The 142,394-nt window shown below is 39.2% G+C and overlaps 9 protein-coding genes and 1 long non-coding RNA gene across 17 annotated transcripts in view; 4 read left to right on the forward strand and 6 right to left on the reverse strand.

The window, feature by feature from the left end:
• Positions 1 to 989: 989 nt before the first annotated feature.
• Positions 990 to 75,378, forward strand: camkk1 (calcium/calmodulin dependent protein kinase kinase 1). 2 transcript variants are annotated; one of them, XM_004076707.4, is made up of 17 exons: positions 992 to 1,444; positions 33,247 to 33,668; positions 37,622 to 37,669; positions 42,640 to 42,693; positions 47,895 to 47,946; positions 48,610 to 48,743; positions 56,760 to 56,796; positions 57,065 to 57,086; positions 59,722 to 59,810; positions 62,147 to 62,346; positions 64,112 to 64,165; positions 64,944 to 65,017; positions 66,879 to 66,966; positions 68,371 to 68,499; positions 69,617 to 69,720; positions 72,194 to 72,241; positions 72,713 to 75,378. In XM_004076707.4, the coding sequence occupies exons 2-17, from the start codon at positions 33,348 to 33,350 to the stop codon at positions 72,783 to 72,785; spliced, it is 1,527 nt and encodes a 508-aa protein (XP_004076755.2). In that variant the 5' UTR covers positions 992 to 1,444; positions 33,247 to 33,347; the 3' UTR covers positions 72,786 to 75,378. The 2 variants fall into 2 exon arrangements, with proteins under 2 accessions (XP_020564703.1, XP_004076755.2); XM_020709044.2 differs by lacking the exon at positions 72,194 to 72,241 and having other exon boundaries at positions 990 to 1,444.
• Positions 75,379 to 78,135: 2,757 nt separating this feature from the next.
• p2rx1 (purinergic receptor P2X 1) lies at positions 78,136 to 95,464 on the reverse strand. 4 transcript variants are annotated; one of them, XM_004076615.4, is made up of 14 exons: positions 95,362 to 95,464; positions 91,261 to 91,436; positions 87,193 to 87,337; positions 84,862 to 84,933; positions 84,494 to 84,563; positions 83,532 to 83,619; positions 82,008 to 82,088; positions 81,670 to 81,811; positions 81,444 to 81,589; positions 80,540 to 80,630; positions 80,386 to 80,451; positions 80,212 to 80,307; positions 78,790 to 78,873; positions 78,136 to 78,634 (listed from the first exon to the last, which is right to left on the reverse strand). In XM_004076615.4, the coding sequence occupies exons 1-14, from the start codon at positions 95,389 to 95,391 to the stop codon at positions 78,593 to 78,595; spliced, it is 1,329 nt and encodes a 442-aa protein (XP_004076663.2). In that variant the 5' UTR covers positions 95,392 to 95,464; the 3' UTR covers positions 78,136 to 78,592. The 4 variants fall into 4 exon arrangements, with proteins under 4 accessions (XP_004076663.2, XP_020564705.2, XP_020564704.2 ...); XM_020709046.2 differs by lacking the exon at positions 95,362 to 95,464 and adding an exon at positions 95,103 to 95,319 and having other exon boundaries at positions 78,790 to 78,870; XM_020709045.2 differs by lacking the exon at positions 95,362 to 95,464 and adding an exon at positions 95,103 to 95,319.
• Positions 95,465 to 101,082: 5,618 nt separating this feature from the next.
• On the reverse strand, positions 101,083 to 102,517 carry LOC105355654 (histone H1-like). 2 transcript variants are annotated; one of them, XM_023962288.1, is made up of 2 exons: positions 101,782 to 102,517; positions 101,083 to 101,307 (listed from the first exon to the last, which is right to left on the reverse strand). In XM_023962288.1, the coding sequence occupies exon 1, from the start codon at positions 102,472 to 102,474 to the stop codon at positions 101,881 to 101,883; it is 594 nt and encodes a 197-aa protein (XP_023818056.1). In that variant the 5' UTR covers positions 102,475 to 102,517; the 3' UTR covers positions 101,083 to 101,307; positions 101,782 to 101,880. The 2 variants fall into 2 exon arrangements, with proteins under 2 accessions (XP_023818056.1, XP_023818055.1); XM_023962287.1 differs by having other exon boundaries at positions 101,083 to 101,312.
• Positions 102,518 to 104,334: 1,817 nt separating this feature from the next.
• LOC101170117 lies at positions 104,335 to 108,772 on the reverse strand. Its single transcript, XM_023962791.1, has 3 exons — positions 108,421 to 108,772; positions 106,410 to 106,632; positions 104,335 to 105,293 (listed from the first exon to the last, which is right to left on the reverse strand). The coding sequence occupies exons 1-3, from the start codon at positions 108,727 to 108,729 to the stop codon at positions 104,836 to 104,838; spliced, it is 990 nt and encodes a 329-aa protein (XP_023818559.1). The 5' UTR covers positions 108,730 to 108,772; the 3' UTR covers positions 104,335 to 104,835.
• On the reverse strand, positions 105,730 to 106,747 carry LOC101170364 (histone H4). Its single transcript, XM_004076617.4, has one exon. The coding sequence runs from the start codon at positions 106,714 to 106,716 to the stop codon at positions 106,405 to 106,407; it is 312 nt and encodes a 103-aa protein (XP_004076665.1). The 5' UTR covers positions 106,717 to 106,747; the 3' UTR covers positions 105,730 to 106,404.
• Positions 108,773 to 109,321: 549 nt separating the features above from the next.
• LOC101171516 (histone H2B 1/2) lies at positions 109,322 to 109,739 on the reverse strand. The gene has a single exon (XM_011483755.3). The coding sequence runs from the start codon at positions 109,713 to 109,715 to the stop codon at positions 109,341 to 109,343; it is 375 nt and encodes a 124-aa protein (XP_011482057.1). The 5' UTR covers positions 109,716 to 109,739; the 3' UTR covers positions 109,322 to 109,340.
• Positions 109,740 to 113,661: 3,922 nt separating this feature from the next.
• dhx33 (DEAH-box helicase 33) lies at positions 113,662 to 126,042 on the forward strand. Its single transcript, XM_004076619.4, has 12 exons — positions 113,662 to 114,023; positions 114,174 to 114,334; positions 116,303 to 116,530; positions 117,471 to 117,641; positions 117,762 to 117,947; positions 118,602 to 118,713; positions 120,274 to 120,433; positions 120,533 to 120,621; positions 120,702 to 120,829; positions 121,977 to 122,180; positions 122,249 to 122,335; positions 123,538 to 126,042. Exons 1-12 carry the CDS (start codon positions 113,813 to 113,815, stop codon positions 123,844 to 123,846), a joined length of 2,046 nt encoding a protein of 681 aa, XP_004076667.1. The 5' UTR covers positions 113,662 to 113,812; the 3' UTR covers positions 123,847 to 126,042.
• On the reverse strand, positions 125,527 to 128,937 carry LOC110016407. The gene is made up of 4 exons (XR_002291704.2): positions 128,729 to 128,937; positions 127,750 to 127,843; positions 127,487 to 127,619; positions 125,527 to 125,774 (listed from the first exon to the last, which is right to left on the reverse strand). It is a non-coding gene; the product is annotated as an uncharacterized LOC110016407 (long non-coding RNA).
• Positions 128,938 to 129,570: 633 nt separating this feature from the next.
• Positions 129,571 to 132,039, forward strand: c1qbp (complement C1q binding protein). Its single transcript, XM_004076620.4, has 6 exons — positions 129,571 to 129,954; positions 130,859 to 131,009; positions 131,090 to 131,183; positions 131,262 to 131,357; positions 131,439 to 131,564; positions 131,643 to 132,039. The coding sequence occupies exons 1-6, from the start codon at positions 129,702 to 129,704 to the stop codon at positions 131,790 to 131,792; spliced, it is 870 nt and encodes a 289-aa protein (XP_004076668.1). The 5' UTR covers positions 129,571 to 129,701; the 3' UTR covers positions 131,793 to 132,039.
• Positions 132,040 to 133,669: 1,630 nt separating this feature from the next.
• Positions 133,670 to 142,394, forward strand: part of LOC101171768 (carbohydrate-responsive element-binding protein) — a 22,348-nt gene continuing 13,623 nt past the window's right edge. The window contains exons 1-6 of one of the 3 annotated variants that reach the window (XM_023962282.1): positions 133,670 to 133,743; positions 134,004 to 134,475; positions 137,691 to 137,797; positions 137,908 to 137,990; positions 138,069 to 138,158; positions 141,074 to 141,115. In XM_023962282.1, coding sequence (XP_023818050.1) covers positions 134,129 to 134,475; positions 137,691 to 137,797; positions 137,908 to 137,990; positions 138,069 to 138,158; positions 141,074 to 141,115 — 669 coding nt within the window. In that variant the 5' untranslated portion in view covers positions 133,670 to 133,743; positions 134,004 to 134,128. Of the gene's footprint in view, positions 133,744 to 133,813; positions 134,476 to 137,690; positions 137,798 to 137,907; positions 137,991 to 138,068; positions 138,159 to 141,073; positions 141,116 to 142,394 lie in introns of those variants that run through there. The other 2 variants (XM_023962283.1, XM_011483757.3) reach the window with 2 other exon arrangements.

A 142,394-nucleotide genomic window follows, 5' to 3' on the forward strand; every position in this document is an offset into this window, starting at 1 on the left:
CAGTCTGTGTTTCAAGGGATTTTTCAGATTCATTTTGGATGAAACTCAACCATCGAGACAACGATCCTGGTCTGATAAAAATATTTCCCGAAGAAAACACTTAAAAGTTTAATTACCTTTGAGGACACTGTAAATAGAAAAAGGAGAAAGGTCAGCCACCTTGGTGGCTGATGAACTGTTTGAGGTTGTAAAGTTCCATTCCAATCCTCTTCTGATCTGTTCTAAAATTGTCTTTTAATTATGATTATGCAGTCTTTAGCCCAAATCAAAAACCCCAAGTCGTCTTAGGACATAGCAGCAGCAGTTCATCAGAAAATCCCCTCTTTGATGGAGGGGGCGGGGCGTTGTCACTGAGTAAACTTGCTCCCTTCTCATCAGTCATCTGTTTACATGCCCTCCTGCTAGCTTACAGCCCCTCACACCCCCAACCTAACATTACTGGGGCATAAAAATAAAAAGTAGCAAGCAATATTGGATCTATTTGTGTGCAGTGCAAAACAACACAATTTTTGTGGAGGTGGGTCTTTCAGGGATTTTCTGGAATAGGTTTTTCTAATCTATAATTGTATGCTTAGCATGAAGATAAACATGTGTGAACACACATGGGGGAGGCTGGTTTCTCTTGAATGAGGGAGAGGTTCATATGTTTTTGAAACGCACATAGAATAAAACAGCCATCGGTTGTTCATTCTGTCGATGAAATCTAAATAATAAACAGGAAATTTGGATAAAACAGAATAAAAATGCACTTTGTAAATTTCAATTAAGAGATTGCATTAATCTGATGTGCTGTAACATCAATAAAGCATCAAAAGTTCATGTTATGCTGCTTGATGGTTTTAAGGAGAGATTTTAAGGACGACCAGCAGAGGCGCCAGCTGCACTGAACACACGAGAGTCTTTCGCTGGAGGCGAAACTTAAAAGATCCCACTTGTGGCACGTGTGATTCTTAAACCCAGATTGGAGCCATGATATCTATAAAACCTTCCCTGAAAAAATGCGCGGTGCGCTCTGACGAACCAAGCCCCAGAGGTACCACTGCGTAAAACGGGCGGATCTTAGGACCCGTGGATGCATCCGCGGCAGAATAATAAAAGTTGGGATGTGTGAGCTGTCGACAAAGCAGTCTGTGTCAAAGTGTGTGTGCAGCCGGTTCCTCCTCCGCGGCTGTGAGCAGACTGCGGCAGCAGCCAGCTGCGCAGCTGGGCTGCGTTCACGTGCAGGAGGAGGAGTGTGCACTCTGTCCGCGGTTTCCGGAAGAGAGGGTGTGAAACATGGGACGTGTCTCGGGTCAGCAGCTGATCCTCCCTCACACCTAAACAAGCAGCTGCCTCCCGGACTGTACGGCTGAACGGCCCGCTGGAGAGGGGGTAGCAGAGGAGCGACGCGCATCCAAACGGGACATCCCTCCCCGGGAGTGGAACACTGAAGGGGCTCGATTGGGTGAGTGAAACTTTTAAAAATAATCCAAACCCCGCTGTTGGCGTTTTTCCTGGTGGTGGTGTTTGGGAAGTGAAGCTGGAAATGTGGCTGCGCGCAGCGGATGGATCTGTGCGCGCGGGCATGCTGGCCGTGTTTTATTGATGCTCGCTCGCGGCTGCAAAGGGGGATGCTCTGCAGTTTGTTGCGCTGCGCCACGGAGCTGCAGGCTGCACGGACGAGGAGCACGCGCACACGACGAGCCGTGGATCCTGAGCGGATGCTGCAAAGCTTTGCTGACATGTGGGAATTCTGGGCCCGGCAGGTGGCTCCTGATCCGGAATACAGGAGTGAGATCTCCACACACCTGATCTACTGACCAAACACATTTATATGGTTTCTGCGTGAAGTTTGGGAAAAGATCTGCTCGGTCTCTTTTTGTGAAACCACTAAACCAGAACACTTGTCCTCCACATAGCTGACTTTGCTGTTAAAGTCCTCACTTATTTAGTTCCTGTTTTTGTCATTGTTCCGTTTTTTCTCCCTCCTCGTTGTAGACTGAACTTGGTGAAAAGAATTACGGTGCATTTTTGGAATATTTCCTCCCAGACTGACGGGCGGACCAACCGGCTCACTGTAGCGTGCGTTGTGGCTCGAAGCCAAGGCAACCAGGTTGGCACAAGGACTGCTTGAGTGCCCTCAAGTCAGTTTGTAAAAGGAGTTCTGCAGAATTGGCTGCAGAATGTGTCGCAACAGCGCGCATGTTTTTTAGACTTTAGCTGCTCATGGGGGCTTTTTTTTTTATTTTTGTTTTATATGCAGACAAGTTACCATAAATGGGCAGACAGAGAGAGATGGAAAAAAGAAAACGTTTGGTGACGTGACTTGTGCATATTTTGTCATGCTGGCTGTTTATTTATGTATTTAAAATTATTTTTGGGTTTCTTTATGCAAGAAGTGCAACAATCTAATTTTTTGTGTGCCATATGTGACCTTTGGTGACCCACAGTAAAAGAGGATTATGAAAAACTCAAATTTTTTTTTACTCTGGGAAAACTATAAATTTTTTTAACCCACTATGTTACCATTTGGGGTCACTAGGTCACTGGTGCCTATCTGATTGCTGAAAGGTGAGGGTGGTAAATTGTCTATATTTATATAGCAATTTGCTTCCTTCATCAAAGGCCTAAAGTGCTTTCCAGTCACAGTCCCATTCCCCCATGCACACACACATTGACACACTGTTCAGTGTCTTGCATTGGCGGCAGTGGCTCTGGCGGTTGAGCATGTCGGCCAATGATCGAAGGGTAGACTGTTGTGTCCTTGGGCAACATACCCCACCCTCCCTGCCTCCAGTGTGGCTCCACTGGCTTGTGAATGTGTATGAACATCCCGGTGACGGTTAGATGGGCAGTTGGCGCAAACTGGCAGCCACGCCTCAGTCAGTCTGCCTCAGGGTTATGTTTAAATACCTTACATGTTTCGAGTCATCCAAATTATTATTATTATTATTATTATTGGTCAAGGACACAGGCAGAGCGGGAATTGAATCTGTGATCTTCTGATCAGAGGTTGACCGCTCTACCTCTGCACCATGGCCGGCATATTTCCCAGAGGGCAATAGGTGGCTCAAAAGTGATGAGGGCAGAGGCAACAGTGCAACTGTTTTTCTGGTTTGGCTGTATTATGCTCTTCATGTTTACAGAGCGTGAACATCTGTTCTATTTGTTTTATGAAACACAGCTTCACTTTTGGCCTCCTGTCACTTTCCATTTTATCCACTAACTGGTGGATAAAATGGAAACTAGCTACATGGAATTGCAAGGAATTGGGATAAATCCTATTTTCTTTTCTGTTCTTTGTTTTAGATTCAGCAAATTCTCATGTTTGTTGCATACATTCTGCAGAATTGTGCCTGGTGTATTTGTTCTCATGATGTGCAAGGCAGGTTGAATCATAATGCTTTCAGATCAGCCTAAAAAAAACCTTCGTGGCTGACCTTTGTACACAGAAGTGATTTTATTCTTTGGATGAAGCTTTTATTCTGAAAGGAAAAGTTCAGGCATAATGAATCTTTGCAAAGACGTTTTTTTTCTTGTGGGCTAGCATGGACTTGTATCACAACTCTGCAGAAAAAGGAAAAAACAAACAAAAAACAGCTGGATCTGCAGCCCTGGTTGTTCTGCATCTGCCTCCTCTGTGGAGCCGACTGCCAGTTCCTGGAATCCTCACAGTGTTTGCAGAACACAACTGCCATGGAATCACTCCAGGTTTGCAGGATGAGCGACAAAGCAAACTCAAAATAACAGAGAAGCTTTCGTCTGAATAAGGAAGCGCAGAGAAAAATGGCGTGAGGTACTTTTATCTGCTGTCCTTTTTACGTTCACTGCAATCCCTTCAGGGTCTATTGGCATTGAAATACTCAAATTCTGTTGTTCTTTGCACCAAACTCTGCTCCTTCTGAGCCTTCGTTTAAAAATAAACTAGTTTTTTTGTCAGGATGTGCACAGAGGTTTGCTTTGGCTACAGTTGAATAAAAACTTGATGTTGCCAGAACATTTAACATCAAAGTGGGGGGAAAAAGCAGTTTTTACTGAAGTTTCCTAATATAATAAATAATGTTTTTTATTTTTAGGGAACCTTTCAGTCAAGGTCACATACATTAAAACACTTAAACACATGAAAAAAAAATTAGCTGGTGCATTTCTATAAAAATCTTAACTATTTAGTCGATTTACTGTCAGTCGTTTTTTTTTTTTAATCCTGCCTGTTTTAAATTCTAAAATGTTTTTCACAACTTGCTAATGGCTTCAGAGCTTTGTAAAAATCCACGAAGGCTTCTTTTTTTAACCACTTAACTGTCGAAAAGTAATAAATCAAAGAAAACAAAGGAGATAAACAAAATGAAAAGGTGTCAATATGCATTATGATGGTTGGTCTGTGTGTTTCATGCATATCTTTTTTCATTCAGACTGATGCAAAGTATCTCAAATTGTGTTAGTACTCTGTTAAAATTCATGGAAGTGTTATTTCTTTAATGTCAAACATGTATATACCGTTAATGATGGAAATGATTTGGAAACAAAAGCATAAACCCAAACGCATAAAGAAGAAAAACACAAGTTTATGTTGACAATATATGTTCTGTGTTTTCTAAAGCTTGAAATCATAATTTTAATGTTCTATATAACCATCAGAACATCTGTTTTTCCGTGGAGTTAAAATATATATTTTTCCATAATCCATGTTTGTTGGAATCCCTTATTATTCAGTCACTCGTCTAATCCATGCAACAACATGTCTGCTGCCACTGAATACTTTGCAATCTAATTTCTAGACTCAACTACAAGTCAAGTACTTTCTGCAAAAAAAATCAGGTCACTCTATCTCTGTGTAATTCTCTAATCCTTCTGAATAAAATGCTAAAGCACATATGGTTACACTGTAAATTTACACTGTAAATCACTCTCTATGACCTGTGTCCTTTCTACATGTAAATTCTAAATCCTGTTTTGAAGGACTTTTGCCATCAGAATCAGAAGATGTGCCTTCATGGATCAGTTCCTTGATGGGAATACAGAAACTCTTGTTTGACCTTTTTATGCCTCCTTAAGGTCAAGTCCTTTTAGGACAACACTACCTTATCTGAGGCTTGCAGAAGATGCTTATTTTACCCTAAATGCAGGTCTCATACAGCGGAATGAAGACGAGGCAGATCTGTTAGAAGAACTAAAGTCCTACAGATTCTTTTTTTGCCTTCAAGACTTAATTCAGGGTTAGAAATAATTAGGTCTGACCTTTATTACATACAGTTAATGTGGAAGCATGTGTGATGGTGAATGTGGACTGACTCGACTTGATTTAGTCCACTGCCATTGTTACAAAAGAAAAAAAAAATCCTTATAAAAAAAAATGAAAATCAGTCCAAAAGGAACACGCTAAAGCAAGTTTTATTGGTTGCCATGTAGAAAAATTATCCCCCCTGAAAAAAAAACAAAAATTAAAAATTTCTTTGCAAAAATAACTCAAACACATAATTATATTCACTAAATGCACAGTAGTAGTTTATTATTTTTCTGAATCAAATGGAACCTCCCTTTGTTTTATTGTCTGTAGATGGAACTCCTATAGATCATTTAGCAATTTTTTTCTTTTGTATTTTTAGGAGAGGGATTGTGAAACTATAAGTAAAAACTAAAAATAATAAAAAGTAACATTTTCCTTTCTTATGCAAAATCTGAGAGTATCAAAAGGTTATGTTGATAAAAGTCAAGCACAATTGCTGTGTATATTTGATATATTTTTTTACCTCCTGCTGTTGTTTTCATGTGTTCTCACATTCTATCTGGAGGACTGGAGAAACACATATCCAACCAATATTAATTCATAGAGTTGCTGGAGCCTATCTTGGGTACTGTTGGGTGAAGGGAGGGTAAACCCAGAACAGGTGGCCAGTCTGTTGCAGGGCCAATATCAATTCCTTCTGTGAAAAAACAGGCCATAAGAGTTATACTTAGTAGAAAACACAAAGGGATCTTTCATAAAACCAGGATTTATTTAACAAAAAAGTTAAGACCCTTCTAGAAGAGACTCGAAAACGAATCCTATATATTTCTCACGGGTTTTGTTTTTACTTCAGTGGATTCAAATCTCAAAAAGAGGTTCAGTTTGAAATGCCTGTTTGCTAAGACTTTGTCAGCTCATAAAAAGGTTTAAGGACATATATTTTTTTATTTACAAACCACAAAACTGTGTTGACGTGGTGGTGCAGCAGTTAGCATGATCTCCTCACAGCAAGTTTAAGCCCCCGTGGGAACCCTTGTGTGTTGAGTTTGTATGTTCTCTCTGGGCATCTGATAATTTCATTCAAGTAGACTTGAAATTGTTCAGAGGTGTAAAATAAAGAATTGTGCATCTCTGTCTGGTGTTGCATTGATCTAAGAGTTCATTCAATGTGAATCCGGCCTTGGCTACAAACACCTGCAAGAGCGGTTCTAATTAACGTACCGTATTTTCCGGACTATAAGTCGCCCTTTTTTTCATAGTTTGGCAAGGGGTGCGACTTATACTCCGCAGCGACTTATATTAGAAATAAATTGAAATAAATACATTGTTAACCCGCCTGTTATGTTCATTTGTGAGGAACAGAGATGATGTTCCTGGGTCAATTTGATGTATGAGGTATGTTAAGTGTTAAAAGTATGTTAAGTGACTCAGAGAATCAGCACACTTTTTTTACAGTAAGATCTTGAAGGCTAACAACATAATGTTCTATTTTCCAATGATTTCATAGATTCAGAAATGCAATAAAAATGACAACTGTTTCTACAAAAACAGGATGAAAGCAGAGTATTAGTTGGCCAATGATGCTTCATGAATGGAATAAATAAATAAGTTTGCGAAAAAATTACTGTGAAATTATTAGATAAACAGTCTGCTATGATTGTGTCATATAAGGTTGTGAAAGTTAAAATGCGACTTATAGTCCAGTGCGACTTATCTGTGTTTTTTTCTACTTTATAATGCATTTTTGGGCTGGTGCGACTTATACTCCGGTGCGACTTATAGTCCGGAAAATACGGTAAGTGAAAAGGTGAAAATTAACTCAAAACACCTGGAGAAGTCGTCTCAAGAGAACCAGAACCAGTTTTTACTTACCATGTTTTTTTACAGTAAATAAACTGAAAATGAAAATACAGGTATATTATTGTAAAAGGCAGCACAGTATAACTACTGTTGGAACATTTATGGCAACTACTGACAGCTGGATGCTTGTACCTATTGTAAAGCATTTTTTACAGCTCTATTACTGTAAAATGAAATGCAGTAGAATTTCTTTGTACTGTACTCTATTTTACAGTAGTACAACTGTAAAACAAAATACAAGGTGTCTGCGTACTGTATTACATTTTACAGTAATAAAGCTGTAAAATGCTTTGCAGGAATCACTGGCATCCAGCTGCCAGTAATTCTTACAGTAATTGTATTGTAATGTATTTCATTTTACAGTTGTACAACTGTAAAATGAAATACAATAGTTACTGGCATCCAGCTGCCAGTAACTTACTGTAAAATCTACAGCAACTATTTAACAGTGATTGTATAGCACTAAGGGCTAAAAGAGGAAGCTGAGCTGAAGTTTTATGTGTTTGCAATATCATTTAGGCTGCTATTTTTGCTGGTTTAGAAAAGAAAAGTAAAAGAAAGACAGATAAGGTTAGCTGTTCTTCTTTTCACTCTTTTCCTTTCCTTTCAGATGTTTATAATATTGAGATTGTTTGCAATGAATTATTTTTTGAGAATTTTTATGAAATAAAATGCATTCACAGTAAATTTAACTTAAATGTTTTTAAAATAAAATAAAGAACAATTGAAGCTCATCATTTAGTTCATTGCACAGTTTTACACCAAATTAAACATTCTTAACTGCACATAAACAAATTTCCTAAACTAAACTCTATTCTAAACGTAATCCATTTAGCAGGAAAACCTGGAAAAATCAGGAAAAAAGTAGAATATTGGTATTATTTTATACAAATAAAAAAAACACACGTTTTCATTATTTATTTGAATAAGATTATTCATTTATTTTTGAATTTGACTAATTTCCGGTCTGTCTAACCTAAAGAGCATAAGATTTTCTTATTCCCGATTTTTCAGTTCCCCCTTAAAATAAAGCTGCTGAGCTTCAGGCTACATGTCAAAGATGCTGAAATCTGAAAATCCTTAGAATCAAGCTGAGAATCCATACATTTTTTACACCGTGCAGCAAGCCAGTAAAACAAGAACGAAAATAGTTGAGACAATAGTGTTTGAGAACAAAGTGAAAAGTAGAAAAGTCGATTTTTGTGTCAGTATCTGTCTGGATTTTTACAAAAACCTTATCTTTTATACAATTTCCTTAACCTTTTACTTAAAGCTTTGTTTCACAAATCAGAATGTCTCAATTGTGTTACTGTGAATAAACAGATAAAAATGAATTAAAGTGTCAGAGAGGAATCAGGTAAAATATCCTCTTTTAGCAGTTTGACATCTTTGTGATGCAGATGTTGACTATAAATCCAAAAAGGTCTTGCAAGTGTAAGTGTAAGTGTTGAGGTTCTGCTCTTTTATCATGTTGTCCAATTTTGTTGTGCCACTGCCTCTGAAAGAACTCAGAGATGTGTAAGCTTCACCGCAGACATGCAGGGGTTACGCAACATGGTGAAGAAATAAAGATCCAGCTTCCTCAAGAAGACGAGCCTCTTGTGTTCCTCCTTATAGACCAGCTATCGGTGCTTGTCCCTTCAAAGAGTTTTAATTTCAAACAGTTAATTGATTCTGCTGGCGGACGTCTGGATACACGGTTATAATGAAAAGGATCAACCTTTTTCTTTTCATTGTACTTAACACATTTATGCAGTCATGCAACCTGCAAGAATTGTTTTTTGTAGGAAGCTTACCATCAGCGTTTTCCAATTTCATGACAGTAAATCTCACAATTCCAGTTCTTCCAGTTCTTCCAGTGAACTGACACCCTTTTGTTTTATTAAATTTCTAAAAGGCTAATCATTTTGTTCATATGGATATAATGACCCAAGTCTTTATAATGGTGAAAATTTAAATAAGGAATCTCTTCAGGGCCTTTATAGTCTGATAATTATTAACTGAGGCATGACTTAACAAGAATGCCAGGATTAGAACATGACTCAGGGTTTTCACAGTTTGCCTGATATCAGCCTTTGCAGAACCCAAGTCTCAGAGAGCGCAGCCTCCTGTTTCTCTTTCACTCAAAAAACGTTCACTTTGAATGAACATAAAAAAATTATGGAAAGGATTTCCACATGATTAGATTGCGTTACTTGAACAAAAATGAATCATGTTGGTCCTACTTAATTTATTTAGGTTGGCTCAACTTAATGTATTTAGGTTCAAACTAATAAATTTAAGTTGATTCAATTTAAATAGAGCAGTTGCACCCAACTTTAAATTGATATTGTTGCTCACTCTAAAAAGAAAAAAGTTGAACCAATTTAATTGAACCACTTCAATTGGTCACACCTAAGTAAATTAAGGTTATTTAACTTGAATTTCTATTTATTTCTATAATTTTATTTATTCATCTGTAATTGATATGTTGTTCCAAAGTTACAACCAATGGGTCTTTTAATTTTCACATCAAAGACATGAATTACCCAGCAAGGTCCCACATCACAAGACAGGAGCTCAATTACCGCAAACTCTGTGTTAAGTATTGGAACATTAACATTTTACCACACAAGGGGGTTGGTCATCATCCTCTACCAAACTTTAACTCATGGTGCAAAAAAAAAAATAAACATAACAGTTTAAATCACTAGTTAAAACAGAGTAAAACAGCTAGACAATAAAACCCATGGACAAAAACTCACACTTAGACCCCAATCTGCCCAGATAGACAAAGAAAATGGTATCCCACAATTCCTTGCGATTACTAATGCATCCAATTTAATGGTATCATGTTGGATCAACATGATTGAAATTAGTAACTTTTAAATGGATTATTTTTATGTACAATCGACATGATTCATTCACGTAAGATTTACAAACATAAAATTTTCTGGTTGAAATGACAAGTTACTTTTTCGTTAACTTAATTGGCTGGTAATTTCCTTTTTTTGAGTGTTGTTTGTGACCTGCAGTCGGTTTCAAGTGAAAGAAGCGTGGCGGTGGTGAGTGTTTTTTCTGGTGTTTGGGAATAAAGGACTGCATGAATACATTTACAGGTGCTCATTAGTTCAATTTGTACAAAACGCAGCGCCTCGTCTTCATGTTACACTTCATTATGCAAAGCATGACCGGTAAGCACTCTGGGAGTTCTTAGATCTCTCAGTTAACCTCAACCCAGTGCTCAACTGCACTCCACCCCACTTGCACTTCTCCCCTGTTTTCATTAGTCTGTTTGGGAGACCAGCATGAATAGGAAGCCCACTGGGAGCCTGCACCAGCTAATGTGCCGTATCAGAGCATGTTCAATTGGAACATCATGTCCAAATTGTGGCACGATGAAAGCACAAATGAAGAAAATCGTTTCTTGATTAACATGTTTTTTTTGGCATTTTGGCACATTTTTAGGGTTTTGGTCTGCCCCTTTTAAAGTACATCAGTTTTTCAAAGCATTTTTTATGACCAGATAATTCAAACTGCCAATTGTCAGTTGGTTGTGTTACTGTTGGCTTCTCTGTGTGTCAGCTTGAACAGGAGGTCTTAAAAACATGCAGAAAAGTAACACTAAGCTCAAACACGTGTGGTTAAAAATGGAATATGCATATTGCTGCAATTTTCAACAAAAGCCCACACAGTCGCAGGCACATTTATCACGCAGTTGGTTTGTAACAGCTTTTCTTTGCACAGACATAATGTCATGTGCATTATCAGATGCTATTTCCTTTGTTTACATCTCCTTCCAGAGGTGTGTGTGTGTGTGGGCCTAAGAAAGCATTATGTGCAGATGCATAAATGGAAAAATAAAGATCCACAATGTAGCAGAAATGCTATTAGCTTTGTTTGCTACAGACACTGTGCTTCTAACAGGACGCGGAATAGTGTTTTGCAAGTGAAACAATCTTATTTGCAAGGGTTTTATTTGTGTTTGCGCTTGTGTGCATGGCTGTTGGTGACTATTTGTTTAGCTGCAGTATCAGATGTAGATGTATTGATTACATTTTCCTGGCAGTTTATGCCTCCTCGTGTGTTTGGATTAAAATTAATTTGTTAATGAGTTCTCAGTATATTTAGCTTTGAATTATTTTATTTTAGCCAAACAGGCAGGGGACATTTTCTTTTCAGTCTTCATTCTTATCTAAAAATGAAAACTGAAGTTTTAGAGTCCTTTTTAAACATGTTCTGTGGTGATGCAGAAAGCTCAGGCTGATTGTTTTCTGCTGCTCGACAGTGACCACGTTGCTGGGCGACGAATTGGATCTCACAGCTCCAAAGACGAGCTTGTGGTTTCAAAGAGTCCTGGCAGTAGAAAAGAAAGAGTTTAAAGCCCGGCTCACAGTCAGCCCCTCTTCAGTGTCTCTGCATGACTCTCGTCTCTGTCTACTTTGGTGGCCTTGCTTAAGCCCTGATATCTTTGGGTGGAGAAGCTTGACTTTTTTGTTTTTTTAATAAAGTCCCAAAGGAGGAAGAATCAGAACGCAAAGTTTCTCTGCTTGTGTGCTCCCCTCACAAAAACACACAAGGTTTTTTTTTTCTATTTTGGAGGGAAAACTATTCCTGAAATGCATTGCAGCTTCAGATGATGCCCAGCTTTAGTCTTTTGGGGGCACCTGTGCCTGTAGATCCGAGTGTTTCGCCTCAAGAATCAGTACAATACTGACGGAATCTTGGCTGAAAGCGAGAAAAGTGAAGCCTGACTGCAACATGTGCTTCAATATTAAAGAAAGTGTTGCGTCACGAATAATGGCCGACATTCGTCAACAACTCAAAGCAATCAGGTTTACTATGAGCTGTTACAATAAATATGAAGCTACTTAAAAGCGTGGTTCTGAAATGTTTCGTATAAATCTGCTATAATAAGACCAGTAATAATAATATTGACCTGTATAAAATCAGGAAAAACACCTTTTAAGGTTAAAAATCTTTATCAGAGAAGTGTTCTGGCCAAGAGCAGCACAATTTAGCCGCTGTTTTATTTCTTTATTTAAAAATCAATATTTAAATCAAGAAAAATCTTTACCAAAGTCTTAGTTTGATGATGCTACAAAATACTTTCTTTATCAATTTTGAATGCCGGATATAAAAAAGAAAAAAAGAATGTGATCCATCAATCCAGATTACATAGCTAGTGACTAACTTGGTGATGATTCACATCAGTTTTTTTCATTTTACAAAACAAAACTAAATTCAGCATATCATCTCAAGGTTACCTTTGACAGTTATAAGATGAATGGGCTGTGATGGTACACCTACTTTATGAAAATGAAGGCTACTTTGTAAGGTCACAACAAGTGTTTCTTTTTTTCTTTCATCTTCTTTCTCTTTCGGCTTTTCCCATCAGGGGTCGCCACAGCGAATCATCCTTTTCCACCTCACTCTATCATGGACATCTTCTACCCTAACATTAGCCAACTTCATGTCCTCTGTTAAGACATCCATGTATCTCCTCTTTGGCCGTCCTCTTGCCCTCCTGCCAGGCAGCTCCATCTCCAACATCCTTCTACCAATATATCCACTATCCCTCCTCTGAACATGTCCAAACCATCTCAGTCTGGCTTCTCTGACTTTGTCGCTAACACAGGCAACATGAGCCGTCCCTCTGATGTACTCGTTCCTTATCCTGTCTAACCTGGTCACTCCTAAGGAGAACCTCAACATCTTCATCTCCGCTACCTCCATCTCAGCCTCTTGTCTCTGTCTCACTGCTACCGTCTCTAACCCATAGAGCAGAGCTGGTCTCACCACTGTCTTGTACACCTTTCCTTTGAGTCTTGCTGGCACTCTTCTGTCACACAACACTCCTGACACTTTCCTCCACCCGCTCCAACCTGCCTGCACTCGCCTCTTCACCTCTTTTCCACACTCCCCATCACACTGAACTGTTGACCCCAAGTACTTAAACTCCTGCACCTTCTTCACATCAGCCCCCTGTAACCTAACGCTTCTACCTTGATCCCTCTCGTTCAGACACATGTATTCTGTCTTACTACGACTGACCTTCATGCCTCTTCTTTCCAGAGCAAACCTCCACCTCTCTAGCTGTTCCTCCACCTGCTCTCTACTCTCACTGCAAATTACAATGTCATCCGCAAACATCATTGTCCAGGGAGATTCCTGTCTTACCTCGTCTGTCAGCATGTCCATCAGCATAGCAAACAAAAAAGGACTCAAAGCTGATCCTTGGTGTAGTCCCACCTCCACCTTGAACTCCTCTGTCTTACCTACGGCACATCTCACCACCGTCATACTTCTCTCATACATGTCCTGAACTACTCTGACATACTTCTCTGCCACTCCAGACGACCTCATACAGTACCACAGCTCCTCCCTCGGCACCCTGTCATACGCCTTCTCTAAATCTACGAACACACAATGCAGCTCCTTCTGACCTTCTCTGTACTTTTCCATCAACATTCTCAAAGCAAAAATGGCATCAGTGGTGCTCTTACGGGGCATGAAACCATACTGCTGCTCACAAATCCCCACCTTCTTCCTAAGCCTGGCTTCCACTACTCTTTCCCACAGCTTCATTGTGTGGCTCATCAACTTTATTCCTCTATAGTTGCTGCAGTTCTGCGTGTCACCCTTGTTCTTAAAGATCGGAACCAGAACGCTTCTCCTCCATTCCTCAGGCATCTTCTCACTCTCTAGAATCCTATTGAACAAACTCGTCAGAAATTCCACTGCTGTCTCTCCTAAGCACTTCCATACCTCCACAGGTACGTCATCAGGACCAACGGCCTTTCCGCTCTTCATCCTTTTCAGAGCCTTCCTAACCTCATCCTTTCCAATCTCTGCTACTTCCTGCTCCACAACAACCACATCTTCCTCCCTTCTTTCCCTGTCATTTTCCACGTTCATCAGCTCCTCAAAATACTCCTTCCATCTTTTCTGTACACTCTCCTGGGTTGTTAGCACCTTTCCATCTCTGTCCTTAATCACCCTTATCTGTTGCACGTCCTTCCCATCTCTGTCTCTCTGTCTGGCTAGCCTGTACAAGTCCTTCTCTCCTTCCTTTGTGTCTAACCTGTCATATAGCTCATCGTAAGCTTTCTGTTTGGCCTTTGCCACCTCTCTCTTCACTCTACGCTGCGCTTCCTTGTACTCCTGTCTATCTTCCTCAGTCCTTTCTACATCCCACTTCCTTTTAGCCAACCTCTTCCTCTGGACGCATTCCTGTACTTCCTCATTCCACCACCAAGTCTCTTTACCGTCTTTCCTCTTTCCAGATGACACACCTAGCACCTTCCTACCTGTTTCCCTGATAATCTCTGCTGTAGTTTCCCAGTCATCTGGAAGCTCATCCTGACCACCCAGGACCTGCCTCAACTTCTGCCTAAATTTCTCACAAGTTTCTTCATTCTGTAGCTTCCACCACTTGGTCTTCTTTTCTGTTTTCCCTCTCTTCTTCCTCCTGACCTCCAGAGTCATCTTACACACCACCATGCGGTGCTGTCTGGCTACACTCTCTCCTACCACCACTTTGCAGTCATTAATCTCTCTCAAATGACCTCGTCTACATAGGATGTAGTCCACCTGGGTACTCCTACCTCCACTTCTGTATGTCACTCTATGTTCCTCTCTCTTCTGGAAGTAAGTGTTGACTATAGCCATTTCTATCCTCTTTGCAAAGTCCACCACCATCTGTCCCTCCAGATTCCTTTCCTTCACACCAAACCTGCCCATCACCTCCTCATCACCTCTGTTGCCCTCACCAACATGCCCATTAAAGTCTGCTCCAATAACAACTCTCTCTCCTCTGGGGAAACTCTCTATGACCTCATCCAGCTCACTCCAGAATCTCTCCTTCACTTCTAACTCACAGCCAACCTGTGGCGCATACCCACTGACTACATTCACCATCACCCCTTCAATTTCTAACTTTAGGCTCATCATCCTGTCTGAGACTCTTTTCACCTCTAGAACACTGTTTACAAACTCCCCCTTCAGGATCACTCCTACCCCGTTTCTCTTCCTATCAACACCATGATAGAACAGTTTGTATCCTCCTCCAATATTACGTGCCTTGCTGCCCTTCCACCTTGTCTCCTGCACACACAGTACATCTACCTTCCTTCTCTCCATCATGTCTGCCAGCTCTCTGCCTTTCCCTGTCATTGTGCCAACGTTAAGAGTCCTTATTCTCAAACCTATGTTCCTGCCTTTTCCCTTCTCTCTCTGGCCACGGACCCTTCTGCCTCCCCTCTTTCTTCGACCAACAGTAGTCAAATTTCCACCGACACCCTGTAGGTTAACAGCATCTGTGGCGGTCGTTGTTAACCCGGGCCTCGACCGATCCGGTATGTCCAAAGTGTTGTGGATGATTCGCATGGTTATTTTGGCAATTTTTACGCCGGATGCCCTTCCTGACGCAACCCTCTCTATTTATCCGGGCTTGGGACCGGCACAGAGGCAACTGGCTTGCAACCCCTGTGGCAACCTTTTTTTCTTTTATAATATTATAAAAAATTTCTTGGACTGATCCTTCTTGTCCCCCTTTGTGAACATGCAATGTTTTTCTGTTGCAAATCTATCTGCCAAAACATACTAACCCTGGTCTGAGTTAAAAATTAAAAGAAATACAAACAACCTATTGCAGGAGCTTGTCAACAGGCTGCTGGTATTAAGTCTATGTTCAAGTTTTAAACCATGATCTGTTGTGTTGTTTTTAAAGGAACTAATCTATCATTTTTTACTCTGCCAATTTTAATACTGGTAGTTTCTAATTCTCAAAAGTAATTTACATTAAATAAAGAGCATTTTTAAAAATGAAAAGCTCTCTGAAATCTTCAAAAATGTGAAAGTGTTTGTTTTATCAAACGCCCACTCTGATAAAATGGGGTTTTTAACATGCTACAAGAACATGTTATTGACATTGAACATGCTTCTGAGTGTTTCTTTATTCAAATTGTTGTAAATCAGGAGCAGAAGCAAAAAAACAGTTTGAAATTAGAATGTATTTGTTTAATGGAAAATACGCTGGGGGGGCCACAAGCCTCCTGCTCCGCTCCATCATGGTGCTGTAGACAACTAGATTCACATACGTCTAAACAGCATGATGTTGAAAACTTTACGGCTGGATGGCTACAATATTGCCATTTTTGTTGGGGGTGTGAGGGGCTGTTAGCTAGCGGGAAGCGTGTAAACAGAAAGGTGATGGGAAGTGGGGCAGGCTCACTGTAACGATCCCGCCCATAACTCACAGGTGAATTTCTGATGAACTCCTGCTGCTCTGCAGAAACTATGTCCTAGAAAACGATACAGGTTTTGCAATTTTGCCTAAAACAACATAATCATAATTTAAAAAGCACTGGGAACACTTTTACAATAGATCAACAGATGAACAGAGTGGGACCTGAAAAAGACAAAATTGTTTTTCACTGGTAGACATGTGAAAATCATGTGTGGCTAATGTAAGGGTCAAACCAGGTCACAGGAGAAAATGGCTTTAAGTGGCCGTGAAAAAGCCCTGATTGATATGCAGGTAATTGCATTCATTAGGGTATTATCCTCAGTCATTAGCATGCTGCTGTTTAAAACACCCTTCTGTATACAGTAAATTACACTAGCATGGTCTCACACATATGTGCAGAGAGCCAGGTTATGTTACTACAAATGGGAGAAGGGCTGAGGGTAAAACACCTGTGGTTATGTGAGAGACTCTTCCTGCTCACAGTGTCTGCATTTTTAATTCAGTCTGTGATGAATGAAGGGGAAAGGTGGATATGTTTGCTGGCAGCTGCTTTGTTGGCGACTTACCAGTCTCATAAAACATTAAGATGCATTCAGCACCGTCCCCGTCTGCACCAGGACTCACGGGGAAACCTGGAGCAGCCTGAGGAGGAAAAGAGATCAACGGGATGTTCATGCTCTGGGAGGGATTTAAAGTATCACTCTCAGGGGAAAGGATTAATGGCTTCTCATTTTCCGCTGCGATAGATTAATCCTCTGAAAGTTCACATCAGCAACAGTTTGCAGCATATAGTTCCAGTTCTGGAGAAAAATTTCCTCCTAAAAGAGAGGAAAAAAGACTTCAAGCTGGTTCTGAAATCCTCTGAACAGCATAACAATAGTTTATAGGCAGAGGGGCCATGAAGACCTGTTTGTATTCTAGTACACTGATCTGTTCATAACCTTTATCTGTTAGATAAGTCCGTGGGAAGAAGAGATTAATGATAAAACAGGTTTCTTTCCAGCAAAACCCCTCATCAGGTGACATTCCTTGAACTCCTGGAAGGCTGACTGTCAGTGTGAGTCCAGCAGGAATAATTGGCTCATTCACCTTGTCCGCTCGCACTTCTACATCCTATGTAATCCTGGGCTTATTATTGTCTCAGGCAGCCAAGCTCATAGAGGGTGGCCCTGGATTTGTTTGGGATTGTTCCAGAGTACATTTCTGTCCAGTCAGGCTGATCGTGGATTCTGACCAGAGTCTTGTTAGAGAAGCAGGACTGCCGAGATCAGACCACTATAGGTCCATTCACTCAGTCTGTTTCTTTCTTCTCTGTAACCCTAGTTTTTCCTATGAGTGAATTGTACGATCAGAAAGAGAACAAAAGGCTTCTGTCCTACTCTGTTGAACTTTTGTACCATCTAGTGAGGGTGAACTAGAACAGAAAATATCCTGTTTAGCACAGACGACTGTTGACAGTCAGCTTTTTAGATTGCGATGCTATATTGTTTCGAAAAGCCATAAAAAGAACATGCAGTGCGATGGATATGTGGAGCTGGCTAATGCCAAACTGCAGTAGGATGTGTTTAACAGGTTTACTGAGACACCCATTTGAGTTTCGTACACTTGCCTACTAATCCTGTGGGTTAAATTAGAGTTCCAGAGATTAGTTAGCGACAGATAAACATTTGAAGTTTGGACTCTTGTCAAAGGTGCAGGTTGTAAGACCCGATTGGCACAGTCAATATTTTTGTGCTTCATAAATCCCGCTGCCTTAATACAAAGCAGTCTCTTTAATCTGCACCTGAGGATTTTTTGTAATACTCTGGATCAGGAGTAAAAAGAAAAGTTAGACAGTGGAGCAAAAACAGAATTTGGTAGTCACAGACACTGCAAGTTGTCCTGCTTAACAAAATGAGAGAGGTCTGTAATGTTCACCAATATTATGGTGCAAAAAAATAATATTGGGTCAATAGCCGAACTTCATCTCAGTCTTTGTAATGGTTGTCAATGACAGTGGTCAAATGTTTCTTTTAGGTCTGCATCAGGTCTGCACACACTAGCTGTTATTTTTAAATGCAGATCTTCTCAACAACAGTGATGTTTTTGAACTTTTTCTGGCCTTTACAAGCTTTCAACTCTCTCTACTGATTTTCCATTGGATTGAGGTCCAGGGACTGGCTAGGTCACTCCAGAACTTTGAAATGAATCTTACGTAGTTAGCCATTTGTTGCTCGGGTGATATTTTGGGGTTCATTGTCATGCTGAAAGACCCAGCCACGTTTCATCCTCAATTCTCTGATGGAGCCCCCCCCCCCAAAATCTCACCATACATGGCTCCATTCATCTTTTTCTTAATACAGATCAGTCATCCTGTCCCCTTTGGAGAAAGATGGTCCCAAACCATAATGTTTCCACCTCTGTGCTTCACAGTGGGTTAGCTATTCTTGGCATACATATCATACATTCTTCCCCTCCCAAAACAATGGCATTTATATAAAATATTTCCATTTTGCTCTCATCTAACCACATGACTTTCTCCCCATCCTCATTTGGATCATCCAGAGTTTCTGGAGACCTTTAGATGGGCTTGGACATGTGTTGGTTTCAGCAGGAGGACCTTTGGAGAAACAATGTGATTTTCCGGATTCTTTTTTTTTTTACATTTCGTCTCCCACAGTTTAAGTGTATTGCTGATGAATATTACAACCAGTTATGCTTTTAAAAGGGACAACCTACAGTGTTGTTTAGTCTTATTTTGTTAATGTGCTGCACTCTGTTGTGCAACCTCAGCAAGCTTGGCACTAAACTGCATCTGCGACAGCCAATGATGCCAAACATGCCTGCTGAGATCAGTCATCTATAGCTTAATACGGTTACAAAAATCAGTCAATTAAAGCATTGTGGCACAACTGATTGTTCACAAAGTGTACTTCAGATAAATAAAAGAAGGAAACATTTGGTTTAATCTATTTTCTCAAAATAAAAGTGGCTACAGCACATTCATGCTGTAACTGGTATCTTTTATTTTTTTCATTCACAAACATTAAATAAGTGATTATGATTACAAACAATATATAAAAACAATCCTAGATTTTGATATTCAAGGATTTATCTGTTGATGAATTATTTTTTGTATCAATCCACAAGTCTTGAAAGATAAAGTAGCAGAGCTGCATCTGACTTTTTTTGTATTTTTAATTTATTTTATTTTTGCAACCGCTTACAGCAACCTGTAATCTAAGGTTTTTCTGCGATCCAGAGACCGCATGTTCTGACTGGATTCATATTTGGTTAAGCAGCACATCAACATTTGTTTTGGGGCAATGCTAAATCATAGTTCTTCTGTACTGAGATGCACAGCATGTCTGTAAACATACTAATGTTGTTTGTGTGTGCTACAGCATGAACTCACAAATATGCAGCTCATAACTGCCAGAGCTAAACCATTATACGCAATCATTATGAGCTGTAACCAGCTGACTACAAGTAAAAGGATTTTCACTAATTTTACAAACCAAGAAGAAACATCTTGAGTCCTTTAAATAGCACATTTGCACTATAGCTAATCCCCATGTTAATCTAATAAACTGAACAAGTTCCGTTTTAGCAGGAAAGCCCTGGAGAAAAAGATGAGTGCACTTGTATGTGTACAGCAGGATCAAATGCTTAATCCCTTTGCAAAAAAAAAAGAAGAAGGAAAATCCAGTGTTTGTGGGTGTTTGTGAGTGGGCAGGTGTGTACATCAACACAAGAGCTGCTCAGATCCACATGGTTCCCTGCTTTTGCTCCGCCATCCTCCCAGGACAGGAGGAGGCTTTTACAGAGCCCACAGTGCTCACTCTTCATGCGCTTATTTTATTCAACAGCTAATGCAACCCATCCTCTAGCTGAGGAAGATTAAATGTGACAGGTAGAAGGAATGCGAGGAAGACCTAATCAACCCGTAGGCCCGGAGAGACTAGAAGAGAAAAAACAGGGCTGTAATTTAATATAGAACAATCATAGATGGTTTGGATTTCATTTTTGGGTCATTAGGCTTTTGAGTTTGGACTAGGGTGGAGGGCAGAGTGATTCTTAATTCGCGCGTAAACCCTGATGTGCAAATGTGATGTGCCTTTCTCTTATTTTTCAACTCACTCAACGGCATCGACATTATTTCCAACCTAGTGACTCGTCAGATCAAATACTTTGAGCAGATGACAAATGTTGACAGGAAAATGCTGAAATACGAGAACACAATGAATATTAATTTAATTATGGTCATTTTCAATTGTACCATGTATCATCACATATTAAGGATTAAAACCCTTTAATGATGTCCACTGCAGTGCAGTTTAATGATGAAACATGGAGTTCGGAAAACGATCAGCATGGGCTTTTTCCAAGATAAATTTGGAATAGAATTTAGGAATAAAACTTTATTTGATCCCTCAGTGGGGAAATTGGTTGGTTTTTCATAGTTTAAAAAGCAGCAGATAATAATGAAAACAACAGATAATAATAGATAATAAACAAAATTAAAAAACAATAAGTACCTTGCAGTAAAACCCAAGGAAATGTCCAGTGTCAATGAGACGTTGTAGAGTTGAACATATTTAGAGCTTACATCATTTTAAAAAATCTGCAGAAAAAAATCTAACCTTACCGTTTCAGCTCCTACTTTTATCTACAAAATAAACACATCTCTGCTATTGACCATGTACGTGTTTTGTCACCTCCTGGCCCCAATAAACTGTAATTTATTTGATTGTTTTTCCTTCTTTACCAACAAAAAACTTAATAAAGCTTTGAAATGATAGTTTGTTCTTGTGTGTTTACTGTATTTCTTGTTTTACTTCCTACAATGTTTTTCTTTGTTTTCTTTGCTGGCTGGGACTCAGCCATTTTTACCATTCACACTTCTGCATTTTTGTTTGTCTCTGTAATAACAATACTAATCAATAGGTGGGAGTACAGTCACGGATGCCGACATCGCAAACTTACAAGCAATTGGCTTTTAAAATTTACATCTTTTTTTAAGCCCATGTAAACTTAGTACTTTTAGAAAAAAAACACGTACAGTACAGACCAAAAGTTCAGACACACCTTCTTATTGAAATGAATGTGAAGGTGTGTCCAAACCTTTGGTCTCTACTGTATAACTGATGTTAGTGTCGCATTTTAAACTTTTGTTGTACATTTAATGAGGACGAAATTCCATCTAACATTACCCTGAAACAATAATGTCTAGAACTGATTGATTTGACTTTTTTAGCTAGAATTTAGCGCGACTCAAGGTAGTGACAAAGAAGGAAGGGCATGCTATGTTTGACTGAGCTGCAGTGTTTTTGTTAAATTGGTCAAGATGACATTGAGAACTGGAGCGAGTGAGTGTGACATCACCCCTAGAAAATGGCTGTATCCGAATTCCTTCACTACTCACTATTTAGAGCACTATAGTGCGTTCGCCATGTCCAAGTGCTGTCCGAATCTACAATTCCAAAATCAAGTGCATTAGAAGTTTCCCAGAAGTCTCTGCGAAAAACCAGCCGTGTTGGGTAAATTACTTCTGAAAAATAATTGATGACTTTATTAGTTACTGGATCAAAATTGAAATATTACTTTACTCATTACCTAATTTAAAATGTAATTCACTACCCGTTACTTTAGTTTCAAAGCAATGACCCCCTCATGCAAAGTAGGAACCTGGTTCAAGACATAACATGGTTTTATTTGAATTCAAACAGTGTGAAAAATAACACAAAAATAAGTTACAACACATGTGGTCTATGCCACTGCTCAAAGTGAGATGATCCTGTTACAGCTATATTTATATCTATCAAATCTGAAATCAAGCAACTCCTTTGAAAAAAACAATAACAATTTAATGCCTCCATGTTCATTTTTGTTGACTTTAGGTTTTCCATTACAATCAGTTGCACCGTTCTTTTTCTCTCTACGTCTGTCGTTTGTGCACAGTTCTGCTGGAAGCCCACACCCCTTCCACTTGAAAGTGGGCTCGGGAGAATCTGTCAAACGTTTTCAAACACTAACGACCACATACTTTTATTGAGGCATCTGATTGGTCAACTTGAACTACAGAAAAAAATATCATGAAAAAAAAAAAAAAATCCCAAGAACATGTTAAAAAAAGGGATCAGAGCTAGAATGGTCATCCTTACAAATAGAATGACTGAGTAAAAGCTGTTAAGTTCTCAATTGAAGTCTATGGGGTATTGGCCTTTATGGAGCCAGTGGATACTTCCTGTTTGGAATGTCAGGGGGGAGGAGTCATTTAGTTCAGTTCTCTTATACAATCATGATTGTGGGTCAGAGCCCAAATTTGTATCCTCCCTCAGGGTCCTGAAAGGGAAAAAACTGAAACAACACAAAAGACTACAAGGATGCAGCATAGAAGCCCAGCTTTGGGCTGTCACGCTAATGCTAAATAGATTATGAATAAGTCTAAACATGGTCACAGAGAAGGACCAGAGAATAAGAATGTCTAGAGGAAATACAGTAGATTTGTATACCAGATCCTTGTTATATTTGTTTTGTTGTTGTTTCATTTTGTCAAATTGAATCTTGCTGCTCTTTTTCTGTTATTTTTCATCTGAAATGGAATGACATATTTGTCTAGCATGTGTTGTGTTTTTGTCCTCAATCTGCTGCCACCATTAGACCAACGATTACTGCCACTGACCTCTGACTTCCCATGATAAATGCCATGAATGGTCCCTGTCATTTCATATGACTGTGAATTAGCTGCTTTTACACTGGGAACCATAAAAATGTTAGGAAGACAGAACAAAATGCAGTTAACAGCCGCTTAATACGACAATAAGAAATACATTTTGCACTTTTGATTAATAGATCAGCGGTGTTATTGTTAAAAGGGGCATGTTTTGGCTCTGACAGAACTTTTCACATCTCCTTCACCTTTGACACCATCGTGAGTAGATGTTGAAACTGTTTTCCATACAATGACAGTTACCGGTAATGTTTATTCAGGGAGGATTTTGGGGGTCAATAAGTGATGCAATTAAAAGGTCATGACAGAATTTAGCATTCTTCACTTTTTGAATCTCGTTATTTAAACAACAAATGTTGTTCATATTGATTGAAGACAGGATATTTTTTTTTAGTTTTATTTGATAAAAGCTAATACATAGTTTGTCTTAGTTCAATCAATTAATTTTTGTTCTACTTTTAACAGTTTTTAAGGTAAATTCAGTATGATCTTTTTAATGCAACTTCATGTGATCTAAAGCACCGCCTGCATGCAGTCAGCTTTTTGTCTATCAATTTCCTCTGGTTCACTTCTGATGCTCAATTTTTCAATTGAGCCCATGGCTTGCATTTTAGCATGATGCAAAAAAACAACAACAGAAAAACTTTTAGTTGAGCTCAGTTCCAGTTTAGCCTGCAGTCAGAAAGTCAATGATGGAGATTGACTTCAGTTACATCTTGGAAATCAAATATCAGTGACTAAGATGATTTTCCCACCAATCCCAAATTAGCTCATATCCTAAATGAAACCGCCCAGTATGCTTAGATAGAAAAAAAACATTAGTTAATGAAGAAACAAGATTATTGATAATGGAATTCTGTTAGCAACTTCAGACCGTACTGAAGGTTTACTTTCTTGATGTCCTGTCAGGAGATTCCTGAATGGACATAAACAGAAAATAATCAGTTTCTCTGAGTTGTGGACTTTGATGTTCTTTTTCTTCTCTCAGAACAGGTGATATATTACCGTTAACTATTTTGTATGTCATTCGGGCATTTAAATAGAGGAAATGCATGTGATGTCATTGGCTTACCAAAAAGTGGTGGCATACTGCCATTTCGAATAGAAACATACTGAATTAAATTCTGATATAGAAATATATTTCCTGTTTGGCTGCAGATGGTTGAATCATTATTTATTTTTTAACAGTTCATCATATTTGTAACTTTTGGTTTCCATCTAATATTCCATAAAACATATAAAAATAATGGGATTAGACTATGTCAGTGCTGTGCGTATAGCACTACTTCACTGAGTTGAGATTATATAGAGACCTCTGTGATTTTAATGTGTCTTATTAGTCTGAGACCAGCAGATGATGCAGTAGGTCATGTGGGGCAAGATGGTTACATATATTAGCTAATTGTTATAAAGTTCAATCTGTTAGTTTTCCAATAGGAGTATGGAGGATGGATATTTAACAGTCACTAGTTACAGTATGTCCGTTGTAAAGGTCAGATCTTGCAGCAGTTTAAACTAGTTCCCTTCCCAGTATCTAAGACAGCCTCATCTGCATACATGAGGATTCTTGTGCCTTTGAAAACAAAAGAAAAATCAATTTTTTATAGGGTGAAGGATGATTTTTAGAAAATAAGTATCTCTTCACCGAGTTGAGAATCCAGCATTTCAAGGGACAAGAGTGTGTGTAAAGGTATAAGAGTAGAAACAAAAACACGTAGAAACTCTTGCATACATTTATTGAGGATTTTTTGTAAACTATTTAGTGCAACAAGCTCTCCTTCAGCCTTAATTGGATGGTTTTCACATGCTTTCACATTTTCCTCATGCTATTTTAATTAAAACATTTATCTTAAAAGGTCATCTTGCTGTGACACTTGTTTGAGGTGAAACACAAAGCTTCTAGCCGTCTTCTTTACCAGTTCGGTAAATACTGAATCCGCTCCCTGCACTTAATCAGGGTTTCAAATTGCAAGCAAGCATGCTTTGACAAATTCTAATTTTCCTGCCTTCAACTGAAGACATTCTAACTGGATTTTGTCCTTGAATTGTCCTGCTTGCTATCAACACACATCTGATAAAAAGGGAAGGCAAAGGGAAAAGTGGTTCCTAATGGAGACCAGATGGATTCATTTGTTCACAATAATAGCTCATCTTGTCTGTCCGGTGTTTGTCCCGGTTGAGGCTTCTTTTTGTACAGCATGTCTTTGCACTTTTCAGAATAAAAGATGATTTAATTGGTCTGTTTTCTGTTCCTTCTGTTTATTTGCTAATTAAATAAAAACTGTGCAATTATACAAGTTTGAAATTTGTATCAGGAATCAGGAATTGGAGCCCCGTGAATGACCAGTACCCAAGGACGTCAGCACTTAAAAATGACTGCTGCTACGGTGGGGATCTTGGTGTGGGGATGACTGGACACTCTCCCTCCTTCTTTTTACATTCCATCATCCATTTTAGAAGAACATAAACAATCACTCGAGCACAGGTGTTAGCTCACCTTTGCACAAAAACTTTGCGTGATCGAATGAAATATTTCACACTAGTTGGTTTGAAGGCACAGGTATGCGTGTGTGAACATTATCTGTATTGTGTACATGTTGACATGTGAACATTTTTGGAGCCAACAGGTATGTTTGTGTGGACAGGCCCCGCCCTTATAGACCTGTATTACATCCAAACCTAACTGTAATGATTATAACCATCCAGTTTAATGCTGCTTCATGGTTCTACCCCCCCCCCCCCCCTAATCACCCTCCTATCCCCCCCTCTCTAACATCCCTCTCTCTTCTTCCCTCCTTTCCTTTTCCGTCCGGTCCAACACAAAAGATTTTCAAACAGGATTAAAATGAATAAAGTTTGGCCTAGATTACAAAAGGTGTTTAATCAGACATACCTCTGGTTTGTCAGAAGATTCACAACCCCTGTTGTTAAAGTAAAATATGTCCAACACAAGAGGCCTTCAGCTCTCATCTGTTTGCCCAGCTGTTGGACAGGACAAGTTAGAAAAAAAACCCACAACAACAAAGAAATGGCTTAGCAAATGCCACATAGCTGCAGGCAGGTTTACCAGATGTGAGGTGTACTAAGGTTTACAGACAAGCCATTCACAACCCATTCCACCGCTTTGACTAGAACTCTTTGACACCGCCATGAACATTTGCAGTGGGCACATGACCATGTGACCTGGACAATGCAGCAATGGTCTACCATGCTGTTCACTAATGATGTTGGGTCACCTGCATGTTCTTACCTCTAAAAACCTTTCAGAGACCTCTCACAGAGGTTGTTCTACTTCTGCCTAAAGACTGATTTTACGATTTTTCAACAGTCATAGTGACCTCACAGAGGCCAGGTGAGGAGTGTAAAGTTTTAAAGCATATCTTTATATTTGTCTAGAAAATCATATTTTTAAGTATTTTTTATTATTAAGCATTTTAGTTAAAATTAGGTTATTTTAACTGAGGTTGAAGTTTTTCCAAATAAAACGTTTATTTTGACAGAGCCATTAGTTTACATCTCGTCCTGTTAAAAATCATCCAGGCTTTTCTTGACTCTTCCTCCAAGCATGACATACCTGTTGTTAGAGTTCTGGATTTAATCCATGGTCATCCACTATCATCACCATAGAGGCAATGCTGTAAGTTTATCCAGTTAAATTTAAGAGTGCCAAGGAATTATAAAATGTGTTTTTGTTGTTAGATTGTTGTGGTTTGGAGTAGTTGTTGTATTTCAAATTATATTTTGGTTTTAAAGATATACTTACAATAAGATAAAGCTTTATTGATAACTTGATTGATAAATGTTTGTAAAAGTTTTTACTGAACATAAATGAAAAATTGTAAAAAAGTAAATGGTGAATTTTTCAATGACTCAGTCTTCATTTAACACGGTTTAACTTGGTGTTTAGTTAGCAGTTTGACACGCTGAACAAGAAAATTACAATACTAAACTAATGAACATGGTTCAATAAAGTTCATAGTGTCTGTATTGATAACTGACTTCTTAGGTTCTTCTATTATCAGACACGGTTGTGTTTTTCACATACCTTACATGTTTCGACGGACATCTTCCGTCTTCGTCAGAGTCATCATCAGATGGATGTGACGTGACGTATATAAAAACAGATAATTGTGGCTGAGGCGGAGTCACCTGTAACACTTTTGACACGTGACTCCGCCCCTTTATGGTATGTGAAAAACACAACCATGTCTGATAATAGGAAAACCTAAGAAATCAGTAATGAATATAGTATTTTTTGCCATTTATTATTAGTTATATCAAAGAGAACTTTTACACATTTCATTAATATTCAGATAAAACAGAAGAAGCACTCATGTAAAAAGCAATATCCCTAACTTATTTGGAGGAGTGCATTTGAGAAGTGATCTCTTCCAAGTGCTGGAAGCAAGATGTTGGTAAACATCAATAATGTGGGGTTTGTGTGCGCTTTATGGTCGCAGGGTCGCAGCAGAAGTGCTTATCTCAAATTTCTTTATTTGAGATGGATGAAAGCAGTGGCAATAAAAAGGTTAGAAGTGGGAGAAAATATCAATCCTAACAAGAAAAAAAATGGCTCTGCGTCCCGGATATGTGTGCTTTTGCAAACAAATAAAAGTGTCAGTACAGCTGAAATAAATAACCAGAGGGCATCCCCACCACCATCACCACCACCAAGACAATGCACATACACGCAGAGGTCCTAATGGTTCTGATGCAGAGACGATCTGTTTCAGCAGACGCATAATCACTGGCTGTGCCAAGAATTAGGAATGTGATGACAGCTCCACTTTGTTTTCTAAAATGAGTCAGACTCAGACAAAGAGCTTCCCCCGCTGCCGGCCCATGAAAGGCTTCCGCCCGCTCCCACAAATTCACATGATGGGAATTACAGTCTTTCAAAATTATGAATGGAATTGTTCAAATAGTTTTTGTGCCACCGGCAATTGTGGCTCAAAACTAGAATCCTTCCGCAGCCTGACATTCATGCTAAGTGGGTTTGCTTGAATAAATTTAGGAATATTTTAGTGTTCTTGTGATCTGGGGCATAAATGAGACATAATGTCTTGTTGCCAAAGCAGGAAGATTAAAGACAGTTGTTACGTTGCTAAGTCATGACTATCAGGCTAAATCACTGACGCTTCCTTCACCACCATCTGCTTGAGCAATGATTGCTTAGTTCCACAGTTTCTTCTTCCACATGCAGCAGCTTAACAGAATTTGATGCAAAACTTAGGGATGGTTTTACTGCACAGGCTGAATGTCTACACTTTTGTTTTTATTTTCTAAAGAAAATACTCTTATTTCGTTATTTTTTGCAAGGGAAGCCAAGCGCTAACATTTTTTAAAATGCTGTACACAGTTTCTACCTTGAGTAACTATTTTGCTTGTGCGTCTTCTTCAAAAGCAGAAGCTTTTATGTCTGTGTCGTCTCGTTGGCCTCTCTCATCCCTCCTGCCGCCATCATTTACTCTGAGGTTTGCTGTTTATTTTACAGTACAAACCTCAGCGAGGCTTTGACTGTTGCCTTGGGTTTGAATATTCAGGAAGAGAAACTTTAGTTGACATAACCCATTCTGGCTCTTGATGGTTTTTCTTTCTCTTGACCCATCTGATGAATAAAGAGCCTTCTGCTTCACAGTTTGAAAAATCAAGCTCTTTTTGTACTCTAAGTATACATGGGGAAAAATACCCTACAGGCTTCTGAAGTCCATGTTTTGATAATTATTGTGATACCAACAGTGTTACCCGTTAACACCAGACATCTAAATAACACGCTCTTTGACCTCCTGTAACTCCTCGATCGTTCCGCTGAAATTACGCGGAGACAAACAGCTTTTTCATATCGACTTTGCAGCGAACACATTACTAAGGTAAAGTGTTGCATATCAGCACAGTGGGCGTCCGTGGTGCAGCAGTAGGTCGACCCGTGATAGTAAGATTGCAGGTTCGATTCCCGCCTTGCACCCCCATGGGTCGAATAGTCCTTGGGTAAGACACTGAACCCCACCTAACCTCTGGTGGTAGGTTCGCGCCAGTGTTCAGCACCGGAGCAGACAACATTGTGTGAATGTGTGTGTGAATGGGTGAATGGGACTGTGACTCTAAAGCGCTTTGGGCCTTCGAGAGAAGGTAGAAAAGTGCTATATAAGTATACGCCATTTACCATTTACAAAGCGGCTTTCTCCGTGACAGAATCAGCGGATAAATGTTGATGACATAAACGATGTTTTAGAATTTTTTTCCAATGTTGTGCTCATGTTCATCCATGTATTTGTCATTTATGCTGCACTCATACAAACGAAGAATGTAGCGTTTGAACATTTGTGGCTGATTATTGACCTCATCTGTATTGGTTTATATTTGTGTGTGTGAAGGGGGGGGGGGATTTATACATTTTCACATTGGTGCCAAACAAAAGAGTTTAATGCACAAATAAGACATTGCTACTTTAATGTAGCAGTTCTAAAATACAAGTATTGTACATGCAATCCATTCCTCCCCGGAATAGTTCAAAAGACTTTTGTGTAGAAACCAGAGTAGCCACTCTAATGTTTATTTGTGTGTGCCTACACACTGTACAATCATGACTGACGTGAGCGACTCACCTGGACATGGTGGAACAGTTATTTTTGGATATGAAAAAGTACCTTTCTGGCACACTGTAGTAATAGCATGACATGTCCCATTTACTGAACATCACTGTAGCGCTCCTGCTCATCTCCTCTGTCTTAAGACGGCATTGCCTCAAGGGATGAGCACGGACCTTGGGGGCTCCTTTGAGCTGAAAACACTCTGGACTCCGCCTGGCACTTAGAAATATGGTCGGCCTTGGTTCATTTAGCGTCCGTTCAAAATCTGACCCACATATAGGAGAGCTTTAATATTCAGTGTCTGTGCCACATTTTCAATGACTTGATATAAATATGCTGATCAAAAAGGAAGAAAACTCCAAATAAATCTAAAATAGATTTCATGTGGATTACTTTGTCTTTCACAATATGTGGCTTTTATTTTTAATTTTTTTTAAATTGAATCGGTTAGTTCAAAATGGGCCCAAGTCCAAGAGGTTTGTTTTTCCAGGAAATGATTTTAATTGCATGGCTTAAAGCAGTGGTTCCCAAACTGGGGGGCACGGAGGTATTGCAGGGGGGGCGCAGCAAGGCTACTGCTTGAAGCAAGCCCACACCAGTCACTGAAAAGATGTGGACATTAAAGGTGCAGTTTTTGTAGTGTTAAATGTTCAGGATTTTATTTTTTTCAGAGAGCTGGTAAAGTGTAAAAGGCCACTTTCATGCAGGAATGGAGTTTATAAGAAGATGTGTTGAAAGCCATGAACACCATTACATGGTAAAATTTTATGATACATGATGCAGTGTCACTTTTAATAATTGTATAGGTGATTTTTTTTTTTTAGTTTTGTTCAGGAAGAAGTTGCCATTTTGTATGACTTACAATGTTAAGTAAAGTGGAGTTTAGAAACAAAGGATTTGTATGTTTGTGTCAGTGTGGGGGGGCTCGAAAATATTCTAATCTTCAGAAAGGGGGGGCCCTGCAGAAAAAGTTTGGGAACCACTGGCTTAAAGGAAGGCTACACCAAATGATTAATACTTTACCCAGATTTAGCACCAGTTCGTAGCTTACAAATGCTATAATATGAAGCACCTCACTTTTATAATTTCAGAGGACTAGCAAACTAAAGTCTCTGGACTTGGGCCCTTCTTGAATTAAACAGTGGTGCTGCCATCTATGAGATACAGCAAAACCGAAGCAAGAGAGGCCAGAGTCAAGGAATTTAGCACTTAATGCATTTTTAATGTCAAGCATAGTCAATACATTACAACGGACTTGGGACTTTTTTGCAATAATCACATAGCTTTTCCCTTGAAGACTATAGAACATAATTTCTCTATTTTGAAAAATTGTGGACTTGGATTTTCACCGGTTCCATTATTGGAAACATGCCTGCTGTAGTAGATTTGACTCAGCAACTCTTGTGCACTAAGAGAAGACATTTTCCTCTTCTGTCAGACTCTGACTAAATAACTTTAATTAGAAATAACTTTCATAGTTTTGATGATTTCTTTTCACCCAAATCACAATCAAAATAATTTATAAAACTACATACTGAGACAAGGTATTTATGCATTACTAGTTAGATGAGGTGTAAATTCAATGTGTGCTTATATGTATTTAAGTGTTGCAAGTAAAGAAATGCCTTTTTAGAATAATTTGGATCTTTTATAATTTTTTTCATGAAAAATGTTAATTTTGTACCCCTTAATTGAAGAAAACATGCCAGAGAATGGTTGCTGCTATGATGAATTTAATAGATTAATGTATCAAAAACAAGCAATAAAACACAGCAAATAAAGCCCTAATACATGAAAATCAGCAGGAGGAAGTGAACTCAGATTATGCTCCTTCTTTAAAGTAATTTTATGAAATCACTGGCTAATTCATTAGGCACACCTATGTACTGCTTGTTAAGACAAAATTTGATCAACCAATCAGATGGCAGCAACCCAATGCATTTAGGCCTGTGGACATGGTCCAGCCGATCTGCTGCTGTTCAAACAGCATCAGAATGGAGAAGAAAGGTGATTTGAAGTGACTTTAAACGTGGTATGATTGTTGGTGCCAGATAGCTTGGTTTGAGTATTTTAGTAGTAAGTGTGCTACTGGGATTTTCACCCACAACAATTTTTAAGGTTTACAGAGAATGGACCAAAAAAACAACAACAAAAAAACAGAAAATATTCAGTGACTGGATATTTTCTGTGGGTGGAAATGCGTTGTTGATGCAGATGTTGAGGCAGATGGGCTAAAGCAGCAGAAGACCACACATGGCTTGACTCCTGTCAGCTAAGAACAGGAAACTGAGGCTACAATTCACACAGGCTCACCAAAACTGGAGAGTAGAAGATTGGAGAATCATTGTCTGGTCTGATGAGTCTAATTTCTGCTGCAACATTCAGATGGTAGGGTCAGAATTTGACATAAACGACATGAAAGCATGGATTCCTCCTGTCTTGTATCAATGGTTCAGGCTGGTGGTGGTGGTATAATGGTTTCGGTGATATTTTCTTGTTACACGTTGGGCCCCTTTGTACGAGTTTTTAGCATGGTTCCAACACCACAGCCTACCTGAGTATTGTTGCTGACTTGTCCACTCCTTTTTGACCACAGTGGACCATCTTCTGATGGCAACTACCAGCAGGATAAGGCACCATGTCATAAAGCTGGAATCATCTCAGACTGGTTTCTTGAACATGACAATGAGTTCACTGGACTCAAATGGCCTCCACTGTCACCAGATCTCTACCCAATAGATCAAATTTGGGATGTGGTGTAACAGGAGATTGGCATCATGGATGTGCAGCCGTAAAATCTGCAGCAAATGTGTGATGCTGTCATGTCAAAATGGACCAAACTCTCTGAGGAATGTTTCCATTACCTTGTTGGATCTATGCCGCAAATGATTTAGACAGTTCTGAAGGCAAAAGGAGTTCAACCTGGTACTAGCAAGGTGTTCCTAATTTTAACTTAGTTTATATGATCCGTTAATGTTTTAGCGTATCTCACAAAGGTTTAATATAATTATCATGTCTATCCGATTTCTGAACTTGTTCGATCTTAAGGGTTGAGGGGCTGCTGGAGCCTAGTTACTGTTGGGTGAAGGTGGGGTTCACCGCTTGAGGAAATAGAGATACCAATTAAACTATGAAGCATATTATTTGGGAGTTAACCAAAGTGCACAGAGAAGACCTACACATGCACTAGGAGAACACGCAAACTCCACACAGAAAGAACCTAGCTGGGATTCAATCTAGAGCCTTTCTTGCTGTGAAGCAGGAGAGCTAACCACTACACCACTGTGCAGCACATCATTATTTTATATTAAAAGAAATCAAACCGCCACTATAAGTAAAGCAAACATATATTGATCCTTTTTTGCTGACACACCTGAACACATTCTGAAAAGAAGGGGATTAGGTTAAATTATGACAATTGAATTAAAAAGAAAATCAGTACAAGTCTAGTTACAAAGTTATTCTTTACTGTAACCCTCATCTTACTGCTGATGCTTTATTGCATTACAATAAAAACTTCTTTTTTGTTTAAAAAGTAATAATAGATTACTCAACAACGGAAACAGGTTTTAGTTGAAGTCCTAATTTTCACTGTTTTTTAGCATATGACCTCACAGCTTGTTGCTCTGTTTCTTCTTTGCACTTCCAGGGAAGCCCTGACCTCCAGGACCACAGGCTGGTCTGGGACTGGTTGGCGCTCCTGGCTGTTCCGGGGTTCTCTCTCTGCCGATTGCTCCACCCTCGGCCATCATGGCGATGAGTGGTGACCCCGGTTGCGAGAGGCTGGAGCCCAACTCTGCCGCACAGGCAAGCAGTCTCTCAGACTTCATGGCTGCCATGACAACAAAGGACACTGACGGCTCGGCTGCCAATGGTGTGAAAAACAGCCAGGCTCAGCAGTGCGGGAGTCAGACCAAGAGGACCCAAGTGCTGCGGCCCAACCTTACCGGCAGGAAGCTGTCACTCCAGGAGAGGGGCTATTATCCACCATCAGGGCAAATGCACATCTCTCCCCGTGTCTCTCACAGGCCCACAGTGGAGTCTAAACGGGTGTCCATATCAGACTCTCAGGTGAGGCTGACACTTTCTGTAAAGCACCAACACCAGGAACGAGTGTTTACTACACAGAAATAAAATTACTAGCAAACACATCTCAGATCATATAAGCAGAAGGGGCATGGAACTCCCCAGAGTCTAACACCTGTCATCTGCGCTCCTCTGGTTTGAAACTGTGGACAGGAGTGCCTGCTTTTAGGTGTGACAGGTGGCACAATTGCTGGGAGTGAGACAAAAACTGAGAGAAAGCAACTCCATCGCGCCTGTCACAAGGCAGACAGAGCGAGTATGTACTGCAGCCGGATACCTCGACGCTGTCACACATGATTCATGGGAATGTGAGCAGAGATGTACAGCCGGGATAAGAGGAAGCATCTCTAACCGTTTTACAGGACAGGGATGGATGATATCTAACATGCACCCAAATGCTAAATACATTTGATTCTGAACCACCATTTATGAGAATGATTGAATATGATGCACAGGACAGATTGCTTTCTGCATTGTTTCAGATCTGGAGGGCTCATGGGGGAATTTCAATTGGTTTTAAATGTTATACATTTTCCACTCAAACTGCTGAATCAGAGAAATAATTACCGGCCACTTTCCCGCCAATTCATGCATTTCACAAAAAAAGTCATTATCTGGTTCCGGTGCGCTAACTCTTGATATCTGGTGTATGTGTCATCTGGCAATGGATGACTTGAATCTCCATTTGTACTCGCTTGAGTCAGCAATCAAAATTCATGAGAACTTCCAGGATGTGCAGCTCCTCTGAATTGAACAGACTGCTGCCTGACGCAGATGCAGGGACCCGTCTCTCTGTCCCGTCGCATTCTTCCTGCGCGGAGCCATAAAATAGCCTTGTCTTGGCTGCGTTTCAGCTCCCTGCATCTGCAGGATGACACGGCAGAGAGATGGCAGCATCCCAGCATGCACATCACTTGGATAGTCACTTTCTTGCAGACTTGAGGGGATTACATATGCTTCACTTCTTGACCAGATTCAGGGCAAAGAAGTCACAGGGTGGATGCTGACAATCTGGATCGAAGGATTGCTTTCTGCTAGCCTACAAGTGTTAAAGAGGGGTCCAAGTAAAAAAAAAAATCATGACTGAAGCCTTTCATGTTCACAAAAGCCCAATTTTAATGTTTTTTGTCATGCTTTCATTCTGCTGTTTTCGTCAACTACTTTTTGTTCATCTGAATTTCTGGTTAACATTTTTACATTCCAAAATCCGCTGCTAAAAATAAAATAGAAATAACTCAAGAATGTTATGTTTTTGTTGTACTTGTGGCCTTTTACTGAGGATGTAGGGCATATAATGAAGAAAATTAAGCTTAAAATTGCATTTCTGAGTATTTATTTATTCAAATTGTTGTGAATCAGGAGCAAATGCAATTCAAAAAAGATCGTACTTGTGACGTAGAAAATATGCTGGAGGGGCCACAAGCTCCCTGCTCTGTTCCATTCTGATGTGTCCACTTGTAGACTATTAGATCCATGTGCGTCTTTGCCTTGGAATTCTCCGTGAGGAGCTGGAAAATGTAGCCAGGAAGAAGAGAGTCTGGCCGTCTTTCTTAGACTGCTGGCACCTGACAATGTCCTGGATAAGTGGAAGGAAACAAATCAACTGATGTTTTTTTTTTTTTTTGCATTTTTCCCAGTACAGTTTTCTAATTCTTAGATGAAAAAAGACCCGAACAAGACCAAACTGTAAATGTTTATGTTCTATAGCAATGTTTTATTAGACTAAAAATGGTGAATTAAAGTGGTGCAAGCTGCTCTACTTCTCAGTCAACTGATCGATTGTCGTTTACTACTGTTACTTAAAAATTGCTTCAGGCTTGTAGTTCCAGGATTGACACTTTTATCTCATTTCACAATCAATAAAGTTTTCTTTAGGAATAAAAATAGTGAATTAACGTCAAAGCCAGGTATAAATAACAGAATTTGGACTCTTCAGAATGAAGGAGCACATGTGTGGATGCAGCCTAAGATTGATCAGACTGGAATGGAGCACTTTTATAGCTGCGTCATCTCAGTCTCTTTTAAATCCACAGACGTAATGGAAGTCATTCCTGCAGCTTTTTGCCCCCAAGATGGGATTTCACCCCCATGAGAACTGGCTTCAGTGTTTACCATCCTGCCTCCTGTGTTAGGCGGATCTATGTTGGCGTTAAACTAATCTTAAGAAGACTGGAATGTCATCGGTGCTTGAAGACAGGAACACTGTAATGTTGCCAACATAAATAATCAGCTTCTTCAAGTCAACACAAATGACATTCTCAACATTTTCACATCAAATAACTCAACTGTTCTCCCTGGACTCTGTCTGTCAGCACAGCCTGACATATTTTACAAGCTTTACTCCATAATGTCTGTTAATGTGAGACTAACTGTGGGTTAAAACCATCACCCGAGGGATTTCCACCATCATGTCAGCTATTAGGACGTTTAAGAGGGGATCATTTTTACATTTACGGGCTTTGAGTGTTATTAAGTCCTCCCACCTCTCCTGGTTGTGTTTTGCTTCTCATCATTTCTTATGATACTCACACATTGATTGGGGAAGGCCTGGTGGCATGTTTTTCATGCAGACATTGATCCGCTGTGTCAGTTTCAGAGCTGGAACAATGGAAGTGAGGTGAGAATTGAGACTTGTTTGTCACGATTCAAGGCATCAGCGGATGCATGTCCTCAACTATACATTAAGTTTTATCTACCGTAATCACTTCATAAGCGGAGCGATTGAAGTCAAAAACTCATAAGTCTCACTCCGATCATCTTTTGAACTATTGTAAAAGCGTTCCCAGTGGTGTTTTAATTGTGATCATGCTATTTTTAGCCAAAAAAAAAAAAAAAACCTGTGTTGTTTTCTAGGAATTATATTTCCAGAGTTCATTAGTAATTGTAGTTTCGACATAACAACTACAATCTTTTTAAAATGGCTTTTGAATAAAGAAATGCTCAGAAATGCCATTTAAATCGTAAAATTTTTATACGTTTCCTCCATTATCAGAAAATGCTACAAGAACATGTTAAAAACACATTTCTCATCCAAGTGGGTCTTGAAGTGTTATCTAAAATAAATCACATATATGTGCAACAAATGACGTCAAAAACCCCTGAAAGACAATCCTTTACTTTTGTTTGCTACTTTATCTTTCACCTCTTACGTCTTTTTTCTCCTCTCATCCAATGACATCCATGTTTTCCCACATGCTGATCTAAATCTGCGGTTCACTATGTCCTTTTTGTTGTTGCCTACCCACAGTGCTTTGCAGCATATTACTCTCCATTAGTCAATCCTCACACCAACACTTGCTTCAAGCCAAAGCTGCATAACCGGCGTGTTATCTAACCATTAGATATTTTTTTTAAATATCCTGCCTGATGGCGACTGGTCATAACAAAGAGTCCCTGCTGTTCTCCTGGTTACATTTGTGCTTTCATCCTGCGTCCAGGATGAAGTCTTGGGGGCTAGTCTGCCTCATCAGCCATCGCCTCCCCCGGCTGTAACCAGAGAACTGCTTTCAAACCTCCTCGGTTCCATCACCTTGCCGACTTCACACTCCAGTACCTCTGCCTGCATTCTGCTCATTACTCGCCCATGTCTGTGCTCGGGTTCTCAGGGCTACCCCCTTCATTAAACGCTCCCCTGACTAAACCTTCACCTTTCGTTTTCTCTTCTTCTCCTCCTGTCCTCGCGCTGTGCCATGGTCCTCTCGCCCCTGGCTCTCTGTGCTGAAGCAGCGGTTGCTATGGAACAGCAAATCATTTAAGCAGAGACACTATAATGGATTTGCAGACAGTAAACAGAAACTAGTGAGTGTCTGCATCTCAGAAATAAATGACTTTGATTTCACATGGCTTCCGCAGAAACCCGTCCTCTCATTTTCTTTGCTTTCGTTGCCAAAAAGCTCTTCCTCTCATGATGATCAAGTGTTTTCTCTTCCTTCTTTCAGGACTGCATCCAGCTGAACCAGTACAAGCTTAAGAGTGAGATAGGAAAGGTGAGTTTGTCGCAACCGTCTCTTTAAGTAATTTAGGAGGGAAACTTCGGAAAAGGTCTTCTTTGCATAATCTCAATGCATGATCTGCTGGCAGCACACCGCAGGAAAATTTTTTGAAGTTTAAAAAATGTTACAAGAAGACTTTCAGTTCAGATTCATACTGTCTTTATTTAAGAATATTGTAAAATATATATATATGTATTTTCTGAGTGAATTTAGGAATGAAAAGACAAAACATGAAGTCCATAAATGCAATGTTTTTTTTTTCTTTTTTTATACCATTCTTGGTATAAAACAATAGTTTGTGTCTCCTGTTTAATAAAATAAAACAATCGCAAAAATATCCTGACTGAACTTTGAGCTCGAGTTGATTCCTTCCTATCCTAATTTAGCTTATTATGATATTATTTTTTATGTGTAAAGTCTCTTTGATCTCTTTTTGTGGTGTTGTCAAATGCCAGGCTATTTTTTAATGATTACTCAAAAACACTATGGTAATGTCACCTTGGAGAAAAGAAAAAAATATCCAGTGTCGAAATTGCATAGATTTAAATAGGATAATAACAAAGGACCGAGTCGATGTGAGTTTTACAAAACGTTCTTATTCTGCACTCCCAATGGCATCATTGCAGTCTTATTTATTTCATGTATTGTTTGCTACAAATGAACCTTTTTCTATGTGTGGGCATGTATATGAGGAGTCCTCCCAAAAAATAATAACAAAACCAAACCTTTTCCTTAATATTTACCACACATATATGAGTCTTTATGTTGGTTCATGAGGTGTGGATTTGACCATTTGACCATATACAAGAATTGGACTGGGTGACTCTTTCCCCCCCGTGTTCCAAACAGGAAGTACCTGCTGGTTCCAAGAACCCAAAATCCCATAGACTTTTATAGACAAATAAACAACTGTTACTCATTCATTCTATTTGTCACAATAACCATTCTTGCTCTGTTACCTTTTTAACATCTTCTTGCTCCTTCTAATCTTGTTTTTATCAATAGATCTTTTCTGTAGTGCAAGTTATTCAAGTTATAAATTGACCAATCAGATGCCTTAATCTCACAACCAAGCATCAAAATGTATGATTGACAGATTTAATGTAGCTCGCTTTCAAGTGGCAGGGATTTTTAAAAAGCTCACTTGTGATTGATGAGAGTGGTTGCCATAGATACGTTGACTCAGTTTGACTTGGACCAATGACTGCTTCCTCCCAATTTCATGGTGACGTTCGTATCGCCACAAAATAGTGAGTGAATTGCGGGTGAATCTGGTTGGAGCTGGAAGTGCACTATTTTCTACGAGTGATGTCACACTCGCTCAGTCCAGTTGTCATATACTGTACAATCAATGGCTTTGACAGAAACCATCTTTATTTCCACAAATGCATCTTCAATGCTCCTTCCACCAGCAGTGTCGTCTCATGGCTTTCTCAGCTGCTGCTCTAAAAACACGTCAGCCTCAATCTGCTGTCACGGCGCAACACGTTCCTGCATTACGATCCAGTTTCCTGCATGTTTTTAGTAAATTTAGTAAAACATCTTGTTTTCCAAATGTACCAAGAAACGTTTTTAATGTTAGCCACACCAGCGCACGTGCAGTGCAAACAAAAAAATGTTGTCTACGCTGTATGAAGTGCAGGAAATATGTTTTTACTTCATAAATTCAAAAAGCAGATGCTCAACTTCCTTGGAAATTTCAGTTTCAGTGCTGGCTGTTAAAATATGCATGATCCTTTCAAATTAAATACAATCAATTACAAATTTAGCTTAGGTGTATATCAGAGAGAGGAAAAAAGGAAAATCATAACATCGTGGAAATAAAAGAATGTAAAAATAAAAGTTTTCTTACAATTAAATGTTACACAAACACCAGTACATTATAGGAAAAAAAATCCCAACTATAAGAAAAAGGTTTAAAAGAATCCCCCCATATTTAAAATTTCAATTGTATTTTAAAAAGCAGAAAAAGGTTTGAGTCGATTTCCTGAACTTTCTAATCCAGGTGATTCTGGGAACAACTGTTCTTTTGAGATCTCACCAAAGAAGAATGGCTTTCAAACAGGAAACACCGACAACATTAGAGCTCTTCCCGTTCCACAGAAAGCATCTGCAAAATAGTTTAATAATACGAAAAATTTAGACACATTTTAGTTCTCTGTACTCAAACCACAAATTTATGTTACATCCATGACTATTTCAGAGCTGGATGTTCAAACGCTGAATTACTGCATGACCTGATCTTCAGTTAAAGGTGAAATATTGTGCAAAAATAGATAAAAAGCATCCACAAGATTGGTTCATTGTTGGATAAAGTTCACATAAAATAGTTTTGCTGCGGATGAGAGTTTCAAATTTAAAAAAAAATTAAAAAGTTTACAATTTTAGATTTAGAAGCCTTCCCATCTCTTTAGAGTTTAGTCCTTAAATGAGCCTGCACTTCTATCAAAGATTAAAAAACAAACAGTCCAGCATGAAGTGATGCTAGGGTGAATAAAAAATCCAGAAAAAGTGTCATCTGTTCAGCTGGGTATATAAAAAGAAAAAAAAAAAGTAAATATTTTTATTCTAATTTCAATCATGATTGAGGTTTTGTTTGCAATTAGAGACCATCATGGCTTTACTCCGGTTTATTAAAGCCATCTGTAATGTTTTTTCTGCAAGTCCTCTGGCTGCTCTGCTCTCTAAAGTAATTTATTTGTTCCAAATTACTTAATGATGTCTGCTTCTAAAAAGTAACTCAGTGATCTGGACTCAGATTGCACTGAATCAACTGACATGTGCAGTGGAAAACTTTTGAGGACATTTTGGGTGATCAGGTGTCTTTGTGTGGTACTGCATAATATTTTATGGTTTCTTCAAGCTTATATGTTGTCCCTTTTCAAAATTAAAGACTGCAGGCCATCTGCTTCTTTCAGCGTCGTCTTGTTTTTAAAGGTCGGGAACAGAGCTGTGATACGTCCCTTAATTACTGTCATTCTAGCTGCTCCTCATTGCTGTATTTCCTGTCTAATTCCCTCTGATGGGAAACACAGTAGAACTGTTGTAACCACAGCACACATAAGACAAATGAATCAGAATACAGGGGAAAACAGGAGCATTGCTAATGTGATTGTGAAAGTTTACAGCAAAGGGGAGGCTATTCCTAAATCTGGGAAATAATAATTTTATGATTTCACAAAACAAATGTCCTAAAGTCCCACTTTGATGAAAGTGGGACTGTGCCAATGGTCCCACCCACATCTTGAAGATGAATGTCTAATGAACTACTGCCACTCTGCAGAAGCTATGTCCTAGAAAGGTCAGGTTCTGCGATTTTGGCTAAAAACGGCATAATCACGTCTACAAAAGATCAAAAGATGGTCGGAGTGGGTCTTAAAAAGTATATGTGTTTATTTGAATATTGAAATATGAACGTTTGAAGGGATAAAATGATGGACTGCATTAATAAAAGGCAGTGCAACCTTTCCTAAAGTGTGAGAAATGTGAGAACTTTATGAGCAGATAGATGCTTTGGAAACTAAATTTGGACTGATTAGAAAAAACCAAACAGTTTGACATTTAGGATCTTGAAAGTATAAGGGCACACCTGCACATTTTGTGCACCAGCAGTGCTAAGGCGATATGCATTTACATTTTTAGATGCATTTTTTTGAAGGCCACACATCCTACTAAAATGCTAACCCTGTAATTTCATCTGTTATATTTATTGCATGTATTGTAATATAAACTACATACCATTTTAAATCTATGCTCTTATCCACTGAAGTTCTTTTCATAACATTAATGTTTGTTATGTTATGTTACACTTTCTTTTAAGGCCTAACAGAGGTTCCAGCATTAAACAAAGTAAATGCATTTTTAGGTTTATTATTTATTGGGTTCATTTATAAAGGTTCAGGTGATTCTCTGGCTGTGATAAACTGTGTTTATGCTCTCATAGGACAGTGAAAACATAGCCTAACTGAAGTTATCGCAAGTCATCCGGATCCTGAAACCACACACTATAATACTGGCGCCACCATGCTGGCATTGCAATTTTTTTCTTTTGCATTTTTAAAAATAGTCTTTGGGAACATTGGGATATTTTAGCCAAACGTGAGATGAGTTTTTTTTTTCTTTTTCAGCAGTGTTTGTCTAAATGATCTCTCTAATGGAGTGAGAGTGAGCTTTTCAATTTTTCACAAGGCTCACACAAGTTTGGCTTCTTAATTCTATCACTTCATTAAATTTTGATTACTTTTTTGTTTTTTTGTTGGTGCACAGTCTGACGGTAATCAGACCTGCACCCTAACCCTAAGCCTACATTCAGTAGGAGATATTAAAAGCCACTGTCTGATGATCAAAATATGGTTAATCATAGTAAGAGTAAATTTTGTCAAGAAAGAACCAAGCAGGTTTAGAAATCTCTTCTTACATTTTTAAGTTAAACTCCTTTGATTTGAACTTATTAGCCCAAAAATGATTGTTGTTTTTTTTTTGTCTCTTTTTGGAAAAATGTGTTGAAGACCTATTCTTATAAAGGTACTGTGAATACTGACATTTTCTGTGAAAAATTAGAGGTTTAGAGCCTGAAATGGTAAGCAAAATGACCAATCGTGATTGTTTTTAGGTTATTACCGTAAAACCTTTGAATATAACATTTAGCAAGAAAGAAAATCAGTAAAGCTTCACATTTATCTCCTAAAACTATAGTTAAGAAAAGGAGATGATAAACAAATGATGTCCAGAAGAACCATGTGGGTGAGGGGAGTCATTCTGCGCTGCCAACAGATAAAAATGTCTTAAGCGGAACAGGAAAACCATCAGTCGTTATGGTGCCACTGTCTGTTCTCCAGGCTTTAAAACACTCTTCCTCTCAGGAGTTCTGATCTTCAACTTATTTTTAAAGAAAAAAGGACTTATGACATTTGAAATCTTTTGTGTATCTGCTTTAAAAATCCATCTTTTTTGTTTCCTTATAGGGCTCCTATGGTGTGGTGAAGCTCGCCTACAATGAAGATGATGACAAACATTATGTAAGTCAATTTTCATGCCTGTGGTTGAAATATCCCAAAGCACTGGTGATCTTTAAACCTTCAATCAGGTCTGTCACTCTCTGTGGTACGGAAAGAAGCCCGTTATATTGAGTTTTCTTTTTTTTTTTATGTTTAGCTGTGAGTTTTATCCTCTTGGATTTTTTAAGGTGCTTTGAAAAAAGAAAAAGGAAAATTAAAGTTGCTTCTGATGTCATGTTCAGTGCTCCCAGTCCATTTTATTCCTTTTTCCTTGTGCACGATCTGTGCAGAGGCCGAATGCTTTTCCAAGGTTATACTCAGCAGCTTCCATCAAGGTGATTTGTTCCTGTTGAAAGCCCTGCAGCCTCCAAATGTAAGCTATTGTGTGTCTTAACAAAACTGTGAGGCAGCAACAGCGAAAGTGTTTGGATGAGTCACATCAGCTGAAGCTGCCAACTCTAGATGGGTTTAATGTGTACTTTTGAACCACAGCCAGCAGTATCTCAGAGTTAAAGAGAATCCAATATCAAAGTGGAGCCTCATAAATGCATTGAAGCACACTCGTAAACAATAGAACGTTGTTTGAGCCCAGGACGAGTCCCTTACGGCGGCTGAAAAACAAGAACCGGAGAGAACTTTGACTTTTGATTGGAATGACGATATGAAGCGTGCGACGTGGCCGACCTGCAGAGCTGCTGAGATATGCAACAGTCTGCAAACCCAGACCAGGAAGTTAGATTTTGATCTAAAACAGAAACAGAGCTCCAATACAGAAATACAACGGCATGCAAATTATTCAGATTTCTTTGTGAGCTTGTGTTAACTTTTGTGATTTAGGAGTTGATTTTTAAATTCTGAAAAGGCTGCAGCTTTTACTAAATCAATTGGTGTCTTTTAAGCTCTTTTATCAGGAAGTTTAACTCTGCAGCTTTTCTGTTTGACTTTGATGCACAGTTTTCTGTTGCAGATGAGCATTTCAGTCCATATAATTCCATCCGATTATCTATCCATCTTCAGAACCCGCTTATTTCTTTTAGGGGTCATGGGGTTGCTAGTGCCAACCCAGCTACTGTTGGGTAAAGGTGGAGTACACCCTGAGTAGATGACCAGTTTGTTGCAGTTCCTAAGTTGACCTAAGCAGCAATATAGAGTCACCAATGAACCTATGAAGCAGAGTGCCCGGTAAAAACCCACAGATGCATGAGCGGAACATGCAAACTCCACACAGAAAGGACTCAATCGGGATTCAAACCAGGACTTTCTCGCTGTGAGGCAAGAGTGCTGACCATTGCTCCACCTTACAACCCTTCCATTTATTTCAGTGCTAGAATTTAAAATTATTATCGTATTTTTCTGAGTATAAATAGCCTTTTTTTATATGTAATTTGTCCGGGGTACAACTTATACTTTGTTTTCTTATACATTATGCATTTTTTTGGCTTCTTTGACTTATACTCTTGAGTGACATAGTCTAAAAAATTCATCAAAACATAAACTTGGGAGATGCTGCATCCAGTTCAAGAAAGTGAACTGACAAAAACAAAAGTTTCTTCATTGAGCAGTTGGATTTCTCAGGCACCTCAGTGCTTATGTCATGTGATCACACTCTTCCTCTTCAGAGATGTGATTGGTAATTTATCCCAAATAAGTTTATTTTTACCACAATAAATGTGCAATAATTGTGGATAAATTGGACATTTGGGCCTTTTTCTTCGGGAAATGTATGTTTTACTTTTGATTGTTTTTTTTTTTTGTTTGAACAAACATCTTCTGTTCTTAGAATATGTGTACTTAGAAACATTTATGCAGTTCATTAATTGAAATGTTTTTTCTTCCCAAAGAGTTTTCCCATTTATCTCTTCACCTCAACGGCACATTTACTTTTTGTTCCATCTGTATACCAGCCTGCTTGGTTTTGTTGCCGATTGTTGACACTGGTCAAATTGCTACCTTCCAGGACAGATTGCGGACAGACGTATCCAGTGACAGGAAGAAAGAGTGTAGGAGATGATTGATGGCAGCCTTGAGGGGCGACTGCCTGGCAATCTGACACGGCTTCTTAAAAACCGGATTGGATTTTGGTATGCAGAGCCTCTGCAGTGGGAGCCCACGTACAGCATGCACAATTATCCCACGCATGCCATACGGGAAGGAAAGCTTCACCAGATCAGTAAACATTTTATTATGCAGACTAATATAAAGTTAGTAAAAAATGCCATTTTTGGGCAGAATTTGATTAACAACTGCATTTTTTCCATATAGAATACACATTTTAAGGTGAGATTAATAGTGTAAAGCATATTTTAAAATATAGTTCCAGCTAGAATTTAGTTGCAGTAAAACAGTTTAAAACTTTTCTCTCTTTTATTGAAGCTGGGGATCGAGGATAAAATAACATTTATTTACTTTGGTTTCTTAGAGACCTAAATTCAAACTGTGTGCAAACACTGCTGTTTTGCTTAAATACAAGCCATACAGGCAAGATAGTGAGCAGAGGTTTTAGTCATTTCTGTTATCTGACTTTGCCGTTGGACCTCACATGTCTTAAAGTAATCTTTTAAAATGGTAAATGGCGTATACTTATATAGCGTTTTTCTACCTACAAGGCATGAAGCGCTTTACAGTCACAGACCCATTCACCCAGTCACACACACACACATTCACACACTGGTGGCGGCTCCGCTGCCGAACGCTGGCGCCAACCTCCCACCAGAGGCGGGGTGGGGTTCAGTGTCTTGCTCAAGGACACATCGACTCATGGGCGTGCAAGGCGGGAATTCAACCTGCAATCTTACGATCATGGGTCGACCGACCTACCGCTGCCCACAGCATATTAAAACATACGACAATCAAGCAAAGCAAGGCAAACAATGAAAAGCAAAATGATTTCTCCCCATTTAAAAAAAAAAGGAAAGGGAACGGAACTACCTTTGGATTGTGTGGAAGTGAGTAGGAATAGCATCCATGTCCCAACCAAAAAAATCAAAGCCAGTGAAAGCTTGGAAAAAAAATCATTCAGATAAATTTTAAAGAAGGTATATAATTTTAAATAATTGAAAGCAAAAATAATAAATTGAGCCATGCTACATCAAATTTGTAGTGATGTAAATATATTGATTTTTTTTCTTTAGGTGTTAAAAGGATAAGGTTTATCATTTGTACATGTAAAACAGGTACATTGGAATGTTTCTTCGGCAGCTCTCAAGTCAGGGTGACTTACAGGCAGAGCATGTTAAAAGAAAAGCATGTTATAGATCCTTTTTGTTTATTCTTGCTTGATTTTCAATTTATTTCTAATACACAGGCTAAAACTGTGAGAGATCTTTAGCTTTATTTTCTAGATTTTGTGTCTCTGCTTTCATTTGGCTTAACCTTGATTGTCCCAAACCCAGCAGGAGACTGAGACGGTTCAGAGGACTTATAGAATATTCAGTGAACACGATAATTAAGACAATATGTGTGTCCTGTTGCTACCTCTGCAGTGTTTAAACACCCACTCTGATCATCTTGTTAAGAGCCACTCCGATGAAAATCATGTTTTTGGTCTCTTTAGCATGTTCTTGTGGCATTTTTCTGATGATGATGGCGGAAATATGAAGAGAAAATTAGGATTAAAAGTGCTGATGGAATAAGCTTTTGATTACATACAAATTACAATCGGCGGGTCACAAGCTCCCTGCTCCACTCCATTTTGATGCATCCACTTGCAGACAGATAGATCCATTAATGTTGTCGTTAGTCTTCGTCTGGCATCTGGTTTAAACCTTTACGGCTGGATAGCTCCAGTATGTATCCAGCCGTACAGTTTTGAGTCAGATTGCAGCTCATGCGAGGAAAACAAAGACGTTTATGGATCTATGTGTCTTACAGTGGATGTATAATAATGAAGTGGAGCAGGGAGCTTGTTGCCTGCTGGTTGTAGCTTCTATATAACAACAATATTTTGCAGCCAGCATTTTGCATCTGCTCCTGATTCACAAAGATTTGAAAAAGAAATACAAAAAAATGTAATTTTAATCTTAGTTTTCTTTATAAATGTCCTCCATCATCTTCAGAAAATTGCATCAACAGCATGTTAAAAACAGCAGAAACTCCATTTTCATTGGAGTGGGTCTCTAGTTGCGATAGTCTGGACTCTTTCTCTGCTTTAGTTCAGTTTGCTGTCAAACACAGAGGCCCAATAAAAACAGATGTCGTTGTCACCAAATGTTGTGATTTCATCCCAGTCAGCTTCACTCTTTGGTCACCTGGTCAAAGCCCAGCAGGAGACGGTTCAGAGGACCTATAGAGGATTCCATGAGCATGATAATGAGGAAAATATGTCACTTTGTGTCCCCTTGCTCTGCAGAGTTTAAAGAAAAGCTAATTTTTCTATCTTTTTTTTAATCAACTCTTATAAAAGCCGACATACCCCCCCCCCCATTTTTTTAACTCTTGAACTTCAAACTATGTTAAAGCATTTAAAAAAAAAAAAAAAAAGTACCTGCAACTTTTGTGTCTCCTGATTATCATCTGTGATAAAATTCAAAGAATGCTGCTGACCTTCATGTAAAAATCCCGGTCAAAAAAGACAACATACTGAAAAAGCCACAGGACATCTCGATCTGTCTTGAATCGTCTTTATCCATTGTCCACCTGCGTCTGTCTTTGATCAATAAAAGGATTAAGTTGTGAGCCTGTAGGATTTACAGAGCACTTTTATGAATAATATAAGTGTTTGTATGAAGATGCCCCCACTTGTCCAGAATATTTACTCACAGTTCTTTGTGAGTGTAGACTTGTACACACAGACCCACCACTTCAGCAAAGAATTCAAACTGTGCTGGAAGGTTTGTTTCCTTGTCTAACTCTTTTTTTGCACAGTCAACGCTGCTGAGACCCCTGACCTGGACACTTCCTATATGTTGGTGCAGATACTTCATTAAACTCAGTTAGGACACATTGATTTTCTGTCCCTGACTTGTGCTGATCAGCATGGTGGGGTACTGAAAGTTACCCCTGCTGCCACCAAATTTCCAGCGGCTGTCGGGGACGGGTTCAGAACGGCAGAAAAGGGTCATGGAAATGAAACAAAACGGCTCAGAAATGTTACCAATTTTGCAGTGATTCAGATTTGCCTGGATTTGTCTTACTTGTTTTCTTTTGTGGAGCTAAAGTTTTTAACTTTACTCACTGTATGTGTTGTTTGTGTGTTTTTTTTCCGTTTTTTTTTTTTTTTCCAGGCCATGAAGGTGTTTTCAAAGAAGAAGTTAATGAAGCAGTGTGGTTTTCCACGTAAGACCTTGTTTCTTGTTTTTGCCTTAAATCAAATGATATACATTTTTGAAGTTCACATAAGATGATACAATAAAGGTCCAAGGGTGCATGGACAAACATTGTTGGCAAAAGCCTGAGAACTGAAACTCCCAGCTTCAACAGACTGTACGGCTAAATGTCTGTCAGCTCCCGTCTGCAAAGTAGGACAGACAATAACTTCAAAGACACGACTTTTAAAACTTTCATATTACCTAAAAGAGCTTCAAAGCTTTAATGGATTACTTTGTCAGGAGGATTATTCCTCTGCTTTGGCCTCACTTCTGCGGATGAGTAATCATTGTCTGCAGGAAATACTCGTGAATTAAAATTCACAGCTTCATGACATATGGTGAAGAGGTAGAACACAAGAAAAAGAAATGGATTTCCAAGCAGATCTGGGTCACTTTGAAAAAAAAAATATAGACAGCATTGGCCTTGGCAGAGGAGACGCTCTGCGACTGCCCATTTGGCTCAACAGAAGAAAAAAAAAACTCTTGCATCTGTTTAAATAAAAGAAATAGAACAGTTGTGACAAATTGGAAAAGTTGCTTCACTTTTCAGTAGTCTAATTTTGGATTGCATTGATTTTATGAATTCAATGAATACATGATTCCCTCACCATGTTTGTGTACTGCTACGCAGGCCGCCCTCCCCCCAGAGGACCAAAGGCAGCTCAAGGGGAGCAGCCGAAAATCTTAGGACCCCTTGAGAGAGTCTATCAGGAAATCGCCATCCTTAAAAAACTGGATCATGTCAACATAGTCAAGCTGGTAGAGGTGAGTTCTGAGATTTTAAGACTAAGATATATTTGAAATAATACTTTAAGCTCAAGTCTTAGTCGCAACAGTCTTTACGGGTGGACATGTACGGAGCCGGTGACCTGACACGGGTTAAAAAAATATAATTAATTCGTTCCCGCGAAATAATAATTCACATGAAAAGTCATTTATAAACACGGATGTGAGCAATACTTGGATTTACAGCAGATACCTTCGCATTCCTGTCTGTGTGTATCTCATTACACTGCATTGAAGACACAGAGGACGTTTAGAGATCAGATTTAATTATTTTAAAAAGCTCTACAGAAGCATAGGTAATCGCGTCTCCAGGTCTGCGTTTATTCACATCCCGGTACGCACTTCGTCCTGCCGCAAAAGCCGCTTTCCACTGCTTCATCCGTGTCTCTGTGACACACATTAATTCAAGAGGAGACAAATAAAAACAAGCCAGCTGCCCGGATGCCGGTGTAGGTACCAAAACTGCTCGGCCTGCTATAAGTGTCCGCTGGCCTGTGACCAATGATGATGTCACACTGTTTGACGGACAGGCGCTGCGGGATGAGGAAGAAGCTAAGTCGGGCCTCCTAAATCTTATAATGTTTTTCTTATTTTAATCGAGACAATAATGCATAAATCCCCTAATTTGAGTGCACACTGGGAGAGACTCTGAATGATCTGATGAACCCAGACATGGAGACATGATTACTGATGCTTTTGTAGAGCTTTTTAAAATAAAAAATCTGATCTCTAAACATCCTCCGTGTCTTCCGTGCATTGTAATGATATACACACAGACAGGAATGTGAAGGTATCTGCAGGAAATCCAAGTATTGCTCACATCCTTGTTTATGAATGACTTATCATGTGAAATATTATTTTTTAATTATTATCATTATTAATTATTATTATTATTATTATTTTTACCCATGTCAGGTCACGTGCTCCATGGATATGGGCTGTCTGCAGGTGAAAAATGGGCAAACCTGCATGGGGCATGCAGATGCCACGCACAAAATATGAAAATTGTTGACCGCTTGGTGAGCCCTGGAAGCAAAAATGTTCATTTCAACGGGCATGCCACAGTTGACAGGTAGAAGTGAACACTTGAGCAACATGGAAGGGTAAAAAGGGGGAAGTCGTTGAGATGCTGGCAAGTTGTGTTTTTTCATTTTTTTCAGCCCCTCGCCCTTCCCCAAATCCGGTGCAGGGGGCCTGTTTGTGTTGTAAATGTGTTCAAGTCCTCCATCCCACAAGTGCAACAAAAATCACCCAATCACTGGAGGGATACTCAGCCCTTAGTTGCTACGGCTCCTCCTTATAAAAAAAAACACTTTTGGACACTACTACAGCTTCAAATACCCCTTCAATTGGAGCAATACGGAGTAGCAAGAAGGGTAGAGAATGAATTCGGATTCCACCTTGATGTCATGGATTTCCAGCTGGGCGCAAACCTTAATTATTAATTTCTCCTCCATGATCAACGTTTAAATGCTTAACACTTCTGTGATACAAAAGAGATGCCATTTATACGTCACTACCAAATCTGAGTCCAATTGATCAAAGTTCAACCTAGTCTAACTTTCAATACGTGGTAAATGGCAACTTGTTTTCTACACAGAGCCCGAAAATGGTCTTAAAAAGGTGCGTAGCAACACGTGAACAGAATTATTGAACAGAGTATTGAACGCGGTAGCCCTAAACACGCATATACGCATGTTTACATAGACTTTTCACTGGAAGTGGTCGCTTGAACATGTGTTCCTAAGGGCGTTGTTTTACTTTTTTTTTATTTTCTTCAAGTAAAATCACTAATATCTTTTTAACAAATCAGATATTGATATGAATGACATTTATATCCAGGAGAAGAAGTGATTTCTTATTTGATGCCTTTGACTACAACAAAGGAAAATTACCCTAAATTGCCCTAAAAACAACATTAGTGTTTGGAAAAGCAGATTTCATGTCTGTATTTTAAAGATTTCTGACTATATCTATTGAGGGAAGCTTTTAAATCAAGACTGCAACTAGTTAGAAAAGTACATTTGTGACAATTTCCGGGTTGAATTAGCCATAATTGGTTTGCACAAATGTAATGGGAAGGGTGTGTAAGTACTGCATACAAGCCTCTTCAGTCACAGTTTGGTTTTACCTTCAAACATGAGAAGTTCAGCTCTTTTTTTTTTACCTGTAAACATGCTGCAATTTTTGTTCAGCCTCTTTTCTGTGATGTTCTACTAAACTACAATTGGTTTGTGTGCCTGGATTATAGTTTATTCTCTAAATTGTTACTGTAAACTCAATAGGTAAAGCCTCTAATGATTATTTGCCATTGTCTTAAAATGTGAAGAAACAAAGGAGATTTCTGTTCATACAGCAGAGCAAAAGGTTACTCTGTAATTGCATCTCCCACAGACAAAGCATGTGGACTTTTCAAGCATTCCCTGTAGCCAAAATGATCTTTTCCAATTTTGTCATCAGATGACCTTTCTTGTCGTTTGCTCCAGTGTTTTCCTTTTGTACATGATCCGATACGAGACCGAAAACCCTTATCTTCTAGTTGCCCTATGACTTTTGGTTATTTATTCCAAAAAAGCAGAAGGTTCCCCTGTTCTGGACGTTTTGTTTCTGCAGAATGGTAGTTTTGGAGGATCAATAAAGAATTTGGATGCATTTTGTAGATGCATGCTGCCCTCTCTTGTGATCTCGTCAGTGTTTTTCAGACGGGTCCAGATGGCATGGGAGCACGCCATGGTTGGGAGCTTGGGCGGTCATGCTCTTGGAAACCGATCTGGATTGCTTTGGTAAAAAATGTGCCAGAAATTTTGAGGAATATGTTGAGTACTTATTCTCCCGTGTGCTTGTGGGAAATGAGGAGAGCCTGTGGGAAGACCAACAGATTTTCTTTTCTCTTTGCTTCCTTTTTTAGTCCACATTTGCCCTCCATTGTTAATAGAGGAACGCTAAAAACTGCCTTTCTTTCACCTTTTTGTGTTCATCCGTTAAGATGGCTTGGGTACCAGGAGCTCACTGATGTCAGGAAACTGCAGCCCAGTCTGTCTAATTATAAAAAAAATCTTTTCACTTAAACATCAAAGCCAAGTGGAACAGATTCAAATTGATGAATGGGGTTTGGTATCTACTGCTGCAGATTTGTCAGGAAGATACAAAAGTCAGAACAATTCTTACAAACACTTTCAGGTTTTATTGGTTAACCACTTTTTTTTAGAAGCTCAACCCTGATTTAATTCATTTTCCCAAAAGTCCAAGTTCTTTTGTTATATATTTTGGGAGCTAAATTAATGAAGAGCTTTAAATCAGCAGATGTTCTTAGCTACCAGCAGAAAAAATGCATTTTTTTATTATGCTGGCACAGCGGTGTATTAACAGACAGCAGAGAATCTTCTGAACCAGTTTTTTTTTTCTTGTGGCCTTGGCTGCTGCTAACCTTCGCTGCAGTGTTTCCATTCAGCTGGATGTTGGATTTACACATGCTTCAGGTGAACACTGTGCTGTGTGAGATATGCCAGCAGTCCCCTTAAAGAAACTCAAGCTGGGCCTTGCACTGCTGTTGTCTGATTCACTGCATAAAAGGCTGGTGCATACGGTTCAAAAGCATCACCTCGCCCCAGTCTGTCCGAAGGTATAAATGCAACTCAAGAAGTTTAGAGGATTTTTTATTTTTTTTATTTTTTTATAATCGATAGTGAAGCCCACGTCTCAATGCCACCCTCACAGCCTCAGGTCAAAGGCTCCATCCTGTTATTCTTGAAAAAGAAACTGTAGCCTTCATGCATCAGCTTTAAGCAACAGTGGGTGGTTGGCTGCTGAAGCTCTTCTCCACTTTACAAATCTGGTTTTCCATTACTATGTAACAGAATCATAATGACAACGGGGCTGAACACTCCTGTCTCAGGTTTATTTGGAAAAGAGTGAATGAGCAGAAACCATGCTTAATGTGCTCAGATTTCTTTAGATACATGTCTTCTTTGGTTCATGTTTAGTTCACCTCACACAATGTGGGAATCTTGTGATTATAGCAGCTATTTGAACGTTTTGTCATCTTTTAGAGAAGGCACGTCACTAATATGACTTCACCTATAGGAATTTGTGTTTGCTGTATTTGTCATTATCGTATTTCAACCATTGAGTCTTTTTTTTTCTTTTTGTTTTTACATTTAAATATGGCATTAGAAAAACTGAATAGAAACAACACAGAAAAACATTTTTGAATAACTTGCCATATTTTTTTGTTTATAAAAATATTCTTCTGTCAAAGGTTCTCCAAACTTTCTGCATTTTTACACTATTACAAAACAAAAGTCTTATTTAGGGGGTCCAAGTCTGGGTCTCCCTGTGCCGGTCCCCAGCCTGGATAAAATGCAGGGTTGTGTCAGGAAGGACATCTAGCATAAAAATCTCTGCCAAACCACCTGTGCGAATCAGTGAATGGTGATTTGGTGTGGTGACGCCTGAAGGGAAACGCCGAAAGGTGAACAACAACACTAAAAATTAAACTCAGAGTTTCATTTGGTGAATGCTGGACATTTTAATATTATTTGTTATAAATTTCTGTCCTCAAAAATCTCAAAATGAAAAATGATCCAAACATGACTAAATGTTATGTTGTGCTCAAAATAAAAGGATGCTTCTAATCAAAGCATGATAACTTATATAGCCTTAAAAATGTAGACCTTTTGTAGACCTTCATTGAATACCGTGCAGTTTTAGATGCCCTCTTGAATTTTCCTCCTGCTCTTGGAATCAGTCTGGGACACAAATATAGGAGATCTTGGGCAGGAGGCAGAGGAGAGCGTGACATTTCAAGCTTTTGTTCTGCCTCCACTTTGAGCCAACTTATTAAGTGTGGCCTTTTAAGTATGTAATCTTTTTTTTACAGAAAATGTTTTATCAGTGAAGCCAAGTGATAGCGGTGTTTCCTGTATGGTCCGGTTTATTACTTACCCCGGGGGGGGGGGGGGGGGGGGGTACATTTTTTATTTTTTTTTAAAGGAACAATTCCCAGAGGTCTTTGTACATTTCTGGGATCAAGCCATTGACCATACATGAAAACTGGAGTGAGTGAGTGTGATGTCACCCATGGAACATGACTTACTTCCAAATGAAGTCAATTCAGTCGCCATTTTTTTGGAGGGTATGGACACCGTCAGATTGTAGCAAGGAAGGGTAGTTGCTAGTTGTAGTCGGTAAGAGATGATTGGTCCAAGTCCATCTGAGTCAACATTTCTATGGCAACCACTCTCTCCAATCATGAGTGAACATTTTTGGAGTCCGCACCCCTACCTAAAGTTAAAGTCCCATTTGCTGTCACCAAGCGGTAACTCTAGAAGGTGGGAGGTGAAGTCAACCAGGAGGCAACAAAACGTTGCAGTTCCGCAACTAACCAGAGAGGCTGGCAATTACTGTCGCCATTTCCATAGATATGATGACATAGAGCGACTCAGACCAATCATAATAATGTAAATATTGGGCAACTGATGCGTTGCCTTCCTGGAGACTTCAGCTAAAGCTGTTAGTGTTAGCATGAAGGGAGCGTGGAGCGGTGTAAACCATGGGCGTGGACAAAAACAACTTCATTTGGTCCTGCCTCTTTTCACCATTTTTGGAACGTCCCAGTTAGGCAGTTACCTCCAGTCAATATGGCATCGCCGGTGAGCTGACAATTTAGGCTTCAAGTAAAATACTGGATTCTCCGTCCACTATTATATGTCTATGGCTGTCACGCACCTACTGTAGGTATGTGAAATTTGTTCTCTGCATTTGACCCATCCCCTGGGGGAGCGATGAGCTGCATACACAGCCGCGCTCGGGGACCATTTGGTGGTTTAATACCCCCAATCCAACGCCTTAATGCTAGGTGTCAAATAGGGAGGCAATGGAGCCCATTTTTAGAGTCTTTGTCATGACTCGACCTGGATTTGAACTCACGACCTTCCAGTCTCAGTGTTGGAGCCGCAGTAAATTAACCTTAAAGAAAGTTATTAACAAAGTAATAAACAATTACTTTATGTTTTGAAAGTGTTCAAATATTTTACTTTATGAATGGGTTTCATGAACAGAATCAACAACTAAGATCTCTTTTTTAAGGCAGAAAATTATTGGAAAACAACTTATATTTACAAAGTTTTGGATCTCACGCATTCTTTCTTTTGTACAGTAAATGCAGCATAATACTGAAGTACTCTCAGGATATTAGAGGGGCTTCAACATAACAAACATATCAATGCAGAGTCATACATTGGAATTTAGGATCCCCAAACACACCAAGAGAACTCTTAGTCGTTTCCTACACTCTTAAGCACATAATCCTATATTTTCCAAAAATGTCATTGGAATTTAGGGATTAGTCCATTTCACCAGAAGAATAGGAAAGCAGTTCATATGATTGCTTCATTTGTTCAGTTTCTCATTTTTACATTCAGTTTTAAAAGAGGTACACCCACTTCCAACAAGACCAAAAAAGACTTCAGATGAACAAAGAGACATGATGTACTGTTTTTTTCTTTCCTTTTTTTTATTTTTAAAACTAATCTGAACTGCTGTGTAAAAACCGAGCACAACTCACAATGCAACAGTTTTCCGAAACATATTTATGTCGCAGTAATTGCTTTGTTTTGTTCATGTGAGGTTGTATCTGGCAAAGATGAATAAACCTTGCGTTCACCGACAAAATCGGTTTGTGGGAGGAGCTGTAGGCTTCAAGGCTTTCTGGAGACGGGAGGGGGTTGAGCAAATATTTTAAGACAGTTTATGTTCAACTCTGGAGAACCCAGGAACAATTTTCTTCTGGACTTTTAAAATGAATTTTCCTTTTTTTTCTTCTCATTTTAGGTAGCTATGGTGGGGCGTCAGGGCCACAATAAAAAATATATATGCCGGTGTATATATATTATGAGAATATAGTCCTAAAATGGTGAGAGAAAGTTTTTACTTTCAAGTTGTAAACTAACAATTTAGGAGAATGAAATTGTAAATTTATGCTTAAAAATTAGTAGTTTTTAAAGGAAAAAGTCTGTTATATCAAACATAAAATGTCTCCGTTTGTTTTTTGTTTGTCAATTGAACATTACCTGTTTGATTTGTGTTGCAGAAATTCAGAAAATTGCGTGGAAATAACCCGGATCAAGAATCTCGTTGAATATGCTTAACTTTTTTTTAAATAAATTTACAACTTTGTTTTGTAAAAATACAATTTTATTTTTTAAAAAGCATGACTTTTTTTCTTGTAAAATTAAAACTTAGTTGTACGACTTTATTCTTGTAATATTTTGACTTTTTCTAATAATTTTGCAACTTTACTCTCCTATATTTATATATTGCTTTCTTAGTGGCCCTAATACATTATTGTAAGCAGAATTAACAGCGGCCAAAAAAACAAAAAATAGAAGCATGAAAATTAAAATGAAAAATTAAATGACAAAAGAAATTGGGGTAACAAAAAAAGAACTGCGGCCAAATTTGTCCCAGTAGGTTCTCCAAGGTTTAAATGGGGTAAATAGCGTATATTTATAGAGCGCTTTACTACCTTCTTAAAAGTCCCAAAGCACTTTACAGTTACATTCCCATTCACACTCATACACACGCACAATCACACACTGATTTCAGCTCCGCTGCCGAATACTGGCGCCGATCTATAACCAGCGGTGGGGTTCAGTGTCTGGCCCAAGGACACTTTGACTCACTGGCGGGCCGGTGCGGGAACCAAACCTGCAATTTTTTTGTCAGAGGGTGACCTCTGCACCCCATCCTTTATGAAACCATAAAGCTAATTTAATTATAAATCTCAGTGATACTAAGTTCTGTTCTATTATTTCACACATTTATCATTGTCACAGTAACAAACTGTTGTTGTCATCTGTTAAACATTTGCGAGCCTTTGAAATAAAAACTGCACATGTTCCTTCTGTCAGTATTTGATCAAATCTAGAGATGAAAGGGGTTTCTATTTTCTCCTGACATCCCATGCTTCATCTGTGTCTGTTGTTGAAATTGCAGGTGCTGGACGATCCATCAGACGACAACCTCCACATGGGTATGCACTTGTTTTCTGTCATCTCTCTGTTGCCGTCGGCCCCTTTATGCCGTCAACAACCATTTGTGTAATTTATTTAGAGCGCAGATCCTCCACGCTGCCTCAGGACTCACGCTTTCTGCAGAAATCTTTCTGTTAGTTGGAAAGGAACATGGAACTGTTAATGAGAGGGATCAGCCGCGGTCACATACAGATGTGTGAACTAATGAGTTCAATGTTTGATCTTACATGTGTCTCCTCTCTCCGTCTCCTCCCGTTTACCTCACAGTGTTTGAGCTCATGCCCAAGGGGTGAGTACAGAGCATGCCCTTTTATTTTGGAATCATCTCTGATTTTGCACCTTGCTTTTGCAGCCTCGGTGTCTGCAGCATTTCCCCTCCAAGCTGAGCATGTTTAAGTGTTTTTTCATCACGAGCTTTAAAGCAGGCCCAATGTTCTGATGCTTTCACAGCCTTAAGTGATGGCAGACAGCCATGCGGTGCCTTCAGCCCAATGCTTCTGCTGTTTCTTTCCACACCACGAACAGAAAAAGATTTGGGATGAATTTAAATCAGTTTCTCGTTTGTAAATATAGAAATCTGTTGTACATTTATCCTAATAGTAACAGAACTGAATCAAAAGATGCTTTGCTTCTGCAGTTCTGACTAAATATAGCTGCCAAAGCAGCTCCTTTACAGTTAACACGATTGTTGCCTTAAGAGTTAATCCCCCAAATATTTGGACAATGGGTTCATCTTCTGAATTAAACAATGAGCAAAGTGTTTGATATTTTTCTTGCAAATAGCAAAAATGTAGCAAGGGGGTTTTGGATTTAATCAATGGCTATTGATGTTTTCATTTGCTCATGATCCCTTTTAAGGTGGTCATTTTTGCTTTTTGTCATTCTTGGACTGGATTTTATTCTCTTATTGATTTAGTTGTGTATAAAAGCATTTAAACGAATAACCCAGACTTTGGTTAGGATATTTTTCACATTTGAAAGTAGACCAGTGGAGAGGTAATATTATAACATCCTGTATCAAAACTTCCACAAAATGTTTTTTATCTTATCTTATCAAAGCCACTACGTACATTTTGCACATATTGCACAGACGAAAATTGGTCATGCGTGAATATAATTGGAAAAAATAAGAAAAGTTGTGGTCTTTACAATTTTTGTAAAATTTTCACAGATGTTTCACAAATAAACCACGATAAAACCATGGAAGAAGCACGAATTAAAAAAAACACGAAGCACATGTAGATCATCGTAGATTATGAACGGTACGTGACTATTAAGCTTTTTTTATAGAATTCATTAGTGATTCAAATATATAATTTTAAGGTGATATGTACACCATATACACGACGTAAAAGTATATTAATCAGTGGTTCATGCGTAAAAAGGTCCATTAAACATACTTTGAATGGTCAGGGAAAGCTATAAATTTGCATCGTGCAAAAACCACGCTCAATTTTGTAAGATTCACTTGATAATTGCGAATAAGCTACGTAAAATTCTCGTGATCTGCGTAACTCTCAACTGACTGAATTCATGTAAAGACTCGTTGGCCGTAACCCTCAACGGACATCTGCGCACATAGACGAATGACGAACACAAGAAACACTTATGAATGATGTTTATCACGCATGTATCACGAAAGACCGAAATTTCGTTTGTGCAAAATGCGCAAAAAATGTACGTAGTGGCTGTGTGACACAGCCTTAAACCCTTGTATGTCGTGTGTCGCTAATTCACAATTTACCATTTAATCCAGGAATCTGATTAATTTAGCGTCACCTTGCAAAGTTACACACATACTGAACATTTTTTTTATAATAGGAAATAAATTTAGGCATAAAGGGGTTAAACTGGGAATTTGTAAGTTGAATGGTGAACAAAAGAATTTAAAACAAACACTTTTTAAGATTTGATTTACTCTTCTCTTGTAGGATGTTATTACAGAAAAAGAAAATTAAAAGTAACATGATGTTCATCACTGAGAAATCTATTGGGTCATCAATCAAACACTTTAAAGAATCAGACTTTTAAAGGACCTAGTCAGGTAATCAGCAGCAGAGGGGAGGGAGTGTCTCCAGAAAAAAACAAGGTCATTAATCACCACCTGATAAATCTGCAGGACCTTTCAGCTCTGCTGTCTGCTATATTTATGAATATATTGAATAAAGAATATTTATGACTGAAGGTTTCCCTGTTTGAAGAAAGTTTTTTGTTTTGTTTTTATCTCTAATTCCAATCTAATTCCACCAAAAAAAAGAGAGATTTTTGTCAAATGTTATTAGTAGTTTGAGGTTAAAGTCTTCACTTGGGAGTGTGAATGTGGCCTAAAGGCTGGAGAAGTATATGGTGGCCAGAGAGTTGCTGGTTTGATTACAGAATGATGGTCCTTGTCATTCATAACAGCCGGAGCCTCCTTAATCAACCTGAAATTTCCATTTTTCTGCTTCCTGGGTGAAAAGGAAGCTATGTCTTGACTGCTTCCAAGGAAGGGTTTAAGGAATAGACTTAATTTCCCTTTGAGGAATAAATTCTTGGCTGCATGGTGGCATAGTGGTTAGCGCTCTCACCTCAAAGCAAGAAGGTTTAAATCCCTGCTGGGTTCTTTCTGTTTTGAGTTTGCATGTGATCATTGTGCATGTGTGGGTCCAAAAACATGCTTCATAGGTTCATTAGTGTCTCTAAATTGTCACTGGGTGTGCATATTAGTGTGTGTGACCCAGCAACAGCCGGGCGACCTGTTCAGGGTGTACTCCGCCTTCATCCAACAGTAGATGAGTTGGCTCCAGCAGCCCCGTGACACCAAAGGGGATATAGTGGGATAGGTGGAATAAAATCATTGTATTCAAAATGAAAAAAAAAAAAAAAAGTCAAGTAAAATCTGAACATGTTCTTCTTTCATTTTGGCTGCTGGCGTGGATTTGCAGTCCGGTGATGGAAGTACCAGCAGAGCATCCTTTTTCTGAGGAACAAGCTCGCCTTTACTTTAGAGACATCATCCTGGGAATAGAGTACTGTAAGTTGATCAGCAGCTTTATTGCAGCTTTATTTTGATGAAACATGTTTGCATATTTTCAGATGTAAAAGAATTTTCAGGGAGTTGAGGAAAGAAATATCGTTGGTTGCTGTTCTTCTGGCTCTAGCAGCACTTCCCTCTACCTAATGTGTCTTGAACCTCAGATTATTTTATATTATTTCTTTCTTTCTTTCTTTCTTTTTTTGCAGTAGTACATCAATTTCAATTATTTGAAATGATTTTTGTCAAATGTTGCTACTTGCTTTTCCTTGAACTGTTGCAGACACTGAAACAAACCAAGGGTGTAACGATTAATCGACTCAATCGATGATTTGATTTATTTTCCTATGATCCAACCAGATCGATCTGTCTGAGACAAGATGTTAATCCAATCGACCAATACAAATAAAAATAAAAAAGCATTTCAAAATGAAGCAAATTGATTAGCTAAATCTTGGAAAATACCATTTGTATTGAGGCATGGTAGATTTATTTTTCTAAAATGTTTCTAAGAAGTGCATCACAGCACACGTGATGTCAAGTGATGTGTGTTTAGCAAAGTCATGTGACCATACAGTGTGCTAGAATGTTCTAATAATGTTCCCTTTGGATTATTTAGATGTGGAAAAACAACAGTGGTCTGAACTTTAGGAAACTAAAATGTGAATGGATTTGATATTCATTCTTGTTTACTTTTTTGTTTGTACACATATTTAATTTACACTTGATTATCTTGAAGAAATCCAGAGGAATCTGGAAAACTTTTCCTGCACTCTTCCGAACCAGGTATTTCTCTCTGAGTTTCACTGCTTGAGGTTTTGGCTAAAGATGTCCTGGATCCATTTTAGGTCAGTCAATTGAATCAGATTGCTCAAAATGAACCTACATCGACAATAAATCATATTGTCAACCAACAAATTATGATATGAATCGAACTGTTATCAAAATGAATCTCAACACCCTAAAAGAAACTAAAAGTTGCACGTTTCCATCAATCTTTTCTTTTCTTGACAGTCCAACATAAAGCAAGTCCCATATAAGTGGTTTGAATAAATGTTAAAAGTGAGCAGTTATTCCTCATCAGTGCATGTTCGAGCGTTATTATGGTAACATCATGTAACTACAGAGTCCTTGAAGAAGTCAAGTGCCTCCTAGCTCAGTGCGCAGATGAGAATGCTCCGCTTATCCCATCAGGACAGAGTGCAGAGTTTTGATCCTGAAGGCTGTTAAGAGATGTACTTAACCTGTGGTCCTGGTTGACCTCCTGTTCTCGGTCCTTACATCTTTCTCTTACAGCAGCAATCAGACCCAAAGTAATGACAATCATTTCCCCTAGACGTGATTATTATTTCACTCTACTGCATCTTATCTACTATAAAGTTTTTGCAGATGAATGTTTGTCCTCTGAACACTTTTCTAGCAGAAAAGAAATGTGAAAAAATAAGCAGAAAGATTTTGTAGAAAAGAACTGGACTGAGTGAGTGTGACGTCATCTGCAGAGAACAGTTTAGTTCCGGCTTCAACCCAAAGAAGTCAATTCTGTCGCCATTTTTTCACTATAACAGCACTGACATGTTGGAGCCAGACAAGGTCAGTGAGCAGGGGTTGCTTTAAGTCCCTCTGAGTCATTGTTTCTATGGCAACCACTCTCACCAACCATAAGTGAGCTTGTTGAAAGTCCACATCCCTACCACTTGAAAGCGGCCAGCACGATATCCGTCAAACGTTTCAAGCGTTAAATGCTAGACCACCTACTTTTATTGAGGCATCTGATTGGTCAGATTATAACTTCAATAATTTTCAATAAAGAAAAAAATATGCAAAAAAAGGATTAGCAAGAACACGTTAAAAAAAAGGTGTCAGAGTAAGAATGGTTATTCTGACAGGGAATGACTGAGTAATAGCTGTTTATTTTTTATAGAAGTCTGTGGGATTTCGACTTCTTGGAGCAAGCGGGTACTTCTTGTTTGGGACGCCAGGGGGGAGGGGATCACTCAGTCCAGTTCTCATATACAGTCAATGGTTGAGGCTAAAGGAGGAACTCATTTGAAGAGGAAAGCTGTTTTTAGATTTTCATGTTCATCTTTAAATATGTAATAGTAAATGTCTCTGTTTCATATAATGAAATAATATTTCACCAATCTTGAAAGGAAAGGATGTAAAATAGGAATAATTTAAAAAAAATATATTCAATAGGATCTATTATTATTACCATTAAATTAGACCATTCAGGCATTCATTTATTCATTATTAGCCAGGGGGTAAAAATAGTTTCAGCTTCACTTTTTTCTGACTGAAATCTAAAAAAAGTGATTCTTTTTCTTCTTCTTTCCCAGTGCATTATCAGAAGATTATCCACCGGGATATCAAGCCTTCTAACTTGTTACTGGGCGATGATGGTCACGTGAAGATAGCCGACTTCGGAGTCAGCAACCAGTTTGAGGGGAATGATGCGTTACTGTCCAGCACCGCTGGCACCCCTGCCTTCATGGCACCAGAGACCCTCTCAGAGAAGCACAAGAGCTTCAGTGGAAAAGTAAGCCATCAAGCATAAGGTGGAGATGTTGCTTGAAACCCAGAACAGGAGGATTTTAGGCCTTTTTAGTTAGAATGTGTACCAACAGCGGTCCCCAGTACACATGAGTTCAGAAATGGAACGCTTTTTATTTCAACATATGTACGTTTTTCATAAATATAACAAACAGTAAGTTCCTGTTTAATTTGGCATTTAAGTGGGTGAAGGTTCTTCTTGAAATGTCTCACCACACATCCAAGTGGCCTAAAAGTCATGAGATTCAAGGTTCTACATTTTTCTTTTCAGTTTACTAATATTGTCATTTAGTTTGACTTGTTGTCTTTGAATTCTTTCACTATTCACCACACATAGTGCTCTATATAGTTTTTAGTAATTCAGTCATACTTTATCTTTTTATGAAGGGTCATGATGCTGCGAAGTGGACATAAAGTAGTTTAGGATTGTTTTTAATCAAACATAAAAGACATTCTATAAAAAGGTCTGCATGAGTCTTAGAGACACTTCATCCATTGTTGGTGAACAAATGCACCTTTAGCAGATTCAACCATTCTTTATCAATTTTAAGCCTTAGTTACATGCACCTTTATGGAGGGTCGACCAGAATGGGTGCTGTGGGGTTTTGGGTTGTTCCAACGTGCTGAGGGTTGTAGACAGGAGCTTAATGACTGTATAGCTGTCTAGTCATCTGAGAGAACCATCCGCTCTCCAAAAACCAGTTCTAGCTCCTCCTTGAAAACCACTTGTGCTTTTTTTATCCATAACTTTTCTTCCCCCCTCCCTGCATTATATTTGCATTCCTCTATTAGTCAGACCAAATCAGACACATGCAATTGTGTGGAAAGACACAAAGGAAAAGTTCAGATCAAATGACAAACTGCACTGTTGACACAATAATTTCATTATAATGAACATAATTTTTTCCTCCCTAAATTGCTTTTATATTCTTTTTTTTTCATACGTTTGCAGTTATTTTTTTTAGATGCACTTGTGTTTTGGTTCTAATTGAATAAAAAGACAAAATTAGTAGGAGTTGTGAACTTTCACCCAAGTGTTGTTTCAAATTATAGTTAAAATCGTTAGTTTGAGGTTTGATTGTGATTTTAGATGTCTTCATCCAAACACCAGGATTGAATGAATGTAGGAAGAGTTTATTTAGAGCCTTTTAGTAGCAACAGGTCATAAATGTGCCCAACACTTATGATCTAATCTTAAACTTGTATGGGTTACGTTTCCTTCTCCACTGTTTTTCTAAGAAGCCGGAGAGTTTGCTTTTCCTCTAAAAGAGAAACCAGAATAGAACATGTGATTGCAGTCAAACTCTGTGGGAGTGAGAGCCACTTAAGTGCCTCAGCCTGCTGTTTTGTCCAGCTTTCAGGAAATGTCCTCAGACCTGGAGCTCCTTACTCTGATTAGTCTGGCCTTGCAGAGTCTGGTCTGCTTAAACCTTCCTTTTTATACAACATGTAAATCAGAGGTGAAATCTGAATATCCGGCTCGTTGCTGAAGCTCTGGGAGTTGCCAGTCCTGAGAGTGCAGTGGGTAACTCAGTCAGGGTGAGGCGGCCTCACAAACAGCCCCACGGGCAACAACCGAGGCTCTTCTATCCGATTTGGCAAATCCTTCTTAAAGACAGCTGATTTTAGACACGTTTTATACCTGTATATCAAAAGCAATTTCATTTATTTATATCATCATACTAACCTGTGTAAATGTGGATTTTTGCCATTAATCTGTCTTTTATGTCATTGTTTGCACTTTTTTTAAGGCACTGGATGTGTGGGCCATGGGAGTCACTCTCTACTGCTTCGTCTTTGGAAAGGCAAGCCCTGAACATTTTCCATCCCTCACTCATTTGTCAGCCTGCGGCCCACAAGTGGCAACAGTAGCCTGGTTAGGTGTTTGTTTCACACTCCCTCCCTGGCTTGTTAACACAGTGGCATGGCAGCGAGAACCGTCTTTGCCGCCTTTTTAATTCTTCATAGAAGAACTTTCAGAAAAAAATCATTTGGTTAATTGAACAATTGATGCTAATTGCTGTTATCTTTTGTTGTGTTGGTGTTAAAGTCCCACTCCAATCATCTTTTGATCTATTTTCAAAGTGTTCCCAGTGGTCGTTTAATTATAATTATGCTTTTTTTAGCTGAAAAACTCCGAAAAACAATCATTTTCTAGGACATAGTTACAGCAGAGCAGCAGGAGTTCATTAAATATTTGCCTCTGACTTGCGACTGTTGGTGCAGAGCTATCCCACTCCCCCTTCCCATCACCCATAACTGAGTGCTCTGTATTCCACTCTCCTGCTAGCTTACAGCCCCTCAGCCCCCCCAACCTAACATTATCAGTGCAACAAAAATGGTGAGCAATATTGGAGCTATCCCGCCGTACAGTTTTTACCCAATGCCAGCTCAGACGAGGAAAACAAAGACGTACATTGATTGAATTTTCTTGATAAATGTCCTCCATCATCAGAAAAATGCCACAAGAACATGTTAATAACACCAAAAACACAATTTTCATCGGAGTGGGTCTTTAAAGGGGCAGTAGAGGTTATTCAGTGTGCTTTTCTTGTGGTTTTTCATTCCCTGCTCTGCCTGCAGTGTCCATTTATCGACGAGTACATACTGGCTTTGCACAATAAGATAAAGACCAAGCCTGTGGATTTCCCAGAAACGTGAGTCAATTTCATGCAGTGTTCTTTGTATTCTCCCTTTCTATGTCAGAAAAAATAAATCTGCAGTGCTTCAGTAAGCCAACAGCCTCTGCGTTTTCCTCCTCATCACTCTTGCCAGTGGCTTTTATCGCATCTATACTTTGCTTGACTTCCCACAGGCTGTAGCGATGGGAACTTGAAAGGCATTTAGTACGAGTGCGCTTTAAATGTCACCCATCTGTCATTAAAAGTGTATGAAAGCAACAGAAGTTCCACACCTATTTGCTGATAGAACTCCCAGATCTCTTAAAGAAGAGGTTTGGAAAAGCTCACAGGTCCTCTCAGGTGATGCTAAAAAAAACAGATGTGTGAGTTTTTCTCCAGTTGAATAAATCTATAAAGGGACCAAACTTCAATGGGTGAGGGGGTTAAAGGACCTTTTTTTTTTCTTACAATAAATGCTGTCCTTCCTTGGTACAATCATAGTTGTAAATCTGCTTTCCCAGCAGACGCTACCAACATTCCACATACATTAAAAAAGATCTGTGTTAACACTCCTCTAAATGGGGATTTAAAGTAATTGAGAACTGATTGGGTCATTGTTCAGTCAGTACTGTTCATCTCAGCTGCCTGCCCCCTTCATGACGATGAGGTTCTGACCCATTTCTGCAGCTATCACGCTGTTTTTTTGTTGTCTAATCAGCTCTCATGTCACCTGAAAAGCTTCACAGAATCCAAGGGGGCGTTTGCATCTTCATGTCATTTAGATGAAGATGTGGTTTGCTGGTAATTTACCTCAAACAAATCAGGGTTTTATTGCAACAAATGCTGTCACTGTGAACGTCATGATGGATCTTTTGACTCCAGCTAAATTAGTTAATTTTGATCATTTTCAAAACATGGGTTGAGAATAACTCATCTATTGTCATGTTTTTTTTTAAATGACTTCTTACTGTTTCAAAAAAAAATACTAAATTTGTTGATATTTATTTCTTTAGGGTACAGTTACACCATATTAAATGTATGAATCAAATGTGAGTTTTGTTTTACATCCTAAATTAACATTGAAGTGAATAAAATACATTCCAATTTACCCAACATAGCATAATGTATTTATTAATTTCTATATCTCATTCAAAAGTAATATTGCAATTTAGATTTCATCAAATGGTTGAAAACATCTACATTAAAAAAAAAAGAAAATTCTATCAATTCTTTGATGAAATAACAGGGTTGATAAATAAAACTGTTTTGTTTGAGGATTTTCCCATAATTTCACAACTAGTTTGTTTCAGGTTTAGTAATTAAAGTAGTAAGTAAAGATTTACTAATTCTTTTAGTGAGTCCGCATAGTGAAAGATCCATCTTCAGATTTTATCTATAACCTAATAGTCAGATGTGTTTTTGATTGAAAATCCTGAGATGTTGGTTTAGCAAGTTAAAGGAATTCTGCTTTGGGGCATAATTTTTTTTTTTTATACCATGGTTCCTCTTATGAAGTAAGAAAATGTAAAATATGAAAAGTATTACCTGTAATTGTTCTTATATGAAGTGGCACTTATGCCATTTTGTAAACGTGGGGAAGTTTGCTTTCTGTCTGTGCATTAGATCTGACATCAATGTTGTGTTACTGTGATAAAAGTGTCCTTTTTTAATCTCTGACAGGCTGGTTTGCTCTTTCTGCCAGTCTTTCTGCCAAAGAATATTTTTTTCATGAAAAAAAGATGATGCTAAAGTTTTAAGTATCAAACATAATAATAATGATGAAAAATAAAGAAGATAAATTTAGCCTTTTATACTTTCCTATCAACAATCTGCTTGTGTTCTTTCATAAATAAAGTCTCGGAAACATGTCTCAGAATCTTACTCTGTGTCTCTGTAGACCAGAGATCAGTGAAGCGCTGCGGACTCTGATCTTGCGGATGCTGGATAAGAACCCCGACACCAGAATCACCATCCCTGAGATCAAGGTAATCTGCAACGAAAAACAACACTTCAGCCCCGTTGAAGCCAGTGAATGGCCTCTGATGCGCTGATTGACTCTCATACGTGCAGCAGGGCGCCTCTAACTGCTGGGCATGATCAGACCTGTTTGTCTCCGAGGTGATCAGTGCTACTATTGAGTTCATCAATCTTTAGGGCCACTTGGGGAGTTTAGGACCGGACAAATGACGTCCTTCACTCTCGTCCATATTTCCATTGACACGGTCTAGTCATGTGTCACTAAGACATTTTCACCAGAGACCGTTAATGGAAAAGAGATAATGAGGCCTTGTGGATGTCATGCACAAACACTGGCATCATGTAGATCCTGTTAAGAAAACTCAGAGAGATGCAGCATTTTACCATATTATGTGCAGTTATATAAAACTTTTACAGTTCATCCATTTTCTTAACCAGCTGTGTCCCTTTCGGGGTCACGGGGTTGCCAGAGCCTTGTCCGGCCACTGTTGGGCAAAGCCGTTGTACACCCAGGACAGGTCACCAGTCTCCACAGGGCAAAACTTTACAAAATATATCATTTAAAAGCTTGTTCAATGTGGTGTGTTTCTATAAGGCCATCAAAAAAGAAGAATCAGTTTACTTGTTGAAACTGCATTTTGAGAAGGAGAAGCAAAAAATGAAGGACCTGAAGCTATGGGAAGAGGATAAAGGTTGATCCAAAACTTAGCACTCATTCCAAATCCCAAGAGGACCGGGCTGCATACATCAACGTCCAGACCCAAAGTCTTCAACGAGAATCGGAAGTACCCCCATATCACTCAAAAAAAAAAAAAAACATAATGACAATCTTTTTACAATTTTGAACACTTTTGAGTTGGGGTAAGTTGTATAATTTCCACTTCCAGCCAATGATGCCATCTTGTCTGCAGCCAGGCCTCTCTTCACAATCCAGTCTATAGTGTTGCAGTTTCAGTCTTTTTTCATGATGTGACATTTTCTCAGCAGTCCTCGAAGTTGGCGATCTTCCTCACAGAGGAGGATGAGCTATAACGACATCATGTCCTCTCTGAAAAACATGTAGCATGATAAAGTCATCACTGTCAGAAGCTTCAGTTCAAGCCTGTTCATCTTTGGTTTCTGTCACTTAGCATAAAAAAACCGTGCTTAGCTGGTAAGGCGTGTTCAATCATTAATCTCTGTATGTGAAGCTTCTAAATAAAGCAGGACAGTATGTCGTACAGAAGTCACGATTAAAACCTGCAGGCACTCTGACATATTTACAGCATGAATCAACACTCAGAACACAGAGACTAAAGCCTCTTATGGAGAATTAAACCACGACGCCTGCTGCAGATCTCAGACCTAATGGAGTCCCAGCTCTGAGTGAGCTTTAGGCTGTCTGCTGACACAACGCCTCTCCGTGTGTTTAGGTGGATCAGTGGGTAACCAAAGGGGGCACTGAACCTTTGCCCCTGGAAGAGGAGCACTGTTCTGTGGTGGAGGTGACGGAGGAGGAGATCCAGAACTCTGTGAAGTTTGTTCCCAGCCTCTCTGCCGTGGTAAGAAACATTCCACCCGGATGCTGATTTTATGTACGACGTGTACAGAAAATGTAGGATCGAGTTTTACAAAGTGTATTATTTTCAATTATTTGGGTGATTCTAGTATGCATATAGGCAGTGACAGGCTAATATTTGTTTGCACTACATTTTCACAGTAAATGTCCAAAGCATGTGTTTCTATCTGGGAGTTTCTGGAGAGGTTACAGCCTCTCACACCCCCAACTTCACATCAGTTATTTGAAAAAAAATGGCGAGCAATATCAGAGCTTTCCAGCCATACAGTTTTGAGCCAGACACCAGCTTGGAAAACAAAGACATACATCTATTGTCTACAAGGAGATGCATCAGAATGGAGCAGATCAGGGAGCTTGTGATCCAGAGTATTCTTTACATAACAGATACACATTTTTTTAATGCCATTATTTTGTCTGTTCCTGATTCACAGTCATTTGAATAAAGAAAGACTCACAAATGTAATTGTGAGCTTATTTTTTATATACATCATTGGAAAATCCCATAAAAACATGCTAAAACACAATTTTCATCGGAGTGGGTCTTTAAATGAGAGTGATTATGAAGAGATTTAAAAAGATGCAAAATGATTCCTAACGACGTAGTGCATCTTCCCAACAATTAATGCCTTTAATGTATTGATCATTTAATGTTCATTATTAAAAGAATTCCAAACAAGAGAAACTGAACCTTTTGCTTCCCCTTGTCTGCACTGTGGTTCACATGCCAGTCATCTATCAGTTTTTGATTTTCATTATTTAGTTATAAACAAAAAGCTGAGGATTAAATGAGGAAATAAACCAGTATTTTCTTTCTGGTTAAAAAATCTAATTCACAAAATGAATTTTCACTCAGGTTTTTTTGGTTTCCACACTGCATACCAAACAGCCAGCTCAGTATTTGCCTTTGTTTTTATCTGCACTGCAGCTTAAACTGGAATTTATATGCAAAGCCTCACTTATAATGTTCATAAATGATTAAACATGAATTAACTATCAGCTGGCCTGGGCTCAGGGAGGAGGTTATTCACCAGGCCCTTTCTTTCTGAACACGTGTCAGTGGGCACCAGCCTCCTCTAAAACGTTTGTGTCGTTGTCTTCAGATCCTGGTGAAGGCCATGCTGAGGAAGCGCTCCTTCAGTAACCCGTTTGAGAGTCCGAGCAGGAGGGAGGAGAGGTCCATGTCTGCCCCCGGCAGTCTGCTCATGTAAGCTGGCATGCTCCCGCCTGCAAAAAAGCACATCATGTCCTCATCGCTCTTATATAATTCGTTTCTTGCATCACCCAGTGCTGCTGCAGATGTTGCTTTAGACTGACAGAGATCTGTACTTCACACCTGACTCCCCTTTCTGTCTAGCAGGTTGACTTGTACTCCTTCTTGCTTCCACAGCAGCTGCTACTTAGTGTTGTCATAGCACCATAATTCATTCCCTGATTGAATGCAGCATAACTTACAGCCTTTAAAAGCGTTTGTGTGCGCTGGTCGCAGGGCTGGAAGGAGTCAGGGTGATGCAGAACTATCTGGAGCAAACAGGGCTTCAGGCTGACCTTTAATTTCCTGGTTTGTTAAAAAAAAAAAAAAAAAACTTCAAATGGGAAAGTATTTCATCCCCTCGTTCCATCATGCAGTTTGAACTCACACAGGTGAAAGGAAAACCAAGCAGGGCTGAGTATCTATTGTTGCCCCCTGGGGGCCCCTCTGGCACATGATGGGGTTTGGAGTCCTTTTCAGGGCTTGTTGCACTGAAGGCGCAACCTCAAAATTCTCAATATTGCGTGCTTCTCTTCTATTAGACTAGAGCTTTCTTGGTTAGTCTGAGCTGCTTTTTAAGGTGAAAATGTTTTCTGAGGACATGTGGTCTGTCTGAAACAATACTGCCCCCCTATGGAAGAGAAAAACACTGCAACTTCCAGAAAATGAATTGAACAAAAAAAAGACTTGACATGACAAGTTTTCCATTGTAGAAAGGATTGTTGTTTCATATTTTTACACGAATGCTTCTAGGAATATGGAGGCACCTCAAGTGTAGAATTTTCTTCAAAGCTCCCAGATCTTTCATGTTTTCCTATAACACCAGGTGGAACCTGAGGACTTGTTGAAGGAAAAAAGACAGGATTTTTCATCAAAGTGAATACAAAATCACAGGCTAGCTGGTATGAATGTTTAACAGTCCAGCCTGAATGTGCACAGTTCAGACGCTGCACGCAGCTCCCCAAGTCTTCTTCTGTTGCTGGCATGGTTGCTAATGATGAGATGTGATGAAGGACGACCAGTGTGCCCCCTTTAAGAGCGTGTAGAATAAAGTGAGAGAAGCACAGCAAGGCTGTGAGAAGCGAGAGCATTTTTAATAAAGTGAATTGGAAGGAAATGTACTGAACAGGCTTGAAGCTACAGCTGCAAACAACCACAACTCCACAAGGTTCAAGCTGAGCCTGTGATGTGTGAAGCCGGAAGCTAACAAGACAAGGAAGCTAAATAGATTCTGATCTTTTCTTGTCACACAAGCAAATCAGAAATAATTCTTTTTTCGTTTTTTATGCAGTCATTCTGGCTGTATTCAGGATAACTATGAGAACACAGCTGTTGGAAAATCCTCTATGTAAATGGGGAAAACAATATCATTTGATTGGAGCAGAAAAAGTTCTTGGTAGTAATTTAAAGACCCACGCAGATCATCTTTTGATCTTTTGCAAAAGCGTTCCCAATGGTCTTTTATTTGAGATGATGCCATCTTAAGCCAAGATCAAAAAAATCTGTCGTTTTCTAGAACGTAGTTTCTGCAGAGCAGCAGTAGCTCATTAGAAATTTGCTTCTGAGTTGTAGGCGGGATCATCTGTGCGTAGCAACCTCACCTTCCCTTCCCATCATCCATCTGTTTACACTCTCTCCTGCAACCTCATAGCCCCTCACAATCCTAATTTAACAGTAACAGTGCAATAAAAATGGTGAGCAACATTAGAGCTATCCAGCCGTACAGTTCAGATCCAGATTCCAGCTCAGACGATGAAAACAAAGACGTAAGTGGATCTATTTGTCTGCAGGTGGATGCATCGGAATGGAGCAGAGCAGGGAGCTTGTGGCCCGCCCAGGGTATTTTCTATGTAACAAATATGACCTTTTTCAAATAAAATAAAATAAAAATTAAAGTAAAACTAAATTTAAAAAAATGATAATAATTTTTGCATCTGCTCCTGATTTACGATCATTTGAATAAAGAAATACACAGAAATTGATTTTTTTTCCATGTTAGAAACATGATTTTCATCAGAGTGGGTCCTTAAGGGGGAACATTTTCTCCAGTTTGCAAAAACTTCCCATTTTGTAACCCTGTCCTTTAATAATTGTAGTATAACATAAATCAGTTAAATTAACTTTTATAAACAAACCGACATGCATTTAGAGGGAAAAAAAGATAAAGAAATACTGATCCTAAAGAAATATATAAGATAGCTGACATTTTGGCTTTTCTGGTGTTTTAAGCTCCTGTGCATAAAAGATGGAAAACATTTCTGATTTAATAATGATTCTTTATGTTTATGAATAGTTCAGTTCAAAATGGTTCCTTAAATCCAACAGATGAACATATAGATGTGTGGATTAGGAGGGCATGAAGCCCCTCCATCAGTTTGTCTGTCCTCTTGTTAACATCCTCTCCGTCTCTTCTCCCACTCTGCTGCAGGGACTCATGGCCCCTCCGGCCCTCTTTAAAACTCCACCCCTCCCGCAGGTAATGTCATATGGACCGCTGTGTCTGTTTCATGCCTGCCAGCTGCCGTGCTATTCATCATCTCCAACCCCTCTGTGCTTGCTTTTCCTCCGAGAGTTCCTGTCATTTCTCTGCTGCTGTCATTTAGATGTGGTTTTGCAGCTCCACCTTTCATACAAATGTGTTAAACGTTATAACGCTCCTCCAAAATGTCCTCATGGACGATCCTATTTGAGAATCTGAGCTGCGAACAGCATCCCAGAGAAATCTGGCTGCGTCTCAGACTGCGTTAAAGGAGCTGCCGGTAAAACATTCAAGATGTTTTTGAAGTTGCACATAAATAAGGTCCAGAGACGGCTGCGCTGCATTTTGGCGAGAGAAAGCATCCGCTTAGTAGTGTGGCCATCGAGTCTTCAGCCGCCGCTGCCAGTCTGGAAGATGAAAAGAGCAGCTGCTGTTGGATTTATTTGTCCTTCTTTTGTTTTGTTGTAGAAAGAGCAGCGGAGGAGACGGACCCAGAGAGGGGGAGCTGGAGGACCTGCACGAAGACGAGCCCTTTTCTTGAGTCTTCATCCTTACCGCCGTCTGCTTCACATCTCCACTGCTTGACCAGGAATGCGCTCCGGTCTTCATCCTCACATTTCACCAACTCCGTTCTAGGTCAACTATGAAAGCATTTTAAAGCTCACACACTCATGCTTCACTCAACCATCAGCTGTCAAGCCTTCAGTGGAAAAACTCTGGACATTTAATTTATGGTTTGGGAAAAGCTGGTGCGCTAGCTTTCATCCTCATGCAGAAGGTGGAAACTGAGGTTTAGACTGTCTGCATTCAGCCGTGAGGAAAGTCATTTCCTCCTCGGCAAAAGTGGCATTCAAATGGGAGAACTACAGGGATCTTCTTTCTGATCACACCAGTGAAGTCGTGCGCAGACGTCTCTAGCACTTTTCTTATCGTTGTGCCATTGGAAGCCAAATCTGCCTTTACAGACTTTGGACGGCAGAGCTTCTGTGGTGGGAGGAAAAGCACAAACGCAATGTGATGACGTTGCTGATTTAAGGGTTATTTCATGCTTTTCCTCCAACTGTGTCATGTCCTTGTTCACTGTTGTGTTTTTTTTAATTAACATTGGGGCAAAAAACTAGAGAGTTTTAAAGTAGATCTTAGATGTTTACTGTAAATGAGATGAGAGAATGTCTGTTCTCCATACTCAACCTGACTGTGAAACATATTATTTCAAGACACGGTAGAATGTGGAGCTCCTTTTAAAGCATGAGGAGGAATAATAATTCCCTACAGGCTTTTCACTGAAGGGTATATGCTAATTCTAAATATCCCAACACCTTTATGCCAGTGTTTTTTTTTTTCCTGCTCGATTAAGAAGATGTATTGAGAGTGAAAGGCTCAAATGAGTCATAACAGATGCTTGAGGTCCTCATGGACCATCAGGGAGGGATAAGCAGACTTGACTGCCCTTTTTTAGCATCACGAGAAGCAGACAAAACCAAAAGAAAAAGATGAACAGATATTACCTTTGAAACCATTTTGTTTTTACATGTTGCCAAGGATCCGGATCTGCTTGTAATTCCTGAACAATCTCTTCTCGAGGCGTACAAAGATGCAGTCGAAATGTGATGCTCTCACAGTTAGGTATTTAGGAAACACTGGAATTGGAGTTTTTAAATTTTAGGTCAACATGTTCCTGAATTTGTGTTGGAGCTCCTCTGTGTGTAGTCATGGCAACGGCACGCTCCTGTTTTCTTAAAGTTTACATCAGAGAGATCATTTTTACAACGTTTTTTATCGACTGTCTTCTGGAGCAACTTTGCTTTCAACAGCACAATTAGAACTCAGCTCCAGGTTTTCATGCAGAAACGGTTGGTTTTTATCACCGTTCACAGCGTTGCTACGATAAACAGTCGTTTTCTTTTTTTTTTTTTAAGTCAAGAAGGTACAAAAAATGCAATTACTGCAGCTATGCAATGCAATGCTCAGAGTACAAATAAAAGCTTAAAAGTTAGTCTCCCTTTTACCTCTGCTGATCCTTTTCACATACTCTATTATAGAACAAACCTTCAAGAATTCCCATAAACCATATTTTTTTAATAGATATGCCAGTTAGATCAGAAAAGTTGACATTAAACTGGGGTAAATAAAAAACAGATTTGGATTTAATCAACAGCAACTGTGTGGTTTATTTGCAATCTCAAATCCAAAATATGATTTACAGTTTGGAGGTTAGCGTGAAACATGTGACTTGGTTTTTGTTCTCTTGCTGACCCGGAGCGTCTCTGCTGCCAAACAACAACCCGGCAGGGAGGTTTAGCATATCAATGTCGCAATGAAGCCGAGGCTTCCAACAAGATCAGACGCCTCCCTGTCCTTGGTGTGGCATGCTGCAGACAGCGATGCATTTCTTTCATTAGACTTGACCTCTGATGTGACAGAGGAAAACAGCGCAGGAAGAGTCAGATCCTGACTGAAAGCGTTTCACTGCTGAGCCTCTGCTCAAACTTCTGTTATCACCAGAAGAATGTCAAAGTTTGTATTTGTTCTTTTTAGATGATTCTGATTTGGAGTAACGTGTCTGCTTGCTGGTGGCTTTCAGCGAAGGGCTGTTTAAACCAAAAAGTTTGACTTGCTGACATACTCGCTTTATTTTTTTGCTTAAAACTGTTTTTAACCAAAAGCATTTGAAAAAAAATCTGGGTTTGCAGAACCTTGTCAGCGTGAGGTCACACCGTCTCTGTTGTCTTAATTGTCAATGTGCTGATATCATCAGCTCATTATGCTCTCAGACACTCAGTTAAGTTTCCTTCATGAAAAGTAAACTTGCATATTGAATTCAGGGCTGCATGCAATGGCACAGGCCGCTGAGAAACTGAGCACAGGGTGTGTGAAACCTGCATGTCTATTACGTCATAGCTCTATAGAATTTAATGGGAAAGAATGACTCTGTTCTGTGTCAAACTGCAGTAGTTGCAAGAGTGGCTGAAATGCTTTATGCTGTTGCGTGTAACTGTGTTGCTTACCAACTGCAAAAGACTTCTGCTTGAGGCTTCACAGTTGAGAGGAAACTTGGTTGGAAAAAACCCAGACTAGTGTACAGGATGTTAGTTTGTGCGCTTCTGACAGGTTCTCCTTGTTAAGTAGAGAAATATAAAGAAATCCCTGCAGCATCAAGCTGTTTGTCACCCAGAACATGTTCCCACCCGTTTTCCCTCAGTGTGAAACGTATAATTTGTGACACGTTTTTTCCCCTCGATAATCTTTCACATCACCCCAGTAATATTGAATGTAAAGTATTTTGATTTTTTCCACAAATCTATTTGAATAACAGTTTTAATGTTTTTTTTTTTTTTTTTTTAACTTGTCCTGTCCAACAGCTAGGCAAACAGATGAGAGCTGAGGGCCTCTTGTGTTGGACATATTTTATTTTAACAAGAGGGGTTATTCATCTTCAGACAAACCAAAGGTATGTCTGAATAAACCCCTTTTGTAATTGAGGCCAAACTTTATTAATTTCAATCATGTTTGAAAATCTTTGGTGTTGGACCGGACGGAAAAGGAAAGAGGGGAAGAAGAGAGAGGGACGTTAGAGAGAGGGGGGGGTAGGAGGGTGATAATAGGAGGGGAAGGGGGGTAAGACCATGAAGCAGCATAGAGCAGACAGGTTTACTGGTTGTTTATCGTTACGGTACGGTTCAAATGTAGTACAAAAAGGGCGGGGCCTGTACACACACACTCAAATATTATCAACACACCTGCTAGCCGCAAAAATGTCCACATGTCAACATGCACACAAAACAGATAGTGTTCACGAACGCATACCTATGCCTTTAAACCAACTAGTGTGAAATCTTTCATTCATTCAATCATGCAAACTATTAGTGCAAAGGTGAGCTAACACCTGTGCTCAGGTGAGTGTTTATGTTCTTCTAAAATGGATGGTGGAATGTGAAAAGAAGGAGGAGGAGCGCCCAGCCACCCCCACCCCCAGTTTTAATGTTTTTAATACCTCGCAGCCAAAAAATGAAAAAAATGTGAAAACAGTTTCACTGAAAAATTCCTAGGTTAAGGGAATTGATAACTAACCATCTGGGGGCTCAGGATTATTCATGGGTTAACTCATAAATTCGTTTTTTATGCAAAACTAATCACTAAGTAAAGAGGAAGTAACTTCATCCACACAGATTTCTAACTTTCAGCGTTCAGATTTCAGGTTTATTCTCCTAAATATTGACACTTTACTGAATGAGTTCTATTAGTGATTTATCTGTTTAAAGCTACTAAGTTGCCTAGGAAGGAAAGATGTGATTTGTTAACAGCTAAATTCTAATTTTGTGTCCCTAGTGCAGGTGATCTGCACATTTGCATTCATTTAAAAAAAAAAGAAGCAGCTCTGATTTAGAATTGCAGTTACAACATTTTAAACCTGAATTTTTTTTCATTTTTTGGGAGTCAGCAGAAGAAATGTATCCAGGATGCATCAGGATCAGGGGTCTGAAGCCTTTTATGCTTTTGGCTTTTTGTTCCGCTTTCTTCCCGAACAAAACCCAGCAAAAGCTGGAATGTCCCAAGGTTTAGAAAAATACACTAATTGTGTTTTTGTGGCCATTACGCCATTCATTTATGAAATTTACCTTATAAATATTTACAATAATTAAATTGCATTACTTTTGATACAATAGATAAAATATTTTACATCATTTTGCTTAGATATCTGACATGTACATTTTGGAGGAATGGTAAAGCTCTCACCTCTTGATTTACTGTAATGTCAACAGTGGTAAAAGAAAAAAAAACTGTTAATCTTTACTCGTGTACCTATGTTTAAAATTTTAAAGATAAATGACACAATGTAACTAGTAAACCTATTATTTATTTGGATGGTTGATATTTTTCTTCAAAGCCGAAGAGCCACAGATAAAAGTGTCCCATGTGGCTCTGGATCCTGAGGTTGCAGACCCCTGATCTAGATGATTGTGTAGTCACACAAATGCAATAAAAAATTGAATTTCAAATTAAATCACAAGTAATTATCAACTAAATACAATTAGGCCTTGCAGAAATAGCTCGAGTCCAAAATCTAAAACTATGGGGGAAGTGTGACGTCATAGATTAGAACAGTTCTCATGTTTTAATCTTTTGTTGTTTCCACATTATGTTTGCTGTAAATTGGATCCTAAGTGCTATAATATGTCCCCTTTTATTTAGCCCTTGTGCTATCCTAGGCACTTTAACACTGGGAGTGGGGTCATCTGGACCCCACAAGACTGTGCGCTGAACCTTTTGTCTTCAATGATTTGTGATCTTCACTGGTGTCCATGGATGACATGAAATACTCTTCACCTTTATCCACCTTTGTCATGGTTGGAATAACACGTCAATGTAAGGGTGGGGTCATAGGATAGCAGAAGGGTTAAAAAAAGTGTTTTTTTTGCTGCAGATTTGTAATTTGATGAATCCCTCATCCTCCACTACGGATTGCTCTCATCACAGGTTTCAGTCCTTTTTGCAGAGAAATACAGAAGGAAGAGGAAGAACTGGAGGCAGCCACACCATAGGAAGCAAAGGGAATCTTATTTTAATCATAACTTCGGATCATAGTTTCATCCAGGGGAGGAGGACTCTGGGAATGTGTACATAATCTCCAGTGAAGAAACAGTTGCTAATCTACCGTGTTATTTTTCTCCTGATGTGTTACAAAGGTCTCTGCCGTCTGTCTGTCTCCTGTGTGTATTTGAATGTAGTCACGCTGATGTCAAGGCACTAAAACGAAAGCATGGCACATCCCTACGCAATGCAGGTGTTACACTGTACATATGTACCAATATGAATAAGTTATTTTTCGCATGCTTTTGTACTTCTAAACATTGAGTACAATAAAAAAAATAAAAAGAAGTAGAAACTTCTGTTGTTATCGTACCTCTTTTATTGACTTAATGGCATGTGTGCGCTGGGTGGGACGCATCATGGCATATCCAAACACAGACTCGACAATGACTTGCATGAACACAGTGTGTCATGGACATTTAAAGTGGTGGAGGTTACACCCACAGAATGAACAAATGTAAACAAAGAAACACCTAAAAAAGTACACACACAGAGGGGCTCTGTAGTAGCTCTTTAGAGTCACACAGTGGGGTGATGAGGATGGATGAAGACGCTCTGAGAAAGGACATCTGACAGAGTTCCTTTATTGCCCAGGAGTCTATTCATTTTGTGAGTTGAGTCTTTGGTTCCCCTGTGCTACATCTTATAAAGCAACTTGTTTGCTCCCAGGTCATTTCTTTGCAAGAACAGCAAACGGCCAATGCGTCAGCAATCTTATTTTCTTGGCTTTATTGCTTAAAAAAAAAAAAATGCTGGCTATTCCGATGTCTTGATGCTTCCTGTGTCCAAATCTGGATCCTGCAGGACAGAAATCAAAACCAGACAGAATTACTTTTTTTTTTTTTTTTAGATCTTTAGTATCACGTGATGGAACGCTCAAGCAAACAAACAGACAAACAAAAATACAAATAAAGCGAAAGAGCTTTACTGTCTAAGCTTCATTACACACTCACGTTGGTCTTGTCTTTGCGTCGCACTTGTCTTGCATTTGCTTCAAGGGTGTAATAGACAGATGAGCCTAAACCACGCAATTCCTGCTGTAGATAAAAAATGTTCTACCTGTTTTAGTTAAAGGGGATGCTTTGGGTGCAGACGCAGGATTTATCCAGTCTCAGATTATAAAATTGTACCACCCTAAACTCAGAGGGCCACACACCAAATTTTTTTGTTTGTTTGTTCTGTTTTTGTAACATGTCCTGTCCAGGAGCTGAGCAAACAGATCAGAGCTGAAGGCCTCTTGTGTTGGACAGATTTTACTTTTTTAATAGGGGCATATGATTTTTCAGACACACAAGGTGTTTATTTGAATAAACCCCTTTGGTATTTGAAGCTAAACTTTATTCATATTAATCATGTGTGCAGGCATTTCTTGTTGGACCGGATGAAAAACAGAAGGGAGAAGGACATAGAGGGATGTTAAGAGATGGGGATAAGGCTACAAAAGAAGGGGGAGAAAAAGGGGGTTAAGGAAGTTGGAGAAGCAGTACGAGGGGGTAGAATCACAAAAAGAGGCAACAAATTGCTGGAACTTTATCATCATGCTAGTCTAGTGTAGGGCCTGTCCAAAGACACGCTCAAACACTAACATACCTGTTGGCTCCTAAAGTCTTCTCACACAAACATGGCAACACATTCCCAATACCAATACACCTCACACACACATACTTGTGTATACACACAAACACGTCAAGCATATATCATTCTGTCATGCACACTGTTTGAGCAAAATGAGCTGGTACCTGTGCTCGGATGAGTATGCGTGTTCTACTGTGGTGGATGATGGAATGTAAATAGAGGAGGATAGACCGGCCCCCCCCACACCGAGACCCCCCCACCAAAGCAGCAGTGGGCAACCAGGCTCCCCCACTGTTTGGAATTTTGAAGAGGCCCAGTGCTCAGAGGCAAAGGCCAGAACCAACACCACAGGGACACAGACACCCTCAGACTCAGATGTGATTCCTTGCTAATGGCCTAGCCAGACAACTCAGGGATCCATGTCCCTCTGTGGATAGAGGGCCATGCCATGGTACGGGACGAGAAGATCAGTAGCTCCACCTTCCTTGTCTAATGCGTGTGTGTGTGTGTGTGTGTGTGTGTGTGTGTGTGTGTGTGTGTGTGTGTGTGTGTGTGTGTGTGTGTGTGTTGGAGTGTATAATGTGATAGGGGCCTTACGCGATCTTAATATTTTAGGAACAAAGACGAACCCAACTCTGTTGCCTATTGATTTCTATTTTTAGGTATTTGGTGCCAAAATCCAAATATGTTCAAACAGAGAAAATTCCATGTTGGTGATTAACCAATGTCTATCTGGAAGCACGGTGCACTTCTGCTGCCATCTTGTGTTTAAACAGAAAAAAGTCTGTGATGGAACTCACCTGTGCAGCTGTGTCTGTGTATTTGAACTTCATGTTTTTGTAAAAGTCTCTTCTTGGGAGCACATACAGCAGCACTAAGTCACAAACTACAGTTGCCTGAAAGGACAAAGAGGAAACATTCACTTCTCATTGATTACATCGATGACAATTGAAACAATTTTGTGTTAAACATACCACTCCAAAAATTCCCACTCCAGAACCTATGGCAGTCAGGGTTGGAATGATATCAAATTTCCGTCCCTGCAAAAATCAATTTACCGTGAGTTAAAAAAACAACAACTTTTATTTGTCAGTTATTTATAGGTATAAAATAAAAATTGTTGCTAACCAGTGACTGCACAATGATGTCAAACCTGATGCCAAAAACCTTCATGAGAGTCCTTTTCTCCATTTTGTCTCCCATATAATACTTTGCATACCTATAAACACACAATAATTATTACAAGTTGCCTCAACTGTTGAATGCTGGATATTTTCAACTGTTTTATAAAAACTGCAGAAAACAATTAACACATTTCTTGGTGGACTAGGATTTTTTGCAGCATAAAAAAGCAGCTGTTGAATTTTTATTTTATTTGCAACAAATAAAAAAAATGTTTACCATTCCTTTTTGTAATGGGAATTGTGTTGATACAAAAATTGAAATCAGACTATTTAATATATTTGAATTTGTTCTCTGCTTTAAAAAATGTTATATGTGTTGTTGTAATAAATTAGAAGCTAAATACATTAGCTTAGCATAAAAGAGCAGATTGTGAGATTTTGGACAAAGGTTGGGCTAATCTTATGCATCATCCCTCAGCAAGACGTTGTCTACTTAAGTAAATTATCTGTATACTTAGGCAATACTAAAAGTGAAGCGGTATACTTAGAGGTTTACTTTGTATATACTGTCCATTCTAAACTTTAAATTGAGTCTTAAGACTTATACACTTCCTACACTACACGTTCATGGTGTATAGTAGACTTGCTGTACTTTTACTCAAGTATACAATAAACTTCAAATGTACTACTTTTTGCCAAGGGATGGGTCAGCTGGGAAAGCGATCAAGGCTTTTGCTGAATGTGTCCATGTGTGACCTGCAGCTAGAGCTTCATGCATCACAAAATCTACAAATGCTTCCGATTGTATACTTTAGCCAGTCTGATGGTGGTTGCTGCAGCCTTCTTACAAAGTTGGGGACTTTAGTATTAAAGCATGCAACTCTGCAGGTCCCCTTCAGTGCATTCACCTAAAATTGTAGCCCACTGAAGCTTTGGACGTGTCCTTCACCCGAGGGTTTCCATACAGACCATGAAATTCATACTTGGGTTTGCATTTCTTTACATCATAGTCAAAGTTACAAGTCCAGTCAATCACAAGTCCGATGGCCCCTCCCTGTCAGAGAGACACAAAACAAAATGAGATCGGAAAAATTTAAGTCTGCGTACCTTTTAGAACTGGGGCTGGAAACTCACCTGTTTAGCCATTGTTTCAAAGGTGAAGCCAGATAGTTTCACTATGTCTCCCAGTTTGAATATAGGGCAGAGCGGAGAATTATCTGGATCAAAGAGGCAGTTTTTTATAGTTTTCCCATCAATTTCCTCCACTAGGTTACTCCTTTAAACACAGAGAAATATCATAAAACATAACAGAGCAGTGGAACCATAGATTCTGTAGTCTTTATTCTAACTTTCCAAACTATTCAACCCAACATTTACTGTATAGTAATGGTTTTAATGTATCCTTAAGAAACCTTTAATCAAACCAGCTCTCTTTCATTAAATGATTAAAAAAAAGCGGAAAAATCAATCACCTTGTGATGCCAAATAAAGGAAAAGTGACTGAATTCTTGATGAACAGAGTGAAGTTCTCCGCACTCATCAACAGAGGAGGACTGGATGGAAAACGAGAAAAAAACATGAAGCAGCTTTATTTGTTTAGGGAAAAATTGCAAAAAAAAACAAGAAGGGGAAAAAAACTGCAAGTGAAAGAAATTCAAATCAAGCTTAATCTCTGGTATTTGTAACATGAGATGAGTAGTTTAAAGTACAGTTTTACTCTGATAGCTAACCACCAAGTACTTTTTGTTTCACCTATGTTATTTATTTTTCAAATATTTTAAAGAATGTTTATTTTTCAATCATGTTGAAGAATAATTGGCAAAGTTTTTAAACGCAAAATTAAAAAAAAAAGTTAATAATTGGATCAATCTTTTTTAAATGATTATTATTAGTCATTTTTTTGATTTTATAATATCCTATTTATTTTTATAGATTTATCAACATACTGGAACTCCATGCAAATCATCTTAACTCAAGAGCACATGTGTCAAACTCAAGGCCCGCAGGCCAAATGTGCCCCGCCATGCCATTTTATGGGGCCCGCAAGAGCATAAAAGTTTTTAATTTCTTAAAATAAAAATTGGTGTGTATTTATTCATATTTAGGGGGAATTGGACTTGAAATATCGGATTGGGCAACTATACATTAGGACTTAAACACTGTCCATTTGACCTGACCTGACAGAATCTAATTTAAAAGGATTTACGCCAGAGTAACAAGCGAACATATGTTTTCTATGCAACTGTAATTGTCACTTTAAAAAGTTGTAACAAATAAAAAATAAGTTAAATTAACATTAAGGAGCAGTTACGTTTATTTGTCATTACATTTAGTTACATGTATAAGTTATATCTGGCCCTTTGAGGACAACCACTATGCTGATGTGGCCCTCGGTGAAAATGAGTTTGACACCAAATCCACCAAATCAAATTTGACCGTTTTATTTATTTATTTTTTTCAATTATTTTTGCATTTTTTTAAATGTTATGCATTTAATTTCTCTTTTACATTTTGTGGCTGCTGTTACTTGTTTCTGCCTAGAATAAACAAACAAAAAACAAATTCTCTAATTACTTAGAAAGCTTTGCTCCAGAGGTCTCCAGGGTTTAATTGATCAAGCTGCTAAATCAAATCTGATATAAAAAATATTCATGGTAGGAAATTAACAGATAATGTTATAAATCCTCAGGAGTATTTTTCAGTACAATATGTTTGTGGAAAAACTGGTTCATGCAGGAAAATTGCGGTCAATAAACTGGTAAGAAATGTTAAAGACTGTTATGTGGCTGACAAAGTTCTGTAGAAGTCAACACTGCATGCAGGATCTGGATTATCAAGTTGAGTTGGTACAATAGTTCCCACTAATTAAAAAAAAAAAATGACTTTTTTCTTCTGTTTTTTTTTTGCAGAGTTGTTAAAAGCGAGTGTTGGGCACTGACCAGAATATAAGGCTATTTTAGTCTATCTACGTTTGCAGAAAAGGTGTGTTCACATACTTTGGTATGTTCCGATCATCCTCCAAGGGACACCAAGCCAACAGCTCACAGGTCTTTGTTTCTTTCACACAGACTCCAGTCAGTTTTCCTTCAAAAAACGCACAAGATCTCATTATTGAGGGGGGAAAAAAACTCAAATTGTCACAAGCATCAAGTAAAGCAGGAAGATAGAGACAGGGGGAAAGTTTGAACACAAATGCTGTTTTAAACATCTCCCCTTCCTGTCTTGAATTAGCATCAAAAACAGTAACTGAGGCTTGAAAGAGAAGCAAAGCAAGAACTGAAAAAGCTCTTTTCTTGATTTAGTTCCTAGGGGAAGGCATATTTCTGTCCCTGCTCTTATCTCCACTGCTGCTGGATTCTGTCCTGGTGAGCAGGACGAGTCTGCAGATGATTCTCCAGCAGGGATTTGGCCTCACGGCGTCAGCCCCTGACCCTTCACTGCAGCCAGCCTGTTTGCTCAGTGGCAGGAGCGCCCCCCACATGCTTACCATCTACAAGCACATTTTCAGCCTCTGAGGGGAAAGTGATGCTGTGAGGTTTATTGGTCTGCAGGACAACAGTGCAATGTCACCTGCATGTGTACATGCAAGTCTCTGCTTGCTTAAGGCAGAGCTCTGCTTGTTTTCTTAACAACAACAGGAGAAATTACAAGATCAGACAACAAACATTCAGTTGCTAAGACTGCGATTGTTGATTTTAATCCCTGTTTTCCCTCACAGCTGGACATGAGCCGGCCAGGAACGGTGTCTAAATGTTTACTATAGCTATGATAAAAGTTCCAGCCCATTTGGCAAATACTCTACGTTTTATGTCTGCTTCTCTCTCTCTGCATCAAAAAGCTGCAGCATGTAAAGGGCGCCTTACTTTTTCTTTTTTTTTTTTACACTCTCTTTTAAATGTCAGAGGGTAGAAAAGTGAGAATTCGGGAGGTCATATATTGTATGGCTGCCAACATTTACCGTCTACTGTGCGATTGTAAGTCCCTCCTTTACAGTCAGTGTCTGACTTGCAGATGTACCTTCCAGGAAGCTGAAAAAACAAACGTCCAAGAATAACAAATACAAGGCCGTAGATTCACAGGGCAAAAGTATCAATGATTGATAAAAGATGTTGCACTCATTTTCAATCTTGCAGCACTAATCATTTCAAACTTGAGCATCAGAGGCCTAAAAAAAGATTTTTCTTTCCTCCGACAAAGTATTAACACAATTACAGAAACAGCCGTGGAATGATAAACAATTTCCGTTTACTTTTACTATTTATGGTAACTCGAGGAAATGGAAGCAGCAGCAGCACAGAGACACAGAAAGAGGAGACTTTCACAAACCTCCGGACACTTTCCCATCGTCTGATTTTCAGTTAGGATGTAGTTTGTCATCACGACAAAAGATGAATCTCCCTAAAGTTTTGGATAAAAATAAGGAGCATGTCACCAAGGGTGTGGCACAAGATCACAAGATAGATGATACTCAGGCAAAGAGAGGTCTTCTATCAACCACACAGCTTTACACGTTTATGTTTTCATGAATATGACGAATGAGCACAGCTGTGGACGGGTCTCAGATAAAGGTCAAATCCAGACCTAGTGGGTCTGGAATCAGTTCCACTCTTCTGACCCTTTCCAGATTCAGACCTCAGAAGCAGAGATTCCTTTTGATGTTTTTGAATTCTTTGAATTTAACAACTAAATCCATGATTGAATCCATCATTACTGACATTATTTAGTCCACAAAAGTTTATCTTTAAATCTCTTCCGGTGAACATATTTTACACTTGAATTTGCAATTTATATATTGGAAAAAATTTTTTTGCAATAATTTAGTATTAAATAAAAAAAGATTTAAAAAAGGACAAAAAAACAATGCAATCTTTGTTTGACAGTTTTGAAATCCCATTGTTTGTTTTTTTAATGGTTGGTCAATTATTCCTCGTTAGTTTTAACCTGCGTGTGTTACAACAGCTCAATAATGAGCTGAAAATGGTTTCAAATGTGTTTTTTTTCCTCCTTTAAATATAGTATTTGTCAGGTGTTCTGTAAATGTATTTGATTGCTGAGTACAGTGTTAAGTCCCACACAGTCAAAGTTGGTTCAAACTGAATAATATCTTTAAAATGGTTTTGCTTGGAGTGGTTTGTTGATGTGATTTGCACTTCAGGGCCACCGTAGTTTTTTTTCAACATGGCATCTCCAGAGTTCAGAAAACCACTGACCAAATGGGCGAGTCGGATCAAATGTTCCTCTGTTTGCAGAGTCCTGCTGTCAATGTCAAAGAAATAAAGACAATTCAACAGTGAATGTTGTTCTGTTTGCTTTAAGTGCTGGGCGTAGATCTCTTTAGATCCTATTGTGCAAGTATAAAAACCAGCAGGACCTTTTCTTTGGTTTTGATCAAGTGAAAATCAACTACCAGCTTTTATTTGGGAGACACTTCCCAGAGCAGTTGGTGACACAAGAATAAACTTGTAGCATCAAACATCACGATAAATGCACATTTCTGTGAGTTATAGCATTAAAACTGTACACAGGAAGGCACACCTAAAGTGGGAAAGGAGTCCAGTAAGAACACTGAAGCAAAAAACAAAAAAGTAATTTACAGAAATCAAAATGAAATGCTAAAAACATCAAACACAATCCAAAAACCAAAAAAAAGGTAGATGGGACATTGCTGATTGGATGATGACATAATTTCAACTGAAAGTTATTTGGCATGAAGCAACGCTGGATATCATCGTCCAATCAGCAATGTCCCATTTACCTTTTTTCTGGTTTCTCCTTGTGTTTTGTTTTTCAAACATTTCAATTTCCCCTCTGGAAAGGACTTTTGTCTTCCGAAAAGTTATTTTCTTTTCTTACGTTTTGGTTTGTGGAATTTTGTTTTGTTTTCTAAAACATAATCCTGTTTGTTTTTTGTATGTTTGTTTTCATTATTAATTGTCGTGATCTTTAAAATGTTTTTGCCTCGAGTGATTTGTAGATGTGATTTGAACCTCAGGGCCAGATGAAGATCAGATTTACAACCAAACATTGACTGCGTTGACTTTGTCCTTTTGTGTTTAGTGTCTAAATGTGACACCCAATCACAGGCTAATCTTCACATTTTTGGATTTTCTCTCTAGCTTCTAACTTCAGAGATTGGATTTTTCTTGCCTCAACCTGGTGGTTATTGAGTCTGACAGTTTACTTCCTGAACATTTCATGCTGACCTCTCCTGGGTCACATGAACAACATTCACAGCAGTAAGCCTGCACGATTTAAGGCAAATTTATAGTTATCACAATATCAAGCTGTACAGCAGGCATTTCCTAAGTCTGGGAAAATTGCAATAAATTGTTACCTTAAATGTGCTAAAATGGCAGCTTTAAGTATCTAATTTACTGAATCAAATATATACTTTTATCCATTTGACCAATCGGATGGAGCCTTTTTTATGTTAGATGTTTGCCTTCAATGAGGGTCATTTGGAGTGTAATTTAAGTTATGTTGACTCTTATTGAAGTTAAACTGTTGCAGTGAAACGGAAATTATGTTTTTGGTTGTTCTGCTATCTGTTCATGTATCGTCATCGCAATATTGATCATCAATATGACAAATCGCAAGTTTTCCTCATATCGTGCAGCCCTACCCATCAGTAAGTCCTACATTCTACCCACCACTCACCTGAGGAGGGAAGACATAGTCGGATGGATCCCAGACTCTCTCCACCCCACTTATGTTGGTGGAACCCACGCCTTTCACTTTGGTGAAGACAGAGCTGACGGCCGTTTCTGTTATCTGGTAACCTTTCTCGTAGATGAAAACCCATCTGTTTGGAGACACAGAGAGTTGTTGGCACGATATCGATGGTTTCACCTCATCTCTCAGCAAACCTGAACCTCCCAGGACAGTGGCACGCCATGCACAGTCAGTTCCTTGTTTGTCAGATAAAGATCAACCAAGCATTGATGATAGCTGCTGAGACGGTGACGGCAACTCTGTAAACTTTCCATAGAAGAGGTCAGTGTATAGATAACCTTTTTCTGCAAAACAATCTAAAAATTTCCTACTGCTGAGAAAGTCAGTTAAATTCCAGCCATTGTGCCTATTTGCAAGATTTTGTACTTGATATAAACCACTTAGGTTTTTAAAGCAGTTTCTGCCATTTTATGCTATTTTGCTGATGTTAAAGTTCAGAGGATTACAGCGGTTTTTAACTTTTGGAATAAGTAATCAGATAAGGCTTTACTGTAACTGTATTGTTTTCAGCTCACTAGGACTGTCTTCTTGTAATGAACCAATTACAAGACTAATCTTTGAATGCACATCCTTCTACGTTAGGATAAACATTTCTAATCTTCCTTAGGGACTTTTTGTAGACAATTGGGCTTTCTGGTGGAAACTCTGTAACCTGTGTGCTATCCTAGGCACTTTAACATTGGGAGTTGGGTCATCTAGTCCCATTAGACAGTGTGCTAAACCTTTTTTCTCCAATGATTTGTGATCTTCACTGGTGTCCATGGATTACATGAAATCTTTCCACCTTTATCCACCTTTGTCATGGTAGGGAGAACACGTCAATGTAAGGGTGGGGTCATCTAAGATAGCTCAAGGGTTAAAATACCACATCTTTATATCATGGTCTTGATGAAAACTCAATTTTGATTGGATGCCGTTCCGGACAGATAGCCTGGATCTTTTATGTTATTGCGCTGGCGTAAATGCCATTCGGTTAGCGACAGACACTTCGAACATAGGTGGACATACGATATTCCAGAGTTTATCACAACAGCAAGAAAAGACATGAGTGATTTTATGGTTTCCTTTAACCTGTGTGCTGAATTTGATCATTTTGAAGATTGAGATGCAGTGAAAAAAGAAAGAAGAGAATATAAGAAGGAGGAGATGAGACACGAGGAGGAAGACATGAACAATTAGACGGTTGTTATCCGGGTGGGAAAGAAATAAGTCTTTCTCTATTAAAACGTTGGGATATAAGAGTTTCTATGTTCAGTGCCGGAAAATTTAGAATAGATTTATAGATCTATGATTAGAAATGTAAAATTCTTTTGTCGATTTATGGAATGTTTGTATATACAAATACAAGCCTGGTTAAAAAATTCAGACAGTTATTTCAACCACATTTCAGACATTTCAACGCACTGCTCGAGTTGCCTGCCTGTAATACTCCCAGGGTCGGTCATTTAAGATAGTCTTTCTGTCCGAATTTTTTTTTTTAAATTGTCTTTAGCTGTTTTAGAAAAATACGTTTCCATATTGTGACAAGGCTGTCACATTTCAAATGTTATTGTAACGCCTTTAAAAGACATTTTTATACATTTCTCAGAAATTCAGCAAGTTTTCAATCTGTTAATGCTACAAAAAAAAACATTTATGTTATTGTGGATTTGCAGGTGGTAGCAAACACTTGAGACGCAGAAGTAAGTAGGGATAAAGGAGGCGAGACGTCATACTGATTTTTCTTTTTTTGTTCAACCCCCTGAACTCTCCACACTTCGTAGGAAGCCTGTTAGTGCTGTTCAAGTGAAAGCTGCACGCTCCTTGTATGCAACTTACATGTAACCTGCACACCCTGTGTGTGTGCGGCATTTGTCAGAACTCGCACCTTATTAATGACAAGTATTGTATAACATCACCCGTAGGTCACAAGTGCGTGTAACTTATATTATCCTTACAAATACTTCACAATATATGTACCGCGTGATCGACGTTCCATTTTCACGAGGCCCATTTACCCCTTGTGCTATCCTATGGGGTCAAAATGACCATTAATGTGTTCTCCCTACCATGACAAAGGTGGATAAAGGTGGAGAGGATTTCATGTAATCCATGGACACCAGTGAAGATCACAAATCATTGAAGAAAAAAGGTTCAGCGCACTGTCTAGTGGGTCTAGATGACCCAACTCCCAATGTTAAAGTGCCTAGGATAGCACAAGGGTTAAGGAAAAGCAGCAGCATTTCCTCTGAAAATCCAGTTAAACTTCTACTCAAGACCACTAACGAAAACAAAAACATAAAACTGTTGACTCTTTAAATAAAAACATGAGAAATTAAGTTTTATCTAAGATCTGCGTGACTATATTTAAAGTGCTAAACTTTGTTATTAAATGTCCCAGAGAACGTCTTTAGTGATAAAAACAAATTCTCTTTAAAAGGATAAAAACTGCCTTTATGATCTATGTAAACTTCTAATGTCATTGTGTGCAATGACCTCTAACAGCCTGTGGTTTCTTCAGGCTCTGCTTTTACGTAACTAAGAACTCCAGTCAACAGCTGGTCTGCAGTGCCAAAATAGGATGAGTCCGTTCAATCACACCGTTGAACACGCACGGCGGTTTTTTTATGGGATGTGATAATGAGCTTTCAGCAGGATGCCCTCAGTAGCTTGCGATCCTGCAGGTTCTTTGTTTGAATGGAAGAGTTTCAACTCCACCTGAAAAATGGTCATTTCTTTTTTAGGATGGGAAGATGTTGGAGCTGTCGTTGACGGGTATGCTAACAAAAATAAAGAAAATGTATGAATAAGAACAACGAGAGTCATGGGAAAGACAGATTTGTCTATAAATGGAGGACAGAGTAGCTTTGGAGGACTTCGCTTTCATCTGCTATGCTGCACAGCTACTATGCTTTAATTTAAAAAAAAAAAACAGAACAATTTGATTTAAATTTAGGGGAAATTGATCAGAAAAAAAGATCTTTCTGGTTCTTTGAAGACATAAAGCCTATTATCTCTGATTAGCACTTTCTCATTAGTTGGATGTGTTGAATACTTTTGCTCCTTTTCTATAGAAAATGTTATAACAAATAGAGAAATGTCACTGCTTGTTAAGTAAATCACAACACAACTGTGTTATCATGAAGAGGAAGTCATCTTTTTCCATTGTTTGTTGACTAAATTAAGGCCAGTCTGAAGATGAAGCGCATGAACGACCCTGAAGTGTCTGCTTGGCTGCACAGCCAGAGCTGACTTCTGCCCTGACCGGCTTAAATCGTTAAGAGGAGAAGCTGGACAGCCTCACAACTCCAGCTCCTCTTTTGGACATCAACTCGTACGTGGCCTGATTGCTTCAGAAAGCAGACGACAGAGGTGAGATGAGGCAGAAATGCATGCATAATGGAGCTGCCTCCACTTGGGGAAAAAAGAAAGAATCATTCAAGTTTTTTCCCGATTCTTGTTTAAGATGAAGTTAATTTGACATGATCAGCTTTTCATTAGCTTCAGCAGAGGTTTGTGTTGATTTTCATGTTTATCTCCCCCAGGTTTTACTCATGAAAGGCATGCACCTTTTCCTGCTAAAGCAAATATCTTCATGTGGATTTCCACTTAAAAATACACTTAAGAGCAAACTAGGATTTCTTTTCTGAGGAAATTTCTGTGGAATAAGGTGAGGAAGTAGTAATGGAATGATGGTAACCACCTTGTTTTTGTCTCAACTTGTGAAGGCCATTGAGGTTAGCTCGTGATCTCACTGCTCTGTCTTCACTTCTGGCATGTTTGCACCTGATGTTTGCTGTGTCAATAACCCATCACAGAGCATGACTATTTCCCAGCAGGCCACACAGCACGCATGTCATTTGTCTGTCACTTTCATTTTCAGTTCAAAGTTGAATGAAATAAAGTGGTGTGTTCTCATTACAGTCAAGTTAAAACATGCAGCACCATTTCATCCGTAGCTGCCCTTAACAGTGTTTATGCTCTGAAAGAAACACATGAGGATCTGCTGCTTACCCGATGATGTAAGCCAGGACTCCCAGCTGGATGAGCCGGCACACCACTCCCACCCTCTTGTTCCGCACCAGCACCTGCCGCGGGGTCTCGTACTCGAAAAAGAAGTCAGACAGAGCGTTGGCGGCGCAGCTCTTCATCTTCTGACCCACCGAGAGCGGCGGGGTGTCTCCTTCCACCTGAAAAGCAAACACTGGAGATGCCTGCACACTTCTGCTTCTCCTTCACCGCTCTGCCTGCTGTCAGGAATGAGCTCTCAACATCCAAAAGTTCCAAAGAAGAGGACCTCCTCCCTCCTAAAACTACTCCCCTCTTTCTTTTTCTCCTCCCTCCCTGAGCTCAGATCACTCCTCTACCAGACCTTGTGCTTTATCTGCTTCCTGTTTCATCTGCCGAACACTATTAAAACTCCCTTTTCTTACCAGGCTTGGCTTTTTTCAGATTCTCTGAGCGAGGAATGTGGCCTCCTCCTGGCTGTGAGCAAACCTTATCTTTTGCACTGACACTCTCTTCCTGAGTGCAGGACGGAGATACGCTCCTCATGTCCCACAGCTCTGCCATTTCAGTCACTTTAGTGTCACTATTTGTCAGCCGCTAAGCCGTCTTATGTTTCATCATCACTTTGTGCAGGAAGGGGCATGCAGATTTTTCCCCCCCTGTCTCTACGGCTCACCCTCACCTTGTGCAACTTTTTTTTTCCTCTGGTGGAGAAAAGAAAACATATACTGAATCTGACGGAATTCACAGGAAAAATATGAAGTCGTTTTCTTGTGAGAAAAAATCTTGTTCCGACTTGTCTAAGGAGCTCTGTAATCTCCTGAGATGACATGGGTTGATTAAGGAATCATGTTGAAATCTAAATCAATAAAATGCTTTGCTGCAAAACGTGTATAAATGTATATGCATGAAATGCTGGCTAAATGTCTGCTAAATGTGACTTGTTAGGAATGTAAGGAATTCACAAAGATAAAAAAGAAAGTTGGTACTAATGTGTTATAAATTAGAGGCGGTTTTGTCTTCAAATGTTTTTTTCTCTCAATGAGCCAGTGAAAATTTTAAAAAATAATAATAAAGCCCCTTTGGAGCAGCAGCAGTGGTGGAATGATAGCATTTTAAATCAGAAGGGTGGAAGGGGGGCACAAGACTTTGAAAGGATGGCAAATGATATCAGCATTACAAATGAAAGGATAAAAAATGCTAAATTCAAACAGTTTTGTTATTAATGAGTTTTCAAAAAAAAAGGAATTTCCTCTAGCCTTAGCATGGAAACAGCGCTGATTTTGGCCAGATCAGCAAACATACACAATACAGGGGTTCAAGAATGCATTTAAAAATACTACTTTTGTTATTTTTGCAATGCTTAAAAAATCTTGCATTGGTAGTTCTTTGTCAACCATGATACAAATGTGGACTCAAGCAGCAGTGACACCAAAAGCATTAAATCAGTTGCATGCCAGACATGATGCTTCATGATCTGAAAGTCCAACAGGCTGACAAAAACACCAGAACTCAGCTAAAATGAGGAAGCAGAAAAAAGAAGCGTGCTTCCGAGTGGGCAGATGTGGCGTCCACAGATACGGTGGAAAAAACTCAGATCACAACAATTTGGGAAAGTCTGAACATTTCTTGTAAAAAAAATAAAATAAAATAAAGCAACAGCATTACCAAATTGAACATAACCTTTTTTGGAAAAAGGAACAAAATATCTGCTCTGTTTTTCAAAGATGGTGCTGCTCTCTGAACGTCTCTCCTCATCTTTCTCAGGATTACAGAGCGGCTATTAAAGTCCTGCTGGGATCATCTTTTAATCTGTTGTAAAAGCCTTTCCAGAGGTCTTTTAATTATGGTTATGCTGTTTTTGGCCAACATTTTCTAGGACATAGTTTCTGCAGAGTGACATGAGTTGATCAGAAATTCACCTCTGAGTTGTGGACAGGACTAGTGGTGCAGAGTATCCCCGCCTCCATTTCCCATCATCTCTTTGTTTACACTCTCTCCCACTAGCTTACAGCCCCTCACACCCCCAACCTAACATTACTAGTGCAACATCAATGTCGAGCACTATTGGAGCTATCCAGCCGTACAGCTTTGATCCAGATACCAGCTCCAACGAGGAAAACAAAAACGTACACGGATCTATTTGTCTGCAAGTGGATGCATCAGAACGGAGCAGAGCAGGGAGCTTGTGTCTTCAAATGTTCCTGATTCACAACAATTACATAATCAGAAATGCAATTTTGAGCTTAATTTTCTTTCTTTATGTCCTCCAAAATGAGAAAAATGCTACAAGATCGTGTTAGCAACACCAAAAACACAGTTTTCATTGGAGTGGGTCTTTAAGTAAATGATCCTGCAAGATAACCATAAAAAGAAATCCACGCCTGTAACGTTCTCAGCATGCAAAACCAAAGTGTTATTTCTCAATCTCTATTGTTGCTGTTAATGATATGAACAGTCCCTGTAGGTTCTGTCAGATAAAATGTAAATACTTACAAATAAAAAGTAGCGAAAATTCTGCTAATAAAATTCTGAGCTTTAAAGAGCTCTGATTGTTTGTTTTGCACAACAAGGTCATTTGATCATTTTGACACAGGCAAGCAGGACAATGATTTGCAAGTGAACTAATTCAATAATCTGCAATATAAAATAGTTCAATTCAAGGTACATCGGGATCAACAGCCCATTTGAAACATAGGAAAGTCTGATCCCTTTGACTTCCCTGTTGTCTCAAAAGTTCTACATCCACTGTTGACCACCTCTAGGGGGCACTGTAGCGATGGTGGCACACATTGAGGAGAAGTTGCATTACAATTCATTTGAAATTTTTGCTCATCAAGTTGTGCTCTGCAGCAAAGAACACTTTGGAGTCTCATTTATTAACTACGATCAATTATTGCAAGCGCTGAGGGTGACGGATTACAAAGTAACAAATTACTGTAATTCCGTAGGAGCCGTCACACAGTGGGGCAGAAAAGGATTTATCCCTTGTGCTATCCTAGGCACTTTACCATTGGGAGTTGGGTCATCTAGACCCACTAGACAGTGCTCTGAACCTTTTTTCTTCAATGATTTGTGATCTTCACTGGTGTCCATGGATTACATGAAATCTTTCCACCTTTATCCACCTTTGTCATGGTAGGAAGAACACGTCAATGTGAGGGTGGGGTCATCTAAGATAGCACAAGGGTTATTCAGCCACCAATTGTGGAAGTTTTCCCACTCAAAAGGTCTATAGAGGCTTGTCATTTTCATCATAGGTATACCTCAACTATGAGAGACAAAATAAGAAAAGAAAATCCAAAATATCAAATTGTCTGATTTTTAAAGAATTTATTTATAGATTATGGTGGAAAATAAGTATTTGTCACCCACAAACAAGCATAATTTCTGTCTCTCTCAGACCTTTTTAAACTTATAGGCCTCTTTCATTTTTTCAATCTTACACTACACTTGCAGCGGCACAGGAACCACGAGGGAGACACAGCTGCAACAAGAAGCTGTTTCACCTTAAATTTGTTTAAGGGAAAGGCTGAACATGTATGAAGTCAGTTTAACATATAGTTTAACACCATTTTTCTTTTACCATTTTATCTGGAGTGAATAAATAAAAGCACATCTGTGTAATAAACATGCCTTAATAAAAAACATATTTTACATGAATGATCCATTCTGTGGATCATTATGGCCCGCAGCAGTCATTGACCGCAAGGACCATATCATGAAAGATGAATGCATAAACTCCTGACAAGAGTTAAACCAAATGATTTAACATACGGCATGACTATATTAAGAATGTGGGCGCGATTAGAACTTATCTCCATTGCTAAGGAAATCAAAAAGCTTACTTTTTTCCAGGTGCTTCTGAAACTAACGTCAATCGGTTCGAAATCCCGAGGCAACCAAACCATCAAATGGTTGCTATGGTGATGATATAATCGGTTACCGATAATTATCGGACGATAGTGGACAGTGTAGCGTCCTGCCAATAACTCAGATAAGAAAAGAAAACTGCAGATAAAATGGACCCATAGCCAAAAGCTTCAACTGTCGTCGCTTTCTCACTGACCACTTCTGTATTTACTTGTTGTTGGCACAGGTACTTACCGGTACAACTTGTATGCTCACCCCTCCCATCCTGCAAGCTTCTGTAGCGATTAAGTGACGTCACCTCCCAGCGCCTGCGCAAAAGGAGCTCTGTCTGCAACATGGCGCAACACTCGCCCATGTGGACTTGTTTTACCGTCGTGTCTGAGACGAACGACTCACTCGCTGTTTGCAGAATGTGTTCGACCGAAGTATCACAAAGAGTAAAAAAGGTCAAGCCTTAATACCACAAATCTCACAAGCTATTTAAAAATTCACCACTGCGATGTGTGGAAAGAAAATGAAGCTGCTGTCATTGCTAGCTCTAGCGGTAGCGCTCATTCTGAAAAAAGAAAAAGATAAACTACTTCCATGATGGAAATAGCTGTCAGCGCCCTGCACTAGCATTGATGGTGAGCGGTTTTTTTTTCTGCTACGAATGTGCTGAATAAGAAAAAAATCAACAGCTAACCTGTCAGAAAACAGAGATGCTATTTGTTGTCAGGAAAAGTCAGGAAATCCAACCACAGTTAAAAACAAAAAAAACAAATATGGTTTGTAAGTGCTTAGATGCCTGTTTTTGAAAAGTTTATTTATATGAGTAACCATTCATTTTACACATTAGTTAAAAACTTTTATAGTTATTATTTTGCACTTCAGTTTTTCAAACAAAACAATAATTTTTACACTTTAAGATCAAACTATTTATTTTGCACGTTATTATATCGGGCATTATTTATACTGAAACATGTACTTGTGACATTGGTATTTAAGTTAAAGTCTTAGTATTTTTTTCTGACCATTGCACTTTCTACTTATGACAGACTGAAAAGGCCAATAAAGTGTTTACAATCTGTTGTTTAATTTATTTGCAGATAAAACTAGTTCTACATAAGAGCCGTTCGCTGTTGCTTTGTATTTATTAACGTATTTAAAAAAAAATATCGGTTGAGTATCAGTATCGGCTACAAGAGGCAGGAAAATATCAGGTATCGGTTGTAAAAAGCAATATGTTTTTCTGAGACAGTTGATGTGGATGATCACAATGCTAGCACTTTTAAACACATTAGCATAACCAGCAGAGTTAGCATTATTAGCATCTTTAGCAATGTGTTTTTCTGAGCCTCTCTCAAAGACAGGGGTGTCATTTTCACAGAGGGCCACTTCAGCATATTGGTTGTCCTCAAAGGGCCAGATATAACTTATATATGTAACTAAATGTAATGAAAAATAAAAAAGTAGCAAATTACTTTTGAAAATAAGTAATGAGTAAAGTAATTTGATTACAATTTCATCAAGTAACTAGAGTAATCAAGTACTTTTTAAAAGTAATTTATCCAACACTGCCAAAAGCTGCAGGGATCTAAAACTGCCACACAGCATGTTTTTATCCACATATTTCTCTGCACTGAGGCCAAGTTTTCAACGAGCTCTGACTCATAACCAGACACAGTTTAAGGAGGAAGCAAGTGTTGAGATTAGACAACAACCCACTGAGCAGAAGCCTGACGCGACTGAAAATCTAAAGAATGTGCCTAATTACCCATACTGCCTCAAGGAGAAGGTCCTTCTGTCCGAATAAGGTCCCTTACCTGCAAAGTAGCATCTGAATCCAGGCTTCTCCTCTTAAAGAAGGCATTTGGCATTCCATCGAAACCAGAAATCCTAATTTTCTCTCACAAGTTACCATTCTGTTGGCTCCTTTCACTTCTCACTTGATGAGCATTTTGTGCTTGGCCGAGGAGGGCCACACAAAACAAGCCTACAAAATGCAGAGCTACAAAAAAGTACTAAAAGAAAAAGTGTGACAATAGAAACATGCAAATCCAAAAACGGAAGGGATAAATACATAGCTATCCAGGGTGCAGTAGCTGGCCTGGACTTCACCACCCCCTGTGACAAAGCAGGTTTAGGAGAGGGATGGATGTTGCTGTTATTTGCATGTGTTATTTATAAAAGTTCCCTTTGATGTTAAAATTAATGAATGAAAAGGATCACCATTTTTATTAGTTTGATATTTAGTACTCCCAAAATTAAGAGAATATTGAAGATGGCCTCAAATAACAAACACTGACATGTTAATAGAGGCTGTTTCCACCATTTGCTGCAATGACAGCCTGACAGCAACGTCTGCTGCTCCTCACTAGCCTCATGATGTTTCTCTGTGGCGTTCCACTCTTTCACAAGTTCTACATGCAGTTCTGCAGGTCACTTGGGGGTCCGATCATCCAGTCTCTGCTTCAGCTGGTAGACAGGCTCAATGGAATTCAAGTCGTTGCTGGTCATAACATTTGAGACGCTCCTACTTCCTGACAATTCTGGCACTACGTGGTGGAGCTTTGTCATCCATGAACAGAAAGTTTGGGTTGTGCTGGTGGAGCTGGGGAATGATGATGGTTCTATGATGTTAAGAACATGCAGACTGGACCATCTACAATAATCAAACAGGTTTAATTTTGACTGGTGATGCATGCCCAGACTGCTGCTCCTCCTCCACCAGAGCCAACCCTGTTGACCTCAGCGTATCGTTCACCTCGCCTTCTCCAGCAACGCTGATGACCATCATTTCTATGGAAGGTGACCCGACACTCATCAGTAAACACTCAGTTTTTCAACATATATCCCATACTTATTGTAATGAGTGGATTTCCAGTAACAGTCCTTCGGTTTAACCCTTGTGCTCTCTTAGGAGACCCAAACCTTACATTGAAGTGTTCTCCCTACCATGACAAAGGTGGATAAAGGTGGAAAGATTTCATGTAATCCATGGACACCAGTGAAGATCACAAATCATTGAAGAAAAAAGGTTCAGCACACTGTCTAGTGCAGGGGTCGGGAACCTAAGGCTCGCGAGCCATATATGGCTCTTTTGATGGTCACATGTGGCTCGCAGACAAATCTTTAATTCAAATTTTTTTTCTTCATTAGACCAGTCCTTCTCGTGCGCGATGCGATGGCAGAGGCGCGCAGTAGTAGCGGTGCTTAGAGAGACAAATCTGCGCCAGCACTAGTATAAGTTTAAAATTGTCTATTAATTCACAGAGTTTGTACCACCCGGAAACCTGTGAATTGCCGTGCCTAAAACTGCGCGCTCCCGTCTCTGAGAAAGAGCGCGCAGTTGCGGGGACGGGATGTGTGAGGGAGAAAGCAGGGGGGGGGCTGAGGGGTTGTGGGGACAGGCAGCAGGTGAATCGCGCAGGGATTGTAAATAGGTAAAACCCACTGCCTGTCACTCACTGCAGCGTGTGAGTGTGTGTTTGGCTCCAGGTCCGCATGTGAGCGTCTGTCTCACATCTACAAAACATTCATACCAACCTAAGATCACGTTTAAAGTCTCAACGCCTGCATGAAGCAGAAACTCACCACGTAAACCAGACTAGACCATCAGCAAAACTACCACGAGAAATACTCATCATTTATTAGAAACAGCATAACAATGTTATTAAAAAGAATCCACAGACTTATTGTACTTTAAAAAGGTTGAAATTACATCAAATGCACACATTCACTTGTATTTTAGTTTTAAACATATTGTCGCGGACTGAGTTGGATGGCTGTTGGGCCGCGTTAAAAGTTCTGGAGTTCATTGACCGCATCAAGCAGAGATCTGATTGGCTCTCAGTTCTGTCGCTCAGCCTGTTGTTAGGTAGTTTGGACCAATGGGGTTCAGCTATGGGCCGAATAAGGGAAAGGGGAGGGCTGGAGCGGGAGCAGGTGAATATAAATTTGGGAGACGCGCTCTCGTGTCGTCTCGGCGGGAGAGATTCAGGAGTTGCTGAATTAATTGTTCGGCGTTTGTCGCGGTCTGCAGTAATCGGAATAAAGAACTTTAAAAGAGGTTAAGTCTCCGTGCCTCAGTGTGGGAAAGGGACACTACATTATTGTATGGCTCTTTCGAAATTACATTTCAAAATATGTGGCGTTTATGGCTCTCTTGGCCAAAAAGGTTCCCGACCCCTGGTCTAGTGGGTCTATATGACCCAACTCCCAATGTTAAAGTCCCTAGGATAGCACAAGGGTTATGCGATCACATGATACCAGACAAGGGTTTTGCAGCTTACATGTGGTCTCCCCTCCTGTGCCAAACCATTAGAAGCCTTATTTTATGCATTCTGCTTCCCTGTGGCTCTTTAATCCATTTTCAAGTGTGAAAACAGATCAGTTTTGACCTGAACACAATGTTAAATACAACTAGACCAAATCTGGCACTTATGATTTCACTGATCAGTATTCTTCACATATAATGCACAAGACTGTAGCCAAATCAGTAGTTTCTCTTCTCTGTTAGGCTGGTTTTATGAGAGGAAATGGACTTCCTCTTGGTTAAACACTGAAAATGACCAGAGAAGGTTTTCAGAAGTTTGCAGTCAAAATAACGCTGAGCGTTTCCCAGTGTTTTTTTTTTTTGGCAAATCAGCTACAAATTTGGGTGATATTTTTGTTTGTAGAAATGTGTTCCCAGTTAGAGCCAAAAAGTAAGGCTGACCTGAACGTAGTTGTACTCAAACACATAAAGCTTTCTTAGAATCTTGCTTTAACCATTGTTTAAATTAGCAAACCCGCTTCAGTCCTAATATCCATTTAGTTTAACCCTGATAAAAGAAAGGGAAGTTCTGTTTATCATTGCTCCTGTACTCAATAAAGATGAACAGCATTTTATCGTCCCCCATTTTAACATTAAAACTCATTTAATAATTATCTTCAATCAGAAAAGAGGCTTTGGCTGTGGTGCTGAGCTTTATTCTTGTGGAGGCCCAGGATGGGGGAGGTGGTGACATCTACTTCATAAAGAAATGAAACAGAGCATTATGGTGAATACCAGATACTAGTTTCAGTTTTTTTTCCCTACTATTGTGTTTTACATGTTCTGCCATGTGTGTGATAGTAAGATTTTTATTTATTTTAATTTTTTTTCAATTTTTCCTTAGTTTTGATCAGAACTGGAAGGTTATTTTTTCAACTAGACTGATCTGACTCAGATTTGATTCTCCCGTTATCGGACTGATGTCAGTAAACCCTTTTCCTTTTCTAAAAATATTACGTTCAGTGGATACAGAAAAGAGTTTAATCTTTCAGATCCTCCTTTCCAAAACAACAGTTTTTTTGTTTACTTATTTGAATGTTGTGTTAAGTTTAAACTGTTATTTTCACAATTCAACTTTGTCCGTGTAGTTGATAGAGATATAAAGTTGCTTCTCATCATATATATAAAGGACACATATATATATATATATATATATATATATATACATCATCTTAAGAAAGTCGCATTGATTATTCAAAGTCATCATGTAACCACTTTCTCTACTAATTTCTGGGTTTATTAAAAACAGAGGGACAGGCACAAAGCTCCCCCTGCTGACCAGATATAGAGTTGGCGTAAAAAAAAACGTTTTCTTCCTCCAGTGGGAAATTCCCTCTTTGTACGGCAAGAAATACAAACAGTATAAAAAGTACAAATACACAATATGTCAAGTTAAATAACATTAAATATATATTAATATCTATCTATATATATATATATATTGATATATTGATATATGATAGAGGTGTGTGTGTGTGTGGGGGGGGGGGGGGGGGCGCTGAATGATAGTGAAGCTGAATTGGTCCATCACTGAGATTTTCTCCGGGGCTGACAGGGCGTCATGCAGTCGATGGGACTGGTGGTCCTGCATGGATGTTAGTGTAGTCAGGAATGTCGAGGGACATTCAAAGACAGGACTTGAATGTGAAGCTTCCTCCTTTCCGTCTGTGATGCTTCTGCTCCAGCAGGGCGGCTGATGCCACAGCAGTTTCCTATGTCAGTGTCGTCACCTACTAACTTCCATATAAAAGTCTTCATCTTGGATTATTCATTGCATTGCATCCAGCTGAACTTTGCTTATCATAAACGTCATTCTTATGTTCCGCCTGTGAACGCTGTCCTTTCATAATAATAATAAAACATTCTTTTCATGGCCTTCAAAGCTGCTCTACAAAAGAAACAAGCAGACACAACAGATAACATGGTCAGATAGTGCGGGCAACGATTAATAAAACTGTCTAGAAAGGCTAAAAACGGTCATAAGAAATGGGAACAGCGGACTCGACCGGATCCGCGTTGATTCTGATTGGCCAACTATGAGGGGCGGAGCTCACTTCAGTTTAGTTCATTGGTCAGATTTTAAATTGAAAGACCGGGAAAGATTCTGACTGTCACGCCGATAAAGAAAAATCAAAGCTGTTAACTAAATATTTACACTAGTATTAGAAAACATTACAAGGATAGATCTGCCCCGAAAATCTGCTACTCATTCTTACCAAATATTAAAAAATTTGTTAAGTACTGAAGCCCACCTGAAGATGTGCAGAACTAGTTATGTGCAAGTCGGTTGTATGCAACTGCCGACAAAGTTAAGTTATGAACTATGTTTATTATTTTTTCTTGCTGGGTGTAGATACCTGTAGGTACGAGAGGAAAATCATGGAGGAAAGCCCTGAGTGGGTTGGTGGCTCTTAAAAGAGCCTTTGGTGCGGTTAACGCTGGACGAAGCGGTGGATCTACTTCTTCGCCTTCTTCGCTGCAGGTTTCTTGGCGGTGGTCTTCTTGACTGCGGGCTTCTTGGCGGCCTTTGGCTTCTTCGCAGCGGGCTTCTTGGGGCTCTTCTTGACCACTTTCTTGGCCGCTGCCTTCTTAGCCGGGGCTTTCTTCGGGGACTTCTTGGCGGCGGGTTTCTTCGCTGCGGGCTTCTTGGCCGCGACGGTCTTCTTGGCGGCGGGTTTCTTCGCTTTAGCGGGAGCCTTCTTCTTCACCACCTTCTTCTCTGGTTTGGCGGGTTTAGTCTCCTTGGCGAGCTTGAAAGATCCGGATGCTCCGGTGCCCTTGGTCTGGCTGAGGGTTCCCTTTGTAACCAGCTTGGTGACGGCGGTGTTGATGCGTTTGTTAGCCTTGGTCACATCCACGCCTTTCCCAGCCAGGACTTTCTTGAGCGCCGCCAGGGACATGCCCTTGCGCTCCTTGGACTCCGTTACGGCGGATACAAGGAGCTTGGAGATGCTGGGTCCATCCTTTTTGGGCCGGGCTGCGGCCTTCTTCTTCTTCGGGGATTTTGCAGGGGCTTTCGCCGGTGCTGCTGCTGGAGCTTCCTCTGCCATCTCTGCGTGTGTCTCGGTGTTCAACTGAACGTATCCACACTAAGTGCAGGAGGCGGACTATATAACACACATGAGAACCGTGGAGAAACAACACTCCCAGCTCCTGTGCTGCTTCCTCAAACGCGAGCTCACTTGTGTTTTCTCCACGATCGTTTTCTGACAAAAACCTTCAAAAATCAACATTTTTTAACACAAAAGTTACACAAAACTGAAGAAAAGTCTTTTTTCTCCCAACTGAGGCTGCATTTTAGCCTCATAACATGTTTTGTTTAAGCCAGGAGGTTTCAAACCTCTCGGAAACGTCCTGATTTCTTTCGGCGACCAGCAGGTTTTCGCCACATTTTGTGTCTTAAAACACCAAAAAGCGAATTATTTAAAATTCAGACGTGGTTACATTGACAGAAGACACATTTGCGGACAGAATCACGGTGAAACTGCTGCAGTGATTTTCTTAGTTTAGTTTTTATAGTCCGCTGTTTGCTGGGAGCAAACACACAGACGCTAACGGTGAAAAACACAGTCAGTCTGCGATGGATCTGCTTGAATCAAGTTCCTGCTTCCAGCAAATGTGGGAAAAGACAAAAATATGTCAAGATACTTTGATAAGACATATCTTAAGAGGTTTAAAATTTTAAAAGCAGGTTACATTTTTACAAGGAAATAAGACTAGCACATTGGAATATTTGCTAAATTCATTTTCTATTACTTTTTTTCAGCTACATTTCACATTTTGTGAAGCATAAATACCTTAACTTTTTAAAAATAATTTTATTTAATATTTTCCCCTTCATAATTCGCTATTTATAAAGAAGGAATTGTGTCACTGGAATAATAAGAGAAATTCATGTTTCTGATCTGTTTTAGAGAGTTTGAAGGAAAGTTAAAGTTTGATTTACTTACTTAATACTTGGCATATTTGTTTCTAAAATATCTCTAGGGTCTTAATGTAAAATAATGGGAAATTGAGGTATAAAGTTTTACTGAGCAACATCAGTAAAAGAGGTATAGGAGTAACCATAACATTAATTGGAGGGAAAGTAAATTTTAAGCATTGTAATGCAGAAATTAGATCCAAAGTAATCAAAAACATTATTGATAAATTAATTCTAGAAAACAAAAGGAGTGCTGCCTGGCTCATCTCATTCAACGAACACATAGTTAAGTGGAGCTGTTTTGTTGAGACTTACATCTGTCCAATGACCTGTAATGAAGATGAAACTCTTTATCAACTTCTGATTTATAGGACAAAAGAAATTGAACCAAAATGAACAATGTTGGTTTTAATGTACATGTGAATCCTTGTGTAATGTACGGATTTTTCAAAGAGAAACTCTGGTCGATTGTGAGTTTAATTATTACACATATTTGAAAGACAAGATCTAAAGTCATCATGAACCCAGAAAAGATCCACAGCGACTCTGTATCTTATTTGTAAACCTTGACAGACTTATGTTGGCAAAGGTCGACAGCTTTTTGGGGCGCAAAACGTCTGCAGCCTTCAGCTTTGTTCATAAAAATAGTTTGGATGTGTTGCGGCTGTGTAATACGTAAAAAACAGATGTTTTGCCTAGGATAGCACAAGGGATAAATGGGAAAATATGTCACACATCATGCTACAGACGTTTGCACCAAATTTTTTGCAATAAGACAGCTGTGACTGCTACATCACAAGTCACTGACGGCTGTAGTAAATGAAGCAAATGACTGAACTTTTTTATGGTGAGTCTTATAGTGGTAAATTCTTTGAACAGTGCGACCTGTTGATATACAAAAGGCAGGTTTTGCATTCATCTCTGAGTAAAGAATAATCTGTCAGTTCTGCACTGTCAACTTTTCTTTATGACTTGGTTTTTTTTTTTATAGCATCTGATGGAAATTCATGTTGGACACGTAATATGTGCATTGAGCACATACTTATACTGATGGCCTAGAATTTGGCATCAATGTGATGTGAATGGGGGTCTTGTGGAATAGATCAATTTCCACTTAGTATCTATGCCAAGTCTTACTGTAATTCATGGGGACAGTGCAGTTCTAGAATGAGAAAGACAAGCTTCTTCAGAGCCTATGGTCCAACTATTAGTTTAGGTTGTTTAGAGCCAAGACACAGGAATATATACACTGTTTAAGTTTTCAATTGCCAACTTATCAATACACTACACCCCCACCCAGATAGAAATGAAGTATTGTGGCTAGTTGTAATTGCATGTTTATACTTCATGGGTTTTTTGCTACATTAAGTATTCATATATGATAGTTACTTCATAAAAATGTTGTATAGCTTTGTAGGAATAAAAGCTCTGAATTAATTTAGTGGCTCTTAAAAGAGCCGTTGGTTTGTAGTCAGATGATCAGGTGAGACTAAGCCCTCTCTCCGCGGATGCGGCGGGCCAACTGGATGTCTTTTGGCATGATGGTGACCCTCTTAGCATGGATGGCGCACAGGTTGGTGTCCTCGAACAGACCGACTAGGTAAGCCTCGCTTGCCTCCTGCAGCGCCATGACAGCGGAGCTCTGGAAGCGCAGGTCTGTCTTGAAGTCCTGGGCGATTTCCCTCACCAGCCGCTGGAAGGGCAGTTTGCGGATCAGCAGTTCGGTGGATTTCTGGTAGCGACGGATTTCACGGAGAGCCACTGTGCCGGGCCTGTAGCGGTGAGGCTTCTTCACTCCGCCGGTGGCGGGTGCGCTCTTGCGGGCAGCCTTGGTGGCGAGCTGCTTCCTGGGGGCTTTTCCTCCAGTGGACTTACGAGCAGTCTGCTTGGTTCTGGCCATCGTTGGTGGACAAGCGAGAGTTGTTCGGAATCGAAGAACGAATGATTCTCATCGACAAGCAGTCGCTCTTTAAGCACGCTGCCGGGTTAACGTCGACTTTGATTGGTCAAGAAAAGGGGGATGTACCTTGTGTCATTGGTTGGGTTTCAAACTTCAAATTGAGGCGGGAAACAAAGGTAACGGTTGAAAAAGGGCCAAAGACAGGATAACATTGTTCATTTTTTAACATAACATTTTTATGTGATTACACAGCATTTTTTTTTCTTTTACATCTTTAAAAGACTGATGAATATTCTCCAAGATCCATGCTGCTTTAATCACAATCAAGAAATGTAGTTTGAGGTATAGTGCTGTATTACACTCATGATTTATGGACATGAATTGTATAGATTTTAACTTATTCTACCCAAACAAACGTGTTACATTACTTTGACAGGCATCCAGCTCTGATAAAGTAAAGTGAAATGAAAATCATTTGCTTTGTCTGAACACATTTTATTTATATTTCCAGGCTTTGTTTCTTATGCGATAAAGCCAGTTCATATTTTAAAATTTGTATAATTGACATTTTTATGAAGCGGAAAATATTTTAGTTTACTTAAAATTTGAGGTTTATATATAAATTGACAGAAGTAAAGACATTTGAATGCACACCTGCTCAATATCTAAATACACACATTTATGATTCAGTCAGAACATTTGGAGCCTCAGGTCAATGTCAGAGATACTTGGAGGATTGTGATGGTAAAATAACAAAGTGCTGAAGTTTTGAATTATAAAAATTAAATTAACTTAATACTTCAAGTTATTCCTTTTAATCACTCAGTTTTCCAGTTTGTTCAATCATGCATCTGAAATACCACATCACTACAGATTGAGATGTCATTCATACAAATTGGAGAACTGGGAGACTAACCACTCCCCGTTTGAGCTTTGTTATTCCGCTAGATGTCACCGTTTCAAATAGTCCGTCATTAAATGATGTTTCCTAAGCTTGTGTCAGAAGTATGCTGAAGTAAACATTCACAAACTTGCCTGATTTCACTCGAGTCATTGATTTATCAAAATATAAGATAGATTTCATAAGAGAATAATTGCTCGTCAGTCATGTGGGTGGTCCTGAAAAGGACCATTGTTTTTTGTCGCTGGAGCTGCAGTTTAACCTCCGAATCCGTACAGGGTTCGGCCCTGTCTCTTCAGAGCGTAGACCACGTCCATGGCGGTCACAGTCTTCCTCTTGGCGTGTTCAGTGTACGTGACTGCGTCGCGGATGACGTTCTCCAGAAAGACCTTCAGCACGCCACGAGTCTCTTCGTAGATGAGCCCGGAGATACGCTTGACGCCGCCACGACGTGCCAGGCGGCGGATGGCGGGCTTGGTGATTCCCTGGATGTTATCACGGAGAACTTTGCGATGACGCTTGGCGCCTCCTTTCCCCAGACCTTTGCCGCCCTTGCCTCTTCCGCTCATGTTGATTTGATATCTTAAGTGAGTCCAGAGTACTCTGAAATGGCAGCCGCACTGACACAGCTTATAAATTTGAACAGCGGACGTCAAAGAAGACACCTTACTTGGGTGGAGCCAAATACACAGCACAAACATATTTCTTCTAGAACATTTGACACAGAACAGTAGTAGAATACACCAATTACAAAACTTCACAGTTAACAGTTCTCAATAATAAATTAGGATAAATAGCAGCTGTTGCTCTATAATTAGGGTTGAAAATAGGCTTCCTTTTAGCTGCACTGGAGAACAGACAGATTTAGGAAGGATTGCAGAAACATACAATTTAAGGTTCACGTTTTTGTCTAAATATGTAGTCTCAAACGGTAAATTTGATATCTTATGAGATGGAGGTTTGTCTGTGTTATAGACCTTTCAGTCCAACCAAAATAACACCTCTGGCTTTGTAGAAGAAACCAACATGTCAATTTGATTTGTCTTAAGTAAAGAGTATTGGTTAAAAAGTGAGAAGTGAGCTTAACATCCAGTTGATCCTATCAAAACAAAGGTGAAGTGACAACACTTACACAATTTAGTCAACTATGTATGCTTTCATAAGTATTTTAACTGCAGAAATAGTTCATTCTAACCCATTTTTAGTGCTGTTTTCACATCTCAAGGCTTACAATAACAAGTCTAGAACTACATTTGAGGGGAACAAAGTAATCGGATTTCATTCCAGGTACAAATATTTGTCCCACATTTTCTAGATTGAAATTCCCAGATATTTGAAATTGACCAAATGCCTACAATTTACTGACATATATGTACGTATTAAAAAACTTTGTCTATGTTAGAGGACATGTGGGCTACATCAGTTTCAAGGATTGCAGATAAATTTGCACTTTATAAGTCAAAATGCAGCCCTGACGTTGTTTAATTCATTGCAACATTCTTTAGATTTTAGTCTTTTCTCTTCACATTTTTTGCATTGAAGTTATATAAAATCTAAAACATAAAGCATGAACACTGTTGTTGACACTGTTCCATAAAAACTCATAAGACAACATATGGAAACGTTCAGAAAGAGAAAAAAAAAGTCAAAATTATAATACACTGACAGTTTATCTATTTCTAATGACCACTAATACAAGGAGAAAAACGATGAATGCACACCACAATCGTATAAAATGTCATGTTTGACTTTTACCAAGCAGGATGACACAGGATGTACCTACTTTATGAAAGTAAAATAGAATATAATCTATGTAGACCAAAAACTAACCTTTTTTATCTTAAATAGTACTAGTTCGTATACATACTGTGTAACCGGTTATTCCAAAAGAAGTAAACAGTAAAAAATTGAATCGCATCATGTAATAAGTCATTTGCTCTCACACAAATATGGACGATTTCAAATAATTGCTTCTTAGTTCTAATTTTGGCCATAATCTTTTCAAAATTCTCAACTTAACAGAGTATTATATCTGTCACGTGATGTGTCATTCTACTCTTTAAGTCATGAATGTTTTCTGATGAATAACAACCACTTTTTTGTAATATATAGTATTACATTATATTCATAACCAGTTTTAAAGTTATCGATGATGTATTGACTTGTCTGAATTGTACAGCTTGGACTGGCTGAAGCGGGTCTTTGCTCGTCAGTCATGTGGGTGGTCCTGAAAAGGACCGTTGTTTGTTTTTTGTCGCTGGAGCTGCAGTTTAACCTCCGAATCCGTACAGGGTTCGGCCCTGTCTCTTCAGAGCGTAGACCACGTCCATGGCGGTCACAGTCTTCCTCTTGGCGTGCTCTGTGTACGTGACTGCGTCGCGGATGACGTTCTCCAGAAAGACCTTCAACACGCCGCGAGTCTCCTCGTAGATGAGCCCGGAGATACGCTTGACGCCGCCACGACGAGCCAGGCGACGGATGGCGGGTTTGGTGATGCCTTGGATGTTATCACGGAGAACTTTGCGGTGACGCTTGGCGCCACCTTTCCCCAGACCTTTGCCTCCCTTGCCTCTTCCGCTCATGATGTGTTCTCACTTAGACAAGTCTAACACAAATAACAGACAAACGTGAGAGCCGCTTTTTATTCCTATCCAGCGGACGTCAAAGAAGTTGACTGGGTGGAGCCAAATGCAAATTATCACGAACAGGCTTTAACCGAAACCGAGGAATACAAATTAAGATTTCGTATTCCTATTACAAGAAAACTGTGGTAATGTTTACAAATAAACATTACCAGTTCATTCTCATTTATGAAAGTTTAAATGACAAGTTAAAACTGTAAAAAGGGGAAGTGACTTCGCACGCGCATCAGGACAGTGCACCGTGCTGGTGTATCATTGAAAGTCCCTTTTGTACATTTTATCCCTTATCTGAAATTGACTAATGAAATTTTGTACTTCGTGTAGTTTTGTCACAAGCATCAGTGCTTTATTTCTACGTTTATTGTTCGCTCCCCTTAGCCATCGGGCCCTAATGTTCCTCGTGTTTTACATTTTTAATCTTGGTGAACCGGAGAACTGATTTAACACTCACAAATCAATCCTTACATATTTAAAGTAAGAGGGTAGAGCTCATCAGGAAAAGATGTGGGTGGCCCTTAAAAGGGCCTTTGGGTTTTCGTGGCAGTAGGAGTTTACTTGGAGCTCGTGTACTTGGTAACGGCCTTGGTGCCCTCGGACACGGCGTGCTTAGCCAGCTCGCCGGGCAGTAGGAGGCGCACAGCAGTCTGGATCTCCCTGGAGGTGATGGTGGAGCGCTTGTTGTAGTGAGCTAGACGAGAGGCTTCGGAGGCGATGCGCTCAAAGATGTCGTTCACGAAGGAGTTCATGATGCTCATGGCCTTGGAGGAGATGCCGGTGTCAGGATGGACCTGCTTCAGAACCTTGTAGACGTAGATGGCGTAGCTCTCCTTCCTGGTCTTCCTCTTCTTCTTTCCTCCTTTGCCGGCCGTCTTGGTCACGGCTTTCTTGGAGCCTTTCTTGGGCGCAGACTTGGCGGGTTCGGGCATTTTGAATCAGATGACTGACGCAACCGAGTGATTCAAAGGAGACCAGTCACTGTAATTATACTCGTTCCATGTAAATGTAGCTGTGCAGCCTCTCGACAGTGATTGGCTGAACGCATAGGACATCAGAGAAGTAGAAAGATGTCAGAAAAACATGGAAGTGGATCAGAGGAGTTAGTAAAAGCACAATATATTCTTAAAAAGTTAACTTTCACGTATTTTTAATCATGTATATATAAACTTGATTTAACTTCCAGAGTTTTAACTGCATAAAATCTTTATCTTGTCTCTAATTAACAACCATCTTTAACACAGCTCTCATTTAACCAGCTAACAGTTAACATGCATATCAGGTAATGTTTTTTTTATTTATTTATACAACGAAATAGCCCAGAAGTGACCTCAACAGGATTTACAACAACTGCACAACTTCTCCCGCTTCAGACAGGGGGCAGCTGTTCAGATGGTTGAGGTCTTTTGAGTAAATGTGTTGCAAACGTAAAGAACAACTGTGCATTTTAAACAGAAGTTGGCACACATCTGAATAATTTGAAAAACCAGTATACTTTGCAAAAAGAAGAAAACTTTTGCTTTCATTTTTTTACAAAAGGTAACATAAAATGCTGTGTTCATAGGAAACCTAAATCTAAATTAGTCGTTATAACATTTCATCTCATGTGTTAGGAATTAATGAGGACCAATACTAAGGATGTCTGGAAGGACACAACCCCACATGAGCATTAATGTAAAATTCTCTGCATTTGGTTGGTTAGAAAGGACTGATCCAAAAAAAAAAAAGATCTAAAAAAGAAAGAAAATTTGATTAGTTCTGTGTTGTTAATTATGTGATGTTTAATTTCCAGAAGGTTTCTCACATTGTGCAGAGTAATCACATACTGCAAAGCTTGCATACAGAAGAAATGACGATTCTGTCAATTCAATTTTTTTTATCAGAACAAGTAAAAATATATTATTATGGTGTGAATGTGAAGGTCACAGAGAGATGTATTTTCATTTTTGGTATCTAAATAATATCTAAAATTATTTTTTCAGTTAGTGTTGAAATCCTCTTAAAGTAAAATGTGACGTCAAAAATACTTATTTAAATAATTATATTCACTTTTGTGTTCATAAATTTGTGTTTATTTCTTGTAGACCACTCTTTGTGTACATTTTGTGTAAAGTGATGATATAAGTCACAATTAGGTTCCTTACTTACTTCACAGTTTTATTCTTTCTTTCTTTAATTTCACTCATTTCTTTTTTTGTTGTTGTACTTTATTGTAAAAAACGGAAGTACAATACAAAACACAGTTTACATAGTAAACTTCAAATATGCCAGGGGAGCATACATATTACATGCATTTTACATAAAAACATTGAGGTTTCTACAACTTCCATACAAACATACAGCTTTCGGACTTTTAGAGATGTTAGTTAGATACATTTCAATTTGTTTGATTAACACAGGGAAAAAAATAGAAGATGAAGAAAATGAGCATTTATGAATATAAAATGTGCCAAATAGAATAATATTAAAATTAATTATTAGTTTTTTACTTGAGTCCAAGTTTTTATTGTGAAAGCCAAAAATTATGTTATATTAAAAATTATATATATTCAAATTTCAAAGTGAAGTTGGGGTGAATATGTTTTCTGATAAATTTGTTAACACTTTTTCCAAAAGATTCTAATTTGAGTACAATTCCAAAAAAGATGGTTAATTGTTTCTGGTTGTGTTTTGCAAAAAGTACAGTCAGGATCAATTGTCACGTATCTTAGCATGAACTGATTGGTGAATTATTTTAAAAGAAACTTCTTTCATTTTATTATTTATTAATAGTTTTTGGGTCACACTCCAGCCTTTCCATCCAAATACTATCGGGAACCAAACATCTCCAGTAGGTTTTAGTACATGGTACAGAAATGACATCCCTTTAAAATAACGTACATATTTTTTTGTTGTTGTTCTTGTGGGTAGTAGTAAAGCAGATTTTTCCTGTGGTGGTGTCAGTCGGTTTTTCCAGATAAAGTTAAACAAAATTTGGTCAACAGATTATAGTGTTTGATTGCCCATGTAAAGAGATAATGCAGAGTAAGTGAGTGGAGAGATTCCCTCTGCCATTGACAGCAGTACTCGGCCTTTTAAGCTCAGGTCTCTTTGAAGCCATAAATTAAAACTTTTTCTGGTTTTCTCTATTACAGGACTGAAATTTAAAGAACTTCTCTCTAGTTTGCTTTTGGCGATGGTAATCCCTAGGTATGTTAGACTCTATTTGATGGGAATTTCATATATAGATCCTGTTTTGTCATTTTCGATAGATAGTAATTCACATTTTTTAATGTTAAGATAGTCCAGAGACATTATAAAAAAGCTTTTACAATATTTAGGGCTTAATGAATTTGACTGCTATCTATAAAAAAAATGGTTGTATCATCAGCTAGTTGGCTTATGAGAATCTCTTTGCCAAAGACAGAGATGCCTTTCAAATTATTTATAGTTATGTAATCTGCCAAGGTCTGAGTGGCTAATAAAAATAGATATGGCGAGATGGGGCAACCCTGTCGTATTCCTCATTTAATATTAATGGGGAAAGGTACCATATTTTAGTTTTACTGAGCAGTTAGCATTACTGTATAATAGTTTTATTACATTGCAAAAATAAGAGCCAAAACCGAATTTGTGAAGGCAGCTAAAAATAAACGTGGAATTAATTGAATCAAAAGCTTTATAAAAGTCCAAAAAAAGAATATAACTTTCGTCTATTATTAAATGTGAGCAATCTAACATATCCAGCACAAGCCAGATGTTATTAGAAATGTCTTTTGCGCATGAATCCTGACTGGGTTTCTCCAATTACAGAGTCCAAGACTCATTTAAGTCTGTGAGTAAATACAGAGGCAATCATTTTATAATCCTTATTCAATAAACTGATCGGGCGCCAATATTGAGAGTGTCTTTTTTGGGTTATAGGAGAAGAGTGATCACTCCTTGATTCAGTGTTGGAGGTAGAGTTCCTTGGCTAAGGCTTTCTAAGAAAACCTGCGTTACAAAAGGAGCAATTGAAATACTAAATTGTTTGTAAAATTCCCCAGTTAATGCATCTGGTTTTCACTAATTTCTGTGGAGGGAGAATGTAGAGCTCTATGACTTGATGCGTTCTAATGGAATGCTGTTATCATACATTGAGTTTGTAACTAAATACAAAATTAAGGATTCTAGTAACTGTTATAATAAAGTCTGTAAAGCAATTCCAATGCCTTTACTTAATCCTATTCATAACATACAACAATACAATGCAATCAAACCACAATTTCCAGAACTGACAATTAATGATATTCCCCTAAAAGATAAAAAATACAACAATTAATTAGTAACTCTAACCTTTAAACAAAAAATTCTGCAACAAGATGCAACCTAGAAATCTCCCTAATGGACAAATCTTTTTCTTTATACACAAAGTACCCACTTCCACCTAAAATGAAAGAAAAGCATTTTAAAATAATATCTAAAATTTACCCAGTTGGAGATTTTTTACATAAAAGATTCAAATTTTAATCGAAACCATGCATATTCTGTTTCTTTTGAAACTGGAATGTTAGAACATCTCTTTTACAGTTGAAACCACATAAAAATATTTTGGACTGATATTCACAATTGGTTGTCACTCAAAGTTTTATATATTCCTTTTTTTTTATTTCTTTACCTGGTGTTCTTTTTTTTTATGGAAAATCTGGCCTCGGGGATTTCTGACGTCATCGGTGTTGCTTTTTATTTTATGTAAACATTTCATTCATCTATGTAAATGGAAAGATACATGCCCCTTTTTTAAATTACTGTATTTTTCTGATTATTATAACTGTCTTAAATGCACTCCGAACAAAAAAAGAATGTAGAGTTAATGACGTCAAACGTGTGCGCCGCGTTAACACGCGGTGACGTCTTTGAGAAGGCGCCCTACATCCGCAGGGACGCTCTGTCGCGTGTTGGTGGGCACGCAAAACAAAACTTTTAGAGACGAATCTTCCACTCTAGAGGTAATAACAACCAGACAAACCAGCTGGTTAAGTTTGGTTCTCTTGGAGGCTTCCTGCAGACCATGCCCCACGAGCCCGACCCTCCTCCGGCTAAAAAATTCAAGCCGGGGTCTGTTTTTTTCCGCCTGGAGAGGAATAAACCTGGAATGCTTTTGCCAAAAAAGGGGAATGTGAGCACTCCGATAGAGGTCCAAAGGAAACAGCTTCCGATTTACCAGGCAAAGCCGCACCTTTTGAACCAACTGAGACAACTTCAAAATGCTATCATAATAGGTACATTTATTACTTAACTGTCATTAGCCATAGTTAACGTTAACTCTTACTAGTTCCCCAGGCTCCACAGCAAGTAGTAAGCAGTCATGATTAGACTAAGTTCATTTTTGTTAATGGCGCTCAAATGAACACATGTTCAATCCTCACCAGGTGAGACCGGATCTGGGAAGACCACACAGATCCCGCAGTATCTGTATGAAGCCGGGATCGGTCGTCTGGGTATGGTCGCCATCACTCAGCCGCGTCGAGTCGCTGCAATCTCTCTGGCAGGACGGGTGGCGGAAGAGAAGAGGACTCAAATCGGCAAACTGGTATGTAAAAGACCTCCTCTGTCATCTCCATTCTGTCAGTATTACTGCAGGATCTGAAGAAATCCCACCACTAAAATACAGCTCTGAAATTTCATGCAGCCATTCTTTAATTATGTTGTTTCACTCTGAATGTTTGTGAAATGACAAACATAGATAGTGTAAGTAGTTTACTCAATTCCATCCCCACAATCTGTATTGAAATGAGGAACTATAAGGAGCCCTGGCTCTGAAAGTCCCACTCCAATCATCTTTTGATCTATCAAAGTGTTCCTAGTTTAGTCAAAACCAAAAACTCTGTGTTGTTTTCTAATACAGTGTTTTTCAACCTTTTTTGAGCCACGGCACACTTTAACCTTGACAAAAATCCCACGGCACACCAGCATCCAAAAAAAAAAAAAAAAGCAGAAACTCATAGTCTGTTTTGATCTACCGCCCCCCCCCCCCCCCCCCCCGGCAATCTGACGTGCATTTTTGTGATAATTGTGGCAGAAAAAGCAGGAAGTTGCAGATGTTTTTCTAAAAGATGTAATAAAAGTTAAGTTACATACAAACTGTATGTTCGTTGTGTTTTCAAGACGTGTAAAAAGGACGACTCATTAAGCCAATGCATCATGGGAGATGTAGTGTGAATACTGCGAGAAAACGGCAGAAAGACTCGCGTCTCTGAGCTTCATGGTTTTGTTCACTTGTTCCACGGTCTGATACCGGATTCTGTGGAAAGCTACACCGCTAAAGACGAGCTTTAGCTGGTGTTTTTGTTGGAACTGAGTGAGTTATGAGCTAAATTAGAACAAGGAAGTGGAGACTTTAACCACTTCTGATTGGTCAGACTGATGACATGTGATTAAGCCTTCAAGAATGATTGGTGGAGTCGTGGAGACAGTAAAAGCTGCGGGACTTTTCCTTACACAGTTATAGCTGCAGCTATTTCGCGTTACCGTCATTCTTATCAAAATGTCTTTAATAGAATCAAATAAACACAAAGAAAAAAGTATTTTATGATCGTTTATATTCCTAACTACTCAGTGTTTTATCAGGACCTGTTTGGATGAACAAAGAGCTGATTTCCTGGAGATGGGAAATGCTTTTAGATCAGTTAATGAGGGCAATTTTCCACGGCACACTTGACCATCTCCCACGGCACACTAGTGTGCCGCGGCACACTGGTTAAAAAACACTGTTCTAATACATAGTTTCTGCAGAGCTGCAGGAATTCATTAGAAATTCACCTCTGAGTTGTGGGCAGGACCATTGACATGGAATGACCTCTTTCCCCTCCCCGTTGCAGAGAGCTCTCTGTTTACACTCTCTCTCGTTAGCTTACAGCTCCTCACACCCCCAACCTAATATCACCGCTGCAACAAAAATGGCGAGCAATATTGGAGCTATCCAGTCGTACAGTTTTGAGCCGGATTCCAGCTCAGGCGAGGAAAACAAAAACTTAACAGCATTGGAACGGAGCGTAGCAGGGATCTTGTTGCCCACTTAGCGTATTTTCTCCGTCACAAGCTATTTTTCAAACTGCATTTTATCGTCTGATCCCGATTCACATAATTTGAATGGACACACCTTCTCATTCAAAGAGTTTTCTTTATTTTCATGACTTTGAAAATTGAAGAGTGACACTGACGGCATCAAAACTCTGAATGAACACACGAGGAATTATATACATAACAAAAAAGTGTGAAATAACTGAAAATATGTCGTATTGTAGGTTCTTCAAAGTAGCCCCTTTTCTCTTTGATGACTGAAAAATGCCACAAGAACACGTAAAAAATGTTAAAAACACAATTTTCATCAGAGTGGGCCTTTAAAAGTGTATGTTTAATATAGCAGTGGATGTAGAGATGTGTGTTTGAGGCTCGCTGCTGTTTTAAAGTTTGACGTTTAACTTGCTGGAGCATGTAAGGAGCCTGCTAACACATATCAATGTAAAGCTAAAAAGGTTTGTTAAATTCTTCTGTTCAGGTTGGCTACACGGTGCGCTTCGAAGATGTCACCTCCTCTGAGACGAAGCTGAAGTTCATGACTGATGGCATGCTGCTGCGGGAGGCCATAGGAGATCCCTTGCTGCTGAAGTACACTGTGGTAGTCCTTGATGAAGCCCACGAACGCACCGTGCACACAGATGTGCTCTTTGGTGTGGTGAAGACTGCGCAGCGCAGACGGAGGGAGCTCAATAAGATCCCCCTGAAGGTTAGAGGACAATGCAAGTCCTCCATGTTTAGACATCATGAGTATTTCTATAGATATGCTTTTACTCTGAAGTGGAAGAGTTTGTAGAGCAAATGTGTGAAAACAAGATGCAAGGTTTTGAAAATCAAAGTTTCCAAAGTGCACCTGGAAGCAGCTTTATCCAAAAAAAAGCTTTTTAAAACCTTTTTTAACTTTGTTTTTACTGAATCTTAATCCTATAGAATAACCTCACTGATTTTACTTTTAGTTCTGGGTTTTTCTATAAGTATCCGGATGTTGTGACTTTGCTATCAAAATAATCTTAGTTTTTTTAAATCATTTTTTTATTTTTTATTTAGAGATAACTTTCACAATTTTTATTAAATTGAATGTTAAACATCTGTTGAATATCTACAGACTGATTCATATCGACTTACCGGTAATATTGTTGAGGGGGGGGGTGTCTTTTTTTTGATTAAATATTTGTGAAGGCCAACACACAGACCTGCATGCATTGAACCCTTATAATGACATTACATGCAAACTATTTAATGGATATTTTATTACAAAAGCATACTTTTAAATTCTTCTCATACAACAGAAAAGCACCAAAATAGATTTATTTTGCTCCAATTACCATGAATTTCATCTTAAAAGACCCTGCACTTTTCCAATTAGCTTAGTGCAGTTAGCATGTCTTGTCTGCCTCTGGATATTGAACTCCTTGAAAACAGCCCATCTCTTGGCTTATTAGGAAGAGAAAGATGTTTGGCATTTAACTAAGAAAATGCTCAATTTTCACTTGCTGTCAACGTCTCGTCTGAGATTGGCTGTTTTCTGTCTCGTTTCTTTGTGTTGCAGCTCCATACCTGTGTGTTGGTGACTGTCCAATTTTCCTTGCAGACATCTGAAAGGCTGTTTTCTTTTTCCTATATATATTTTTTTAATTTTCCCTGTACAGGTCATAGTGATGTCTGCCACAATGGATGTGGATTTGTTCTCTGAATACTTCAACAAGTCTCCTGTCTTATACCTGGAAGGGAGGCAGCACCCCATTCAGATCTTTTACACCAAGCATCAGCAGTCAGACTATCTTCAGGCTGCACTAGTTTCCATCTTCCAGATCCATCAGGTAATCCATCTAATCTATCCAACATAAAAATCTACAATAACAAGCACTTCTCTGGAGGAAATAGATGTTTTAACAGTGCTGATGTGAAGTGATGGTTCTTTATGTCTCTGTTGTGTTCAGGAGGCACCGCCAGCTCACGACATCTTGGTGTTCATGACGGGGCAGGAGGAGATCGAGGCTCTGGCGAGGACGTGTCGAGACATCTCCAAGCACGTCCCCGACGGCTGCGGGTCCATGGTGGTTCTGCCCCTGTATGCATCTCTGCCTCCAGTGCAGCAACTCAGGGTGTTCCAGCCGGCTCCCAAGGTGAGCATCAGGAAACGATCAGAAAAAGGACCCTTTCTGTTTGAAGACCCACTCCAATGAAAATAGCGTTTTGAGCATTTTTAACATGTTCTTGTAGCATTTTTCTCAGGATGGAGGACATATATAAAGAAAAGTAAGCTTAAGCTTGCATTTCTGAGTATTTCTTTATTCAAATTTTATTGGATAAGGAGCAGATGAAAACCCTCGGTTTGAAAAAGGTTGCCATGTGCGGGACAAAGTCATCCTTCTCAGCTGCAATTCTGAAGTATTCACTTGCAGACGAATACATCCATTAACATCTTAATTTTCCTTGTCTGAGCTGCCATCTGGCTCTAAACTGGACGGCTGGATAGCTCTGATGTTTTTGTTTTTTTTGCTACCCTAATGTTAACTTGGGCTTGTGAGATGCTAGAAGCTAGCTGGAGTGAGTGTAAACAAATAGCAGATGATAAATGAGTGCAGCTAACTTCTGCGCCAGAATTGAATTTCTAATGAGCTCCCACTGCTTAAAATATGCCTTAAAAAACAGAACAAAGGCTTTTTGTTTTGGCTCAAAACTGCATAATCGTAATTGAAAGACCCCATGGAACGATTTTACAATAAAAGTTGAATTCTAAGATGTTGGTTTTTGAAGCTTTCCATGCTTTTGTCCAGAGCTGCAGAAAAGTCATCCTGTCCACCAACATCGCAGAGACATCTGTGACCATCTCTGGGATTAAATATGTCATTGACACAGGGATGGTGAAGGCCAAACGCTTCAACCCTGGTGAGATCATTGCACCTTCTCAATGAAGACCGTAGCAGAAGATCGTTATGCCTTTGTCTTTTTAGTTATTTGGGACAATTTGGAATTCTGACGGATATTCAGTACTGATCAGATCAGTGCATAGTGTTTGTCTCTGTCCTATGAAGATTTGGTCAAATAATTTCATATCCCCAAATATTGATCAGATAAATTATTAATAAGGCAGCCCTCATGTCAGGGGTCCCCAACCTTTTGTAAGCCACGGACCAGTTTATTGTCAGACAATATTTTCACTGACTGATCCAAATGGGGCAAAAGTTGGTGGTTAATTTTTTTTTTTTTAATGTTTCCGGTTTCTGACTCTATTTTTTAAATTAAAAAAACAATTTTATTACCCTCCAAATACGTTTTAATTTATTATTTTTTTTATTACATTTGTTAGATTGAGGCTTTTAATTTGGCGGTCTGAGCAGCCGAATCCAGTATTTTTCAAAAACAAAACTTCCTTCAGAATCAGGGAATAAACAGAATCGAAATATTCTAAGTTAAAGTATGTATTTGTAATATTCTTCTTATCTGCGCTACCTTACCAAGTGACCTACGGATCAGTACCAGTCCGGAGTCTGGGGCTTGTGGACCACTGCCTTAAGTGCCAGCTTTAGTGTCTTCTGCTCCCAGACTATTCATTCAACACAAAAATAAAGAAAACTTTAGGGGGAGACTGTAATGATTGGATGATAACACATGGCTGTGACAGAAATGTACCAGTACTTTGGGGATTCAGACAAAGTTAACATCAATATCTGGAGCCATCTCAGGTTTCCCTGAAGTCCAGCAATAATTATCAGATAATCTTTATATAAAGATCCTGACTCACACATGTGGTTGGCACATGTAGCTTCGAAAACGGCTCATTCTAGTGGTTGAGTGGTCATACAGATGCAAACATCTGCTAAAGATCAAAGGAGAGATATCTGAATTGTGTTATTTTACTTAAAAATAATTTAGCAGACAGGAGGTTTTTTGTGGAAGAAGGACTCCCTTCAGTCAGAATCCTTGAACATGACATGTATTTCTTCAGATTGGCTTTTGATCTTCTTGCTTTGTGAACCAACAGGGTTTGAATCTGCAGCGAACAAACCCATCCGTGCATCCAGACACAGACAGCAGCTCCATAGATGCTCCATGCAGGCCTTTTCTGCACTCCCAGTCAGAACTGTGGAAACTTCCCCTAACATTACAAACTTCTAAAAAAAACCTCTGGTCTTTTTCCATCATTAGAAATGGTTTTGATGGTTATTTTAAGTCACTTTTGGAGCTTTAACAAGAAAATCCTTTTTAAAATCACGCACAATCGATGATAAAATCTCTCTAATGTCAATTTCTTTTGAGGTTTTGATGTAAAATTGGTTATTTGTGTGAAATATTTTCAGTTTTATACTAATGCACTAAAGATTTCTAATAAAAAAAGACAATTGGTGTGTGCATGTTTCAGATCAATATTGGTAAAATGAGCCACTGAAAAGTGACATTTCTTTCGATGCTGATGATGGTTGAGTGTGGCTGTGCTGTGGCTCTCAGACAGTGGTTTGGAGGTGCTGGCCGTGCAGCGAGTCTCAAAGGCTCAGGCGTGGCAGCGAGCAGGCAGAGCTGGCAGGGAGGAATCTGGCTTCTGCTACCGTCTGTACACAGAGCAGGAGTTTGACAACTTCCTCCCCATGACTGTCCCGGAGATCCAGAGGTAGGGAATAAAACCGAGTTTGCTGTGTTTTCAGCTGCTGCTCCTGCATGGTCTCTGCATTTAGATCACACAAACTGAATGCCGCCATGTGCCTTGCAGGTGTAACTTGGCAGGCGTGATGCTTCAACTCATGGCGCTGGGGATTCCAGATGTGATGAACTTTGATTTCATGTCCAAGCCTTCCCCAGGTAGGCGGATGAAGCTCAGGAACGGATGTGGTTGCACAGGAGGAGATGTGGTGGCAGTGAGGTGTGTTTGTTTGTCTCAGAGGCTGTGCGTTCTGCTGTCGACCATTTGGAGCTGCTGGGAGCTGTGGAGAAGAGGGAGGGGCAGGTTCTTCTCACCCCGCTGGGGAAGAAGATGGCCAGCTTTCCTCTGGAGCCTAGATATGCCAAGGTACAATGATTCACTCTGCTTTAACTTGGAGGACCAAAAAAGATTTTATCAGCTATTTGCATGGAAATATATCGATCGATTAATTGCCCGTCCCGGATTTATGAGGCTGGTGTGCACACTGAGGGTTTGGTGGGACTAAAGTTTACATTGATGAACTTACATTGGTCTGTCTGCAGGCCGTCTCTAAAGCATTGACTCAAAAAATAGAAATTTCATTAATCAGTCAGAATGTTTACATCACCTCAGTCTGCGTCTGACTCGCCGTAACACAATGCAAGCCTTACGCAGGAGTTCTGTTTCCAGTCCGCCAACTTGTCGATTTTGCGACAACAAACCAGGGAAATGGGAAACGGGTCTGAGTTTCAAAATAAAAACTTCAGTTGCACTTTCAAAATAGATGTTTTAAAATTGTTATTTTATTTTAAGTTGACATGTCCACGTGATAACACACACGATTCAAGATTCAAGAACAACTTTTTTAATCCCCGAAGGGAAATTTAGTTGCAGTAGCAGCACTAAGGAAATAGGGGGATAAAGACAAACACAGACACAAAATATACAGGGAAGAAAAGAGGAAAAATTTGAATAAAATAATAATAGAATAACTGTACAGTCTGTAACTCTAGAATTCTCATGTACGTCCAAGTCTGCCAGATGAATTGTGGCATCTGTTCTGATCAAAACATGATCACCACTCAGAACGTCACAGAAGTGCTGAAGAGCAAGAAATGCTGCTAACAGCTCCAGTTGATCCATGTGGAGTCTGGACAGTGCAGGAGTCCAAGAGAAGCTGCACTCCTGAGGACAGGAGCGAACAGAAGACTTCTGCTTCGCTTTCTTGGGCTTCAAGCTCATTTACTTTCTTAAGATTCCATTTTTGCAGTGCTGGCAGATGTGAGGGAGAACACGTCTACCTTAAATTTTAGGTAGAGTTGTGTTCCTGGTCTGATTCAGTTTCCATCACATGATGATACGGACATCCAATCAGGGAAAAACCACACCTGATGTTGATTAAACTTATAAAGTTCATGATAACCTGAATGTGACCAAATTTAAAGTCCCACTAGTTCAAACTTCAGTTAGCTGCAGACACCGCTGGGCTCAATTTTGTTCCAAAACCAAATAAACTTTTTTTCCCCCCCTGCAGACCATCCTATTGTCCCCAGAATACTCCTGTTCTGAGGAGATCTTGAGCATCGTGTGTCTGCTGTCCGTTGACACTGTGCTCTACAACCCCCCGGCCCGGCGGGACGATGTGCTCGCGGCACGCAAGAAATTCATGACCAGTGAGGGAGATCACATGACACTGCTGAACATATACAGAGCGTTTAAGAAAGTCAGTGGAAATAAGGTGAGTGTGGCGAGACCGAAATTTGAAACCAGAATGATCACGTTCCTGATGAAGGTCTGCTGTTGAAGGAGTGGTGTCGGGAGAACTTTGTCAACAGCAGGAACATGGGTCTGGTAAAGGACGTCCAGGCGCAGCTCAGAGACATCTGTCTGAAGGTACAGTTGCACCCACAGTGCAAACCTGGGAACTCAAAAATGCCGATTTATTTTGAGCATCTTTTATAATTGTTTTAGGAGGAGAGCTGATCTCATGTTTTTAGTCTGTTTGCATGCTGGAGGTCTTCAAGTAAACTTCCCAGACTCCATGTCCAGTTTCATAATGTAAAAATTGAGTCAAATGAAAGTGATGAAGTCTTCATTTTCTGTCTGGCAAGAATTTTTTTTTTTTTTTCAGAAAACTGATTGGAACAGCAAAACAAGTTAGTTTTAGAAAGGATGAATGAGCTTTTTTGGTACTTTGTAAACTAGGTAATTAAGCACACTATTGAGTATTTCTTTACTCAAATTGTTCTTAACCAGGAGCAGACGAAAAGAAATCTGTTTGAAAAAGAGCTTATTTGTGACGTAAAAAATGTGCTTTTCGCTCCACTCTGATGCATCCACTTGCAGACAAATAGATCCATGAACGTCTTTGTTTTCCTAGTCTGAGCTGGAATCTGGATGATAGCTCCAATGTTGCTCGCTATATTTGTTACACAGGTAATGTTAGGTTGGTGTGATGGGCTGCACACTAGCGGGAGAGCGTGTAAACAGATAGACCTCAGTTTGGGTAATGGGAAGTGGGGTCTTGCTTGATACGTGCCAACAGTTCTAACTACAACTCAGGGGTGAATTTCTAATGAACTCCAGCTGCTCTGCAGAAACTATGTCCTAGAAAACGACATGGGTTGTTTGATTATGGTTAAAAATGGCATAATCATAACTAACAACAGATTAAAAGATAATCAGAGTGGGTCTTTAAACTGTTCGTACAACTGTTTATCGAAGGCAAGCACATGTGGAAAAAAGCACATGTTGGCATTCAAAACATTGACATTGAGACCATTTCAGGGTCTGACTTTGCTGTCATTGCAACAAATGCAAACCAAATAAATGCACATGCTAGTGTGGGTATTTGTTTTAACCACCATAGTAAATACATACTAAATGTTACAAATGGTTTAACCATGTCAAGAAAAGACAACGTTTTTTCCGTCCATTGTGGTCAGCCTCAAAGTATTTAACTCCTCCCAATCACTGATGAAATATGTTTGTTTAAAATGTTGTAGTTGGAGCACAAAATCTGAAGTCTGTACAGGAACTTGTTTTTTTTTAACTATAATGAAGCTCCTGTCACTGAAGACCCCCCCTTTTTTCAGCTGAACCTGAAGCTGGAGTCGTGTGGTTCAGACACCGCAAGTGTTCGCCGCTGCCTTGCCCATGGGATGTTTCTCAACGCGGCAGAGCTGCAGCTTGATGGCAGTTATCTGGCTCTGGACACCCACCAACCCGTGACCATCCACCCATCGTCCGTCCTTTTCCAGGCCAAGCCGGCGTACGTGATCTTCAACGAGCTGCTGCACACCTCGCGCTGCTACATGCGAGACCTGTGTCTGGTAGATCCTGACTGGCTGCTGGAAGCAGCTCCAGAGTACTTTGGCCGCAAGCTTCACCTCACCAGGACCTAACAGGACTTCAGCTTTAACTTTGCGTTAGCAAAGCAGAGCAGAATATTTTCTTCAATTGAGAGTTTTCTGGACTCCTCTACCTCCCAGCTGGCATGGATCTAGCATGTGTTGCTGTTGCACTTCACATCTAAGCCTCATAGCTGAGGCTTCCTGCACACACCTGAAAAGGATGTTTTGTTAAAGTTGTTTGCATGCTTTTATAAAGCACAAAACCTATCAGGAACACAGTTTACAGAGGACTCCATTTGGAATTCTCCGTTTCAGTTTTTTTACAATAAAATGCTATTCAACCTGCAGCAGGAATTATCTAACTATCTATCTAATGTTGCTTTCAAGGCAGTTTGGGAAAATACGCAGGTGATCTTAAGGGCTTTTTTGGTATATCCTAATGGCCACAAGGAAGCTCTGTAGTTGGGCGGTTGTCAAACAGCTCTTTCTGAGGCTTCTGCTTCAGAACAAGTACAGCGTAATGGCGTAGCCAGCTTTCTACTCAGCAGTGCAAAACATTCAGATCCCAGCAGTCACCAGCCCACCGCTGATTGACGTGCGCTGTAGTCCAACAACTGACCAAAAGAGAAGGAAGCAGGCTGCCTGCAGTTCTGACTTAACTCAGGGTTGTTGCATTATAAAGAATTAGGGATGTCCCGATCCAATCACATGATCGGAAATCGGGTCCAATCACCTCACATGGTTTATGAATCGATCAAAGTCGGATGCTGTCTCTTGACCAGGGATCCAACATTTTATTTGTTCTTATTATAAATAGCGCTTTATATTTCCAGTGAATTATTCCAGACAAATCCTCTGCTCAAGTCTGCATATCATGAACTGTTCACCACAATTTATCGCACCGCTAGTTTGATCAGGAGGTGCAGAAAAACAGTTCAGACAAGCTAAGATAGTGAGATATTCCGGGAAGTCCCAATCTGTGAATATGGTTTAAACTGACAGCAAGTGTCTCTAATGAGTTGTCTTAACGCAAACGATGACCTACAAAAGCCTTTTAACATAAAGGGGTTGTTTCTTTTCAACGAGAACGGTTCTGTGTTGCCGACAGAGATGCAGTGAGACTGCTGCTGCTGCAGAGAGAGCAGTAAAGCAGAATTTAATACTGTGGCAATAAAACCAAAAATAGGATGTTCACTTATGTTGATACCAGTTCTGAAGAGGTTGAAAAGTGAATTCCATATTCACTAAAAAAAAAAAAAAACTAATTAATGGGTCCATTGATATGAGCTAGTCATGAATACTTGTCATATTTATTCTACAACAATTTAAAAGAAACTCATTATTTTTCATTTTTCGTTAGAGATATTAATTAGAGATATAAATCACAAAATGTTCAAAGGTTTTGAACATTTGCTGAACTTAAGCTACAGTCACCATCTTTCTCACATGACTAATTATCACCAGTTTTTTTTTACCAGGAAATACTTAACTATTTTTATTAATAGTTGCATTAATTTTACTTGATTTTTAAAGTTACTTCACAGAAGTTCAAGTGTTAAATGATAAAATGATTTTAAGTAAACAAAAATGGAGGAAAAAAGGGATATGCTTAGATTTAAAAAAAATCATTTTTTAAACGTGTTAAGAGTATTGGAGTGGGACTCTGTATTGGCAGAATCAAAATCTAATGACTAGCATCTGGCCGAAAAAAAACTGATCGGGACATCCCTATAAAGAAATGATTTGAATAATTTATTTACAAGAATGTATGAAAAAATAACTTTTTCAAATGGTTTTATCCTGTTGAACAGTTCACACTGAGCATGCTGTTTATCTCTATGATTGCAGCTTCGTTTCTCGATGCATGTTCAGGAGTCCGCTTCACTCCTCAACCTGAACTTTGTAATGTTTTGTCTCATGGATTGCATGAAGCTGACGGGGATCTGATCTCTCTGGTCCTCAATTCTTCGTGGAATGTGCTGAAGAAAGGTGGAAAAAATAGTTTTGCATTTTAGACAAAAGACTCACGATTGTACGTTTTGTCTCCTGACTAAATTACATTTAAAAAAAAAAAGTTTGTTTACTGATTCAACAATCATTTTGAGAAGTTTTTTATGCATTTACTCTACATGTTTGCATGTAAGAATAAATGCATGTGTTTGAATTAATGTGCAGATGGTTTGATACAGTCTTAAATAGCAAAAGTTATATTTTCTAACAATAAAATTTTCATTACTTGCTTCACAACACAAGCCTAAGCATTCGAGTTATCATTTCAGTTTTATTGTGTCAATAATAATCACACATGACATCCACAGCGATTAATGACATTTGTCTCTTTTTGTTCAAAACAGTTTGATAATTAAAATATTTTTTTGTTAAGTAAACATAACTGTAGTATGGTGGTCTTTATATCTACCATTAATTATTTTAACCCTATATACCCATTCGTATCATATTCGATGCATGCATTTCTGAGACACCTATCCTACTAACAATATGAAAACCTTCCCCAATTACTGTTTTCTGCACTGCAGTTCATCATCATGCCACTAGAGGCAGTAACAGGGCTTTTTCCTGCTCATTTCAAAATGGTTGCTTCCACGAAATCTCAAAAACACTTTTGTTGGGAAAAGTTTCAGTAATTCTCAGGACATATTGATGAGAATAACTCGCCTATTGTTGTTCTTTTCTTTTTAATGATTGCTTACTGAATTCAAAATTTGTTGATAATTATTGCATTATTTACCCTTTTAAAAATATGTGGATCAAATTTGAGACTGAGGGTGTTTTCAGTATAAGCGCCCCCCACCTAAGAAATGCTAAAACAGTGAAAGGTCAATCACTAAGTTTGTGCACTTCTCTTTAGAACCTTTTGTTGTGTTAATTAAACAACAGAGGGTGGAATAAAAGGCCCCTCATACAAAGAAATGTCTAAATGTACTTGAACGGTATCAAATTTGAGACAGTGGGTAAATAAAGTACTTTTTTCCTGAACACTCATGTCAATATTGTTGCATCTTAGCCCAACATCGTTGTAAGCAAAAACAAAACCACTTTGATATGATCTGATACGATCCATACCTTATAAAAAAGGATATTCCAACGTTATTTATTCTTTTGACATTTAAACATCCCAATACTAACATAAATTTGGATTTTCTGTCAATTCTGTGATGTAGAAAAATGTGTTTTCTTCTTGCCCTCAGAGTTTTTTGAGTCTTCTTTTTCATCTGACATTTCGTCACTAAAATTAAGGGGCAATTACATGATTTCCTGTTTGAGGCTCATTTATAAATTAAAAAAACTAAACCAATCCAGGTCCGTTCACCCGGTACCCACTTGGTGGGCATTTACAAATAGAAAATGGTTCTTAATTACCCCACATAAAAAATTGTCAAAATTTACAACCAAAACATATGCAGTTTAAATCCAAACCTTTATTTATTCTTTTTAATATTAAATTGTAAATTGTATTGTATTAAATTTTAAGTATAGAAGCACTGCAAAGTACTCCTGTAAATAAGGAAACAAAAATTAGTAAATGCATCTGCTAATTATTAATTAGTACAGTGTGTGTGTGTGTAGGTGTGCGCTTAAGCGTGTGCATGTATTAGTGTGTTTGTGGGTACGTGTGCATGTGTGTGTGTGTGTGCATATTAGTATGTTTGTATGTTAGTGTGTGTGTTACATCTACGAGTTGTATGGAGAGTCAGTCAGCCATCACATGATGAACTCCTAAATGACCTCTACAACAACAGCGGAGGTTTGGGAGCGGCAGGCTGAGCGCTTTCCCTGTTCTACTGGAGGACTGGAGCCTGAACCTTCGGCAGACAGACGGAGGAGGAGGAGTCAGAAAATGCTTCACCTGCTTCTTTACCTTTACCACAGCTGCAGCAAGTGTAGACGTGTGTAAATCAAAGGAATACTTCTACAAACATCTGGAATGCTCACATCTGGCTCAGGAGCAGCAGCACTCGGACGCAGGTCCTCTTTCTGGAGGCTCGTCATCACTTCCTGAGCTGCTGTCCTGCTGCTCCCGTCGTCTCTGGAACAACAATGGTCGCAAAGATCTGATCTCAGAGAAACACCACAGACTGCTCACAGTCGAAATATTTGGATCAGTGGACTTTGAGACAAATTATTGAATTTTTGATCTGTTGAATCAGAAATGAGTCAGCTTGATGACAGTTTTGTCTCACAACTGCCATCAAAGAAAGAAACACTGGCACAGTTGACGGACATATCGGACACTTCAGTCAGGCATTCTCATTACATGACCCTTCACTCTAATTGTTAAAATAAAGCACCCTAAACTCACTTATTAGCGTGTGACATGCACACTGCAGACAAACTGCAGAGAAACAAATGGCTGCGAGGTCATCTGCCGGCAGAACATTGAACTAGAGAAGGTCAAACATCAGAGCTGCTCCCATTCAAGACACAGATACGCAACTTGATTTGCATTAACCTTTGCTGTGAAATGAGACAATAATCTTTCTTTTTTAACCTCCAGCCATTAAAGCTAAGCTTGTCTTACTGACAAATCCTTATGATATAATATGAACTAACTTACAGTGGTATCAAGTCAATAACATGGAAATTATGGGAGTTTTTTTAGTAACATTTTGCATCATTTCTGGCCTTTTTTCAACAGCAGAATTTCCATCCACATAAGAATGCAAACTTATCTACAGCCACTACCTTTAAAAAGGTTTAGTAAAGATAGATACATAAAAGCTCTTGGTCTATATTTACATGTATGTATATATGTAAAATTCAAATAATTAAATTATATGTGAAATAGTCAAGATAATTACAACATTTATCAGGAATTCATGGTAACATTATCTGTGCTAAATTCACAGAAGCTACTGTGTTCATAAAGAAAAGTTAAAAAAAGAAACTTAAAAAAAAACACCACTAAACTCACCCTTTAGGTCTGAATAATTTCCTTCAAAAATGTGGGGACATAAATCTCTCAAGTTGCTTTTGTGCTTTTGTACTGTCTTTAGGGAAGTCTGACAACAAAGAGACTTTTTTTTTCAAACTGATTCCTTAAAAAAAAAAAAAAAAAGTGCGGTCACAGTCGCAACCGATAGTTTGTAAATTAGCAGATTCAGTCCAAACCGTTACAGAATTTCCTAACTTAGAAAACAGTAGTTTCCATGGTGAACACATTTTTTTATAGAATAGAAAATAATCTTTTTACATATATTTATATATATATATTTAGCAAATTTTCGTGGCTTTGATAAAGGGGTTTAAAAAGCATATAAATTTATCTTAAAAAATGAATTGGCTGTATAGTGGGCGTTGAATGGTTTAAAAACATGTCAGACAGCACCATCTGATGGCAGCAAGACTACAATTTCAATATATATTGTCGCAAAGGATGATGCAATGTTTCTACATGACGGGCCTCTACCGGTTGAGATTGTATTGATATTTCTTATTTAATCAAATTTTATTTCACTTGTATGTGCTGTCGAGTTTATTATAAATAAATAAAGAACTCCCGCCACTAAAGAAGGCAGACAATCTCTAATAAAACATTCACATCGAAGACACAGGGGGGCGCCACTGAAAATGCACTACGTTTTTTAAAAGTGCATCATATTTTTTCAGCTATTTTTTAAAAATGTTTTTCCATTTAATTTTACCATCCTATTTTACCATCATATATAATCAGTTAGTGTTTAGTGTTTAGTAAAGTAAAGTCAACTATTTGATATAAAACTAATGTTTACTGAACTAAGTACTACTTCCGGTTCAGGGGTCATAGTTACGCTAGGTCAATGTGCCCTTCCACACGTGTTGCCGGTGTCTTCTAGAAGCGTTCCTGGTAGTACGTCGGTGCCTGCGTGTTCTTATTTTTCTCTCTTCTTTAAACAGTTTATAGTATCATGCTAAAGTCTCTGGTCCGCGCGGTGGGAGCTGCTGTTCGGCTGTCCTCGGCACCATCCGCTGCTGCACGGGCTCTGCCGCTCAGCTGTCCGACCAACCGCTCTCCTGGTTCGGTTGCATCTCGGCCCTTCACCCGCTCCCTGTGGATGTTGAACAGTAACGGAGCCCCGTCGGGATACAGACCTAAACTGTTCAGCTCAAAAGTACTAAGTCCGTCTGTGTCGTGTGGATGTGGAGGGCTGCACACGGAAGGTAGCTGAACGTCCGCATGTTTTTGTTTCATTTATCTAAAAAAAAAAGAGAACCTGTAAACACAAGTTTGGGTTATTTAAAGCAGCAAAACAGCTTAAGTTGCTTACAAAATTGAAAGACACGTGGCGGTTAATTGGGGTTTTAGACGACACGGCGAGCGTGCTGCATCCTGGTTTAGGAGCTAAAGAGCTGACATCACTTTGGCAGGCAAAGCTTTAGATGATAAACAATCAACTGATGTTTTAACTTGTCGCTTAGCAACAGTACTGCTAATTTCCAGACTTCACAAACTATTTGAATTTTACAGTGACCCGATTTTCCTCATTAAAAGTGCTTGTTTTTATTTCTTTTTTTTTTTTCTTTACTCCTTCCACTCGGCAGAAATTGCTCCTGGAAAACGACACAGGTTTTATAAAGATTTGGCTAAAAACGTCAAAATTATTATTTTTAAAAAAACCCCACTGTGAACGCTTTTACAATCGAGCGGGAGGTGATTGGAGTGGAGCTTTTAACATTTTAAACTAATCACAAGTGAAGAGTCCCTTTATATTTACATCTGTATTTACTCAGTCAGCATTTGTTTTTTTGAATATTCCGCTGGTGTGTTATCCATCAACACTTAAAGATTCTACACGATGTAGGTATTTTGTATGTAATTGTGTAACAATTGTTTCAGATAATGCATTTTATCAAGTTTTTTCACCTCTAACTTGTCACATGTTTAAACATAAAACATTAAGGTTCACTGATAAGTTTTTCCAAATCCCCTCTGCCGAAGCCAATAGTTTACTCATATAAAGTTATGTTGTCATCCCATCCTGTGTGAAATGTGGATTCATGTTTTTTATCAAGTTGTCCATTCTACATCACACAGTTTCACCTAAATCTGTTGTCTTTTTCTCAGGAGACAAAGCGTTTGGTAACTTCCTGTCCGATGAAATCAAAGAGGAAAAGAAGATCCAGAAAAACAAAACCCTTCCTAAGATGTCTGGAGGATGGGAGCTTGAGATGAACGGCACAGAGGCCAAACTCACAAGACACCTTTCTGGTGAAAAGTAAGGCGATGGCTCACTCTCTGAGGACAAAGTGACCGTGTAGGAGTTCCTGCAAAGCAGCTTTTATTTTCTGTCTTCAGAGTGACGGTCACATTCAACGTTAACAACAGCATCCCTCCAAGCTTTGAGGAGGAGGAGGAAGCGCAGCAGCAGCAGAAACCAGCAGAGGAAGAGGTGAAGCTTTCGAATTACCTTCTAGATTTGTGATCTTATCATTTATTTATGCTCACTAGTTGTTGTTTTCCTTTGTAGCCAGAGATTGTATCTACGCCAAACTTTGTTGTTGAAGTAACAAAACAGAATGGGAAGCACACGCTCGTGTTTGACTGTCATTTCCCTGAGGATGAGGTATGAATTAAAACGAAGAAAGAAAGAAAAACTTCTGGATGAAGTGGTTAGGTAAAAAGGTGCCGACTTTATCCAATGTAGATGAGTCATGGTGAGGGGGAGGAGGAGAGCGACATCTTTGCCATCCGGGAGGTCAGCTTTCAGCCAGAGGGAGACTCTGAGTGGAAGGAGACCAGCTACACCCTCAACACAGACTCCCTGGACTGGGTAAGAGCTGCTGTGAACCATGAGCACACGGGGGGTCATGAAGGTGGGATGTTCTCAACTCTGCTGGGTTCTTTTTAGGCGCTGTACGATCATTTGATGGACTTCCTGGCCGACCGCGGCATTGATAACACCTTCACAGACGAGCTCATGGAGCTCAGCACTGCCATAGAGCACCAAGAGTACATCAAGTTCCTGGAAGATCTCCAAAGCTTTGTCAAATGTAACTAATATTTAACTTAACTGTCTGTTCTCCAGATGAAATTTCAAAGGACTAAAGCACTCAAGACTCATGTTTGGCACCCGGCAACAAGAATGTTGCTTGTTTTTCTGTAACTTCAATAGAAATATTTGTCAGCCATAGTGATCATTTAGTTTCTCAGCCTCTATTTTACATCTCATGTCCCCTTTAAATGTGTAAACGTTCAATCAAGACCTGTTCTAAAGCTAATAAAGAGAATTGTCAGTTTTCATTCGAGAATTTGTCACATTCTGAGGTTTTACTTTAGGAAGTTTTTATGTTTATTGAGGAACATTGACATTTTGTTGGTGGCTTAAAAACAAAATAAATACACACAAATTCCACACAGAACCAATTCAAGGTTTTAGATCATAATCATCACCTTACATTTTTCTCAATACAGTAAAACTTGAACAAGTTCAGATGCTTCAAAACTGAAATTATTTGAAAGATTCTTTATAATTTAGAAATGAATAGAACTGTTTAAAGGAAACAAATGGAAAAACAATATTAAACTGTTTATGTGCAATAGAGGTTGATCAAACCTTAAGCTCCTCCTAAGAAGCAACCCCGCCCCCCTTCCTCCCAGCTATTTCCCACGCTACAAATAAGCTCTTTTTCATCTGCTCTTGATTCACAATAAATTAAAAAAGAATCACTCAGAAATGCAATTTTGAGCTTAAGCTTCCTAATGTATGTCCTCCATCAGAGAAATACCACAAGAACATGATAAAAATGGCAAAATGTTTGCATTGGACTGGATCTGAAAAAGCAGACACATTCTGTGCTTGATGTTTGTAATAAAGGCAACACAAAAACACAAGGTTAAACAAGGTTTACAGGTTTCATTTGTGTGAAGGACACCAAAAGGTAAGATCAATACTTGAAAGTGTTGCTATGCCACGAGAGACGGATAAAGTTTATACAAATAGCTCACCAGCCTCTCAAGAAAATAACATTAAATAAAGCAATGGTAACCATGGAAGTGTGTTTGCGTATTAAATTAGGTAAAGCAAAAGTTTCAGTAATCCATAATAGCTATGTGTGTACTCATGTGTGCAACATTTAACACCAACAAAATATTTTAAAAACTGGTTTGAGTCATGGTAAGCACTTTTACTTTACAGTGAGAAGGCCCTGGTTCAAATCCCAGCTGGGTTCTTTCTGTGTGGAGTTTTTCTGTGTGGGTTTTCTTGGGGCACTCCGGCTACCCAGTCCAAAAACAAGGTTCATGGGTTAATTGGTGATTCTGGGTGTGAATGTGTGGCTCTGCAACAGACTGTTCAGGGTGCCCCCCCCCCCCTCACCCATCAGTAGCTGCATTGGCACCAGTCACCTTTTGACACTGAAAAGGGCTCAGCAGGTTCAGAAAATTGATGGATACAGTTGATCAATCTGAACAACATTATGTGGATAAGATGTTTAAACGAAATTTCTGACTGGTACACTAAAACAATGCAGCCCCCCCCCCCCCTGTATTAAATACAGATTAAATTTTTAATTTTTTCAGGTTACTCTTTAAAAAAAATGAAACAAAAAACGATAACATATTGTAACTAAAGCCCTTAAAGAAAAGATCTGTGTTAAGCATTAACACATTATTAGAACAGCACATACCCCACATTGGTTGCATCAGAAATGATGCAATTCTCCCTATAGATCAACTTTTGCCTCTTTGGTTTTGGCTGAAGATCATAAAGTCACTAACACTCTGACGGTAATCATGTCATCTGCATGTTTTAAAATGCTCCCAAACATGCTTTCGCATATTTTTTGTGTGGACTGAACAATGGGGGTGGACTTTCACAGGACACACCCAGGCTGACTTTGTCAGACCAGACTGCATGAACTCTGTGGATGTCACAGCATTTCTATCAGCAGAACTCCAGCAGGTCCTTCAAAGGGGGTCAATGAAGGAAGACAGCACTTAGCTGAGAGCAGGTGAGGACCTCAGCCTTTTTTTGTTCTGCAGCTTTATTGTTTATATTTTTTACAGATCCAGTTATTACATTTATAGGAGAACAAGTCCCACAATCAGTGTGCAAAAACTGAAAACGGAATGTTTGTAGTTTTACCTGCTGTTGTTGTGGTTGTAAAAACACCATGCAGAGAGGTCTATTAATTATTACCCACGTCGGGGCTTTCACTGAGGACTTTACCACCACAGGGCGCTGACACGGTGATAGTTTGCCCCCTCGCAGCTCGGTGACAGACAAGAGGAGGCTCCTGCTCTGCTCCACAGCGGCTCCCTGGAGGGAGAGTTACCAAACGGGGGAGGACAGGGGGGGAGTGCGTAGAGGAGAAAGTTCAGCTGGCAGCGCGCTCCATGGCGAGCAAAGACCGAGTCGGTTCGGCCGGGCAGGTCCCGCTGCAGGACTCGTCAGGTTCAGAGTCTGAGCCGGACGGGGTCCCCGCGCGCCCCGCTGGTTCCGTCTCCGCGGCCGGCGCTCTCCCCCGCAGCCAGGTGATCCACAGCGGACACTTCATGGTGTCGTCGCCGCACAGCGACTCCGCGGCGCGCAGGAGGAGGAGCGGCGGCTCCCTGAGGTACGACTTCGACACCGTCAACGGGACGGGCTGCCACACGTACCGGTACGGGCCCCGCAGCTCCGGCAGCCTGAGCATCGACCCCACCCTGACCCGCCTGTTTGAGTGCATGTCCCTGGCTTACAGGTGGGTTCCTGTTGTCCGGATCTGCCCCCGAGAACACCATTCTCTGCACATTCACGTTTTTTCTCAGACGTTCACATGCATTTTAACAGCTGAACTCGAACAGATTGGCCCAAATAAGCATTACGACAATCATCCTTTATGCAGTCGGTAAGATTTGAAATAAAAAAGTGCCGCATTTATTAGGAACATGCATTTGGGAGGTGGAGCTGTATGTTGCTTGTGCCTTTAAAAAAGCATCTTTGCCAAGTCAAACAGCTGATGAGCTTCTGCCTGACGGGCAGCAGCTGTGATCATGGGTCCTGCTACAGAGGTCATTGGGGGTCAACTGATCTGGATAGGGCTTCTGTTCTGCATACTCATCATTGGAGGCAATTCCCACAAAAGTTACTGAAATGAGACCCTGCAGCCAGTATCAATACCATCTCCACAGTCTGGGATTTAAAGGTCCACTCTGACCATCTTCTTATCTTTTGTAAAAGCCTTCCCAGCGGTCTTTTAATTATGATTATGTTGTTTGTAACCCAATTTTTTTGTAAATGTGTCGTTTTCTAGGACATAGTGTCTGCGGAATGGCAGGAGTTCATTAAAAATTCCCCTCTGAGTTATGGGCTGGACATTAGGTGTGAAGCAAGCCCAATCTCACTTTTCATCACTCAAAACTTTCTGTTTACATGCTCTCCCGTTAGCTTACAACGCCTCACACCCCCAACCTAACATTGGCAGTGCAACAATACTGGAGCTATCCAGCTGTACTGTACATGGATCTAGTCATCTACAAGTGCATGCATCAGAGTGGAGCGAACAGGGAGGTTGTGGCCTGCCCTGTTTATTTTCTACATAAGAAATGGTCCTTTTCTAAATGCATTTTTTTGTTTGCTCCTGGTTCACAGTAAAACAAATAATAAAGAATGCAATTTTAAGTTAAATTTTCTCCATGTATGCCCCACATCATTAGAAAATTACCAAAAGAAAATGCTAAAAACAAGAAAAACACAAATTTCTTTGGTTAGGGTTAGCTTCAGAATTGCTTGCCATTTTTGTTGCACTAATTATGAAATTAGCACAGGCCTACTTCTTGGCAACAGTCCCGCTCACAGTTTAGAGGTGAATTTCTAATGGACTTGTGCTGCTCTACAGAAACTGTCCTGGAAACCGACAGTTTTAGAAAAAGAATTGGGCTAAAAATGGCATAATCATAAATAAAACAATACTGAAAACAATTTTACAATAGATAAAAAGATAGTCAGAGAGGGACTTTTACCATAACCTCCAAAATAACAACGCTTGTCCTCACAAAACAAATTTATAAGACTTCCCCCTGAGTGGGTGGAAAGTTTAAAATGTCTCTGGCTGTCTCAAATTCAAATCCACTCAACCCTTATGGGATCAGACGTGCCAGATTGATAAACACAGTGATTAACTGACTGACTTCCAATAATGCTGGCTGAAGAATGAAATGAATCTACTGAAGCGTGCGACCAGGGGAGGAGGAGCCAAGCTGTTGTGGCTACTGTTGCTCCTGTAAGAAATAAACTTTTAAATTGCCAAAATATCTTGTACAATAGCCACACAATAGCCGGTGACATATTCAGTTGTTTTGCACCAGCAGAGAAGACATCCAGATAATCAGCTCTGCTGCTCATCTCATGAATATATCTTCCTGACACATGAGGCACAGTCTGAAAGTGTAGCAAACATGTATGTTGAGCCCCCCCACACACACACATATGAATGACTGATAAGGCAGTGGATGTGTTGTCAACCTCTTACACAATAACCTGGAAAATCCTCAGTAACAGCTGGACTTTGATTCTGTTTGGCAGGAATGGAAAGATTAAAGTCAAACTAAGAGGGGAAAAAAAGTATGTAATTTTAGGGGTTGTGATCCTGAACTGTTAATAGGGAAATTGTGCCAACATGTGTAGTTTTATGAAGAAATGAATACATTAAATGTACAAACTTTAATATATTTCTGATTAAAGATAGACCATGAACTGTTTGTTCCTGCTCTCCTGTCCAGTGTTTGTCTGAGTCGTTTTCTAGTTTATGCAGAGTGGCAGTAGTTCATTAGAAATTCCCCTCTGAGTTGTGGGCGGGACTATTGGCTTTGAGAAACCCCGCCCCCCTAACCCTCCGCATTACTGAGAGCGCTTCATTCACACGCTATCCTAGCTAGCTTCCAGCGTCTTAAAATCCCAATGGTGAGCACTATTGGAGCTGTCCAGCCATACAGTTTTGATCCAGATTCCAGCTCAGACGAGGAATACAAAGACGTACATAGATCTATTTGTCTGCAAGTGGATGTAGAGAAGGAGGGTCTAAGGCAGAGGTGGGCACTGAAGGCCGCATTCCTGCATATTTTCCAACATACCCTGCTCTGGCGTGTTCTAATTGGCTGGACACACCTGAACCAGGTAATCAGCCATGAGTAGGGCAAGACTATCTGGAAATCATGCAGACACACCGGCGCTCGAGGCCTGGAATTGCCCACCCCTGGTCTAAGGGCTGGCATGCCCAGTTCAGCTTAGTCTGTTTAGTTTAGCATAGCAATTATCTATTGAATTGTATGACTGATTTTAGGTTCTTATACAATTACTGGGATGAGGTCCATTGACACGACTGTTTTTGCAATATCGGGCTATATAAGTAAACTGAATTGAATTGAATTGATGTGTCAGAATGGAGCAGAGCTGGGAGCTTGTGACTCGTCCGTTGTAGTTTCTATGTCACAGCTACAGGCTTTTTCAAACAGTATTTCTTTCATCTGCTACTGATTCACAACAATTTAAATAAAGAAATACGCAGAAATGCTGTTTAAAGTGTAATTTTCTTTATGTATGACCTACATCATCAGAAAATGCCACAAGAACATGTTAAAAACTCCAAAAACACATTTTTTATCGGAGTGGGTCTTTGAAGCAGTGGAGATTAGTAACTAATTTCATTTTTTTTTTCTTATACGTAGTTTTTGTTTTCCTTTTTAATGTCATGCAGCCACACTGCGTCCTAGCAACTCCCCAAGTACTTTACATTAGGCTCTCTCTTCTCAGCACTCAGGAGGCAAGCAAAGGTTTAGAAACGCAGGTAATCAGTGTGCTGGTGTACATTGATGAGTTGCCATTAGTCAAAACCAGGACAGCTTTCCAGGATTTTCTTTCCTGTTTAGTCTATTTATGGCTTTATTTGACCTTTCTCCTCTTTTTTTCTTCCCACAGTGGTAAGATAGTGTCTCCCAAATGGAAGTCTTTCAAGGGGCTTCGTCTGCTTTGGAGGGACAAGATCCGTTTAAACAACGCAATCTGGAGAGCGTGGTTCATTCAATGTGCGTTCTTAGTTCTACATTTTATGCGGCTGATTTTGAGACAAAGAAATAATATATAAAAGCATAAAGCCGGCTGAACATTTTGTGTTTTCTCTGTCTTGATTGCTCAGATGTGGAGAAAAGGAAGAATTTGGTGTGTGGGTTTGTCACCCCGCTGGAAGGCTCAGAGGCCGAGGCTCACCGGAAGCCTGAAGTGAGTGATTTTCCTCAATAAGTTTTTCTTACCAGGGTTTCTTAACCTTTGCTTGTTCCTGGCTATTTGCGGCAACAGGCAATCATATTAGAGGGCAGCTACTGGAAGAGGAGGATTGAAGTGGTGATCAAAGAGTACCACAAGTGGAGGATTTATTACAAGAAGAGGGTAAGAACTCATTTTTATTCACAGCGCACATTCAGTATGGAAGGATTAATCAATATATTTATCTTTATGTATAGGTTTATGTGCAACTCTCATTTTAGGACCTCAATTCTTTTTCACGTGTGATACTAGTTTCACCTATATTACAAAATCCAGCTGAGGCATAACCGATTAGTTAAGAAACAATGTGTCTTTCCTATGTGTAAACAATGTTTACAAATCCAAACATATTCTAAAATAATCACGTTAGGTGTGTTTCAGAGACTCAACACACAGACTGAGTAGAAGCAGCTCCTCCTGAGGCTGTGGTCATGACTGAAAGGCTTCTTTTTTATTGCGTGTCTGGGGTATTTTTCAAAAGCAGCATTTATTTAATTTAAAAATGTGTTTCCCCAAAGAGAGAATAAGCGGCACAAAATAAATTGTATACATGTAAATACAGTAAAACAACGTCTTCGAGGGAAACTGGACCTTCACAGTTTCATGAGCTGCAAGTATCCTGTATCCTAAATAATAAATGTTGTTTTAATTATAAACAAATAAACAATTGTTTTAATTACCTTTCTTTCTGTTTTAGAAAAACAATAAAATGAAAATGGTAAAATTCCATGGAAACCAAAAGTTTTTTTTAGAAAATTCTGATTTGGAGATACACTCAAATGAGTTTCTGACTGTACCCTCTGCTAGTTGTTGTTCTACAACAGTGTCAGTAAGAATGTGAGCTGAAAGGATTTTTCATGTCCTGCAGAAATCCTGGACCACAAGGACCATATTGTTTTTGCAAGTCTTCTTTCTGACTGCCCCAGAATTTAAACCCCGCTACATACTAAAAGATTTCACCAAAATTTGCACACAAAGTTAATTTTAGATATTGTAGATGACCCCCCCCCCCCCCCCAAAATAAAAAAAAATAAAACATCACACAGCAGGAGAAATCGTAAAAAAATGAATGGGATCAAAATCTCTTATGGGGTTAAAAAAAACTACCAGTATTTCTAAATCCACTAAGAAACAAAAGTACGTGTTGGAAAAATGTAACGTTTTGAAATTTTTATGGATAAAAACAGGACCTACAGCTTGACGGCTATTTTGTTGCAAAGTTTTAAGTTCGATTTTTACATTTTCGCACAAATGGGAAAAGCAAAATTTTGTTTAAGCAATCCTAACAAAATTTTACACACATGCCACCAGCTTAAGTCTACAACTACAATCGAAGTGTTGTTGAACTTTGACCTTTGGAAGAGACAGCAACTTTAATTTCCCAAAGAAAATCCCTGTTAGCTACAAATTTAAACTCCTCCTAGGGATTTTGATCCATCGGCTCTTAACTCATTGAACATTATTGGGAAGCTACTTGGGAAAAAAATGTTGGACATAAATTTTGTATATTTTGAACGGCGTTAGAGTGGCAAGCTTGCTAAAGTGGAGGTTCTCTGATGCTCACACATTTTTGAATGGAATATTGTGAAAATTTAATCCATGAATCCCTGACTCAAGGTGAACAAAACAAAATTACATCCAATATGATTATGAACATGTTAGGAATGTGGGCGTTGTGGAAAAAAAAAAACTTCAGTTGCCAAGGAAATCCAAAAGTTTACTTTTACAGATTCTTGTTCAAATTACATAGATCTATTTGTCACCCCCAGGCGACCCAAAATTTAAGTGGTTGCTATGGAGATAGAACCAACAGAATACCCGCCATTTTGAAAAAAAAAGTGTACATTACATACATTTTTCACGGGCAGTGTTGACCAGGGTGGCTGGGGCAGGAGGGGAAGAGTGAGGGGGATGAAATAGTCACTCAGCCAGTGAGGACATTTTCAGGAGGGGATTAGCGGCCATATAACGTCACTCACTGCTTTAATTTTGCTTTCTTCTACAAGGAAATCTGTACACACCATTATGAGGAAATAAGCCCATTAGCTCAGATATTGTAGATGTTGTTGTTCACCTTTCAACATCTCCCTTCAGTGGCCAGCTTCACTGATTCAAACAGATGGTTTGGCAGAAATTTTTTGCCTTTACCTGAAAGAACCCTGTATTTCATCCGGACTGGGGACCAGCTGAAATGTGGTAGCTCCAGAATCCAAGTGCGATGTCACCAAGCCAATACCATTTAACAAGTTCGAACTTTTACAAACCCCTAAATTAAACAAAGAAACTGCATTTCCTTGAAGTTCATATAACGACGGGGAGGTATTTAGTGAGTTACTAACAAATTTAAAACTTTGTTAGTGCACTTTCCCAAAGTTAGCTTGCACTGGGTGACAGTGAAGAGAAACGACTTCCCTCTAACAGGAAGAAACCTTCATTTGAACCAGAATCAGTGAAAACAGATGTCTGCCCTTAACATCAGATAAAAGAAACAAAGACAAAACAATAAAACGTCTGCTGTGAGAAAAAGAGACTGGATTAGTTATAGACAGCAGCAACATCGCCTATGCAAACAGTACTAGGAGAATTAACATATCAGAATGCGAAAAGACCTTTATATCTTTGAGAAATGCTTTAAATGAAAAACATTTGCTTTCCTTGATGTGGCGTTGTCAGCATATTAAAATAGTTTTCTACAGAGTTATCGGAAATTGTTTTTTCAAGTATGTAGAATGTATTGGTCCGAGCATAGATCCCTGTGGTATGCCTTGACTGAATTGTTTGTCAAATGTTTGGAAATTTTGCCTGACCTCTGTCAGATATATTGAATATTTTTACAGTAAATAACATTCAAAGATCCTACAAACACAGTCAATAATTTCATTCCATTTAATGAAAGCATTTAAAGCAAATGTATCATCTTTTCTTCTGCTAAAAGGAGAAGGAACCTATGAAAGATCTGCCATTCCTAAATGGTTTTTCCAAGTGGTAGATGTTCATTGCCAAAGAGCATTTATTTCTGTTTCTTTGTTGTCTTGCAGCTCCAGAAAAAGAAGGATGATATTCTTTCAATGCTTCATGAGGTAGGTGAAGTCTTTTCTCAGATGTGTTACTGAGTGTCTTTCTCTAAGTTTCGGAAATTACTCTAAAATGTCAGATATTGATCCGGACTTTTGAAAGGTGAAGTTGGCCCATTGACGGTCCACAACAAGTGGGTTGGTGACCTCGAACTCTCCGCATCTGAACACAGTTGTAGTCCACATCAAAGTCCTCTCAGAGACTATTTTTAGTGTGTGTACGAAGTCTTTTTTGGTGTTCCAGGAGGGAAAAGAGAAGACGGGGGGGGGGGGGGGGGGGGGGGGGGCATGTGTGCTCACCAGAGTGACTGCGTCACAGCCTGATATTTGTAGGTAATTGACACACATTTATTGCTAGCAGCAACAAAACATTTGTTCACGTTTTTATCTTTTATTCAATGTAAGTAGCTGCAAAATTTAATGCCATTCATTCAATCTGACCTATTTTCAGCTAAGATGAGCAGCAAAGGAGCGGCGAGTTTCACAGTGACGCCAAAAGAGGGAGAACAAAAGAAAAGAGGCGGCAGATGAGGGAGGGGAAGCACTTCATTTATGATCATATTAACCTCTGAATTTGACGGTGTTTTAGTCTGCTGCCCACAGTTTGTCTGATGCTTAAATGCTGTTTCTTTTCCCTTTACGATTACTAGCAGTTGTTGTCCACAGTTTGTCTAAACTTAATACATTTTGAATTTAAAAAAGACCAAACAGAAAACCTTTTTTCTTAAAGTTTATTTTCTAATTGACTAAATGGCTGAAAAAGGCTTTTTTGAACAAAATGTGTGATTGTATTTATCTGATATTTATGCACGTTTTTAAAATCTGAGACTCAACGTGCAACTTTAATTTGCATAACAATCATTTAAAAGGCATAGCCATGTCTTCACTGTAAAAATGGAATGAATACTTGGATGGATGGATGGATGGATGGATGGAATGCTCAAGAAGTACAGAAAGAATTGCCCCATAAAGCCCTCTACATCAAAAAAACTGACAGGAAATTAAAATTTTTTGGAATTACCGTAAATTCCGGACTACAAAGCGCACCCGATTACAAGCCGCACCCACCCATATCCACGTGTTAGACTGCTTTTATACATACACAAGCCGCGTCAGAGTATAAGCTGTGCATGTGTTAGGCGATATTGTCATCCAGATCACGCCCAGCATCCCAGTGTGAGTGCAATTCATTAGCACATTGTAGGTGGTGCCAGTTTTGCCTCTGGGTCACGTATTTGAGTGTATCGTCATCTGTCAAACAGCATGGACCTATATTCTGTTCACA

This window comes from Oryzias latipes, chromosome 14 (genome assembly GCF_002234675.1).
Source record: "Oryzias latipes chromosome 14, ASM223467v1".
Classification (NCBI taxonomy): Eukaryota; Metazoa; Chordata; class Actinopteri; order Beloniformes; family Adrianichthyidae; genus Oryzias; species Oryzias latipes.

Excerpts from the sequence above, each read along its gene's own strand:
- LOC101170117 (XM_023962791.1), bottom strand. The coding sequence starts at position 108,729 with ATGAGCGGAAGAGGCAAGGGAGGCAAAGGTCTGGGGAAAGGTGGCGCC. Across the intron at positions 106,633-108,420 it reads CCCTGTACGGATTCGGAGGT|GGAATCACCAAGCCCGCCAT; the intron begins TAAACTGCAGCT and ends GATAACATCCAG. Across the intron at positions 105,294-106,409 it reads AACCCTGTACGGATTCGGAG|AATCATTCGTTCTTCGATTC; the intron begins GTTAAACTGCAG and ends CTTGTCGATGAG.
- p2rx1 (XM_020709045.2), bottom strand. The coding sequence starts at position 95,165 with ATGGTTTGGTTGCCTCGGGATTTCGAACCGATTGACGTTAGTTTCAGA. Across the intron at positions 81,590-81,669 it reads TTGAAACAATGGCTAAACAG|GGAGGGGCCATCGGACTTGT; the intron begins GTGAGTTTCCAG and ends TCTCTCTGACAG. Across the intron at positions 80,631-81,443 it reads TCAGTGGGCTACAATTTTAG|GTATGCAAAGTATTATATGG; the intron begins GTGAATGCACTG and ends GTGTGTTTATAG.
- LOC105355654 (XM_023962288.1), bottom strand. The coding sequence starts at position 102,474 with ATGGCAGAGGAAGCTCCAGCAGCAGCACCGGCGAAAGCCCCTGCAAAA.
- LOC101171516 (XM_011483755.3), bottom strand. The coding sequence starts at position 109,715 with ATGCCCGAACCCGCCAAGTCTGCGCCCAAGAAAGGCTCCAAGAAAGCC.
- dhx33 (XM_004076619.4), top strand. The coding sequence starts at position 113,813 with ATGCCCCACGAGCCCGACCCTCCTCCGGCTAAAAAATTCAAGCCGGGG. Across the intron at positions 114,024-114,173 it reads TCAAAATGCTATCATAATAG|GTGAGACCGGATCTGGGAAG; the intron begins GTACATTTATTA and ends AATCCTCACCAG. Across the intron at positions 120,434-120,532 it reads ACTGTCCCGGAGATCCAGAG|GTGTAACTTGGCAGGCGTGA; the intron begins GTAGGGAATAAA and ends TGTGCCTTGCAG.
- LOC101170364 (XM_004076617.4), bottom strand. The coding sequence starts at position 106,716 with ATGAGCGGAAGAGGCAAGGGCGGCAAAGGTCTGGGGAAAGGAGGCGCC.
- camkk1 (XM_004076707.4), top strand. The coding sequence starts at position 33,348 with ATGGCGATGAGTGGTGACCCCGGTTGCGAGAGGCTGGAGCCCAACTCT. Across the intron at positions 59,811-62,146 it reads CATCCTGGGAATAGAGTACT|TGCATTATCAGAAGATTATC; the intron begins GTAAGTTGATCA and ends CTTCTTTCCCAG. Across the intron at positions 68,500-69,616 it reads TTCCCAGCCTCTCTGCCGTG|ATCCTGGTGAAGGCCATGCT; the intron begins GTAAGAAACATT and ends CGTTGTCTTCAG.
- c1qbp (XM_004076620.4), top strand. The coding sequence starts at position 129,702 with ATGCTAAAGTCTCTGGTCCGCGCGGTGGGAGCTGCTGTTCGGCTGTCC. Across the intron at positions 129,955-130,858 it reads TGGAGGGCTGCACACGGAAG|GAGACAAAGCGTTTGGTAAC; the intron begins GTAGCTGAACGT and ends TCTTTTTCTCAG. Across the intron at positions 131,010-131,089 it reads AGACACCTTTCTGGTGAAAA|AGTGACGGTCACATTCAACG; the intron begins GTAAGGCGATGG and ends TTCTGTCTTCAG.